The sequence below is a fragment of the Haemaphysalis longicornis genome, unplaced genomic scaffold (genome assembly GCF_048455015.1).
Source record: "Haemaphysalis longicornis isolate Haplotype H1 unplaced genomic scaffold, Haemaphysalis longicornis Haplotype H1 scaffold_7, whole genome shotgun sequence".
Lineage (NCBI taxonomy): Eukaryota > Metazoa > Arthropoda > Arachnida > Ixodida > Ixodidae > Haemaphysalis > Haemaphysalis longicornis.
In genome coordinates this window covers 5,605,318-5,727,213 of record NW_027526422.1, presented here as the reverse complement: position 1 = coordinate 5,727,213, position 121,896 = coordinate 5,605,318, and the positions used below count along the sequence as shown (strand labels likewise).

At 48.4% G+C, this 121,896-nt stretch overlaps 3 protein-coding genes across 8 annotated transcripts in view; 2 read left to right on the top strand and 1 right to left on the bottom strand.

The window, feature by feature from the left end:
- The first annotated feature begins 237 nt into the window (after window positions 1-237).
- On the top strand, window positions 238-80,579 carry Pax (paxillin). 6 transcript variants are annotated; one of them, XM_077675791.1, is made up of 9 exons: window positions 238-655; window positions 47,605-47,771; window positions 50,348-50,594; window positions 56,250-56,427; window positions 68,308-68,422; window positions 71,639-71,875; window positions 72,213-72,386; window positions 73,353-73,583; window positions 77,097-80,579. In XM_077675791.1, exons 1-9 carry the CDS (start codon window positions 643-645, stop codon window positions 77,361-77,363), a joined length of 1,629 nt encoding a protein of 542 aa, XP_077531917.1. In that variant the 5' UTR covers window positions 238-642; the 3' UTR covers window positions 77,364-80,579. The 6 variants fall into 6 exon arrangements, with proteins under 6 accessions (XP_077531917.1, XP_077531916.1, XP_077531919.1 ...); XM_077675790.1 differs by lacking the exon at window positions 238-655 and adding an exon at window positions 18,990-19,215; XM_077675793.1 differs by lacking the exon at window positions 238-655 and adding an exon at window positions 45,749-45,884.
- A 12,759-nt stretch (window positions 80,580-93,338) lies between these two features.
- Window positions 93,339-99,987, bottom strand: LOC144144371 (uncharacterized). The gene is made up of 7 exons (XM_077675788.1): window positions 99,630-99,987; window positions 99,519-99,549; window positions 99,249-99,435; window positions 99,023-99,179; window positions 97,552-97,741; window positions 95,860-97,441; window positions 93,339-94,208 (listed from the first exon to the last, which is right to left on the bottom strand). Exons 1-7 carry the CDS (start codon window positions 99,870-99,872, stop codon window positions 93,428-93,430), a joined length of 3,171 nt encoding a protein of 1,056 aa, XP_077531914.1. The 5' UTR covers window positions 99,873-99,987; the 3' UTR covers window positions 93,339-93,427.
- Window positions 99,988-121,270: 21,283 nt separating this feature from the next.
- The window catches only part of Chas (chascon), an 81,944-nt gene continuing 81,318 nt past the window's right edge, over window positions 121,271-121,896 (top strand). The window contains exon 1 of the mRNA XM_077675787.1: window positions 121,271-121,728. The gene's annotated coding sequence lies outside the window, so the exon portion shown is untranslated. The remainder of the gene's footprint in view (window positions 121,729-121,896) is intronic.

Below are 121,896 nucleotides of genomic sequence, written 5' to 3'. Positions count from 1 at the left end.
CTGCTGGGAAAAATCGCGTGCGCGCAGGCACGGTCGCTTGCCCTCCGTGCGCGCCAATTCGTCACGATCACTTTTCCTGCTTTGCCTCGTACGGTTCCGTCGCGTCGTTGTGGTGCGCCGCTTCACGGCGCCTATGAGGTCACACGCGTGACCTCACACCGCTTGTCTCCGTCGCCGTCGGGGATCCCTCCTCGGAAGCCCGTAGTGCCGTAGTCGCAGACCAGTCCCGCCGGAGCGGTGGTTCCCGCGCCGCAGTTCCACAACACTGGGCGACTGGCCGCCGGCGCCTGTCCGTGCGCACTCGCGTAGTTGTTTCCCGCGGTGCCACTTTTGCTTGTGCACGTTCGTCTGGTCCCTTTGCATTCCGGGTGCCTTCTGTGCAAGCTAGGCCCAAGGGAAGGACAGAAGGCGATCTGCTGCGAGTCCAGCAAGGGAGTTCGGAGCCGTACCTCAGCGCTGCTCTCGCCCGCACAGCCGACTCTTCCGCTTCTCCTGGCCTAGTGGTTGTGTGCACGCGTTCGTGCGAAGTTGTGCCAAGGTAGTTTTTGGACCAACACTCCGGTTCTATTTTTGTAGTTCATCTTCGCATCGCCAGCTCGTCCTCCCCGGCACTCCTACGCCGACACCTCGAGCTACCCTGCGATGGAGGATTTGGGTGAGCAAAGTTTACGGCTCGACTTCTTGTTTTTTGCTCTTTTATTGACTCGACTCGCCAAGCAACAAGGGTGCGTTGCCCGCCACTGGTTTCGAGATGAGCGTGCGTCGTCTGGCGCGCGTTCCATCCTGCGCGTTTGGGGACGCGACCTGCAGTGCCCAGGACAGCAGCTTTGGTGGTAGCAGCTCAGCTGAAGGCACTTGTCGAGGGACTCCCTTCACATAAGAAACCCAGCTTCAGAACATTGCCAAGGCGACCGCTTTCAGTGTCACCCTTCACTCAAAGAGAGCTTGTCGCCCCGTTCATCGCTCGTGTTCGCTCCATGATTTATTGCGGCCGATGGCCCCGTGCCGAACAGCAGTCTTCCTGTTCGTGGACAGTGAGCTTGCCAATGTGCACCTCGTAAAATGAGCAGTCACTGACGGATAAACAGTGTTATTCTATTCGCGTGTCTGCAAGTACCCGCAAACAAATTGAAGCTGCTGATGCCATAGTTAAGTTCAAGCGCGTCAGCACTTGTCTCTTGTTTTTCTTCGTGATTTCAAAGGGTATGGGCATTTACACTGACGCCGCTTTACAAATAGCCTTCGACCACTTGAAACATTCCTCAGTGGCGTACGACCGACGATTGTATGATGCACATGTCAGCAATCATTGACCTTCAGCAGGTTGCGGTGGTGAAACGCCGGCCGTGGGCCAACACCTGTCACATCTGCATAGCAGCGGAGATTGCTATGTGCAGATGCTTGAAGTCGCAACCACAGTAGTGCGCCGTGTGCAAAACACGGGTCGCTGATAAACCCTCCGGCTCTGATAAGACCTCGATGCAGTGCGTAGGTTTGCTAGAAGGGCATTCCGTTTGCTTTGCCTCTGTAAAAACCGGCCTCCTTTAACTGCGATCGCGGGGGCCAGTTTTTATTCTTCATGTAGGCGTACATTCATCAGTTTTTTTAGTAATTGTTTACCGAGTAAACGGGTGGCGATTATTTCTCAAACGCCATGCGAAGGTCTCTGGAACAATAAGAGGCCTTTCCGAGCTGATAGCACGGTTGTAATAAAGGGGTGCTAGTAGCTTTTTCATTAACAAAGCTTGAAGGGTAAAGGAAGGGAGACATTTCACATTTGCTTCAAGAACACGAAGTGGAGCAGTTTGGGATATGGCGCTCCCTTCAAACAGCGTCTGTAGCTAAACGCTGCCAGACATATAGTGCGCACCACGCCATTCAGTGTCATGCCCTGAGAAATACTGGCCGGACGTACGGACCCGTCTTCGTCGCAGGAGAAGCGCTTTGTCCCGCAGGAGCCGCCAACAGTCAGAACAAGGCAGCTGAGAAGAAAGACCGGCACGTGGACGTGTGCAGACGGCGGTCACTGCAAGGGACGCGGGGTTTCCAGAAAAACGCTCTCGGGTCTTCTTGCTGTCCTCTGCCTGCCGGCTAAATGCAGAAGGGGAGGAGGAGGTGTGCGGTGAAGAAGCCCACCAGACCCACACTGAAAATAGTGGGCCTGCATGCAGCGTTTATTGCCGCTCAGAGTCTGCGCGCGCTCCCCTGAAACTTATAACCGGATGTCCATGGGCTAAGCTCTGAGTAAACAAGACCTACAAACCCCAACCTCGATCCCCGGGTCGTTTCCATACCCGTCGCTGTCGAAACTGGCACTCGGATGCCTGTGCAAACAAACAACGTCCAAGTCATGGAGCTTTTTCGTGACTGGAGATATTACGAAGGGGATGTAATATACGCTGCAAGTTCTCTGACCACTATGGGATATGAGAACAGAATGGAAGGCAATGACACAACCGTGCCGTACAGAAAGTTACAAGTCAGTAGTGATAGAACATTTGATGTAGAAGAAACCCTGAAAGCGGTCGCGGAACAAATGGTCCCAATTCCAAAGTAGGAACGAATTGTCCAAGCCACTGTATGCAGGGAGGAGAAGCGGGTGTCCATATATTTATATTTCGTATTTGGTCATGTATTATGTATTTGCTAAGGCTGAATTTACTTGAGCTGAAGGCTGTATACAAGAACACAATTTTTAATAGCACGTGTACGTCGTCGGTCCGTCCGTTCATTTCGGCTCTGTTCTTTTCGGTACAGTTCGTTTCGGCATACGGGCGAGCATTTTAGGCAGCATTGTGCGTGCGTCGTAGACGGGAAGAATGCAATTTTCTTTATTCAAATTATTTACCATTCTACCCACGTAGGGTTCGAACCCTTTATTGCGAGACGGCATAAATAAATTATGTGTGTTTCAGTTTAATCACGTTGCTTTTTAACTCCAGAGCTTTTTTAGAAGCTCGGGCTTGGTTCGGTGGCGTTAGCAAACACCGAGCGCACGTGAGCGTGCGCCTCGTGAGGAGCGCCCGGCCTCGTCCAGGCTTGCGCCACGTGAGAAGCTCACATAAAATTCCAGGAAAACAGTGCACGTGCATCCGCGCCTGAAGTGGGGAGCACGGGAAGCTCGCGCTCTACAGACGCCGAGTTCGCGAAGCCGGTTGCCGCCGGTTCTTGCGCGTGCCAACGCGGTCCACTGAGGGATGGTGGTGGTGGTGAACGTTTATTGGAGCAACAGGGGAAGGGGAAGGGGTGTGGGAGGCCTCCTTAGTCCAGAAGGCCTCGTGACCGCGCTGACTGGAGAGCCCGGGAGACCAGGGCCTGCTGGCGGGCTGGGTCCGGGCTGGTCAGCTCAGTCTCCCACTGCTCCAGGGAGGGTGAGGGGAGGGGGTTAGGTGAGTATGGGCAGGAGAATACTAGATGGTAAGTGGTGAGAGGGGTATTGCAGTGCTGGCAGTGGGAAGGGTAGATAGTTGGGGCGATATGGTGTAGGATGGCGTGATTGAAGAATGTGCCAGTTTGTAGTCGGCGGTATGTGTAACATTCGTAGTTGGTGAGCGTGTGATGAGGAGGAGGGTATGTTCTTCGTGTGTGGGTATAGTGAGATAGAAGGGCATTGGAAGTGGTGTCGAGAAGTGTGAGTAAGTCAGGTGAGGATAACTGAGGTGTCCGGCTCGCCGGCTCCTTGGATGGGAATGCCCGGGAGTGAAGCGCTCGGGCGGCAGCATGCGCTGCTTCGTTCCCTGGGAGTCCAGCGTGACCAGGTGCCCAAATGAGTGTGATGGTAAGATCTTCGGGCAACCGTTGTAGGAGAGGGATGGCCTGGGGTGGGGCAAGGCCTGCTTGGTAGAGGCGGCAGGCCTGCTGGGAGTCGGAGATGATTGTTAGGGAGTGAAGGCCTGAGTGGGTTGTTGCGGCGTGGGCGATTGCTAGGGCTTCGGCAGTGTCGACCTTGCATGAGCAGTATGTAGCCGCAGTTGCAATCTGCCCTGTGGAGTTGAGAGCGACAAGGGTGGTGCGAGTTGATGTTAGGTTACATGAATAAGTAATATGAAGCCGACCCTCAGGTTCGTTACACCGATGTCGCCCACTGAGGGAGAGATGTGAAAGCCTGCAGACACTGAGAACGATCCGGGCCTGAAGTTTAACAACTATTTATCAAATTTAATCAGAGAGCACACCTCGAGTCTTATGGAATCAATTTGCCTGAAGAGGCGCTCGGGAACATTTGTTCCTACACCCGCCGGGATAGTCCAACACACGCATCCAAGAAAATAAAAGGTTTCAGGCTTATTATACACCTGGTTATGGGGGGAAGGGGGGGGGGGGAGGGAGACTGATTTTATTTTCTTAGGAAACTGACGGGAGCTGTGCGAAATAGAAAACCCCGCGAAACTCGTTTTGTTTGTTTGTTTGTTTGTTTTTGTTTTTACAGTAGAGGAATAAGAACAACTGTGAAATTTGTTAGTGCCTCAACATTGTGACAGGAGTGCCGGGTAGTCGTTATTATTACTATGCCGCTAAGGAACGCGTCGCCTCATTGTTTGATGTCGCCTGCTGAAAGGCGGGAAAACAAATAGGGGACGACTATTTTCAGCTGGTGAAGTTAGACTAATAACGATTTAGTAGCTATCCGAGCCCGCTTCTATGGAATTTTCAATAGGCAGGTTTCTTTCTTTCTCTCGAATGGTGGGCATAACATGCCGCCCCATAACAAGGGATTACTGTGTATTGACTATGCCCGGTTGCTACTGCTATCTTTATTGTTCATGAGCTGCGTTTTCTTTCTCAATTTCATTTTATTCTGCGGTTGCTAGAAGGCGCGCCGTTGTTAAGGGCTACGGACTACTTTAGAGCATCTTGGTATCTTTAGCATGTCCCCACATTCGAATGTTTTCGCTTTTAAATTTGCCGCAAGGAGCCTCCTGCTAAGTCACTGCGGCGGGACTTGAGCTGCTTGGTGGTTACCGTACGTTGCGCTAACCTTGGACATTGCGACAAGACAATAATCCATTCTTCGGTGATAGACAGGCTCCTGCAGTGTACGCGCAGGATCGCACGGTGACGACGGTGCTTTATGCCCGCACTTTTTTTTTTGTCAAGTAACATTTATGCATATCATCAGGGAGGCCATGAAGACAAAACAAAAATTTGATTCATTCGAAAGATTGCCTCTTTAGGATGACGCTGACGATATGTCACTTATAACGCAAACTTAATCTGTTAAGCTGAGGGAGAGCCGGTGAATCCAAGATTTTTCGTTCATCGAACAAGCAGCCGCATGCTCGAACGAGACTTTACGATAACTCCCATTGGTTGGCGAATGATGAGAACCAGCTTTAACGCACGCAAAAATTTTCTCGAGGGGGGCCAAACCGCATCTGGGGTATCCACGAAGGGCTACGGTGCAGGGGTCAAATCATTATCGTCGAAAAGTAGAATGAAGGATGAACAAGGGCGCCACATAATCCCGATGTGTTCCTAAGCAGAAGCAGGGAAGAATCAACCTCGACCCCAGATGATCAAAGGGGGGCAGCTGCTCCCTCCTGCACATTCCCCCTGAGAACCAGCGTGTTTTTTTTTTTCTTTTTATTGACCTCTTGCCCAGTCGAGATTATTTTGTGCGGACCACGTTATCCAGTGCAATACGACCCCTTTCCAAACTGCAACCTGATTGTGTGACGTTATTTGGAGCCCAATCGCTCCAACATCCCGATCAGTATACGCTGGTTTGGCGTACGCATACGTACCTATGTTTGCAATTCGCGCCTGTACAATTTGGCGCAAGGATTTACTGCATTCTGTTGTATATTTGCCCATTTTCTTCCCTCCTGAATTCTAGTTATACCACTGTTATGGAGCAATGCGGAGCACACAGTTGCTGCTAAGAGCTGTTACAGTGTGGGCAGTTAGCGTCGGACGTGATAAACCTAGGGGCCGTAAAACCAACTCGGCGTTTTTGGTGACGTCACGCATTGTCGGGGGCGCCTGTGTGGCCAGCCCCAAATCCAGACCTCCTAAGAATGACTCGACAGCCACGTCGCTGTTCTCCTGCGCTTATCTTCAGAAGCGGAGCCAAGAGCCGTTAGAATGATGACTCACGGAATCGGCTTCCCCGCTATGCGTTCAGCCACGGTCGGTGACGGAAGCGGTGGTTGCCCGTCTCGATTCGTACTCACGCATCCAAATATGGCGCGTCGCGTGTTGACGCATGACGCGGCGACAAGGGCATCACGCCCGTCGCATTCACGCGCTTTTTCAAATGCGAGGCGTTGTTCGCGCATATCCGTAATTCGAGAATCAATGTACCGGCGCTCTGCGTCGATCGAAACGCCGGAGGCCTTCGCCGTACTTTCTTCTTTTTGTAGTCGCTGCACAGGGCGCAGCAAGCGAACACCGTATAGGTGGTAAAGCCTGCGAGCCAGCTTCACTTTCTGCACCCTTCATCAACGGCCTAACTTGTCCGTTCGCGTTTGTCCGGCAAATGGGACTAATCAAATTGGGGCGCACAGATCCCACAATATGGTGGCTTCGTTCCCAGGCTTTGTCCATTTGGAAGCGCTCGATCTGCGGCCCGATTTTGTTTCGTCTATAGCTGTAGTGGCTGTAGCGCTGTCTAAACATTGCTGCCAAAGGAAGTGAGTCCCTGGACTGCAGAGAAGTCACCTTGCTGTTCAATGCGGATGTTCTGTTGACCGCTTTTCTTTTCGCAGTGATACACCAGCCCGGGAAAATCGCGCTTGAGTTGCGTATGCGCTCCTGCAGAACTTACATCTGCGCCATGTCCCGGATGAGGTGGCGAGGGGCCGGCTGAGGCAGGGGTTTATCCAGAATTTTTTTTTTTTGGTGTGGGGGGTAGGGGGGGGTGCATAAAATCCTGGGCAGGGTGCTCGTGGTTGCGGAATCTTTCTAGGGGGGGGGGGTCGAAATCCTTCAGGGGGGGGGGTGTTGGGGGCGGTGTATAAATCCCTGGTCCGAGGGAACTAAAATGTACTGAGGTAAATATCGGAGTCAGTAAAGCTATTTTATTTTTTGCAGTTTAGAGCACGGCGTCGCTACAAATATACAGATATAGTCAAATTCACCCAGCACTTATTTGCTAATGCGTAGAATACTTTTTGTTTTCATTTTAATGGACAAGTAAGGAGAAAAAAAGCGCGCACTTTCGTGCTCTTCCCTTTACGCCACAGTCAGCCACCGGTATTCACGCGCTATACGCATAGTGTACAATCGCCAGCAAATGTTTGCGGGATGTGCAGCGCGTGGCCGAGCGGCGCAGAACTGCATTGCTGCGCCATCTGTAACCAGCGGGCGCCGGGTCGAGGCTCAAGGAACTGGCGTGCTAGGCGCGCTTTGCGCATGCCTGTCCTTTATTAGTTACGGGGCATCTCTGATCCCTCCCGTGCCCCCGACATGCTTTAGATGTTCGCGGTAGCCGCTGTGGCGCCGCGTGACCATCGCCGTCCTTCCGCTATCACTGGTGCAACAAAACACGTCGCCCGCGGCCGCCGTTCGCGCGGCGGGCAAAGTTGAATAAATCTTATCTTCCAAGTGATGCATTGGCCGACGACTAAATTTATTTTACAGGAGTTATTTAGGTTACCTGTCGGAAACTTAGTCTGTTGACGGGGTGCATAGAAAAAAAATCGCGTCGTCGAATTTAATATTGCGGCGAAGTAAACGTTCTGGTGAATATTGCGGCACAGCAAACTTTCTTGTCTAATGTAGGTATCATGTAAAAACATCCTACCGAAATTGGCCGCGAGGATGGCGTTATCATTACGCCGAATCACATTTACTTGCCACAGTTAGTTTATAGGGATGCTGTAAACGATATGAAATTCCCGTTTGCTGTCAATACCTGACATTCAAAGGAGGAGGTATGTATACAGAAAACGGCTGTAACCCTCGTTTTGTCGGAACTACCCCAGACCAAATTTTATGATAATTAGTCGCGCAGACGACTACAACGTTTTACGAGCCAATTTCAGCCCCATGTTTGTCCTATAGAATAAAACATTATTCCGTATTGCTTCCATTCACCTGAATAACTAGGAAGTAAGCGAAACTCTTACCCAGAACCAGCTTCTTTCGTGACCTTCTTGAATTCCGCCCAGCTGGCTTGTCATCCTTCATCACAGACTGGAAGGGCTCTAAATTTTTCCCATTTCTCTTCACTTCAACTTAGGGGTGTGTTCCACCTGTTACAACTGGTGCACCCTCTAGTCCTCATAGGAAAACACTGCGTACGAACTGGAGTATTTGCTCTGCACTCAACAGTTCTAAGTCTGTTTTCTGTTATAGCGGAGGCCCGTAAAAGTGCTTCGCACTCATCTGAGGCTGTTTTTTATTGCCACCTGCTCTCACCAATTGCCATTTGCCACTTGCACTCGCAACTTGCCACTTGCACTTGCGTCACTGCCTACTTAGAGCTGCCCGTAAGGCGGGCGATATGCCCTTTGGTCCTCCGGAGCGCGGGGCGGCATGGTCAGAGCACGCACCAACATCAATTGCGGTAGCTACAGGCATGAGCGGCGAATGGCAATTCTGGGCCAGCTTACAGTTTATCGGTGCTTAGGTTGAAAATTAGAACATAATTCGTGCTCAACCAGCAGTGCCTCGGGGAAGATAAGATTTATACAACGTTGCGCGCCGCGCAAACGGCGGTCGCGGGCGACGTGTTTTGTTGCACCAGCTGCAGATGGCGCAGCAATGCAGTTTTGCGCCGCTCGGCCACGCGCTGCACATCCCGCAAACTTTTGCTGGTGACTGTACGTGTCATTTCAATGGTAATTTAAAATTCCCGCGTCAGAGGGCGCACCGTTTGCAGAAAGGGCGGAGTGCAATGTGCCGTACGTTATTTGTGTGCCTAATTCTCGGCAAGCCACAGGGGCTCCGTATGTGACTAGTGCTGATTGATGTATTCGACATCGCTGGCCAACATTCTTCATGCAATAACTGGGCAGATGTTTTTTTGGCGGGAGGTATCTATGGTTATCAGTGTCAAGCCATCGGCAGCCTGACTCATCAGGTTATCGGTCAGTTCTGTGAAAGTAATCTGCTTAGAGGACGCGCAAACGGTGGCTTGAACGACACCCGCTTCGTCCCGAACTTGTTGCTGCTGGCGTAGGCAATCTCTCTCTCTCTCTCTTCTCATACAACATGAGGTTTGGAGTGGGGAATGATAGCGTTTGAAGCTGCCTGTAGGAAGGACTGCATGCTTGCGCCTGAGCGATGGATGCAGTGGTTGAAAACAGGCACGATCCTTCCTGGCGGAAATGGTCGAGGATATCGCCGAAAGTGTGGGGACGCCGCTTATAACCAAGACGTTGCGGGCTATCTTTAGGAGCCCTACGAGGCTCTCGGCGAACCTTATCTCGTCGACCACCGCTACTGCCGCTGCGTCCGTGCCTGTTTGCAAGGGCCTTCTCTCTTGTCTCACGACGTGCCATATTGTGGATTGGGTGCATTCGCCTAGGGGGCGGTGGGCGGCACAATGCCATGGTTGGCTCCCATGTACACTTTTTTTTGTAGTCGGATAGCTTGTCATAAAGTGCGCTCATATGTGCTTCAACAACAGGCCAGAAGGAAGGGTGCAGGAAATGAGTCTGGACCGCCGTATTAACGCAAGTGTCGACCCTTTACGCCTTGATTTCCCCCGCAGTTTGTGAAGGCGGACCACTTCCGTTCTTCCATGGCGCTTGCGCGCCGGGGTCGCCTATTTCGAGGAGAACGTTCTTGCGCGAAAGAAACGCTGCGGCGAGACTAGCTGCAGCGGGGAAAAGCTGCCTTTCGTCATAGCGCATACACTCACAAAAGAAGCGTGACAAAAAAAAAAAAAAAAAAGAAGCAAGCGTGGCCCCTGTGTATACACTGTGCTCGACAGGGTCATTATTTGCTCTCGGCTTCTCCATTTCCTGCGCCCGCGTTAGGGCTGCTTTGCTCAAACACGTGGGCTCGTCGGGACGGCGTCCGGGCTAAAGTCAGTCCGGGCTTGTCCGTGAGCTGCTCCTCCGCCTCTTCGCTCGGGGTACCCGCAAGGGGTGCGCCTCGAAGGCGTGTGCTGCTCACCGGGACGGCTTCTCTTTGTACATCTGCACGTGTGTATATACCGGTGTGTCGCTCGGATTCCTGCGCCTGATGGATGGATTGCTGACTGACGATGCGTGCTGGAATGGGTTGGCCAGCGTCTCGCGAAGTCCTCCGCCGCCGTGTCGCGTCTCGCCCTGTCGCGCCAGAAACGCGTGTTTTTTACGCCGTGGGGTTGCCATGTTGTGGACGACACTGCTAATGACGACGGGGCTGGGACTTTAGAGCAGCGGGGTTCCTGGCCTTGTGGCGCTGCGTGCGAAGACTTCCTCTGTCCGTTACGAAACGCTGTTGGTTTTAACGAGGCCTCGTGGTGGTCCGAAAAGAAATTGTCCGAGGGAAAGCGAGGAGTGCACGTGTATGCGACGAGTAGACAGACATGCTGCATAGCTCGCAGCGGGTGAACAATGCAATGGGCAAAAGAAAGGCTTCGAGTTGTGCGCCAAGGACACCGTCGTGTGAAAATCCAGACGGCAAACGCTAGGAGCTCTCGCAATCGTTCGAAGCCAGCTTGTGGATGCAACGTGCGTTTCGACGGCGATGTTTACTCTTGTCTACTCCTTGCGGCTATGGCTTCCTTATTCAGAAAATTTTTCTGACAGTATCTATCTTGTTGCCGTCCACTGGATGAGGGCAATAGTGTTTTGTCGGTCAAATGATTACTAAACACACATTTCTATATTACCTTTTGTAGACCGGCGGCCCTTACGTATTTGAAAAGCCTGTTTGGAGTTCGTTTCCTTCTTGACTTGTAACTTAAATTTGTTGCATAAAACCATAAAACCAAAGAGTCAGTTTAGATTTAGCAATTAGTGTTCCTCCAGCTGATTGAGAGCAACACAGACACGATGCGTGAGGAAAAACTATCGTTGAATAGAACTAACATTTTCGTGAAAAACCAACAATATGCTTTCCAAATTGTCTAGCCCAATGGGTAAGACAACTGACACTAACTCTGTCACAGGCTCGAATCCTGCCGGTGCCTGTGTGATTTTTGGCGATTGTAAATGCTATGCTCACGGACGCGGACGGATATTGTGTGGTCCTAAGGTACTCCGCACCTAATAAACCCTGCCATTCTAACGGCGCGCAGCCGTTGGACACGTGTCTTTTGGCCAAAAATGGCTGGTGACGGCCCAAGGCGAGAAGCTTGTGTCTGTCCTTGAAAAAGAGGGGCCTGGGGACATTAGAGAAGGCTGAGAGAGCGATGGTGGCTAGTACAAATTTCGAGCGATGGAGGTTTAAAAAGGAGCATCTGCCGATCGTTGAAGTTACGCGCATTCCGTGATCTCTGTCAGGCACTTTCTGCTTGCTGAGAACCTTGCTTCGGCACACGTATATGCTGGTACGCCTGCGCGTGTAGAGGTAGCTAGCTGTCAAGCGCCCCTTAATTACGCCACACCGCGTCTAAAGGAAGGTTTCGTAATCCGGGAGACTGACGAGGGTCGCGCTACCTGCCTCTCGTCGATCTTGCTCTAGTATTTATTTCTGATATTTTTTCGCGGCAGTTTCTCCTCTCTCCGACAACGCCCACTCCATCGCGGCTGCATCCTCTCATCCGACACTTTTCCTACTCTAAGTAGCACCGCCTAGTTCAGAAGCCGGAGCGCGAGGAACACCAACAGAGTTGTGACCTACTTTCATAATTGCCCGACGTCAAGCGGCTGTGCTCGAGCCAAGCCTAATGCTCGACGGGAAAAGCCAAACCAAGAAACGCCGTGGTTAGGACAGACGTCGCCTGTTCAAGTCTGCTGGTGTTGCATAGTCAGCGGGGCGTGCGCGAGGTGTCCTCTCCACGGATCCCCCCCTCCCCCTCTTCTACGCACACGCACCATGTCGTAGTACGTTCCCAAGCGCCTCGCATCTGCCGCAACACAGATGCGCTCAAAAACGTCGATTAGCCCGTTACGCAACGAGGCACCTTTACCATTCCGAGGAGCCAAATGCTCCGCCTTGGCTTTCCAGACGACTCGGACCGCCTGCGGCCTTCGCTCGTGTACGTATATGGCGAAAAGGGGAAGTGTAGGGGCGAAAAATAAGCTTGATTGATGATTACGGTCCATTAAGTTGAAACGTTCGGCAATGCTGAGAGCTGGCACGGTGGCAGAAAAACGAAGGCGCGCGTGACTTCGAAACCTGCGATGTGGTGGGGTCTATGAAAGATCACGAAACGAACTGTTACAGAGAAGCCACAGCCACTCGATCGAGCGGCCGTGGTGAAGCTAGATTGAGACAACTCTGCAAACTTGGCTTCACGTTTGGTGATATCGCAGTGTGTGCTACGCAGTGAGCGCTTTCAAAAAAAAAAAAAAAAACACGTTACTTCATTGAATTTGGCGCGCCGATTAGTGTAGTTAAGTCTTGTAACTCGTGGACGTTGCGACAAAAAAAAAAACTTATTAGTTTTTATATTTTCTCACTCTGTGTGGCATGATAACTCCTCACCTCTCACAAGACTCACGATACGTATTTTCTTGGAATAAAAAATATCCTACCCTCTCTCCCTTCTCTCCCTTCTCGTAAGGCGGCGCACTTTGAGCGGATGACAGCGCACCGACTTGTCTTTATGAAGCGCCAATTTGCGCTGAAATTTTGTCTGCGCGAATGTTCGGTTCTAAGGGACGACAAACGGAGCGCGGATCCAGTATGACGTTTATCGTTGGACCCTGCGATAGTCCGCGCAAGTCGTTTTATGTCACAATTCGTACTACGGGGTGGTTTTTAACGCAGAAGCATTGAGCGAAAAGGCCGCCGCCGCCCGTATCAGCGAAATAGCTCCCAAATCTATGTCGCTATGGCTGGCGGAACAAGCGAATAAAAGCGCAATAATTGAGTTGAAAAGAAAATTAGGTGTATTTGGTCTAACAAGTGACAACTGGGCTAGTTGGTATTGCATTTGACCCGCCGCGGTGGCTCAGTGGCTAAGGCGTTGTGCTGCTGGGCACGAGGGCGCGGGTTTGATTCCCGACCGCGGCGGCCGCTTTCTGATGGAGGCGAAAAGCAAAATCGCCCGTGTGTACGAGATTTCGGCGCACGTTAAAGATCCCCAGGTGGTCAAAATTAATCCGGCGCCTTCCACTACGGTGCGCCTCATCGCCAGCGTTGCGTCGGCCCGTTAAACCTTACAATCAATCAATGGTATTGCATTTGGAACATCTTGATGGTAGCGCACTTACACACGGACACTAAGAAAGGAGACGACAAAGCTGTGGTTTGTCGTCTCCTTTCTTAGTGTTCGTGTATTAATGCGCTACCATCAAGATGTTCCAAAATTACTTGGTCCAGATGGGAGTCGAACCCTGGCCTCCGTATTGCAAGTCGAGCACGCATCCAGCACACCACTGTATACGCCCTAATGGACCAAGTGAATGCATTGTGGCCTTCGACTCGGAAACGGCCGTTTCAAAGGCTTTCCGAAGGCCCTCGAACCAATTTTCTATCGAGTGCCCCTATTGCAAATACATAAAGTTCACTTCCAGTTGAGCATTCAACTGTCTATTGAAAGTTGCCGCGTAGCACATGCATTAGAGACGTTTACATTGAGGCCGGTTGCGTAATTTGAACACGCTGATTGCATCGCGATTGGGCGAGCAGCACAGAACGTTTCCGCTAAACGTCTTCCTTGCTAAGCGATGCGAACGCGGGTATTTGCCGGCCTGACGTTACTAGCGCCATCATGCGGCACCTCCGACAGTACGGCCAGCAGATGGCCCTAGCAGGTGGCGCGCGAGCAGTTTGAACGGGTAGGTTCCGACCGAACGTTACGGAAGTCTGCTTGCTTGCAGGTGGTTGCGCAGCGTCACCCACCAAAAAGGCTGTTTCAGCGTAACCTAACCTAAGCTAAACCCTATATAAAAGTACACTAAACCTAACCTAGCCTAAGTTGACCTAATCTGACCGGAGGTTTGTCAATTTTATTAAATGCAGAGCATTTTAGTAACTCACGATGTCACCCGCGTTGGCGTCCGTAGTCCGCATCACTACGTAGTCCGCACCCTACACTATATAAAGAAATAATGCCTTCTGGCGCCAGGTTTCGATCCCACAACTTTGCGGGCGGAACGCAAGGTACACGGCACTTTACCGACTGCTCCACGGAGCCGACACAGAATGGAACGTTACGCACGCGCCTTATATCCTTGACTCATTCAACCGTCGGCCACAGGTGCGCCCTCTCCCCCGCGTCCTCCTCGCCTTCTCTCCGCTCGCAACACCCTCTCTCGCCCCGTTCGGTTCGCGTTCATGTGGTGGCGCGATTTCGGCATTGGATTGGATTTCGGCAAGGGCATTGGATTGGATTCGATTGGATTGGCTTGGCTTGGATTTGGATTGGGTTGGATTAAAGTGGATTGTGTTGCGTCATAGCCGCGCCACGTTGCGTCGTAGCCTCTCCACGTTGCGTAATAGCCGCGGCAGGGGGTTCACGGCACGTTTCACGTTTCACCATCGACTTCATCGACAATGTCTACGCTGGAAGACAACAATTACAACAACAACAACCAATACGTAATCCATAAGACTTGCAGGCACGCCCCCCGCGGAAATGCTCTGCATTTGATCGTGCCCCTCGCGAGGGGGATGTTTTGATTTTTTGCTACGGAGCGTCGGAAAGAAAGCCGTTACACCTACTGAGGCCAGTGACCGTCAGAGGCTCACGGCCGACTCGCCCATTCCCGTTGGCTGCGACATCGGCTTACTCACTCGAAGGAGAGCTCTGTCGCGTTCATATGAGCATGCCGTATTTAATCCCCACCAAAAGTGCCAAAATTTCATTGGCGAAGTATACGGGTGCGGATAACACGCGGCGTTTTTCTTTTAGGGCAGCTCGCGGTAATGCGCGTTGCGCCGTGAAGCTCTTACGCAGTAACACTGGCTAGGATTTCGGCGCACGTTAAAGATCCCCACGTGGTCAGAATTAATCCGGAGCCCTCCACTACGGCGCCGCTCATCGCCTGCGTTGCGTCGGCGCGTTAAACCCTACAATCAATCAACACCGACTAGGCCTTCCATGGTAGCGATTACGCAAAACATGCAAGGACAAGGAAGCGAAACAAGGACGAGCGCACACTAACAACTGAATTTTATTAGTGAGTTCCGCCTTGCAGTCAGTGTATTCTACATGCTAAATATACAATTTTTCTGTCTACATAGTATGTGGTGTGTTGCATGAGCTGTAGCTTTGGTGCAGCCTTTCCTGCATCAAATGTGCGGGCAATACGCGAGGATTTCTTTTTCTTTTCCTGCGAGCTGAAAGTGGGTGTGCGGATTATATGCAGGGGCGGGTTATACGCGTGAAAATACGGTAAATGCCCTCACATTCGCATTTCGTAAGAAGTGCTCAGGAGTTCATGAGAGCTTTCGCCTAACAACTCCGTAGTTTTTTCGTCGCTTCTATATAGACATTTTTAACGAAGGAATTCACGAGATTTCCTACAGTTCACAAAACCAAGTCTGGCGTCTCCTTCGAATGCTGCTGTTGCGTCGGTCATAATCTGTGAAAAGCAGTCTTCCTTGATAGCGCCATCGTTAAAGGAGCCATGAAGAGAAAACACAAGTTTGGTTCATTCGAAAGGTTGCCTCGTTAGAACCATAACGACACCACTTATAACGAAAACTTCGCTCAAATAAGCTACATAATTAGGAAAAAATGAAATGACCATGCGACCCACCAGCTCATTTTCCGCAACAGAACCTGTGATGTCACTTGGGAATGCTCTGCGATTGGCGGAGGCTGGCAAAAGCAAACGTATGTTAGGCAGGGCTTACAGTTTGCATAGCGAGCTAAATGCCCGTGAAACATATTGCACATTCTTTTTATGACAAAGAACGGTGGAGTAAACGGTTGAAGGTCCGAACGAACACGCAAGCGTGTGCGCCAATGCGTACGAAACTAGCGCCGGCCGAGCTCGACATCTCGCCGTCGCGCAGACGAATTTTCGGGTTCGAGGCTCTTCGGGGCCAACGAACCGTTCCAGCACGCACAGCCGCGACCTTGCTTCGTATCGTAATCCCTTCACAGGAGGTTGGCCGTCATATCGCCAACCAGCAAAGGTAAAAATAGAAACGAGGGGAGTAAGGAACAGCAAGAAGCGACGAGATAGTGCCAGTCGTCGCGTAAGTTTCGGATGGTGTTGGCTTGCTGCTGTCGTTACAAGCTCGTTTCCAGTTTACAACCACTGAAAACTTCAGTTTGTTCGAGTACTTTACAATGAAATTTCGTTGCTGCGTTTTGAAATGCCCATGTAGTACGGGCAAATCGTCGAGGGAGTGCGACATCCCCGCCGGTGAGGAGATCTCCTTTCATGTGCTGCCCAACGACGAACCTAGGCGAAGCAAGTGGCTACGTTTTGTGAACTTTGCAAACGGAGGAGAAAGAGAGCTAAAGGAAGTACGAGTGTGCTCGCTTCATTTCCGAGGAAGTGATTACGGCAGGGACCCTTACGTTAGCTCACTCCTGGGACATGCTGGCACTCGTCGCCGACTTCGTCAAATCGCTCTGACCTTGGGGGAAAAAATGCCGTAAACACCGCGCATTGACGCTCGTATCTTTCTGGTCGAAGCAGAGAGCTCGCGCGAACGGCTTTCCATACACGACACCGGCCAACTGGCATAAGTGATACTGCTACTGAAATTGAACTATTATTAACCGTAATAAAAATACGGCACATACGTACCAGTCTGTATTCATCCGTCGCGTCGGGGCTGACGAGGCCGCTGCGGTGCCGGCGGCTGGGCGTTCGTCTGTTGTGGCTATCGCGGAATGGTCGCTTTCCCGTCCACCGCGTATCCCACAACTCTTGCCGCTCGTGCACTTAGAAGCATTGAGTGTTTTAGTGGTGTGAGGTTGTTAAATGCAAGCCCGAGCTCCTCGGCGAGAGTTTTGTTCTCCGGATCAGGCGATTCCGTGACTAGGGCTGCGGGTGCACTTGGTTTTACTAGTATTTTTAAAATGGCCGCCGTCTCGATCGACTCCCGCGTGTGGGTGCTATATGGAGTCGACATACTTATAGCATCCTCGATTAACCGCACCGGTGCACACCGGGGCACACCGGTGCGCACCGGTGCGCCTTTTCATCCTCGATAAACCGCACCGGTGTGCACCGTCCGTCCTCGATAAACCGGGGTGCACCGTCGCGGGGCAATTTTTGGTTGCACCGCCGCGCACCGAGAGAGTCGACGGTGCGCCGGCGTGCAGTCCCGAGATGCATCGCGGACGATGCCGGCGAAGGAGCTTCCTCCGCCGTCTGCTGCAGCGACGGCGCATCGCCGCACTCGTGTCAAGGCGGACGGAGCTGTGTATTGTTGCTGACAAGGATGGCGTGCTTGTGAATTCATCGGGCAACGATGCGACAGTCTCCTAACGGGCGGTAACAACGGCCAGTGATTGTAAATGAGGACGCGAACTTTGTGTACTTCAAAGACGGCTGCATGCATTGCCAGAAAGTTGGGGATTGACATTCGTTTCGTTCGATCGAATTATCATGAACTGTTACCGGAGTGCCTAGACGATGAAGACCTACTTGTTTTGCTGTAACGGAAGGGCGGAACAAAACAGGCACTCGCATTATGGCTCAAACGAAGATTAGAAGCAGCTTGTATGAAGCTGTTTAGTGGAAGCGGTGGCGGTACGTTGTTCCGCATGTGTGACGGATTTAAGTTGTGCGTACACATAATCATTGGCCTTCAATAAATACCACTTTTAAATAGCGCTGTGTCTCATTACAGTGATGTATTGTTACTTGTGGACGTTTTTATGAGTTGATTTCTTAGATTAAGAGATGGCGCCTGGGTAGAACCGCCCCGTTTGTCCTCGATCAACGCTCCGTGCCGGTACGCACCGTCGTGGGGCACTGTGCACCGCGCCGGTTTTGGGGGCAACACCGGTGCGTGTTTATCGAGGACGCTATAAGTATCTGTTTCATGGACCGGCTCTATGACGCCATTGTACACGTCACGGAATGTTCAATTTTAGCGGGAGATTTAAATTTTTGGCTTAAATTGCCTTATTTCTCAGTGAATAAAGCATCATTTGCTTCCGGGAAAGCGCTTGGGGTACTATGAAACACCTAATCTTTCGAATAAAACAAACTTTTGTTTTCTCTTCATGGCTCCTTTAAACAAATTTGAATTTAGTAAAAATATGCAGGGTGAAACAAACTCGTTTGACAACACGTTTGCACCCTCTTGTCCACCTAGTTTTTCTTTTTCTGAATAATATATTCACCCAGTCAATTACAGATGACCCTCAAAAGCTTTGCGCTAAGAGACGTAAACTCCGCCGATTTTAGCCGCAGTAGAAGTTGTGCAGCGCGGAATTTGCTACTCCTCTGAAAGAACAGGGAACTCGTGCATCGCCTACCTGCTCAAAAGGAGGAAGATCACGCCGGAACAACGTGTCGCTGCAACCGCATATCGCATCTATAGGGCTGCCGCAATACTTCCCTACATGTGCACTTTTCAATCGATGCCAGATCCCGTGACGAATCCTCCACTACCCTCATCCTTGGCGACGTGATCGGGGCCTGTCTACACGTTGGGTCGCGCCGCGTTCGTCGCCGGTCGTCTGCGGGGCTCGAGGCCACGCGTTCAGTCGTCACGTGTGTCGGCGTGGGTGGAAGGGACCTTTTGCTTGCGTATGCGAACGTGCGCCTGCACGCACGCACGCACACACACATCGGCGCGCGGTATTCCCCGCCGACTTTTCCTCTCGCCGTGCTTTCATTCTTGCGGCCTCCATCCAAATAAGGCCGGCGCCGTCTGTTGTGACGCGCGTGGGACGCGAACCCACACCTTGTGCGCGCGTCGAGCGCGCGGCTCCCAAGGCTCGTTTTCTCGTTCGCCCCTTTCGCTGCTCTGCGCACGGCACCAAAATGAGTTGGCGATGCTTGATTGCGCCCCTGCTCGTTCGCCGCAGTACCGTGGCCCCCGTGAGCGCGTGCAGGGCCCTCCCCGACGAGCGAGTGTGTCGTGCACGGTCCGGTTCAGGTCCGCGCGTGCCTGCAGTGTTGTGACGCTCACCTGGGAAGGATTGACGGGAGCTGATCGGGAGAGACGCCATGACGCTCGTCGCGCACATCACCTACACCCGAGAGGTGGAGGAGAAGGAGGAGGTGGAACGCAGGGCACCGCAGAGTGAGTGCTGTCGCTTGCAGCGGGCCTGTCTCCAACGGGTTTACTCGCATTGTACATGCTGCGACATCCACGGCTGTGCTCTGCGAAGCAGCTCACACGAATCGTGCGAAGTCTCACGTTATAGCGCTAGCCTGCCTTGAGGTGCTTCTCCGCTTGTAAGCAGGTCGACTTCACTGCATCACAGCCCGTATACGCATGCGCGTGTTTTTATTCCGCAGTAAGATGCATGCACCGAGCGCGGCGGAAACTGCCTGGTTAAGCGCTAGTGCGCTACCAGGACTTATTTTATACTTTCCGTAAAAGGGTGGTAAGCTGCGAGAGTTGTTCTACGGTGACATCTTGGCAACGACGCAAAAAAGACAGGGTCGCAGGAAGTATATGAACTGGCATCAACAAACAAGGAAGAAAAACACAGTTATCACCTCTCTCTCTCTCTCTCCCCCCCCCCCCTTCCCCCTACACTCGCACAAAGAAAAAAGGAAGTGACACGGTCGGGGAAATTTGACGGTTAAAATCAGGACAGCCGTGGGCAACACGATTCATAAACGGTGCCTCTTCAAGACGACCTCATAAGGACTGAACTGTCGCTCCTTTCTTCCCCGCTGGCCATGGGCATTCCTTTCTTTTAAAGCTTGCAACAACTACTTGGCGTGTCGTGTAGCATTCATGTTACAAAACACGTGCTGGATGGGAAGCCGTCTTCCTTCTCACACAGCGCTGTCGACGTACAGCCTACGCATGCTTCCGCCATTCTTATAGTGTGGAAATCCTCGATAAGTTCCTTGCATGCGTGCTTGCAATGTGCAGAGAAGACTGGGCAACAGCCGCATGCGCTGTTTGCAAGCCGAGAGTTAGACGGGCCTGTCATGAACTTTCTGAGCTCATTAAGGCGGGTATTTAAACAGCGCCCGCTTTGCCCATGCAACGCCCAAAGGACTCTGGCCCAGCTCTTGCAGCAAGATAGCGGGAACTGGTAGACTACGCCTGTCTTGCAAGGCGCGAACTTGTACGCGTGTCGTATCCCACAACGGGCCCGCAGGCGGGACCGTGTGTAGGGCAGTCGCGTATAGGGAGACCCGTTAGATAAATGAACATTTTACTGTAGATGAAAAAAAAAAAAAATCGAGCGCCCCTTCGTCTTACTACAAACATAGTTGAAACGCTCGGCTTTCTCGTGAGCGATTCGTTCGCTGCCGTTGGGCCTGCAGGGGTTCACAGAGTTTTGGTGACGGGACGGTCGCCATCAGTGAGACTAACAAGAAAGCTGCGCTCTAAAGGGACACTGAAGGCATTTGTAAACATTGCGGTATTACTAGCGCAAATTGTATATAGTCCGGAGTCCATAAGCCATGTTTCGACCTCTCTGAGCGCGTTTACGCGAATTTATTTAGTAGAAAAATCAATTCGAAAATGCTGTTCTCCTCTCTGCACCCTCGCCTATTTTCTGTGGCGTTTTCGTGTGACGTCAGGAGGAGATGAGCTGGCAATTGGCTGCGCCACTGCACGGCTCGCCGACCTTCCGACAGAGTCAGTCGGCCCAGCGTTTAGTCCGCCGGCCGCCGACGAGTCGTCGCAGTTCGTTCGCTCAGTTGAAACGAATCCACTACACGTTTGTGAATGGAAGAATGTGCCTTTCTTTACTTCGTAAGTTTGTACACTGTATCTAGCTCCAAGTCAATGTCGCTCCACACAAGCGCTGCACAAGCGCACATGCGACGCTTCGCTGACTGGTACGCTATAGTAGGAAAACCTAAGGCCACTTGAAGGCGGGAGAAGAGTCAGCGAAGTTAGCATAGGCACTAAGGAAATAAAATCAACTGAAACTTTTGCTGTACAGCAAAAAACTAAGGAGAAGGAAGCACTTTGCGCTGGGTGAACAAGCACAGCGGTCAGCAGCGCGACCACACATCTGCGAACGCTTTTCCGTCTAAGAAATGCAATTGATAGACGTGAGATATTGTGGAAGTTTGGGGGGCGCTTACTGCACGAGCGCTATACAACAAGTAGTCACCTAAGGTACTTGAATTGCTAAAACTAAATAAAAGTGTAAACTGGTTGTACATTATATACCCGATACATCCAGCCCCAGCAACGCTGATCGAGTGGTCTGAAGCGCTAGGATTATTGTTTTGCAAGTCGCAAGTTCGAATCCCCGAGGGTGCATGCTTTTTTTTTTTTTTTTTGTAAGTGGATTTTTTTCGTTTGCGGCGATGTTTTCTGAACTGAGTTCATCATTTTTGGGCTGTAACGTTCACTGCTCCACGAGCGAGTTCGCAGAACGCGCGCAGGCTGACAATGCAGACGCGCTAGCAAGTTCTCGTTGGCGTGATGTTGCCAGAAGCACCGACTACTTGCGAGTAATGGGCGCAGGCCAGAATCAGTAGACCCTTGGCCTGGTGCGAACACGCTTTTTACGATACAGGCATGAGTGAAGCAAGCTCCGAATATGCGGGAAAAGTGCATGGCATTTGAGCGTCTGCGGTTACGCGGAGGGCGTTCATCCACTACGTAGGCCTCGGCTAGTGATTGCGATTCCAAGCCGTCCTGGGAGGCTTATCTTAGCCATTTTACAGCCGACAACATGACAGAAGCGCGGTACGACGATTACTGAAACATCGAGAATGCTCATCCAACGATGCCGTCGGATGTCAAGCAGGTTGTTTTACGGAACCGAAACTTGTTTGAATGCTAACCTAGGACGTCGTCCAATCAAGGTGCATCTCCTCCTGTCGTCACAGCCTTCAGTTGGTGCGGCCGCCACAGACCGCGCATGGTAGTTTTTCTTCTTTCCCGCTTTATAAAATAATTACCGACTTATCAACCCGATAAACGATGAAAAGTGTCGTAATTTGAGCCAGTCTACGCAGTGCGAGCAAAACCGGGAGCTTGACAAATTCACTTCAGTGTCCCTTTAATTAAATACAAGCTGCTTCGACCGCGTCGGAATGGTGACGTCGGCTTCATAACGCGAGGACCCCAGGTTCGATTTTGACCACAGGAAGTGTTTTTTAAGGAGCCTGGTGTGCCTTCGCTTATCATCATCACCATCGTTATGTGAAACCCATTGCGTAAAGCTGGCTTTCCTGCCGAGCGTTTTCGGGACGGAACGGTCGCCATCGGTGAGGGTATAGAAAGCTTCGCTTTAAAAGTGTGCTGCTCAGAGGCTATACCACTGCAGTATTCCTCAATCTGTTTTTCTGCGTCCCTCATTGCGAGACCGCTCAGGGCTGTACTCATTCCAGGCCGCCTGCACGGTTGGCAAACTGAACGGGTGTTATCGAGCGCGTGCCATCAACATGACGAGTTGTTGCTCCCTGTGTATTGGCGGACAGCTACCGCGCCGTGTGGTAGGTAATCTAATCTCTCGTACGTCGGCGGGGTTGAGTGGTTGGGTTGTCGTCTTCCGTTTGACATTTCGTTCGTTTCGGTGGCAATCGGAAACGAGGGATGCCTCTTCACTCGCACTCTTCATGGCCTAGCGGACGTGGAACACTGCTATAAAAGCGGATTCCGCGAGGCGCCGGTAGCCGGAGTGGCTCGTTTGTGCAGCAGTAGCCTGATCCTATGGGAAGGAAGCGAAATACGTACGGCCGTGAAAAATTTCGCTGTCCAAAAGGACAACAGTCCCCTCCTAAAGGGGAACTTGAAAACATATTTTGTCCTCTTTACAAGGGTATCGGGAAGAATACTTTTGGTTTGTGTGAGTGGCCTGTATGGAAGCGCGGAGTAATAATACGAGTAGACACACACTCAAAGGGCTGTCTACGTGTGCAGTGGACTAGTGCACTGGACGGGCCCGGGCCGGTTAACACGTGTTTTCTCGGGCTAGGGCTGGGCTCGAGCTTGAACAAAAAAAATTCTCGGGCCGTGCTGGCCCGAGCCGGCCCGAGCAGTGCCTGAGGCCGGGCAGTCGTGTGCCGCAAATTTTAAATTCGTGATAACAAAAAGTTGGCTCATTGATCTTCTAGGTTATATGGAAACAAAATAGCCCAGTGCAGTCACTACGGTGCCATTATAAAATTAACAAAAAGACATTACATTTGTAAAGTCAATAAAAGAAAACGGCATGGGCTCCATCACATAGTGGGAGGGAGCGGGTCAGAAAACGAGAGCACTCCGGTCGCAGAGTACGACATGATTGTCTTTTTCATCTGCTTTTCAAATTAGAAGAAAAGAACAAACGTGACCTGGACGCTGCACTCATGGCAGACCATGCCACCAACAAGCTAACCTACCCTTGGATCTTCTTACACTTTTTATACACTTTTTTTTTGCCCGTAAACGCCACTTTCTGAGTAGACAATTTGTGTGCATGGGAAGAACTTGGCTCTACTTGAACAGGCGCCGGGGCAAACCTTAACGAATTAAATTGAGAGAAGTACAGGTTAAATTAGCTCTCGGGAGATTAGCATCAAAAACAAGTTGGAAGGAGAGTCTGTTGTGAAACGAATTAAATGACAACGAAAGGTATATCTGTTCAAAAAATGCATAAATGAAGGTTATCCACTTCCCTCAACACCATTTAAACGATCCTCGGTCTGCCTTTATTTCGGAGACTGTGGCAAATAAAGTGCACATTTCACCGAGATGCTCGAAAATAGATTTTTGAAGTCGGGATAGTTATGTTCTACAAATGTCGGTCCAAGTTTAAAAAAAATTTGAATTCAATATACTCATTCTATGCTTAATTTTAGGTTAAAGGGACCAGACTTTTTCCGGCTCATGTTTAGAGTATGTGTGAGTCGATATAAAAACACTCTAGCTGGCGCGGGATTATTTTATTAAATTCTGCCTGACTCTGGCCGGACTCGGGCTCATATTTTAAAATTTTGTCGTGCTCGGGGCGTGCTCGGGCTTTTGTCTCAATGTTTTGTCTGGCTCGGGCCTTGCCCGGGCCGCGTCTCTACGGGGCCGGGCCGGGCCTAGAAATTGCGGCCCGCGCAGTGCTCGAGAGGGCTGTCGGGACGTATACTTTTTGCAAGGATATTCCGAACGTGCGCCCGTGGACGTGCTTCTATACAGTCGGGCGAGCCGTCATCTTCGAGGCAAGTACGCTTCGGCCTCCTCTGCAGTAGTGCGTCGATGGCGTGCGGAGGAAGCCTTGGCATTTGCCGAAGGACAGGCGCGTGCGACCGCGGTGGGCGCGTGTTGGCGATCTGGGTTACTGCGTGTGCGGTACGCGCGGAAGAACGCCTGTCTCGACGGCCTCGCTCCCGCCTGCGCTTCTCTCGAGCCGAGCTTCCGTGCCTTCGGTGCCTAAACTTTGTCCCCAAACTTCGCACTTATTGGGGCTGAGAAATAATTAATTAATTATAGAAAGGATGGCACTCTGGCCTGTTGGGGGGAAATAGGGTAAAGGGTTCAGGGTCGATAAAGTTTAAGTTCTATTGACGAGGTAAGCCTCCTTCACGAAGGCCCACAGTCCAAGTAGCGCGTCGTTGGCGTTATCCCTTGGATGCAGCCAAGCCTGCACAGATGTGACGCCAGGACCCTACATGACCACAGCAAGTGGCTTATTGTCGGTCTATCTTGGAGCACAGAAGCCGGTCTGGTGGAACTTGTGCGTTCTTGTGTTGGTGGTAGTGTTCCCAGCGAGCTAGGATGTCTTCCGTAAGGGCGTAACCCGTGCGGGCCTTTGTAAGAATAACTTGTGCAGCTCGTGGGATGTTGCGGGGTATCGGGTGCTGTAGCTCGGGAATCGTTGCTCTGAGTTCTTTCTTGCTTTCTTGTCGAAGTGTCTTCCTGAGCAGTGGGAGATGCTGCTGTCCAGCTCCCTCCCTCAAGATCAACTTCTGCTGGTCGAGAGGGCCAGTCGAGCCGGGACGGCACACGGTTACCTGAAATGAGGAACCACCCCACCTAAACTTCGCTCAATAAAAAAAGTTTTGCCTCTCTCCTGCGTTCCTCAGGGGAAGGGTTATGTGGAAGAGAAGGCGCTGCAGACTCCGAGGGGTGCTTGAGAATCGTCTCCCTCGCGAGACTATGGGCCTCCTCACTCCCGAGGTTACCTGTGTGGTCAGGTATCCACTGCACTCGTATACCGATGTTATGGTCACGCTGGAAGGTTCCACAGAGTTCGTTTATACGATGACGCGTAGTGTGTCGTCGTGGTGGGGTGCGTAACGCTTTGATGGCTTCGAGGCTATCCGTGAAGATTATAACTCTAGTTGTATTTTGAGCTATAACGTCTGGGATCATGTGGGCACCTAGGAGGATGGCTTGCAGTTCGAGTTCAGTATTGGAAATGACTTCATTAAAAGAGAAACACTGCCTGCTCGTTCGGCTCAGGTCGGTTGCAGCAAGTGCTATGAGGAGGCGGGTTTCGTCTATGGACCCATGTGTGAGAATAGTTGCGCCTGTTGATTGCACATTAGACGTGGCAGTCGCTGTGTCTTTCGTTGATGGGTGTGGCTAGTCTTGTGGGTCTTCGTTGGTAACGGCTTCGAGCGGCTAACCGGTACATCTTCCCATGGAGGTATGGTTGGTTCGAACGCCGCTGTAGCTTTGAAGGAGTGGTCGTCGAGTTCCAACAGACGTTGACCTTGGGGTGTGAGTAGGCGCCTGTCGTGATCCGTTTGTGCCCGGTGAGTACGGGCATGTGAGGAACTCCAGAATGCACTTCTCATAGTTGAACAGACAACTGGTCCCACTGGCATGCAAGTCTCACCTGAAGAAACACACTTTCTGACGGTAGGGGGCTACTCAATCGAAAAAGAAAAGGTGGCCCTCACACTGCAGGGTCGCACCTTAACACAACCCTCTGACGGTTGGATGCGAATCCTTGGCATACCGATACATACGCAAGGTGGAGGCAAAACATGGCTCGACCAATTGACACCAACGTGGAAAAAACTCCTACACTTGATCAAGCGCATCTCTAACAAGTTTGGGGGCGCCACAAACGACGTTGCACGTACACTGGTGCAGACAGTTCTGGTATCGAAGGCATGTTACGGCACCATTCACTACCGCCTTACTCAAGTGCAGATGAGCAAATTGAAAAGTCTGTACCTCCAGGCCCTGAGGGTTATCACTGGGCTGAGGGTTATCATTATAGCCGCGGTGTACTTACACCGTGTTGTTAGCCCGCACTGCCACTGTTTCGGGAGGGGAAAGAAGGAGACTCGTGTGGTTGGGGTATACGCCAATATGGGATGGTTGACGGAAGTAGGGGTATGGCGAGTTTGACTGTTGTAAGGGTATGCAGTGGGATCGTGTATGTGATAAGTGATACTGCACCTTCCATTCCGCTGCGGTTTTTTGCGTCGAAAGTTGCACATAAGCACATTAGCTGCACAGCTGCACATTAGCGCTGTTGCGAGAACTTGCGACTCCTCGTGCGTGGCTGGTTATGTACTCGGTCCGTGCTGTCTAGCCGGGGCAAACACCGAGGCATAGTTGGACGAAGAAAGGGCTTTATGCAGTATTTTACGGGATTCGAGTCTCCGTGAACTGGGCAAATTGCCGGTCTGGGCTTTTTTTTTTTTTTTTTCGCTATTGTTGTCTCCACTTTGCGTGGATTCAACCCCAAGGGACTCTCCTGCGTGTTTACGCGCGGTCCCTCCCACGCTCTGTTTTCATGTGCGGGACGACTGTTGCGACAGTCAGCGCTGCAGGGGCGTCGAGAGGGAGTGCGGGTGGTGGAAGGGTTTCTTCACAGTTTAGAAGGAACGTCCGTCGACGCTTGCAGTCCGCTGCAGTGAACGCGCGTGCCACGCCAAGGCCGCGCCTGCTGTGTGCGTGTATTCGGCAAAGCCGGGCCGCGTGTGTGTCCACAGCAGTCCTGAGCCGCCGCCAAATGGTTACGGTTGGCAGCGTCCCACTATGGTGTCCATAGTCCCGCTGATGGCATGCACGTGACCATTGGCGGCGTTGCCTGCCGACACAGGGTTTTACAGGGGAGCCCGTTCGCGACTAGGCGGCTCGAAATTGGCTGCCTACCTCATATACACTTCCATGAGTTAGCTTTTAAGCAGTTTATTAGGCATACAACGCCTTTAGCCCAACCCATCTTCGGGTGTTTTTTTGCGCGTGGCCGTATACGGCGCGTGAGCGCCTGGACAACAGATTTCAAAAATAAAGCTCAGTTGCCACTATCCAACCTAGGTGTTTGATATATATTTGCGATGCGTTTCGAATTATGCTAATTAGGTTGATACTATTCCAGCGGAGGTTTATTATTATGGCTTCATTGTATCCCGATGGCTTCATTGTATCCCGATGGCTTCATTGTATCCCGAGGTAGCGCAACTTCTGTCTTAGTAATGTTTTCTTTTTTGTCCATAGTGTCAGTAGCGTTAGACGTTCATCTTGTCGGTAACCTTCCCTTTGAGAGGACACTCGTGCCACCTGCGTAATTTATACACGGGGGGGGGGGGGGGTGGATTGATGCTTACAATGTTATTTAGATACGGGGTGAATAAAAAGGGCCTTAAGCGGCAATGTGTGGCACACGCCCAAAGTTTGGCAATTAATCGGAATCGTCCACCGGTGCTGCAGCAATGCGGCTCTTCCACGGGGTACATACCACGTGCGCATATCGAGCAAAGAGCGTATGTAATCAAATTCCTTTGATAAATTGGCCAGAATTTCCCATACTGATTGTGGCGTGCTGCACCATGCTTACGTATGTACCATTCGAAAGCTCCACGGAGAGATGTTGTTGTGATTAAGCTCAATTCGTGGGGCTGTAGCTCTCTCTCTTTCTCCCTTTGTTCTCACGCCGGCGCTCCGACACGGCCGCTTGCGCTGCTCGCCCCCCGTATACGCTCTTTGGAACGAGGAATAAACAGTTCGCCTCTTACTGTCTTTGAGTCGTCTCTGCGGTCCTGGCCGATCTTTTTCCCTGACGTCTGCCCAGCATTGTCAGACTAGTTTTCCTTCCTCACTAGCTTTTACTTCGGCAAGACATACAGCGTATTGAAACCATTAATGGAAATCCTGACACTCAAGCAGGTTATGTTTGCGTTCGAATGACCATAGTCGCTTTAGAAACATGTTTTTCGAAACGTTTGAAATTAATTCAGGTGCAGATAATGACCAGGAGGGGTCCATATAACATTTTTCGCCATATCTTTTAAGAAAAAACTGGTTGATTCCTCTGTCATAGGAATCAGTCAGACACGAAAGTGAAATGTGCAGCGGAATCTGCAGCTGAGTGGCCCGCAGGGGCGCCTTGCGTTTCAAGGTGACGGTAGTGGCGACACCGCGGACCCCGAGCCCATCTGGGTTGGACCCACCCACGCCCTCGGCTGTGCGTGGCTTTGCCGTGTCCGGGGAAAAGGGCATCCTGGTGGTTGAGCCAAAGCCAGGGTTGTTTTGGACCTTCATGGCCCCCTGGCAGAGGCAACACACCACTTCGGCCCCCGCTTCCCGTAGACGGTGCCCCCAGTTTGACCCGACCTGGGGGGAATCAGCCAGTCGCCTTTTCCTGTCCTCTTCTTCATTCTTTTGCTTTCCTATCGTCTTTCCTAACCCTGTCCTGTCATCTCCTTCCTTCTTTGCTTCCATGCTTCTCCAGGCGGCGAGGGTTAACCCTGTGCAAAGACATCACTCTTGATTTCAAGCATAGGGTTATAGTGGCAAGGTACGGTTAGCGTGTGCTGAAAAAGCCACGTTCCCTTGTTGGGCTCGGTGGTGGGCGACCGGCCTTGCCACCGAACACATACTTGTTGTATGGCATCTTCAAATCCCTTTTCCATGAATCGCTCTCTTAAAAGGGGGCGCACCGAGGCAATTACCTTCGAATTTTCTCTCTCAAAGAAGCAGGAGTGTTTTCCACGCTTTCACGTGATGCACTCGGAAAATGAGAACACAACAATGAGAAAGATGTCTCCATTTCTTGTGTCCAAATGTCTGTCGAACCTCATTGGGGCTGGCTACAAGGCACAAAAGATGTCCAATGGCGACCTGCTGATTGAAGTTAAAGATAAGACTCAATGTGACAAGCTCCTCAAAGTTGACAAAATTGGTGACACCGCTGTTACTGTCAGTCCTCACCGCTCCATGAACACCGTGCGTGGTGTTATAAGTGAAGCAGACCTCCTAGACCTTACTGAAAATGAACTCCTTGAAGGCTTCCATGAGCAAAATGTCATCAAAGTTCAGCGGATAGTCATCCGCCGTGAAAACAAAGAAATCCCTACCAAACACATTGTTCTCACCTTTGGCACAACGGTTCTCCCGGAGACCGTAGAAGCTGGCTACGTGAAAATCCGAGTCAGACCTTACATCCCCAACCCGCGCCGGTGCTATACTTGTCAGAAATTCGGCCACGGATCACAGAGTTGCAGGGGTAAGCAGACATGTGCAAAATGCAGCAAAACCGACCATGTGTCGGAAAGCTGCACTGCCCCACCACACTGTGTCAACTGCAGCGGTGACCATGCTGCATACTCACGCTCATGCCAGCAATGGAAAAAAGAAAAAGAAATCATTGCGTTGAAAGTAAAAGAAAACATCTCTTACCCCGAAGCACGCAGGCGTCTTGCTATCACGCATAAGATAGCATACGCCGACGTGGCGCGTCAGGGGGCGGCGCCACGTGCGGCAACTGTCCAATCAGGGACCTCGTTGAGAGGGCCTGAGGAGACATCTTCAGCCCCCCAGGTGCAAACAGCGACACCTGCTGCACCTCAAGGAAATGGTGGCCCGAAAACGGCCAATGTGTCAGCTGCAGCCTCGCGGTCTGCACAGCTGACTAACACCACTGAGACGGTTGTAACCTCACAGGAGAACCGGAGGCCAGCCAAGGCCCCAGGTCTCAAACCGTCAACAAAGAAGCCTTCTTTGGAGGCTATGGACACAAGTGAGCCATCCTCTGCGTCAATCACGCCGAAGGATCGCCACAAACCGCTGGAGCGTACGAACTCCCAGGAACTGATAAAAAAAGCAGAGCTCCCTAAGGTGTCTCCTACTGGAAAAGGCTCTGGCAGCTAACAAGCTGAGCCTGTCTTTAGTTACAAACTTCTCAATACTAGCAATGGCTTTTTGTAGTGTACTGCAGTGGAACTGCAGGGGGCTTCTGAAAAACTTGGATGATGTTAAAGAGCTGCTCTGGGAGCATGCACCTCTGGCAGTGTGTCTCCAAGAAACCCACTTAAGCAGCAAACACACAGACTTTTTACCCCAGTACATCACATACAGAAAGGACAGGCAAAACACCAACCAACCATCGGGTGGTGTGGCTATTATCCTTCAAAGGTCAACCACAGCTAAGGAAGTTAAACTCAGGACTGAACTAGAGGCTGTAGCTGTGAGAGTTATATGGTTGCAGCGACTAATAACAATTTGCTCCATTTACATTCCCCCAGACAAGCGACTACAGAAATCTGAATTTGAAAATCTAATGGACCAGCTGCCAGAACCGTACATAATAGCAGGAGACTACAATGCCCATCATCCTCTCTGGGGCTGTGAAAACTACGATTCAAGAGGGCGAATGATAGAAAAATTGCTAGTCTCCACTGGAGCTTGCATACTGAACAAAAAGAAGCCCACATACTTTAGTCCCACGCACAAAACATCCTCATCAGTTGACTTAGCTCTCTGCACTGCTACTCTCTTCCCACTACTGGACTGGCACGTCCTGGATGACCCTTATGGAAGCGACCACTTTCCAATCGTGCTGAAAGAGAAGGTAGTGTCGACACATGGGCAGAACAGTGTACCACGATGGAAGATGGGGTCTGCTGACTGGAAAACGTTTCGACAGCTCGCCTGTCTTCCACGTGACTATCTAGATTCACTGGACATCGACAGCGCACTTTCTTTTATCGAAAAGCACATAATTGAAGCTGCTAGTGAATGCATCCCACAAAGTTCTGGTAACCCAAAAAGAAAGCCGATTCCTTGGTGGAATGAGGACTGCCAAAGTGCTAGGAAAAAACAAAATGCAGCATGGCGCCTCTTCCGTAACTCTCCCACGACTGAAAACTACATAAACTTCAAACGCATCAAATCCCAATCGAGAAGAGTGAGACGGATAGCAAAAAGTGAGAGTTGGGAGAAGTACATAGAGGGCATTAACTCTTACACCGACCAAAATAAAGTATGGAATAGGATACGCAAGTTGCAAGGGCAGCAGACTTGCCCCCGCCCTCTAGTTGATAATGCTGGTGGCACTCTGGAAGATCAGGCGGATGCACTGGGAGCATACTTTGAGTCGGTTTCAAGTGCAGCGCACTACTCAGCCAAGTTTCTTAAATTGAAACGTAGGGAAGAAAAACTACAACTTCATCGTAAATCACCTCCGAGTGAGGCATATAATGCTGAGTTTTCTATTGCTGAGTTTGAAGCTTGCCTAAACACACTTGGTAAAGCAGCACCTGGACCTGACAATATCCACTATGAAATGATCAAGAACTTGCACCCAGAAACTCAACTTGCATTACTATCACTTTTTAATAGGATCTGGAACAATGGTTATATCCCTCCAAGGCTGAAAGAGGCCATTGTTGTTCCAGTATTGAAGGAAGGGAAGGACCCAGCAGTTGCATCTAGCTACAGACCTATAGCTCTGACTAGCTGTTTGTGCAAAGTATTTGAAAAAATGATCAACCGAAGATTAATGCATTTTCTAGAAGCAAACAGGCTCCTGGATCCATTCCAGTGTGGCTTTCGAGAACAAAAATCCACGCTTGACCAACTTGTGCGCTTGGAGTCCCAAATAAGATATGCGTTCGCGCATAAACAGTACTTTCTGTCTGTATTCTTTGACCTTGAAAAGGCCTATGATACTACTTGGCGGTTTGGTATATTGAGAGATCTTTGTGCTCTTGGGATACAAGGAAATATGCTAAAAACAATTGAAAGCTACCTCTCTGATAGGACATTTCGTGTAAGGATCGGCAGTACTCTGTCTAAACCATTCACACAAGAGACAGGGGTGCCGCAGGGAGGTGTGCTGAGCTGCACACTTTTCATTGTAAAAATGAATTCCCTACGCACTGTACTTCCGCCAACCATGTTTTACTCAGTGTATGTTGACGATGTGCAGATCGGCTTCAAGTCCTGCAATCTCTCCTTTTGTGAACGCCAAATTCAGCTGTCAGTGAATAAGCTGTCCAAATGGGCAGATGAGAATGGCTTCAAATTTAACCCCTCAAAAAGTGCCTGTGTACTGTTCTCGAAAAAAAGGGGCATTGCCCCTGCACCAGAAATCTACTTAAATGGACAGCCGCTTCCTGTTAAAACAGAACATAAGTTTCTCGGATTGATTTTCGACTCGAGACTCTCGTTCACCCCCCACCTGAAGCATCTGAAACTGAAGTGTTTGAAGGCAATGAATGTGCTTAAGATACTAGCACACATGAAATGGGGCACTGACAAGAAGTGTTTACTACACCTGTACAAAAGTCTTGTTTTGTCCCGCCTAGATTATGGATGTGTAGTTTATGGGTCAGCCTCTAGCACTGCACTGAAAATGCTTGATCCTATCCACAATCTGGGCATCAGGTTGGCCACAGGGGCCTTCCGCACTAGTCCAGTACTGAGCCTCTATGCTGAATCAGGCTGTTGGTCTCTGGAGTACCAGCGAACTTTTATTGGTATTATTTATGCCCTGAAGGTTACGTCACAGCCCGAGCACCCGTGTGACTCCCTGATTAGAGATAACTCAAGAATGCTGCTCTTTTCAAATCGACCTTCCTTAGCTCAACCGTTTCCACTGCTGATCAATTCCATCTCTACAAAACTATCGATCTCGTTTGATGACACTCTCAAAATGACCCCAGATGAATGCGTGGCACCCTGGGATACAAGCATCATATCATGCGACACCTCATTTAGACAAGTAGACAGGAAAGGCTCACTATTGGAAGTCAAACAGCACTTCGCATACCTCCAAGACAAGTACAAGGCTGCTCAGTTTTTCACTGATGCATCGAAAACCAAATCGGCTGTGGCCTGTGCAGTTGTTGGACAGCATCTTTCAATAGCAAAAACGATGCATAAAAACACAACCATATTTACAGCAGAAGCACACGGAGTATATCTGGCTGTGGACCACATTATCACAAGCAAAACACAAAAGTCTGTTATCTTCACAGACTCACTCAGCGTTGTCACGGCCCTGTCCACAGGAAAGGGCACCAAGAATCCCACATTTACTGCCCTTCTTAAAGCTCTGTACAAAGCACACCAGCTAAATTTAGAAATTATAGTGTGCTGGGTTCCTGGCCATTGTGGCATAGCTGGCAACGAGGAAGCCGACCAGGCTGCTGCCAGAGCAGCTGAAAGAACCAGTATTGACATCACGCAAGTACCTTACCTGGATATGAAACCAGCAGTAAAACACATACTCCTTTAGCTCTGGCAGAAAGAATGGGACGGAGAAGTAAACAACAAGCTTCACTTGGTACAACCTATAATCGGCCGATCAGCTGCCAGGGAAAAAAACAGGGCCTTTGAGGTCTGGCGATGCAGACTACGAATAGGACACACACATGGCACGCATTCCTACCTCCTGACTGGTGACCAGCCGCCAAACTGTGCCAGATGTGGCGAGGGTCTTTCAGTCCTCCATGTTTTGGTTGAGTGCTCGGCCATGGAACCAGAAAGGAGACGCTATTTCCCGGAAATGTACCGTAAGAATATGCCACGGCACATTGCAATGTTTTTATCAGACTGTCCTGTGTTCGAGTTCAGCAGAGTTTTAGAATACCTTGATGATATCGGTTTTTTAAAGCAGGTTTGTTTTAGAAAGTAGCATTCTCGTCCACCTCATTACCTTGTTCATCCGTAGGGTTCTATTTACCATGGCCCTATACACCGTTAGCTCATTCCATGCCTCATCACACTCCTCACTCATCTTTTGGATCCGGCCCTTTACACCGAAGTAATTTTATGCACTATTTGCACTCATTTCATTAGCACATTTTTACCTCATCGTAGCAATGGCGCTCTTGGCCTTAGATGCCCTTGCGCCAAAAAACCCCACCAAAGAAGATCTGCAGCTGAGCATGGTTTGCGAGTCGGCGGCTGTCTTCTGGGTGTGCTTGGCGAGCGACGTCCTGCTGGCAGGTCGCTTTGGCAAAGGTGTACTGGCGTCATTTCCGTGATGGATATGACGTCAGTTAAATCTTGGGGTATCGCGGCATAAAACACTTTCGTGTTAAAATATAAAACCCGAAAACGAACAACACTAAGTATAACGTACTCTTTAGTACTAAAGGTTGCTTCCCCGCAAGAAGACCCTGTGTGGAGGGGTGCACCCTTTACAGGCCGCTTGCTTGGTTGGTTGTACTAGCGTCACTTCCGTGAATGATATGACTTCAGCGAAATCTTCGTGTATCCGGGAATAAAACACTAGGGAGTTTTAGCTGACCGTCTTTCACGGTCCGCTCCGCTCAAATACGCGCGTTAACGACGCGAGTATATGGTGTGAGACGTATTTTCTTTTGTTTCCTAACTGTCAAAATCTTTGCTGCTGTTACATAAAGCTGTTGCTGTAAACTTCTCACAATGATTCGGCGGTTCAAGAAAAATCGTGTTGTCAGCTTAAGGCATAAATCTAAGATTACTATCCATGTTAGTTTTAATAACCATGTGAATAAGGTCTCATTAAATGCCTTTTCTGTGTCTTCAGCGGTGTTTATTTAAATTTAGGCTGTATACTCTCTCACATGAAATATTGTACTTGGATAGTGCGTTTCGCTTACACACATAATATCAGCACAGCCAGCAGCCAGGCTACTTAAAAGTACCAGAGCGTCATCTTTGGATGATATATATCCGACGAAAACATGGCTGTGTCGTCGTTGCCCATAAACGCGATCCACCGATTTCGTGCACTTTCGCTGGAATCTGGCCAGTTAAATAAATTGACTCGATGCACCCTTGTCACGTACCTACGCAAGGGATTGGCCAATAAAATAACTTGAAAGACTAGTCGTGATTCTTCTCGCGAAAGAGACTCTTGCGCTTTGATTATATACTGCACAACGTCGAACGCTGTCGTGCCGCGACCCCCCCCCCCCCCCTTTCCCCTCCCGGTCTTTTTTTTTTTTTTTCATCCTTGTGATGGGGCTCTCGACTACTGTTTGGGTCAAGCGAATTAGTGCTAACATTTATTTGTATTTATATTGACTACGAGGCAAGAACAAAGCAAGAGGAATCCAATTCAACGAAGTTTCAACCTCCCCTTTCCAACAATATAAAACTTGCCGCCGTCACTCAGCCAGTAAAGTGGGTGCTTTGTGTGCGCCCATATGCCTTCCCCCGGCGTTCGTCACTCGCTCCTCTTCTGCGCCCTGTATTCTCGCTTTAATTGGCCCCAATAAAGCAGCCCCCCCCCTCTTGAAGAAAGGAAGGAGTTTCCGAAAGCAAACATCTCCTCCGGCGCCATTGAGTGACCCCACTTCGCGGATGGCGGCGTTGTCGTTCATTTAACGCGTTTTCCTCGGTCTCTTCTTACTTTCAAGCCGCGTTTTCCCACCGAGTTCTTGCCGCAGCCGAGAAGGCCCTGTTTTCCTGCGCTGATGCGTAGGATGCCCCGGCATGGATGGTTCTGGTCTGCAGACACCCCCCGTCGTGTGTGGCGCGTGACGCGGCCTTGGACGTGCGAAAACGGAAGTTTGGCCTTGGGCATTTTGAATGCGAGGGAATGGCTGCCTATAAAACCGACCACCCACTGTCTGTCTGTCTGGCGTGCTGGGAGTATTCGGGTGGCTTGCTGGCCAGCTCTCAATTCTTCTCTCTCGTCTTTTAGCTCGTTGGTCTTCCACGGAGTTGAGTAAAAAAATGGAACCTACGGCTCAACCACCACGGTCTGCTCTCTCTCTCTCTCTCTCTCTCTCTCTCTCTCTCTCTCTCTCTCTCTCTCTCTCTCTCTCTCTCTCTCTCTCTCTCTCTCTCTCTCTCTCTCTCTCTCTCTCTTTCTCTCTTTCTCTCTCTCTCTCAATTGTATAATTCTCCCTTCCCCTTCTCTCCCTTCTTGTTCGTTCTTGCCACTGGATAATGGTGGAAGCAATGAGCAGTTAACGTAAAAAAAGTGCTCTGCTGACTACGTGGCGCGAATTCTATTAAAAGTAACATTGTAATGAATTTTCGCGCATGTTTGCTACATTTCTGGGTTGGGGATGTCCGGCGTGTTTTATCTATGACGAAGTGGATGCTAACCCAGAGGCAGAGGTTAATCGAGGCCTGATAAAGTCCTGCACACTATAACTTACATTGTCTAATGAAGTGTAGTATGTGTGGGTCTGGTGGTTGCGTGCTGGTAACATAATTCCAGTCAATCAAGGCCTGATAAAGTCCTGTAGACTATAACTTACATTGTCTAATGAAGTCAGTTAATTGTGTGTGGGTCTAGTGGTTGCGTGCTGGTACCATACTTCCAGTCAATGATAACTTCAAAACCGACGCTGGAATTCACAGTACCCTTTTTGAAGACTTGACACGGCCAGAGGCCAGTTGTGATTAAGGACGTAGTAGAGTGCGAGCTCTTATGGCGGTTCGATCTCATTTGGAGGTAGGGGGTATTGTCGATCCCGAGTAACCCTGCTCGATCGCGCAACGCCACTCATCATAAAGTCCTGCAGACTGTAGCTTACATTGTCTAATAAAGTGTAGTTAGATGTGTGTGGGTCTGGTGGTTGCGTGCTGGAAACATAATTCCAGTCAATAACTTCAAAACCGATGCTCGAATTCGCAGTACGCCTCGTCTCTCAAACTGTCCGGTTTTTATTCGTATTGAGGAGGCGACTGACACGAGAATACTTTTGTGCTACCCTGGAAAGGGTTTTCGCTGTCCGCATCGGTGTGACGGCGTCGTCTGCCGACAGGGCTTCGAGTATGCGCCTGCGGCAGTGTGACAGACCGAGCGCAGATGATACAAATGGGGGCGGTAAAAATGGGACGCCTCCGGTTATCAGTGTTGACCAGAGTTACTTGATATCGAAGAGCTCCGGTGTTGACGGCTCGCTAAGAGAAGAAACGAAGCTTCACCATTCGCGCTCCCTTTATACCAAACACTGTCGGGCATGTCGAGAGTGGTTCTTGTTATTATCTGTGTCGTTGTAGTGTTATTTATTTAATCTGTATGTATATTCGGAAGAATCTTTTGATCGTTTCATGGGCTTACATCAAGAGGCTATGCGTGGCACACGAAATACCCTGCAAGCAGTTGCAGCACGCAATTGCAGTATTTTTCAGATGTTAAATTTTACAGCCCATTTCATATTACACGTAATCACCGTCCAGTCCTTTACGCCGACAATCTACAGTATCATTATCATCGGACTTACGACTTTCTGACCCATTTTAAGTTATCCACCACTCGTATTGACTCAATATTTTTTTTGACGCTCTTGGCCCTTTTTTGGCCTTGCGCCATTAAATAGCAGTCATCATCATTAATTTCAACATGCATCGACCTATACTAGAGTGTACTAGAAGTTTTACCTAAACTGGCCTTGATGGGTCCTCGGGGAAAAAAAGAAGGGGGGGGGGGGAGTGGAAGGTAGGGAAGTCTCACCTTCACTCACAGCGGAGCAGGCAAGAGCACCGAGTGGTTTTTGAGAACAAAATATTTTCTGCACAGTCGAGAAGCACAGTAGTTCAGTGGAGCTGTATCGCATTTCATCATCACCATCAACAGCCAGGACGGAAGGGCTCTCCCATTGACACCCGCTCCTGCGCTGCGCTGCCCGAGTTCATTCTTTGCCTGCCTCCGAATTTTCTTATTTCGTCTGTCCGTAGAGTTAATGCCCTTCCCCGTATTCTGGTCCCGCCCCACGGTATCCATCCTGTTGCACTCGTGGTCCTCCTGTGTAGCATTTACCAGCAGGGAAAAAGAAAAAAAAAGAACGGGTCTTTTCCTGTGGTGTGTAGGGGAAACCCTTTGCACACCTTTCGCGGCCCAGTGGGGCATTCAGCGCCTTCTCTACTAAAAAAAAGGGCCCGTCTCCCCGTGAGGGGGACTCGAGTAAATGCGTCGCATAGGGGGTGGGTGTATTGCGTTAACGTTTAGTGTTTGGGGGGTTGGTGGTAGTGAACGCGTTGTATCAGCAGCTTCTTGACGTAGTTTGAATGAGTCAAGGATATAAGGCGCGTTCGTAGCCTTCCATTCTGTGTCGGCTTTGTGGCGCAGTGGGTAGAGCACCATGTACCTTGCGTTCCGCCCGCAGGGTCGTGGGATCGAAACCAGGCGCCGCTAAGTATTATTTTTTATATAGTGTAGGGGGAGGGGTGCGGACCTGTTGTTGAGAGCGAGGAGGGTAGCGGGATGCGGGAGAGGAGGAGTGGGGGAGAGGGCGCGCCTGCGCGCTGAGCTGTTGCGGACGCACGGCGGACGCTACATGTGAGTTAAAGAAATACTCTGCATTTAAAAAGCCTAGCAGATCGCCTCGGAGGATCACGGAATTCCGTAGCTCGCTAACCAAGTTCCAGTCTACCACGGACGCACGCGCGAGCGTATGCGCGAAGAGGCGAGCGCGGGCCTCTCTCACGTGGGCCCAATTACCTTTGTCGACCCTGAGCTGCCGCAGTTTCGATGACATGGGCCTCCGTGTCGGTTCCGCATGTGTGAGCGTCCCGTGGCCGTACCACGCTTGAACAGGCCGGTCTTTTATAAATGACAGTCTTGGGCCACCCAAACGCGGAAATTTTGGTAATTTTTATACTAAAGTATAGTACCTGTACTAAGGGCTTCGTTATAACGAGGGTTTATCTTGTCTTTCGAAGACATTTGCAGCGGAGCAAGCAGATACATGGCCAATTTTTACGATCCAAGTTTCCAAGCCTAGTTCACTTGGAAACTTTCCTTTTTCAGCTAGCCCTTTTGAAAGTTCAGCTCTTTTCCGGCAGCTCCTCGCAGATTTCACATCAGCGCTGAAACCAAGCGCGCAGGCGACAGAACGGGAATCGCGCGCAACAAGTGCCCGCTTCGCGTGTCGACCTGCCTTTTCAGAAAAGGTTCCGTATGTGGTCGCTTGTTTGCTGTACAGACTGAAGTGGGTGTCCGCGTCACTCGAGCGTTTTCAAGCGAAGCTTGTATTGGCTGACTTGTGCCGTCGGGGGTGGTGTTCACCTAAAACACTTCTCCTGCGCACCTCCACACTCTCTCCCTCCACGATAGCACCTGTCGCTCCCCCGCCGCAGCTGTCGCGCGCCAGATCACGCCCAACTCCGAGCTAATCGCAGGCGGCGCATCACCCCACATCACAGGTGCGCTCTGTAGAAGGTTCGCTCACTGCGCGCGTCGTCGGCTGCGGCATGGGTAGGCCGCGCTTGGTACACTCCGCCGAAGAGAGGGCAACCATGCAAGAATGTGCGCGTGCTCGTTGAGCTGATCCCGAGTTTGGGCAAGCAGAAGCCGAAGCGAAAGGACTACGGCGGGCCGATCTAGGGGTTCGAGAGGCTGACATGGGGCAGTTCGCAGAAGGTTTTCGTTTTCACTGAGCTTCGCGTACACCACGGTTTCCGGTATGGAAGGGGTTCGTTTTTTTTTTTTTTTTTTTTTTCATTTACTTTCTCGGCACTAGTATGGCCGTTATCCAGCCTCCATAGCGCTAGCTCGCCTCGTCGAACATTTTTGCGAAACCTCGTCTCGAAACCGGTGTCGTTCTGCGGGGATGCGGATTGAAGGAGATCTTCCTGAAAATTCGGGTGCACGGATTGGTTTCGGGCTGCGCGGGGGAATGCGCGGTATAGATATAAATATAGGCCTTCGTGCTGCAGTGGACTTAGATGGGCCTATGATGATGATGACGTACGCGTGGTGTCAGGGACAAGTGTCCGTCAGTACGACACGTCGTAATCATCATGACCTACCGACTACTCGCTAACAGAGTCCTTCAATGCTTTACTGTCGCTAATGTGGCGAGCGCAACGAGGAACGAATGCGTGACAGCTCCCATCGTAAGAGACAGTGTTGTACGGGTGACGAGCACCAGGGATTTATACACGCTCCCACACCCCCAACCCCCCCCCCCCCCCCTTCGCGCAAAGAAGATTCCACAACCACGAGCACCCCGCCCAGGGATCTATACACACCCCCCAACACCCCCTCAGGAGGATATCGAAATTCTGGATAAACCCCTGACAAGTACCCTAGCCTAGCGGCCTACTGTTTTGCTCGTGGGGCAGGAGGGTCCTGGGGGTGTTTTCAAGAGAGATGGGAGAGGCGTGTCCGGTCGACATCTTTAATTTTGACAAAAATATTATATATAGCATCTTGTGCACAGAGAGAAAAACATATCTAAAGTTAGTCCTCAGAAAAAAAACATTGTCTATCTAAAACAAATCCCAAAGCCGTCTCGGGTGGTAGGCGCGTTGGGCGAGGGAATGGGGCGACCAAAAAAGATCCGGACGCCCGAAGAAGAAGCGCCGCACTGCCAGGCGAGAATACAATCGTCCAGAAGAACTAAAAGTAAAAGTAGTAGTGCAGGTCTCCAACGGCGAGGGAGCGCTCTACGAAACTTTTGCGGCTGACGATGAAGTATACTAAGACTGGAAAGGGCACTGTACAAATAAAGCACTTATTTACTCTGCGTTTGATTTGGTCTTCTGCTGACGAGCGCCATATATGTGCTTAGGGTAAATGGTTCTCAGTGACTTCTGTGGCGTTCGTCGAGTTTAGCTTATTAAAAACACAACTCTGCTGTGATATCAGGCTTGCAGCGTTGTGCAAGCTGGCTTCGATTTTTGTTTAAGGAGGCGATTTTTTTTTTCTTTCTGAAAACTAACTACAGATATGTTTTCCCCTGTTCTCAAGGGGCTATATATAACAAATTTCGTCAAAATTAAAGGTGTCAGCCGGATACGCCTGTCGCATCTCTCGTGATAACAGCCGTGATCCTTTGAGGGTCGATAATTGTACGGCCGGCATTCTTGTCGATTTGCGCATCGCTCGTCTTTTGGTGTTAGTTTTCCTTGTGATCCCGTTTCGTGCTGCACGGTACTGAGCAAAGACATAACAGAGGCAGAAGAGTCAGCCATCGCTCATGCGATGACTCAATCAGGAATAAAAACGATCGTGAGCGACTCGAAGTCCGCCATCAGAAACTTCGATCGAGGAAGGATCTCCAATGCCGCATGGAAGATCCTCGCGAACGCAAAGGCTCCCATCGAACAGGCAACGTTAGTGTGGGCACCAGCTCATACGGGTCTCATCGGGAATGAAAAGGCACATGCGACCGCCCGAGGTCTGACAGTCCGGACGATCGCCGCCGCCACCGAGCCAGACGCGGTTCCTCCGTACGCGGAGCCCCTCCCGAGTGCAGACGACGGGCTAGGAAACTTCCACGAAATAGTACAATACTATAGACTAGCGAGGAAAGTACTACCGCCGGCTCACCCGCACCTTACTAGAAAAGAGGAAATATACTGGAGAAGGTTACAGGCGGGGGTCTTCCCAAACCCCGAATTGTACAGTAAATGGCACCCCAAAGTATCTGATTCCAAATGCAAAAAATGTCAGGGCATAGCGGATCTCGTTCACATGGTCTGGACGTGTCCCTCTTACAAAAAACCTCACAGAAATGCTGCATCCTGGGAGGCCCTGCTACTCAGCCAGGCCTCCAGCAGTCAGAGAAAAATCATCGGTCTCGCCCTGGAAGCCGCCGAATCGCAAGGGATTCTGGCTGACTGATGGGGGGGCACACCCTTTTGTGCTTTTGACTGGTGTAAATAAAGTTTCCCCTCCTCCTCCTCCTTGTGATCTCTAGCTTAGTGGTTCTCAAACGGGGTCCGCAAGGACATTTCAGGGGTCCGCGAAACTCTCCCCGCAACCTTTTAACCCCCCCCCCCCCCCCCCCCTTCCCCACTCATTTTTTTCTTTTTGCTAAACCTTGCTGGAAACGCAAAAAGATGGCTTTGCTACGTGGCGTTTAATTTTTGGCGTAGCGAGTGTAGCGTGGCCCATGGTTTAACGTTGGCTTTTTGGACGACACGCCAGTTCTGCGGAAAAGCCAGACACACAAAAGGCAGCTTGTACGTGCTTGTATGACTATTAGCTTCAAGGGCGAATTGTTTGACAAAATGACACGCATCAGTACAAAAGTCACACAAAAGGCGGCCATTGATAACTATGCTGGAGACATTAGCTGCAAGTGCAAATTCTTGGAAATTATGACATGGATCAACATGGTCCATCGTGGGGTCACCCATCACTTTTTCAAGCCCGGAAGGGGTCCCCGACACACTCGTGGTTGAGAACCGCTGCTCTATAGTCCACAATTCGAACGTAAATGGTAGCCTTCCTTCCGCTATTAATATGAGCCCAATGGGTTTTTGAACACTGACTGCTGTCCTTGGCATGCACTTCTGTTGTCAGAAACTCGGTACTCTTAAGACGCTGCATACTCCGTGCATCGATGGCAATGGTGCGCTTTATTCTGTGCCCCGAATAGCTCGAAATTTGGCACCAGTCGCGTCCTCCAGTATTGCCCCGTGCGTCCAGCGCTGCCTGATCCGGCAGCTATAACGCCATCGGATACCTGCGGGAGGCCATACATACAGTAAGGGTCCCTGACCAGAAACAAAAAGGCGTCGGGCCGCCCAGGCGGGGTAATAGGCCAGTAATCCGTGTATGGAAGAAGCCTCCGTCCTGAAGTGGACAAAATTGTGTAATGATGACGGTGGTGGTGATGAATAATTTCCATTCTCTCGAGCAGAATGAGGAGCGGGATACGTTTCAATCATCACATTACATTACATGTTCTGACCCAGAGTTTAACTAATACCTCTGTCTCATAGCAAATCTAATGTCATTCAAAATGAATGATATTAGCTGTTAATGACATTCGGTTTTTCCGTGCGGGTCTACACGGCGAAACAAAAGTCATTTGATAGTGGCAGCGGTGACGATGAGCAAGCTCACAAAATTACAATATTAGGGGCGAAGCTCCTAATGCCATGGGTCTGTCCATCCCTTGTGTCTCGTGGTACGTGACCGCCGCATGCTTTCGGAGATGTCGCAAAGTGGGCCGCGTTGCACGCGCAAGAACCGGCTGCAACCGGCAGCGCAAACTCGGCACCGGGAGCGCGAGCTTGTCTGTGTTCGCCAACGGAGGCGCGAGCGCACGTGCACTGCGAGGGGGAGATCACGCAAGAGATCACGCCACGAACGCAGGCAGTCGTTCTCGGAGATCGAACGAGACGCAAGGACCTTTGCTCGTTTCCTCTCGTTTTGTTCGGGCACAAGTTCGCCCTAAATAAAAGTTCTTTCTTTACCGTTGTGTCCCATCCTACGTGACAAATTGTGGTGGAGGTGCGGGGTAGTCCTCGATGGCGCGGGGTCCTTCACCAGGTCTGGGCCTGGGAGCATTGACTCCGAAAATAAAAGTTGATTTGTACAATGTACGCACACAGTCTTACGTCTTTCTTAATGATGTAATGGGCGAACTTTCACGGGAGAGTTACGGTTACCGATGATCTCCCCCTCTCGAGCTTCGCCCCACTTATCATCATTCATTCCGTGGATATGGCGTGATTTTTTATTGTTCAAGTGCCTCTAGAATGTTTTCATACATAGTAGTTCCTCAAAACAGAACAAATATTTATTTATTTTTTATTAAAAAGACGAAAATCACACTTCTCACACTTCTAGGTGACTAAGTAGACATCACAAGCCGAGACAAGGCCGTGAGAAATCCGTATCATGGTTGGGGAAGGAGATTTTTTGTTTTTGTGAGTACAAGGCGAAAATGTGCTTACTGACAGTTTTTAGAAACAGTATTCTTTGGTTTATTACTGAACTTGACTTGTGACACGCCACTGCTGTCGAGGCTACTCATTTGACTGCTGAATGAGCTCCCCAACATCATTTAGCCCTCGAATATCATTCGGTATTCTCGTTTAGCGCCGAACTAACGACATTTGGAGCAAATGATATTTGCTCTGAATGTCATTAGATGTGCCGTGTGACAGGGGTATAACTCAGATCTTTGTGAAAAGCCATATTAGTGCGCATTTCTAGCTTTATTATTTTTATTTAAACGTAACTAATACAGCTGAATAAATGTTTATTCCTCCTCCTATCGCGTGGTCTGGCTCGATGGTCAAATTTATTTCGTAAGGGCGCGTAATAGCTGCCGTTGAGGGACCAGAAACTAGTGAAGTCGAGAAATTAGTGAAACGAGACTTTGTAAAAGCCAAGCTTCAGCTGTGAAAGCTTGCTTCAAGTTCTGTTGCTCGCTGTACTTTTCGCATGGAGACGAAGTTTTGTTTGGCGAATACTAGAACCTTCAGTTACTCTCTTTTTCTTGAAGGGTGGTTGGGCTGTTTTATTTAATTTGTTTGTTCGGCGAATAAACGCAAGGCTACCAATGCATCATTCTTAGCGCTAGGGGCTAATTGGTTCATGCTTCAAAAAATAGAGCGCAAAGGACGTGGACAAATATACACAGACGCAGGACGAGCGTTCCAGTCTACTACAATATATATATATTTTTAATTTTCCAGCACCCGGAGATGGAGCCGTGTGTCCACGCAGAGTTCTCAACTGAAGGGTTAGCAGTGCGGATTTTTCCTGGGAGGTCAAACCACATTTAGAGAGATTCGTGCTTTTTTTTTTAGTGGTGTCGATGGCGCGGTGAAGTGACTATTGTTGTTCCCCCATGGAACCGGAATTGGTTCATATGGTGAGATCTTCGGCATACAAGAAATGAAGAGATTGGACTGTGGCCAGTAGTGGAGGCAAATCTTTGATAGCTATGTTGAAAAGTAAAGGAGAAATGACGGGTCCTTGTGGTGTTCCTGGGGGGAACGCTGGGAAGGGAGGTGTGCATAAGTGGGCGATCTCCCCTGTAGCGGGACGGTTGGTAAGGAGAGCTCCAACATAGTTGTATAGACGTTCCCAAACATGGAGAGTGGCCAGGATGTTTAGTGAGGCGTCGTGGGAAACGTCAAATGCGCTCTTGATGTCGAGAGCGAGGATGCAGTACTTGCAAAGCTTCGGAAGGTTGGTGAGGTTTTGTGTGATCTGCAGAATGACGTCTTGAGTAGATAATTGAGGTCGGAAACCGTACATCGTCGTTGGGAAGAGGTTATCTTCCATGTACGCCGTAAGGCGATTGCGAACCACTTGTTCCAGCAGCTTCTCGAGGCACTAAGTCAGGGAGATAGGAAAACAAAAAATAGTCTAGCTGGCGGTTAAAATTAACTCGAATCTTGGCGTCAAGTAGCTAAGGTGTCCAAAAATTTCGGAACAACGTACAAAACAAAATAAAAATGAAATAATAGCTGTGGCGTTCGCTTTTGTCAAGTTGCCACTGTAAACGACGGTGTCCATATAAGACTCCTCCAACCAACACGCTTACTGACGTGTTCTTCCCGTTCCATTTGTTTTTGTTTTCTCTTCCTTCCCCGCGAACAACGCGGCAATGCTATTTTAGATCTGGCTTCGATCGCCAGGTTCCTTATCTGTGTGACGAAAGCAACCCATATGAGCGGAGGCGACGTCTTCTGTCGGGAAGTTACGCCTTGCAGAAAAAGCGGAACTCGGTGTCGCTAGGCGAGACGAAACTCGCGAATACAGCGGATTTGTCAGCCAGGATGCGCCACGCCTCTGTTCCACAGCCACTGTTTCTGACGGCGACACTGCGCTCGCGTTTTTCCGGCTGACGTGGCGGCGTTCAGGACCGAGAAAGAACCCGCTAGTCTTCTGCTGCCCGGACCTCGTTTACTGGACGGGTGGTTGTACTGTCGTCGAAGTAGGCGCGTTTGAAGTAAGTTGCGCTTGCGTTTGAGTTCACCTTTCGTTCGCTTTTTGTCCAGCTTGCGCTCGATTGTGGCCATTTTCTTGAAAAGGTCAGGTGTACGCGTCTTGAAGCGTCACCAGAGTTCTTTTTAGAACTGCAAGTTTAATCAGGAGATGATTTCTGTGCTTCAAGACATTGCAAATTCACTTATTGCTTAGCGTGCTGCCTCTTCACTGCGGGCTGAATGACGAAACCTTACCAATAATAATATTCTCTTTGTGGCGTGTTCGACCGGTCCATTTGTTTCCGTATTAGGTAAAGCGCAGAAACATGACTTCAGCGCTCCTTGATTGAGATGTTCGGCTTGATTCAGACGTTCATGCTTCGGCGGTGCCCCGTTATGTCGCTTCGAATCTTGCACGCATGCGGTCAAAAGGACACAACTTTCATATGTTTTCTTTTCGTCACCATTCCAAACCTTCCGGCTGAACTGTTCTTGTCGACAGCAACGCCCCCGGCGTTGGTTTGAAAGTAGCGCCAAAGTACTTTCAAGCACGCAAGTGCTGCTCAAATTCATAGATGGCGCCAGCCGTCTCGTGCGCCAGATTTAGAGCTTGTCTGTTTTTGGAGGGGTCCTGTTTCTTGGGTGGTTCCCCGTTGGTTTGCGTGTTGTATAACTTTGAAGAGACCGAAGATTGCAGTCGACAGAATCGTGCATAATTTGCCGCCCTGCTGATTTGGGAGAAAACTTACGGTGAGTTCTGTACTTGTGATGGACCCGATCATCGTCCGCGCACTTTCCGGAGTGGGCAAAAAGTTAGTTTCAAGCAGCGTGTGGCACGCCCAGCTTTTTCCCGCTTTCTTTATTAACGGGAAACGGAATTTTAACGGAGGTAGTAATTTGATCCGCCTTCACTGAGCACACCACTTATAAGCACGTTGTTTTGCGGTGGCGTCGGCACGCCTTCGACGTCAGCTACGCGCTTCCCGGACGCTAGTTACACATGACAACCGTCCGCATCTTGCGTTCACTTTCATGGTTCTGAAGAAACGTCTTGCCAGCTGTCGTTTCGTGTCCGGAATGGAGGGCACGTTTGCTGACTAGTCGGATGTTGCTTTCGTATAGGGTTGCGTTTCCGAAGTGACGACCGTGCAGAGCTTGTGTTTATTAGCCATCGTGCTTCGTAGCGTAATTTATTGGCATTTATCGGGCCAGGTGTTGCCGTAACGTCTGGTGCTCGCGTGGTGTGTAATGCGTCATTGTTTAATGTTTAGTCTCCCGGGGTTTGTTCCAGCAATTGAGCGTGTTGGCGCGCTTTGTGTTTATGCGTGCGCGATCCGTACGCGCAAAATGTTTAGTTTCAGTTGTAAAAACTGCAGTCGTTGCGCTGGTGGAGAAGGAATGTTGTCCAAGGCCGCCTTTGCTTGGAGGAACGTCGCTTTCCACCCTAATATTATGCATCTCGCTGTTCGGCGTCGCGCCTTCTAACGTACGAGTCATTTTTCATACGACGCCTTGGACCGTCTTCGTTCCAACATGTTGCCCCAATTAAGAATCACATACGAAAGGGATCCCTTGGCCACGCTTTCGTTTTGGGGCGTGGACCTGACGCGTGCTCGTAAGCTTTTAGTTGCCAACCGGGTTTTAGTTTCCACCAACGTGATTTATAATTAGTTATCGTAAAAAACTGCCTCACTTTCGTTTGTCGTTTTTCTTATCTTTGCCCCTTTCACTCTATCCGTACAGACGCCCTGCTAGCGGACCTGCAGCAGACGACAGCCAGTCTGAGCAACGGGTCATCGCCAATGTACTCCAACATCAACAAGGCAGGAGGGATTGGCAAAGATCACACTACGACTCACTCTGTTACGACAGAGCGGTACGACTACAAACCCACACCTGACAAAACATCGGTAAGTTGCAGCACTAAATTAACGTGGTAAGGGGGTTCTTGGTAGCTGACCGATTCCCCATACTTCGAATAACGTTTGCTTGTCTGCATGCTGTACTGGCACTGTAAAAATGGGCAGCATTCAAGATGTTTTAAAATGTCAAGATGTCAGCACAAGCGAACAGGCCTCCTAGAGAGCGTGGTCTTCCAGTTCTCATTCAATCAGTTTGTCACTAAAAGGGTCCTGAAACAGGTTTTGAACATAGTAAATGAACTAAATGTAGTCAAGAGGTTGTGGGGTACAAACATCCAAGCCAAATAGCACTTTTTTTTTTTTTTCAAACAGCAGAAGTCCCGCAGTTGCACTTCAAAGCTTGTCGTGTTTTTTCCTGTGCACATTTCACACCCTAACCATCTTCTGCTGCAGTTTCGCATCGTCTCTGCTACTGGACAGCTTTTTCTGTGCGCTTCCCTAATGTGGAAGCACTGTCCTTGCACTGTCGGCTCTCTGTTGGCCCCAACACTTTTCTTTATTTAATATTGCTGGCAGCATGCACAGTGGCGTGTTCATCTAGGTTGAACATTTTAGAGGGCTGCTTTAGAGTGCTACTCTAAAGAGGAACCAGCAACGAAAATTTTTGGATGGTGTGCTCACTAATGCGTATTAAAGCTGGCATTTTATGCAGTGAAGAATATGTAAAAAATTTCTAATTAAGCTAAAGGAATTAATTTTAATCTGGCAACTATATGTAGGGATAATAGAAAGGTGGTGACAAACAGCACCTGAACTTTCATAACCACTGTAGGCACATCACAAGACGATATAACATTTCATCCAATTCAAATTCCAGTAAAGCCTATCAAAAACATGTAAGCATAAATATTTGTTTGGATTGGCATTGTTAACTTTTTCGCTTTAAACATTGTTCAACCAAACTTTTAAGTTCCGATGTCTTAAGACAGCTGAATACCAGTGGCACCTGCGCTTGATGCTAATTACCGTCAAGCACAGGCGCCACTAGCTACCACTCTACAGGACTTTCAGTGTTTTCCCGAACAGCATGAACAGTTGAGCTCGTGCTGCACGGGCGTATTACATTCTGTGGTCCATTTATTTCATCATCACTCTGAGCGGCTGAATCAAATTTAGATGCAGTCCACCTTCTGGCAGCAGTTATTTCTAAAAATGTTGGCCCTTGCTTTCCTGTTTGGTCGAGCCCTCTGTTGGCGTAAAATTGGAAGGCTCTTCGCAGGCAGGCTCAAGAGTTAATGGTCTATACAAAAATGTCCTATGTCACTTGTCACTGTTGTAGTCTGAATAATGTTTTCAATAAATACTATTTGCCCTCACATGCGAATAAGAGCAGGATGCATTGTGGTTTAATGTCATAATCGCCAGCATTTATCTTGGTGGCTGGACAGCAAGCATAACATCGGTGGCGCTAAAAAATACATTTATGTAATTGTTTCACAATGTTGCCAGCAAAACCGCTTTGACGCAAGGTGTTTTGAGAATGCTCTTTCATTTAGGCTAGAGAAATTTCAGTTGTCGGTCCCTTTGATTGGCAGAACCTGAGCTAGGCAATGCCAGCGTTCTCACCTAGCCTGGGTGATTGCTGAGCAGAGCCAAGAATGGAAGTGTGGCGGTAGTGAAGAGGGTGCAATGATGAAAGCAGGGGGAGGGGGGTGGGGTTGTTGGTGCACTCTAGGGCCACTGAACAAGCTACTTTATTGAGTGGCAAAATGTGCCCCTATAGCTATTTCAAACAATGCTCAAATTTGCATTGTTAGGCTTAAATTGATGCTACATTTGGCACCAGCACTTATTTTGTTTGTCTCTGTTATGCACCATCCAGCTGACAGCAACTGCACCTGCCTTTGCAGACTTTGACAGAGGTAGTGATACCTAAGCTTGGCACTTAATCTGATGTCCGTATGAGATTTAAGGGCTAGTATATGCGAGTAGTGTGTGCATGTAGCCAAAACAGTTCCCACATGAAAGCCTGTTTTTGGAACTCCTTCCAGTATGTTTTCCAATTATTATGTTTGCATATGCGAGAAAGGTAATTAAGTGTTCCTCTTAATTCTTGTTGATACACCTTCACAGTATTGCAGACACCAAAAGAGAGAAAAAAAAAAAAAAGAACGAGCGATAAACGTATAAACTGGGACAATGCATTGTCCAGCATCTGGCACTCATTGCATAACTGCCAGGGAAAGGTTGTGGGGCTGGCATTGTGCGCAATTATGTAGGGTGCTGTTTGATCACTCATGAGGCTTTCTGCGTTTTGAGCCCATGCACTCACACCCTGCATCGCATTGTATATCCATGTGCAAGAGGGGGGATGCAGTTTCAGCAGTCACCTTGCTGTTTTCCTTCAAGATCAGGGATGTGCCAACCAGCCCATCAGCAAGCTTTGCTTGTTTGCAAGTAATGTATCACACGTGAAAACGTCATTTCCAAACATGTATGCACATGCATGACTCGCTAGTTTTCGGAGAAACCAACGTTACTAGCCTTTCCTGCGGCACAGACTCGTTCTTCCCCCAGTGCGCGTGCTCACTCTCAATTCTCGTGCCTGTGCCCCCCTGGTGCAGCCCATCTACCAGAACCAGTACATCATGCGGGAGGTGACCACCACCAGCACCAGCAGCAACCGGACGGCGTCGCCCTCGTCGCCGCGCGGCCGCGCCTTCCTGGACGGGCCGGCCAGTCCCCCGACTCCGCGCCGGTCGCCCATCTCCAACAACCTCTCCGAGCTGGACAACCTGCTGGAGGACCTCAACACGGCCAAGTTCCCGCACCCCGTCACGACGCCCTCGCCCCCAATGACCAGGAGCAGAGGTGGGTGCCCTTGCTCGGTTCACCACCCGCCAAAGCGGGATCGCATGAGTTCTGGTGTTCCCCAACATGCTGCGTTGTTCCTCAGATCCACACTGCATGTACGCATAAATTAGATGTCACTTATATTGAATTTTGTTCTTTTTTTTTTTTTTTTTTTTTTAATATGCGTTACGAAGTGCTCTAGCGCAAGGCGTAAACGAGTTTCCCGGTGTTTTAGTATTGTGATTACATGAGACGACGATTACAACGACGACGGCAGACACCGACAGCCCCAGCCTCTAAGGGCTTCGCCCCTAACAAATTACAGCAGGTTGTGCTAACAAATTTGTCCTCATTTTAATTAAAAGGAGAGGCTAAATTTAGTTTTCCCCAGTTTGTGTTTGGAGACAGAGCGGCTACTTATATAGCTAGTAAATACTTTCTGGGACAGTGCTGGTAAATTTTAGGCATTAGCCCCGTTTGCATTGACCCGACGAGGGCGCGTTGAGTCGAAATAAACAGGTTTTCTGACCTCGACACCCCCATGTATAAGCGGACGGGCTGGTTCGGAGAGCCGTCGTGGCGAGTCCAGTCGAACCGGAGGCAGGGGGTGGGTTGGCTCCTTCGTGGGGCTGAGTCGACAGGCCGCGGGGAGCAGAATACCGTATTTGCGTGCTTCTAACGTGCCCCCCATCGTAACGCGCAGGTAAGTTCGCGAAGGAAAATTAAAAAAAAAAAAAATTTGACACTGACGGGACTGCGCAGATGAAAAAGACATGACACCACGTACCTAGCAGAGAGGTTTTATTTGGCGTATGCAGCTGTGGAAGCCATAAATGATTGTGCTTCATAAAATTGCTCATCGAGCTCCTGCTGGAAATAAAGTTATATCGGGGAGCGTTGAAGCTCTTTGCAATTTCAAGTGTTTTGATCTTCATAATTCTAGGTGTTACGGGCTAATTTCAGAAGCACAAAAAAAAAGTGCAACAGCTGACCAAGGTACGCGGCATGTCATTGAGGAATTATTGCGCTGAAATTCATTCACGTGGCTTTGACAGATTGTTTTTATTGGACTGAGTTGGATTTTGAGGGGACTTCGTGTCCGCCTTATGTAATGTTGCTGGCCGCTTTAAAGCCTATTTCGGTTTTGAGCCCTATTATAACGCGCACACAAATATTTAGGCGACCTTCTAGCAAAAGAGGGTGCACATTAGAATGGTGAAAATACGGTAACTCTTTTTCCGGGAACCCCTCCGCTCCCCTCACCTCGATTCTTTGAACGGGGTTCATATAAACGCGGGAGGGGTGGAGGTAGCTGAACCCGCCAGTCAACTCGACCCTCCCTCGTCGGGTCCATGTATCCGGGGCTATTGAGGGGAGCTTGGACATCCCTAGCAGTAGAAGCTTAGCTGCTCCAAAGAGCTCCAAAATCTGTATTTTGGTGCCCCAAACTGCTCCAAATCGCGGCTTGGTAGTGGCACCACTGTATTGATCTTGACCTGTTTTTTTTGGTCAATGCCTAACAGGTTGTGACTTGCGAGCAGTTTGCTAAAAAACTCTTGACGTGCAGATGGTGAAAGGAGAACTATGCTCTTGAAAGCACCTTTTTGCAGGCAAAAGATGTGCGCAATTGCCTGCAAAAGCTATTCCGGACATGGGCTACACATTCTAGACTTAAACGTGTTAAGGTAATTAGACAATGCCTGCAAGTCACTAAGGTGGCTCTGTAAGTTGCACCATTGTTACATGCATATCTTCTTTACTGCATCAGGTGCGTATTAGCAGGTTTCACTTCATTTATCGTACGTTCCAACCTGGTGGGCTTATTTATTCGCTTACCAAGCTTAGCTTAAAAGTAGTTTTCACGTAAAACGTGGGCATAAGTTTCACTTTCTGGTGACTAATTGGGCTGTGTGTCAGCTTAGTGGTGGTGCCTTTCGTTCAAGCTGTCCCTGCCATCATTACCCCCCTTCCCCTCGTACCTTTGTGGAGCCGGAGAGATGCGTGTCCCAATATAATCTTGGCACGGGCAACGTTTTCCTGCTGGCTTTTCTCACGCGCCCGCACTGTTTTTACATCCAAGTTCTACAGAGTTAAAACTTGGGCCTTGGCACTGGCAGAAATCGGCGATGCACGTGGGGCTGTTGGGCAACATCTCTCTGCTCTCGACATAGCTTGTGTCGTACAGTGGCACACTGCATGTGCGTGCTAGTTTTTGGCTGCAGGTCAGCGTATCGAGGAAAGCTGAAAACGTAAGCCACCAATAGGGAGGGGGAATTTGGGGTTGTATAATAGTACTGTTTCAGTAAAACATGTTCTTGGGCGGGTCAGTTCATACTGAAAGGGAGGCCTATCACTAAGAAGACAGGGATGGTGATGAGAAAAGACAGGTGCTGCTATTAACTGAGTGTACTTCGAAGAAGGCAAGCATACATATGGCAGGCAAGCACTAAAGAAAGAAAGGAAAGAAAATGTAAACCACAGGCATCTGGTAAAGCGTATACATCAGTAAAAATTTTCTAGAAAATCACATTCCTTAGCATAGATAGATGGCGACAACTCCCTCATACACATATGGTTCCCATTTCTTTTTATAAAAAACACTTTAGAAACTTCATGTGCAGTCACGTCACTGCTTCTTTGAGTTATTTTTGTCTTGGCCAGCTCGGGTTTACAATAATAATCTCGATCATTACCATGAGTTAGCAAGTGTGAACCAGTTCCGTATTTTATCGATAGGGCATGTTCTCTTAGGCTGTCATTGATAGGTCGGCCGGTGTGGCCGATATATACCTTACTGCATCGCAAAGGAATGTCATAAACAGCACCTACTGCACACATAATGAAGGGGTTGACATACTTCTTGTTGCATTTTCTGCGTCTTTTCGGGCACTATTCTTGAGCAGAGTGTAGCAAGTTTTAACGGCACTGGAAACACAACCGGCACATTGAATCTGGAAGTGACCTTTAAGGTTGTGCACAACTCTCTGCTAGTAGGGTTTGATCTCAAGCCTTGGCTCATTTGTCCAGTGCTCTGCAGTGGCCCTCTGTGGAAGAGAGAGGGGGAGAATAAATATTTTATTTGTCGAGCAGAGGCTGATGAATGGGCCTCGCCCCATGGAAGGCATCCCTAGTCCAGGATGCCTTCACTTCGGCTGGCTGTCCTCGATCGGGTCACCAGGCTGAGCTGGGTATCCGTGTCTGGGCTGTCCAGAGAAGCCCTCCACTGCTCGTAGGTGGGGTTGTGAATTGGGGGCAAGCCCCGAGTCCGTTGGCACTCCCATAGTATATGGTGGAGGGTGCCAGGCTGGGGGCAGTAAGCGCAGAGGGAAGGGTGTTGGGTGGGGAAGATGAGGTGGAGGCAGGGGGGATGTGGGTAGGTGTTCGTTTGGAGCCGCCGCCAAGTTGTAGCTTCCTCTCTGGAGAAGCGCCGGTGTGGTGGTGGGAGGCGATGGCAAGTTTGCTTGTAATGAGCGAGAATCTCCGTGCAGCCACTCAGTGGGTGGAGTTGAAACAGCTTTCGTTTTTCTTAAAAAAGCCTCTCCCAAGGCAGTAAGGATTGAGCGCAGAAAATAAGCAGCTTGAAGCCTGGCCATTTGGGGGTCAAAACGGCTTCCCATAGCATGCTCACAAGATTTGTGCAGGGCAGACAGAAGGCACAAAATGGTGATGGCACTTTTTATGCTTTTGGAATGCGCAGAATCAAATGGCAACATCTCCTCAGAAGTTCGAGGTGAATGTTCTAACAAACGTGGTTGTCCAGGAAAATGAGGTTAACATCTGAAAACTGGAGTCTACTGTAACGGGGTAGCTCATGTGTAAAAGTTAATGTCTTCTCCTTCCCACCCCGATTAAAATGGCTTAAAACTCCTGTCACTGTGCTAAAAAAGGTTAACTTCGTCTTTTTTTTTTTTTCTCCAAAAGTACCAGAAAATCGTCAACATGTACCCAAAAATCTTAGACCTTGGCACAGTTGAGTGAATCGTTTGAAGTCACGATCGACACCTGCCAAGGAAATGTTGCACATGAACGAGATTTACATACAGGGTGTTACGACACTAAATAAGCATCTTTAAAAATTTTTTCTGTGCAAAATGCTTCTGTATTAGTGTTCAAATTTCGCACAAAGGTTACATTTTGTGGTGGTCTCTTTTGTTTAACACCACGTAGAGTGACGGCACTTTGTTGCTTATTATGAAAATACTAATTAGAAATGATTTTTGTCTATAGGGAGCCAGCAGCCATTCTGTTTATTGTTAAAGATGTAACTGATGGGATGGGTTTATTACTGTGACAGGGCAGTTCAGAGGTGGGGGTTGTCGGGTCTAAACTGGCAGGCTGCCTCGTAGCCAGCACACTTGAAGTGTCTCCTCTACGAGCACTGTCTCTCTCTGTCCAAGCTCCAACTTCATGAAAACTTCATAACAAAATACATAAGCGACAGCCTAATGAGAGATTGCTGGAGCAATAATTGGCTATGGGGCAAAGCTGCTGTCAGCCGTACCTGTATCTGACGGACTAGCTTCCCTCTTTCATTTGAGAGAGTTAGCCTTAATTTGCACATAACCATACTATGGTCACTGCTTCTCTCTCTCTCTCTCTCTCTCTCTCTCTCTCTCTCTCTCTCTCTCTCTCTCTCTCTCTCTCTCTCTCTCTCTCTCTCTCTCTCTCTCTCTCTCTCTCTCTCTCTCTCTCTCTCTCTCTCTCTCTCTCTCTCTCTGTCTCTCTCTCTCTCTATCTCTCTCTCTCTCTCTCTCTCTCTCTCTCTCTCTCTCACTCACACACACACACACACACACACACACACACACACACACACACACACACACACACACACACACACACACACACACTCACTCACTCACATTTGGATATATTTTACATTTACATGTAAAAATGTTAAGTGAATATGTGTAGGAACTTCTGCTGAGCACATCTTTTTGACAACATATTCTACTGCTTGTAAACATGCGGAAGCAGGTTGGGTAAGCTTCGTTTCAGTTTTGCCTTATATTCAGTGATTTGCCTTGTTGTATACTCACAGCCTGGTGATTCATGCTGGTTAAAACAGGAGTTATCAATCACTAGCATAGTTAGGTACATGAGTTTTGCAGCCCTGGGCCTTACTGATTGCCATGCTGGTCAGCTTCACTCGCTATGTTATTTTTATGGCCCAGTGTTAGTCTGCATGCAGTATATTTGATTTGCATGCGGTATTAAATGCTGCCCGTGGTGTTTTTCTCTGTCAGCTTCTGCCTTTGTCTGTCGTTGTGAACAACGTACCACAAGGGAACCACAAGCGAGTGCTTGCATAGTGTGTTTGCTAAGTGTTCCGGATGGCTGTGGGGTAGGGAACTAACTAGCGTGTGAACATTTCCCCCAAATTTTGCAGGTATTTTCTGCACCTTCCCTTAGGCGACAAGGTCACACTGGCTTAGTTTTCTTGGTAGACTGCCCGTTGACTCGGTTTGTGACATGCTTTTTCATGTCGCAAAACAGAAAGCGAAGTTGGCCAGTGATGGCTGGCTGCAACAAGGCTACACTGTGACCTCCGTGCCTGCATTACAGAATGCAGCCGCTTTGTGAACTAGATTCCAATAGTAGGGCGACGCTGTGCTTTTATTAAGTGGCAAGTGACGCTACAAGGCTGTGGGGTTTTTTGCACATTTTTTCCAGTGATGGAGGTCACTACCACCCGGGAGGTTTCGCACGTGCCCAATGGCCGGTCTCTGTCGCCATCGTCGCCGGTCCGATATCGGCCGCCCTCGTCGCCACGCTCTTACGAAATGGAACCGGCCATGGAGCACCTGCTCGACGACCTCCAGAGCGCCGTGCCGCAGCCCAGTCGGGGGGTGTGAGTGGCACGCACTTCCTCTCCTCCTGCTTCCTCTTCTTCACTGCTCAGTAGGGTGCCCCGTCAGTCTTTCTTAAGCCTTCTCTGCCACTCCCAAGACCAATCAGAGCCCTGTCACCAAACGCTTCGTGCTGTGCGCTTACGGGCACTCATTTTGCTTATAACCCGCCATTCCTGGAGAGAGTCGTAAGGGAAAAAAATAACGTGGTAATGTCACACCACTTATAATGGATAGGTAACTTAAGTGCGTTAAACTTGTAGATTGAATTTTTCAGAACAGATGGCGCATACGTTTTTTTACCACTGGAAGTAAGGTGCTTCGTCACATTATACCAACAATGTGGTCATTGAGTCTATGTGGCAAGTGCTTTGCCTTTTTGACGGATTAAAAAAACTTGCGAACTACAAATGAATTATGGCGTCACCGAACACGGTGATAATAAACATGCCCATCGAAGTGTTGGGTCAAGTGATGGAACTGAACAGCCCCTGCTGCTAAACAATCTAAGGGAGAGGGGGAAGCATGCGGGAATAGCTATGGGCCAGTGCAGGCAGGCTAGAAAGATACTTGCTCGTGGCCTATTAGGCATTGTTATGGTGAAGCCATCTGCTTGCAAAGAGAGGCAATATATTCACAACTAGGCCAGTACAGCTAGAGTTGTGCCTCCACACCACCCGTATTCATCTTTTTCGGGATGGGAAGCCCATGGCGCTACGCGCCACTGTCCACTTCCTAATTTTCTCGTTACGCTACATTCAAAATCTGAATTGGGGATCAGTGCACCACAGCAGAGTACTATGGACTAATTTAGGTTGCCTGGGGACCTTTGACATGCGCCAAAATCTCCACACACTGGTGGTTTTGGTTTTTGTCTCCGTCCCAAAAACGCCCACTGTGGCCAGAAATTGTGCCCACAAAGTCTAAAGGTACAGAGGAGGGTTTTAATGTAGCGCATCACACCCACACATGTAAGCATGCAAACGCATGTAAACATATAAATTCATATCCGTAACCACCGTAGTGACTGTGGCCAGGTTTGATTCCTTCTTCCAATGGTTGTTTTTTAGATTAATACGACTAAAAGTGGGAGAATATTCAAACCTTCGAATACTTCGCGAATAGTGTTTTCTATTCAATTTGATTCACAGTACAGTTATATTCAAGTTTCAAAATTTCAAATTTACAAAAAGTAAAGCTGTAAAAGTTGGCTCTGCCACAACATGCAAACCTTCAAGCACGAAGGGTGAGTTCGTTGAACTAGGCTGTCGATATTGATGATGAACAGGTAGTTCTCGTATTAACTTTGGTAGCAGCAGCAAGTGATAAAAAAGATGCGACACATCCAAAACATCTGTGGTACTGATCCAGCACAGTTATATTAGAGGGGGGGAAAAAAATAGGTGAGGTAGCAGTTCAGAATACTCAACAAAGTACACACACATCAACACGTAGGTGTTCATAATGAAATCATTAGGTGTAGGAAGGGTCAGAAAGCTGTGATGGCAAAAAAAAAAAAAAGAAACCCTGCAGTGCACAAAAAAAAGGGGACAATAATGTTCGTAGTCATCCACAAAATGGTCTCTGATTCCCCTTCTCGGAATGGCTGACAAGATTCAAGACATGAAAAGTATTATCTGATAAATGGAAAATACAGGAAACAGGTTGGAAGTTTATAACCGGATCCCCTGTCTTCAGCTATACCAGGCGTTTTGCGTTAGGTCGGTGGAGAAATTGTAGGCACGTGTCCAGGAAAACTTGGATACGTCGATTGTCTACCACCAACGAAATGTTCACTGCATATTCTTATCCTTTTTGCCGGCTACCGTTTGGTTCAATTGGCTCCATGATAAAAAAAGAACAGTTTACACCCATCCTTCATGCGAAGATGCACACTGCACATCCCTCATGTTTGCTGGTAAAAGGGATGAACATGCTAAAAATTGAAAGAACTTCGTTTCTATGGGAGAATTACAGTAAATATTTGCAGAGTTCCCAATGTAACACTTCTTGTGCACACCACGAAGTCACAGTCGCAGCATAACTACACCAGCATTGTCTACTTGTCTGCCTGCCGCATAGCTTCGGAAGCACCCACCAGGCAGCGCAGCAATCTTGTTGCACAGTCCCTGTGGGGCTTCATAGGCATACATGGCATCTTGTGGACATATTTAAAGGGTCACTGAATAGTAAAAGCAAGTTGGCTTATATCAGTAGGTTAGAGTGTCATGAATGCAAATATAGCACTCGCAGCAGCAGTGGGTGCTTGTTGACACCGAAAATGTCAAACGCGAGAACGGGTATAGCTGCCTCATCCACTTTTCTGCACTACGTCTTGGGACATCGCAACTCTTGAAGAGTGAAGCGCAGGTTTAGTGGAGATTGCCAAAGTGTTTTCCTTTAAAACAAACACCGAGGCAGCAGGGACATGCGAGTGAAAAATAAATGTATGCGAAAACATTTCCTCATGACGTGCATAAATTTCTGAAGTCGCATATCTCAGCTAGAGGACACTATAAAATAGGATGCCTCAGCCCAGGCTGTAGGCTTGTTTCAGTTCGGATTTCGTTGCAATGCTCCGCCTTGCAGTGCAAGCACAGTGGAGAGATGCATACTTGAGGGTTTATTCGCGAGCCTGCCGTACCTACTAAACACTAGAGCAGCATATGTATATATACATACATGCAACAGCCAGTCGCAAAATCGGATTTTGTCAGTGCAGTTGGCTTGAATCTAAATGGCCGACAACTACTTTGGAAAGCTGTGTGTGTATTTTCAGTGGCTGCAGGTCCACTGCAGGAACAAGGCCTCCCCCATTGACCTCCACCCGTTTCTGTCCTGTGCTGCCCGAGTCCATTCCTTGCCTGCGAATTTTCTTACCTCATCGCTCCATCGAGTTGACGGCCTCCCTCTTCTTCTGGTCCCTCTCTCAGTGCCCATTCTGTTGCCCTGGTGGTCCACCTGTTGTCCGTTTGTCTCACTAAATGGCCAGCCCAAGTCCAGTTCTTTTTCTTAACCTGACCCAGGATATCATCTATCCGAGTTTGCTCCCTAATCCAGGCAGCTCGTTTTCTAGCCGTAAGCGTTACTCCTAACATTGTTTGCTCCATGGCACGTTGGGCGGACCTAAGTTTGCTTTCTAATTGTTTAGTAAGGCGCTAAGTTTCCGCTCCGTATGTCATCACCGGCAGGACTCGTTGGTTGAATACCTTTCGTTTTAGAGAGAGGGGTATCTAACTTTTCATTATTTGGGAGTGTTTGCCAAATGCACTCCATCTCAGTCCTATTCTGGGCCTGATTTCTTTCTCATGGTTTGGGTCAGCACTGACCATCTGGCCAAGGTAGTTATATTCTGGTACTTGTTCCAGTGTTTCGTCCCCTATGCTAAAAAGGGCGCGTTCAGCATGTTAATCATTATTTTAGTTTTTATCATATTTATCTTTAGCCCTACAGCGAAGCTGTCTCATTTTTGTGCCTCAATCATTTTTGGAGTTCTGCAGATTCACTGAGCAAGACTATGTCGTCTGCGAGCCTAAAATGGCTGAAGTATTTGCCGTTTATCTATAAGACTAAGTTTTCCCAGTCAAGCCTCTTGAATACACTCTCCAGGCATGCTGTGACCAATTTTGGTGAGATGGTATCTCCTTGTCGCCCTCTCTTTCGGATCGGAAATTTATCGCTTTGCTTGTGAAGGGTTATTCTGCCCGTGCATTCCTCATATATGTCGTCTAGGAGTCTTAGGTAGGTCTTCTCTATTCCTTGGTCCTTTAAGGGGGGACACTGCTCTTAAAACGGCTTCCTTTAATAAACTCTGTGAAATTTGTGTCTTTTCCACTTATTTCAAATATGCCATTATTTTTTAAGTAAGTCAATTAGTTACCAAGATAATTAGAGATAATTAGTCATTTTTGGAGGAACAATAGACAAGCAGTGTTAGCTTTTGGTGAGTGCAGTACGAGAATCAGTTTTTTCATGCACCGCATGGAACTAATGTAAAGCTCATTAAACCTTGGTGGCACCAAGTGGCGAGGAACCATTTCGAACGCCCATTTCAATCCCCAAAGTTTAATGAGCTGTAAAATTAGTGCCAAGCAGTGCATCAAAAAACCGGTTCTCTTATTGCACTCACCAAGGTTCTTAGTATTGGAAAATATAAATGTTACAGTTTTATAGCCAACACTGTTTTATCTATTGTTCCTCTAAAAATGACTAAGTATCTCTAACTGTCTTGGTAACTAATTGACTTACTCAAAAATTAATGGCATATTTGAAATCAGCCGGAAAAAAGCAGGAATTCTGACAAGTTTCACAGTTCACCTAAAAATTAAAAGAAATTATTTTGAGGGTTAAGGCGTCCATTACTGTGGCGGTGCTTACTGAATCAAAAGCTTTGTCAAAGTCTATAAATTTATAAAATTAGTCTATATATTTATATTTACCTACTCTGAGTGCCATCATAACCGAGGTGGCATCAAAAAACAACCCCTTGCTAATTGGCTTCCAACCTTTGCCACAAAAGTGAAAGGTAATGAGAACAGGGACTGAGGGACATGGCCGTGATTGAGTAAAATTGAAAATAGTGCCCCAGCTTGCCGTGGGCACTTTGTGACTGGCTCTTTGATGCCACAAAAAAATGGAAAGGAAGCAGGAGGGAGAAGTTCCAGCTTTACATATTTATTTCTCAGCGTACAAGGCATCAGTGGCCGTCGAACAAAAGCCAAGAGAGCTTTGTCATCATCATTGTTCACTTTATTGAGAAAAAAAGAAACAAACAAGACATAGATATTCACTGCAAAGCAGCGGTTGGGGTTGTCATTTCAAGACTCCATAAAATCTTGCCACCTCTTGAGCCTGGTTAATCAGTTTCCTCTGACGCGCCAGGTCTGAGCCAGCAAGAGCTGCCTCCCACTGCACGTGTTTTTCCTGTGGTATTGTGCTGCCTGGCCATGTGGCCACTATGAAATGTGCAATATTTTAGTTAAAACAAAACAAAAGAAAATCCCGGGCACGTGAAACCTGAGGAGGGGTGAAGCATGCAGCGTATAAGTATATTCTTGGAGCCTTGGCGTTTTTGACCACGGAAATGAAACCGTTGGGTGGTACAGGTATACAGTTTTAACATTCTCACGTCTTTGAAGCACCAAGCATTTTATCTGACATGAGATGTTGGAAAGCAAGTGTCCTGGTGATTTAGTACCATACTACATGAAACGACGACGACAGGAGACGCCGACAGCCCAAGCGCCTGACGGGCTTCGCCCCTAATATACACTGCTTGCTACTTGCAGCCATATTTGCTGCATATACGGCTCTAGAGCCTTCATACCTTGATATCAGACTTCTTATAATGCCACTGTAAGAATGTCGTCCCAGCAATGCGTTCATGTGTAGCATTGAAGCTAACTTTAAGGGGGCTCGGCACACAGCAGAGCATCTGTAAAAAATGCTTGCTCATTATCCGACCATTCTCACTTGAGAGTTCATGAAAATTTTACACACCTCTTTACGGGAGGAACCTCAGAAGTGCGCATTTTAATGCATCAAATGTGCTCAGCGGAAGTGAGTGAGTTTTGTTTTAACTGCATCATTGGTTGCAAAACTCATCTCTATTCTCATCCTAAGGCCACCGATCTTTGAACCACAAATACAACATGGAACTTTGCTTTATTCGAAAGGTAATTCACACCTTCCCAGGCAAAATTTTGTTTAGTGGGGAAATATTTCATTGCATGCAGAGGCATTTGTGGTTCAGTGAACAGATTTCACTGCGTGTCAAGGACATATTAGTAGAAATTAAGAAGGAGAAATGGATGTGGGCAGGGCATGTAATGCGAAGGCAAGATACCGTCGATCATTAAGGGTAACAGAGTTGATCTGTAGAGAAAGCAAGCGTGGCAGGGGGCGGCAGAAAGTTAGATGGGCAGATGAGATAAAGAAGTTTGCCAGGATACATTAGTCGCAGTTAGCACAGGACTAGCATAATTGGAGATCTATGGGAGAGGCCTTTGCCCTGCAGTGGGCGTAGACAGGCTGATGATGATGATTATGATGGGGATGATGATGAAAAGATTTGAAATAATCTACTTTCCTTTGAACCACTCTCGCATGCCAAAGTTCTTCCAGGATGTTTGTAAGGGGAGCAAAGGGAGGTGGACAGTCAGTGTGCTGAACTACATGTCATTGGATGTTGTCCAGCAGAAACAGTGCTTGCAATTGCGGGATTCCTGTGACATTGCCCACCAGGCAGCCAGCAGCTGCTGTTAAGCCACAAGTGCTACACAGACTGGAGATTCAGGCGCTGTTGTCAGGAATGTTGTAGGGAATCTCTAGCTGATAGAACGAAGAAAAACCTCAGCAAAGTACGGTGTTATATTAAACATAACAAGAAAGATCCTGTTGGCATTCCTGCTATCATGGATAACAGCAAATTACAGGAAGATAACTTCACTAAAGCTCATTGCTTTAACGCATGTTTTAATTCCATGTTTTCAGCTCAAAATTCTACTTGCATGTCTCATTCTCTTCCACAATTGCCAGATATGAATGACACCGTTATTACCGAGCAGGGTGTGGCATTATTACTCGGCAATCTCAATCTGAATCGTCACTCCGAACTTGGCCCCGATGGTATCTCAAACCCCTTTCTAAAGTGCTGCGCAGCCGCAGTGGCTCCGTTCTTAGTTTTAATTTCGAGTGTGCAGTTGTAGACCATTATCTTTAACATCAGTTCGCTGTAAGACCCTTGAGCATATTTTGTACTCGTCTATCATAAAACATCTTGAAGCTAATCATTTCTTTTCGCCAGCGCAGCACAATTTTCGCTCTGGTTGGTTTATCGTGTGTGACACAATAACCGAGTTCATTCATGACGTTGCTTTCTCTTTCGACCAAGGCCTTCAAGTAGATGTAGTATTTTCAGATTTTAACAAGGCGTTTGACAAAGTGCTATGCAGCCTCTTGTTGCATAAGTTATCACATTTAGGTATCTCTAGTCGCCTTTTTGGTTGGTTAAAACAGTATCTTATTGTACGTGAGCAACAGGTGGTCATAGCTGGCACGTCATCATCGTCTGCTGAAGTTTCCTTTGGCATGCTCCAGAGATCAGTCCTTGGGCCGCTGCTGATTTTGATTTTGTCAATGATTTGCGCAATGGTATCCGGTCCAATGTTAGATTGTACGCTGATGACTGTGTGTTGTACTGCCTTGTCAAGAGTGTCGGTGATTCACGTGTCTTACAAGCAGATTTATTTAGTCTCAGATTGATAACTATGTTTTTAATGCTTGCCCATAATGTGTCACTCCTGGTCATATTAGCTCACCTTAGCGTGAAGTTTCTGAATATTTTTTGCTTTTTTTGTTGTTGCTGTTTAAAAGAATGTCTTTCAAGGCTGGACTGGAGTTGAGTGAGTTACCAGGGGCTAGTTATTTCTAGTTGAACAAAGTTGTATTTTTTTCTTCATGGCCTTTCTCCTTTCTTATGATGTAGCATCTTCGAGAGTGCAGGTCAGGGGCAGGGAGCCACGTTAAATATGGTCAGCGAGCCCGTTTACTATTTCCCTTCCCCCCTCCTTTTTTTTCTTGCCCCTCTGTTTTCTGCGGCCATTTGTTGGCTCCAATGCGCACTTTCGTTGGCACTGACGGCGCATCTGTTTGCCTTGTCACTTTCTCCAAGACACTACGATGACGCCGTGAAACCCTGCCACGGGCAGTAAAGAGAAAGAAAATGGAAGGTTCCACCACGTGTGCCAGGGGTGCTCCCCCAAGTGGGTCTCCCTCCCGCCCCTTTGCACACGGCACTGGAGTGAGATGGAGGTCAGGCGCTCTTCGGCAGTTACGGAGTCTGGCCGCGTCTCTGGCACAGTTCTGAACTGGGTTTAGGGCACGTCATGCGGCCAGCGTTAAAAGGATACTGCCGCCGGGAGGGAAGGAGAAGTCGGTGGGGGGAGTGATCTTTTTTTGGCTCACTTCCTCCCTCCCCTCCTCCCCTCCTTTTCCTTTGCGCACGGCACATTCACCTCGGTGTTGCCTCTCTGGCCTGTTTCTGTGTTGTTGTCGTCTCCGGGGAGATTTTGCAGCTTGCAGTTGCTGTGTCAGCGCGCTCCGGCTACGCAATGTGTTTAGTGTGCCCAGCTCTAAGAGAATTCTGGGCGGGGAAGGAGGAGGGGGTGGCAGCCCGCGTATGTGTGTTTTTCTTTTCCCCCTTCATTCCACTGACCCGTGTTTGTTGTGAAAGTTGGGGCTTCCTGGATGCCTTGGGAAAGTGATGTTTAGGCTGGAAAGGGCTGCAGTTATAAATGGGCCGGCTAATACCTCCTGATGGGGCATGGTACGTAGCAGATGGATTCAAGTTGGGTGGTCTTGAGCTTCCTTTTTTTTTTTTTTACCTCGTTAAAGGGAAGCGGTTAGCAGAGTTTTGCAATCTAACATTATGCTCATGTGCTTTTTTTTGAGGTAGAGGGTACTCCTTGTACTTTTTTCGGTTGTTTCTAATTGTGTTCTTCTCACTAAAAATATTTAAAAAGTGTTGTGTAGGTATTTGGTCAAGCAAAATTTTTCTGCGTTCATCTTTACTTAATCAGGAAGTTAATCTGATATTAAAGATTCCACAATTCTCTGGAAACAACTGAAGCTGCTTTCTTAGTGAGGGCAGGTGATTTGATTCATTCTGTGGGACTAAAGATGAAAAAAAAAAAACCTGCTTCAAAGAAGTTCATCTTCTTGTTCTGCAATGTAGCTACTGTTTTGTAGCATTCTTTTAAGTTTATTATATTATAGAGAGCCCTTCTATTTTAAGGTTCTGTCTTTGATTTTATGCCAGCGGGATAGGGCCACGAGATAGTGCTATTTTTGCCTGGGGATGGTCTCAAATATAGTTTCTCTGCCTAGAAAAAGTATTTACGAAGAGCTCAATGGGGGCCAACAGCTTCAACACCTCAGGAGTGGTGCAAGCTTTTCGAGGGGTCCTGATTTAATTGAAACTTGTTGGTGCCAGACACATTATTGTGGTTTTGTGCCAAGAAGAGTTTGGTAACTCAAGTCTTGTGCATCGGGGCTCTTTTTTTTTTTTTTTTTTTTTTTTAGGGGCTTGTGAAGGTCATATCCTGCTACATTTTGTATAAATAAATGAGGGGAGGGCTGTATCAGGGATGGCACACTGGTAGCAATCCTTATAAATTATATTAGAAATGGAACAAATTGACACTGGTGAAGTTAAATTGGAAACATAAGTGCAAAGGGACTGGGAGAATACCTGGTACATTCATGTGGAAGAAGCAGCTTTAATAGGGAAGTTTATTCATGCTGGTATGGGCTAAAAGAACACTTTTAGAAACAGTTGATATCAAAAGGTTTATGAGAAAGGTACAAAGCGCATTAGAGAGCAACTGGGCCAGATGGAGGTCTCCTAATATTAAGTAGAGTGCATCGTTCAGTGCTGTTTTATAAGAATTTACTAGTTTTATTCCAAGCAAACGCCTGATGCATTTGCCCAGTGGTAGCTGTAAAATGAAAATTGCTTTTTGAAAAGGAGGTCCCATACTTGCATGATTCCAATGGGGGTTGAAGAGTAAGCACAATTTCAGTTATCAGAAGAAAAGATAGGACTGCTGAAGGTTAGATTATGCAATGATAAATATTAAAGCTTAAAGTGTTGTTTGAAGTATCAACTTCAGTTTACAGTTTGCAGGAAATCATGACATCATATTGCCTTCCATAGTGTGATAGCCAGCACTCTGCGTGCTCATTAACTCTTTCGCTACCGCAGAAAATTGACCAATTTTGGGGGGTCCAAGAAAACATTTTTTTTCTGCTAAAAAATTATTTAGGCACTAATTGCAGGAGCACAAAATGCAGATTATTTAACGGCCTTTCCAATAACACCAGTTTTTTAAAGGTTTTCATATATCATAGTTGTGAAAAAAAATATCAAAATCAAAAGTTTTGTCAAGTTGTCGAAAAAAATGATAAAAAAGGAGTTGTGTTAATCAAACCACCGGTAGTAGAAAAAAATTAGAATATACATTTTGCAGGAAAACATTTCAAAAACACACCCTAAAAAAAATGTCGACTTGCGCGGAACAGTTTTTCAGATATAAAAAAAAAATGTTAGCACGCACGGTGCTCGTGTCATGCGGTGAAGCCCAACCTCTAATTCAAACTGTGCAATTTTGGGTGGTTCCTTGGAATAAATCTGGCGGTTTGACGTTATCAGAGGCACCAATTTGCCCCCACATAACGTAAAAACATCTTGTCAATGGCTGACTTTGCATTTACAGCGAGCACAATATTTGGGACAAGCACGCGATGCAGAAAAAAACATGCATGAAGTTGAAAACGGAACGCCGTGGCTGATGTTTGTTGTCGTTCACGGTCAGTTATCTCTCGAAACATAAAGCTGAGCTTTATTATCATCTTCTTACTCGCAATTCTAGCCTTGCTCGCAAAAATGAGGTACGATGAGCTAGAATCGTCCCCTGCGATCTTTGGCCGAGTAGCAGTCGCGCGCTAAAAAAGATCAGCACAACAAGCCTCCTCTATTGCAGCGCCACCTAACATTTTTCAAATGAAACAGTACAAAACTTATCAGAGACTCCGTCCGAATAGACAGTTCAACTAAGCAGCAACATTAGACACCCGGATATACCCTCGCATGAAAACGAAACTGGAAGGCGAACAGCTGGCAGTGTAAGGCCGGTTTGAAGCGCTGTCCTCGGCGGAACAGATATCTGGCGACTGGGTGTGACCTTTTGACTTGCATCTGAAGTTCTTATCGCAGAAATCGGGTTAGGGTGGGGGGAAATGAGGAGCGGCGTGCTTTGTTCGAGGATCAGTCGCGGACGCTTCAGGCGCCATGGCAGTTAGCCTTGAAGTTGGGTAACTGCGTAGTTGCGCTAAATATGAATTTCGCGATGCAGAAACGAAACCGAAACTGTTGTAAACTGTTTGGGAATGGTCCTGGGGTAAGTAGAACTACCAGAGTACTTAGGACAACTTGCGCAAAGGCAATAAAACTGCCTAAAATCATAAAGTAGCTTTGCAACCAGGCACTGCTTGACATTTTCAGCCGATTTCTGGGATTATTACTGTCAGAGCGTGAACCTGACGATTGAAAATCGTTTGCTAGTTCCCCATTCACGCCCTGATAGCAAAAAACAAGCGCTGGTGCAGAGTAATTACGAGTTGCACGCATTCTTCATTGGTAGCCTTGAGGCGCGATGACCACGCCCCTTTTCCACAACCAGGTGATTCAAAAGCGTGTCAAAAATCACGTTTCCGTTGCAAAAATGAAAACAAAACTGATTTTGAAAGGCCATTTTCTGATCTAACTCCGAACAGCTTTACTTGTTCGAGAAACGCCTGGAACGCTATGAAAAGGCGCTCCCAAAAGTATCGATCAAATTGATCGATTTTGATAGGCGCGGTAGCGAAAGAGTTAAACCACTTGTCTTTGTGCCCTGGACACATCAAGCATCTTAGCAGCCTCAAGCAAAAATCATTAAAGAAAAACAAAGGTGGAGCTGCAAAATGTGGCACACCTTTATATGCGTCCCAACGTGCGCCCCTGCTTTATAACAAAGTTTCAATGCAGCACACATCACACTGAAGAGCAAGGAATAGGTGCCAGCCTAAAAACACTAACATCACCACTGGACCCTGTGATGGGGATGACAGCAAACTGTCGCTAGCCTGTTACTGCTTTCACATTTTTTTTTTTTTTTTTTCCCCTTCCAGTGTGGAATTTCAGCATGCGACTGTCCCGCGTATGGTTATGCATTGTTGTGCCAGCTAGCTCCTCACACTTGCCACGGGGACGGGGCTTGCGAGTTCAAGAGCGCAGCCTGTTTGCCGTGTCGTCACAGCAGCGGCTCCCTTGCTCCCTGCAGACCCCGAGCACCCCAGAGCCCCAAGGCACAGCACGTGTATGGGACACCCACCCCAACAGCCTCATCGGCTACCAAGGAGCTGGATGACCTGATGGCCTCACTCTCGGACTTCAATGTGAGTGGCTGACATCTGTGCGTTGGGAATGGGTTTGCAGGTGCACGTGCGCGCGTGACATATAGTCACTGTATTTAGCATGAACCTCGCAAAATCTGGTCCCCGCATCGAAGAGCTGACCTCTGCAACAAGATATTTCTGTATTTCCATTGTATGCTTTATTTATAATTCTCCCTGTGTTTTTGGGAGTAGCAAATTTCTTGTGATGGCAAAGCTTTCTGTCTTTGCCATTGGCTTTGTTATTACAAGGTTCAGCCGTAGTTCTCGGTGCGATACATAAACTAAAGTTTTTTTGTTAGAAATTTGAAGTAAGCGCTCAACGTAGCGAAGCTACGCCTGTTCCATGAGGCTGGCCGTAGCTAAGAGCTACAGGTCAGCTGGGACCACCTGGGAATCTTTAATGTCCACTGAAATCTTTTCCCTTCCAATCAGAAATGCAGCCTCTATAGCCTGTAACTAAATCTTTTGATTGCCCTAGCTTATTTGGCAAAACATGTGCATTAGCTTAACGAAGGGCTTGACCCGCTAGTAGGACGCATTTTCAGTGCAAAACAAACACAAACAGTGGTGAAGCTTTTTGCGAGCATCGTATAGCCCTCGCTTCATACTATCGTCAGCTTAACACGGAGGTGTCAAGGGTACTAACTCCATCACTATGCTTGGCTTCCAAAAAAAGCGGGGCTCATCCACTGCCCTGCATCGCTCCGCGTCAGGTTGCGTTCACGCTGCTCGGACCCAAAACAAGGGCGCTTTTTCTTCCCACTGCCAGTGCAGGGTGGACACAGCATGGTGGGAGCGAGCCGCTGCGTTTCTCTTGGCCGGTCGCCCAAAATCAGTTTTTTGTTTTTTGTTTACCGCCCCTTCCAAAGCAAAACATAAAATGAGAGACGGTTTTTATTCGGCGCAGTAAGAAAGAGTCGTCAAACTTTAGGAGGGGAGTGCCCCACATTGGTGGTCTGTCCTTGCCCCCAGGCTGTGAAGGCTTTTCCTCTTTTTGTTGTGTAAAAAAAAGTCTCTTGTACTTTTTGTAGGCAGGCAGGGTGCATGGTGGGCGACTGGAATGAGCAACAGCTTCATCCTGTTGATGTCATGCTCTGACGTCACCCACTGCTGGGTCCCCCTCCCCTCTTTCAATCGCCTCGCCCCTAGAGCAGCTGCGTGTGCCAAAACGCCCTTTCCCACCAAGCCGTCATCTCGGTGTGGGTGTCGCCTCTTGCTCTTCTGCTTTGCTTTTTTTTTACCTCCTCCTCCTCTTTGCGCCCACCTTGTCTTCACTCTTGCCTCGTGGGAGGGAAAGGTGCTCCCGCCTCTCTCGTGTGTGCTGGCAGCGTGATATAAGCACTAGGTGTCCGCCCGAGCGCCGAGCTGCGAAGAAAGGGGGGCTGTTTTCCGCTCGTGGGGCTGTGTCTGTGTCGGCACCTGCCGTTCGCCGCAGTGGTTTCCCAGCCGCCGGAACAAGCCAAGGGACCCCTGCATCTCCTTGGTGTGTTGTGCTTCTTTGCCTGGATGTGTGTCTTGCAGGCAAATGTTGTGCGGAAAATAGTGAGAAAAAGCGCCGTCGGCCTGCGTCCATAGACATCCTGAGAGACGGGGATCGCTACACGGATGTAACACTGGTGGTTCGGGTGTCTCCCCCGAACGATCTCGTTTGCAAACCCCTGCAAGCTCTTGCAGTGTCGCCCAGCTGTCAGAGTTCTTGACCCTTTACCTTTACTTCTCCAATGTGTAGATAGATACCAGAGTGTACTTTCATACACAGCATTCTTTGCTGTGACCATGTATGTGTCGGCAAGCAGTGACCCGAAATCTCAGGAGAGTTTCTAGTTGTGAGCTTGAAAGGCCCTTCCAGCATTATCTTGTTGAGCGTTCTTAAAAAGCTCAAGAAAACATGCAAATGAAGCACTTCCAAAGAATCTGTCTTTTCAGCTGCACACAATGTGCTGATGGATGGCAACAGGTATCTTTAGCAAGGTTCTTTGTTGTTGTGTATTATCAACAAACTCGCACCAGGTTTGCCAGTTAAAGCACACACATGTGGTGCAAAATTTGATGCGGAAAGTCAAAGTCAAAATTAATCAACGAATAAATTAGTCGGTCAGTTTATTTCCCAAAAATACATGTGGAAGATCTGGAAGCAGAGCAGTGCTTCTAGGCTCAAGCTAAACCTGCTCACCGTGTGGGTCCCGCTTCCACAGTAGCATGCACAGCTGTCAGAAAGGTTCATTTGCCTGTGTGCGCTCATTGAAGGCATTGCTGTTCACGGCACAGTTCAGGTAACAGATTGGTCACCATTTGCATCCAGTGTTCTGTGCTTTATTTCTCATCCGAGCCTGTGAGGTGGTGATTACCAGCCTCACCTTCAAGTAATGCTGATGGCAGCTTATTTGTCCACCTAACCTAGTTGTGTGAGAACTGCATTTGCTGTCACTAGCATCTGTGAGAGATAATTGATTCCTTCATACAAATTTTTCTAGAGAATAATTGCAAGCATTCAATGCTTCTTGTGTAATTTACACATTAAGGGTTGTACAGACCACATCAGGTAACATTTTATTCATGAAGTATGTGAGGAAGGGACGAATCATTGATCAGGGTGTCTCATGTTGACTTAGGCTAGCACTATTCACCTACAGAGATGGAATGAGTTAGGTCTTACATCAGAATTATGCTTTCCCAGATTGGCTGTCTGTTCTGGTGAGGACTCGTTTACTCACGGTCCGTATTGTTTCGCCCATCTAGCCATCGCTTTTGGATGGCCCAAGCTGCTGTTGAAGTGAACTTGATATAATTGCAGCATTGCATAAAGGAAAAAGGAAAGCTGAATAAGGTGACAACCTCTTTTGCCTTGTTGACCCTTTGGCCTGCAATTTGTGGGGTTCTCTGCTAGTGGTAGGGTGATGTCGAGCAATGAGGATTCTTGAAATCCCAACACGATGCCTTCCAGCTGCCCATTTTGGTTTCGTGCAGCAGGTCACATCCTAGGTACATTCTGATTTCAGCGTTAAGTCGAACGTTTCCTTGAAAATGTTTCTCGTTACTTCAAATTTCCACAAGGCCTAATTTGCGCCTGGAACTTGAAATCACTCGAGAGGTGTCTAGCTGGCATACTGTGGGTGGTGGTCTGGCACGTGCCTGCCAGATGTGGCGAGGAGCCTGGTCAGTGCCTCGGTGGATGCGGCCAGTGCTGATGGTTGTTGGCCCTCCCTTGGGTTGCAGCTGAACGGGCCGCAGTCTCCCCTGCAGTCCCAGCAGCGCCAGCTGCAGAGCTCCTCGCCGACGCCCGTGAGCGACCCGGCGTACGCCAAGCCTCATCGGGTGAACCGGGCCAACCGGCCGGCCGGCAACCAGCTGGATTCCATGCTGGGCACCCTGCAGTCGGACCTCACCAAGCAGGGGGTCACCACGACTGCCAAGGGACACTGCTCCGCCTGCGCCAAGCCCATCGTTGGCCAGGTACCGAGGGGACCTAGCGTGGCGCAGATGGTGCACCCATTCTGGTTGGCAAGGGCTGAGAGTACATGTCACGCACCTCTGTGGCACCTCAGCTGCCAGGGGCGAGCTCATGACCTCTCATTGCATGCACCTTCCCCCCACTGGGTACAGTGCAATGTAGTGCAGTGCATCATTGTTATGATTAGCTGGTCTCTCATGCACAACAGAACCTGGTCTGCTGCTTGCCTGTCTTGGCAATGGTCGGCAGCTGCATCGGTGGGAAGGGAAAGCAGTGTGCGCACTGGCTCGTAGCTGGGCGAATGCACCACAGTAGACCTGTCTCTCTCTCCCTCCGAAGGTGGTCACGGCGCTTGGTCGCACATGGCACCCCGAGCACTTCACGTGCGCTCACTGCAACCAGGAGCTGGGCACCAAGAACTTCTTTGAGCGGGACAACGAGCCCTACTGCGAGACAGACTACCACAACATCTTCTCGCCCCGTTGCGCCTACTGCAATGGCCCCATTCTTGATGTAAGTACAGTGTTGCTGCACTCGGCTCTCTCTCCCTCTTTTATTTTCTGGGTATGCCATGCACCCATGCCTTGTGCAAGTGGTTTGTTGGCGCATACAGCAGCGTGCAAGCACTTGGAATTTACAGTGGCTACAGTTCAAGAAAAAAGGGTGAAGGCACTTTTCCTAGCAGGTTCTTCACAGCAGCTTTGCTGTGTAAGCGAGCTGGAGCAAAATGGAAGTGGAGAAATGGGAACCTGTGCACATAAGTGCACATTTGTGTGCACTCTTTCTAAAACTGTGCTTGACCAATAATTACTGTTGTGGACACGATAGAGGATTTATAAAGCAAAATTGTAGAATGACCCGGTAAGGAACATATGGAGAGAACCAGCACTGTTTGAGTGCAGTATAAACTAAACTGCTGGAAGCACCTAATGTTTGAGTTTGGAAAGTTGCAGCTTCTAATGATGATGGTGGGAACATTTTAGCATCAAATCTTCCTGGTAGCATGGCTGGTCAGTTTAACTGTGTGAACTTGTTCAGCCAAATCAGCTTGCCACTTTGTTATTGCAGTCAAACGACCCAGTGCCTTATGTGGAACTTTTTCACTGTGGAGTTAGACAAAGGAACTTCTCACTGAAAATGAAAAAAAAAAAAGAAAGACAAAGGCACAAGTTTGTTTTTTGTTCTGGCACAGCACAACATTTGTCTGTGCAGAACTGGTCCTGTGTCATTGTGTCGCACAGATTGCAGTGCGAACTCGTGTCAACTGGCTGAGTTTTGAACTTTGTTAAAAAACCAAACTCGTCATTTTCTCAGTGTCAGTGCACTCCAGTCTGGCAGCCTGTGTGTTTGACATTTCTCTGTACCATTGCACTTGTAGCGTTCATTCTGCGGCCCACTGCAAACTTGCCTGCCATGCGAACATTGTCAGCTAACCGTGCGTAACCTGGGGCCCTCGTTCTGTCTCTGCTTGGTGCGCAGAAATGCGTGACCGCGCTGGACAAGACCTGGCACCCCGAGCACTTCTTCTGTGCCCACTGTGGCACCCAGTTTGGTGAGGGCGGCTTCCACGAGAAGGACGGCAAGCCGTACTGCCGCGAGGACTACTTTGAGCTGTTTGCTCCCAAGTGCGGGGGCTGCAACCGGCCCATCACCGAGAACTACATCTCGGCCCTCAACGGCCAGTGGCACCCAGACTGCTTTGTCTGCCGCGTAAGCACCAGCGCCCCTCCCCTCCTTTCTCCTCCCGCCCAAGGGTCTGTCTGCTGATTGGCTTGTTGCAGGCTGGTCACTTCGTGCAGTTTGTGGAGTACATGTACACTTGTGCACTTCTGCGTGCTTAAAAGGGACGCTCATAGTAAAAGCAAGTTGGCCCATATCGGTAGGTTAGAGTGTCAAGAATGAAAATGCAGCACTCGCAGCAGCAGCGGGTGCCTATCAACACAGAAAACATCAAACTCGAGAACAGGTATCACCGCCCCATACACTTTCCTGCTCTACATTTTGGGACACCCCATATCTTGAGAAGAGGGAAGCACGGGACTAGTGGAGCTTGCCAAAACATTTTCGTTAAACATTCAGGCAGCAGGGACATGCGATTGAAAAATAAAGGTATTTGTAAACTTTCCTCGTCCTATGCTTTTAAGATGCCCATCTCAGCTAGTGAACATTATGAGATAGGGTGCATCGGCCTGTGGAGTAGATTTATGTCAGTTTAGATTTTGTCTAAATGTTCCGCCTTGCAGTGCAAGCGGAATCAAAACGAGCATGCATGAGCTTTAGTCAATTATTTCTTGGAAAACAAGGCATCATTGGCCTTTAAACAAACACCAAAGGAGCTGCAAAATGTGTGATCTTTCACTTAAGGCAAAAAGTTATTCAGCTTTTAGTGTCCCTTTAAGTGACTCAGAAAGTGCTTCTGCAGCCTGGAAGTGGAACAACGTGACGATTTACTGAACGATATGACAATATGAGTGTTTTGACGTTCTTTTTGTAAGCATATTTCTTTCGTTCTCCATTGTGACCTTTTCCATGCACTTTTGTTGCTTGGTAAGCTAGTGCAGGCAATGCAAGACAATCGTTACTTTTCTATATAGCAGGCACCAGCATGTTTCTCTTGCAGCCGCCCTGGTGCGACCAATTCTGTCAAATGAAGGAGTCACTGTGCTCAAAGGCTTGCCATCTTTGGAATGTCTATTTCGCTTTTTTTTTTTTTTTTCTCTTTCTCCCGCAGAACGGTGTTGCTTTTCAAATGCTCAAGGTCTACACTTTTTCTTTGCAGGAGGCGTAGCCAGTTTTGCACCGCAACAAGGAGTTTTTTTTTTTACCTCTGTAGTACATGTAACATACATAGATGTCGAGGGAGATGAAGTGAATGGGCGTTTTGGCAGGGAAAGAAAGCAGTGAAGCTAAAATATGCGCTGTGCCTTTCACGGATGCCTGCTGTGCATTTGGTGGAACAAAAAACCCACAGCGCAAGCTCTAAGCTTCGAGTGACTTTGGCGTTGGGGATCGCTGACAGATGTGCTTTGGGGGAAAACAAGCATTTGCACAAGAGTGGAGGGGCCGGGTGCTATTAAATGCGGGCCCATTTTCTTCTGAGTGCAAGGGTGAAAAACTGCGCAGACACGCAACGCGCCCTCTGGATCCACTGTGTTGACTCAAGGGCATCGAAACAGAGGACCGGATGCAAGACCTGCAGTCAGAGCTTGTTGTTGTACTAGTGCTACAATAAAAGCTCCCTGCATTACGCTGTACAAGACTAAAAAGTTGGAACACCAAGAGAACACAACGAGTGTTCGAATTGAGGGCTGCCCCCAGCTGTGCGGCAGAACACCCGATTCAAGACATCCTGTGTTCACATCATAAAGTAAAGGACAAAAAAAGGAAGTAGATAAGAATGAAAGAGCTTCTAACAGCTTGGGTCAGGGTGTGGGCATGCTTAGGCTCGCACACTGAGAAATGCATGTTGCCTGTTGGTGCAGAGCATGAGAAACTCCTCCACTCAAGTTGCAAACTGGTCAGCAGTATTATGCAACTGCAATGAAACTTCGCGAGATAAAGCTTCACACGAGAAATTGGGAGTTCAAATTCTCTGCAAAAAATAAAACTTGAGTCTCCAGAACGGCCGAACTGCTTTCTTCATTGTGAAAGCATCATGAATACTTTGAATTTGTGCATGCTGCTTCCGTTGTTCGGCCACATTTGTGAATTATTCAACTTTTTGTGGCACTGTTGAAGTATGAAATCTGCCTTGTTGGCCACATTCTTTAAAAAGCTTTCCAGTTACTCAAGTTGTGATCTTGCAAAGATTACAATCTTTACACGATAATATGAACCTGTGAGGAAATTTCGGCCCCTTGCCTCTGTTGGGCAGTCTTCAATATACACCAAGCTGCACTTCCCAAGTTTGTTGTCTTCGTTGGTACACAACTATTGGCAGACAGTTCACTGCATAATTGGAAATAAAGCAGTTCTAGCAGAAGCACAGTGTGCCTTTGAAGGCACCATTTGAATGTGGGTTTGCTACGGGAGCTGTCAAAGGAGCTGTCGCAGCTCCTCCCAGCAAAGAACAGGGGAAAGCAAATGGAGCCCGCTGAGAATTCGACAGGCAGTAAGCCGGGATTCTGAAAAGCCTAGGAAGAAAATTTAAAGTGAAGAAAAAGTGAACAAAGAGTGCTTGGAGGTCTTTGGGTGATCCTTCGCTGTTTGTTTGCACAGTGTTGAAAACACTGTGGATTTTATGTGGGAAAACTTCTTGTAGAGCAGGATTGTTGAGGGGAAGAATCACAGTGGCCACAAATTAGTGCAGGGTGCCTGCCCTTGGTGTTGCTTGAGGGACTGCTGCGGAGTAAAAGGATGCGGGGTCATGTGCCGAGGGGTCACATCAGAGGAGGGTCAGCTGTGGTCTATGAGCACATTCCACGTGGAGTGGGGTCACTAACGTGGATCTCCACTTAGACTTGCAAAAATTTCTGACAACCACGATGTGCTCTTTACATACAAAACAAGCAAAAAGAAATCTGCACTTGGATGCGCCTTGTGAACCGGTGGCTAGAGAGACATGCCCGATACCTGCCTTTCACACGAAGACAGTGCTGTGCACTTGTGAGGCAATGCCAGTAACCATCTTCAAGGAGACAGCCGCTTTAGAATGACAAGTCAGGAGTTCCCATCGGAGTGGTTGCTTTGGCCATGCATTCACACGTGTTGTGGTTTCAGCAAATGGCATAGAACAATGAAGAGAGCACATCAATTTCCTAACTCTGTCTCTACCTCAAAGTACCCTTTGTGCCTAGGACTCAGGCCTGCATTTCGACTCAAGCTCGTAAAAAAGTGCAGCTTAGTAAGGGGCTGAAATATTGAACACAGGTCTTCCTTGGTGCGCTCACTCGTGTGCACCGCCTGTTATTTATATATATGGACCTCACACCGGGGCATTTTGGAATGCCACCGTGCTCGTAATTGCATTGGCATGAGAGCTAGTTGCCTTCAATTTTGTGCTGAGCACACAGTCATGCCTGTGTGGCTGTAGCCTTGGTAGCACCACCCCAATCCTGTGGTGAAGCTGTGGTACCCTAAAAGAAGGGTGCATATACATACCAGTGGATGAGACTAGAAGTAAGGGAGGGAAAATGCTGAGTGGAGGGTAAGTGCGAGGTCGTTTGTGAGCGCAAGTGACAGCAGCAGCAGTAGATGACACTGTGTCCGCATCATCACGTGCAGGACTGCCGGCAGCCGTTCAACGGGGGCAGCTTCTACGACCACGAGGGCCAGCCCTTCTGCGAGACACACTACCACGCCAAGCGGGGCTCACTCTGTGCGGGCTGCCACAAGCCCATCACGGGCCGCTGCATCACGGCCATGTTCCGCAAGTACCACCCCGAGCACTTCGTCTGCGCCTTCTGCCTCGGCCAGCTCAACAAGGGCACCTTCAAGGAGCAGAATGACAAGCCCTACTGCCACGCCTGCTTCGAGAAGCTCTTCGGCTGATCCACGGCTTCTCCTTCTTTTTCTTCTTCGGTGCATGATGGGCCTTGTCTTTCTTGACCCTTTCGGGCAACTCAAAGGTGTCCCATTCGGTAATGGCAACAGTTAGGAACCTTGGGAGTCTGCCCCGGATGGGAACGGGTTAAAGACATCACAATAGGCGCTGCTGCTACCGCACGCTTTGTGGAGATCCCATGCAAGACGTCTTGCAGAAAGGACTGTGCGGTGAAGAGAGCATTGCAGGGAAGGGAGTGAGGGTACCACCTAGACATGCTTTTGAGTGTTAGGACGGTAGCGAGATCACGCCTCAGTGACTTAACAGCGAGGGAAGCAGTGCGGCATTTCAGAGACTCGCACGGGGCATAAGCCAACTTGGGGGCCCTCACTCTGCTGTACACCTATAGCCATCAGCAGGCAGCTGGCCTCACAGTCGTTACAACCTGGTCTGCACGTATTGTGGAACAGTCATAGCAATAGCAGCTAGCTGTGTACAGAGAGTTTGGCCGGAGTGTGGCATACTGTAATGTCTTATATAGGAGTGTTGTCCCCACAGGCCACGGTGAACAAAGCTGAAAAAGGCACAAGGGTTGATGTGCATGTTTGAAAAACAAAGCTGCAAGGCGTTAGTTTCGCAGTTTTCTCACTGGACGTGCAATATAGTAGTAGCAGCAGCAGCCCCAAGTGCTTGGAGCAGTTGTGTACTGCGAGGCTTGTTTGTGCAAATAACTCTTCTTAGCATGGTTGCTCTTGCGTTATGGTGTTTGGTAACGTGAGGTTGCCCTCTTCAGTTTTTTTTCCTTTCTCTCTCTCTCTCTCTCTCTCTCTCTCTCTCTCTCTGTTTAGGCTTAATTCATATGTGGCAACTGATCTGCATCATGTGAGCAAATGACTTTTGACGGTGGAGTCGGTTGGGGGGACTGGTTGTTTTTAGCAGCGTCATGCGGATAACTGCTGAAGAAAGCCTCCAGTGTTAAAAAAACAAAGTACCATGCCCACGCTATTTTGCCTGGAAGCACAGTTCCTTTATGCAAGAAGTAGTGCACATTGAATTTTTAACCAATGTGGTAAGGTACCGCTTTAGTCTTTAGTAATGTACTTGCTCTTGCTTCTTGTGTTCTTATACAGCTAGTTGTGTAAATGGTTTTGCAAGTGCCGATGACGTGAAAGCATGGTGCTTTTTGCCACACACTTGCATAAGAGGCAGCGTTGCAGCGTAAATGTCTAGTTGACCTATCTGTTGCAAATGGTGGCACATCTTGACCGAGTCTTAGTTGTGGGCTCACATAAATGGGGTACACACCTGGTTGCTAGGAGCTCATTTTTGTGTTTTTGAAGTCTGTGTGTTTATTATTACTAAATGCACGAATGCTTCTGCATTGATTCAAAGCTAGGCAAATATATTTTTACTGGAGATATTTTAGTTGTGGCAGCACCTTTTTTTTTCATTCTGGGGTGCGTGTTCGCACAAGGATACTGCCTTGCTGTCTATCTCTTGGGTCTGAGCTTCTTGTAAAGAGTTGTTCTTTTGACTTTGTTGTCTTTGAACTTTTACCTGCTCAGCATGGAGCCTTTTAAAAATCGTGCCCCTTTTTCTCATCTTTTTCCCCTTTATTTCAATAGATGGGCAAATCTGCCGGTCTCGTGCTGTATAGGAGAAGTCAGCAAAGCCTTGATGTGAGATACACAAATGTCTGGAATGAGCACACCTTTTTTTAAAGCAAAGTGGCGATCGTCGGTCATGGCTGTGTCTTGTAACACATTTCTACTTGACGTTTGTCGTGTCGTGGATAGTTAATAAGGTAAAGCAGACTACCACCAAATGACTGGAAGCACATATAGGTACAGTTCATCTCGTAGATTTCTGCATTTCTACATAAGAGGTAAGCTTACTATTTAGTACCGTATTGTAGTCATGCATCCAGGAGGTATGTGGCAAGAAACTAAGATGTCTTGAGGGAATCAACACATTCTTGCATTTTGTGTACCAGGCGTACGATAAAGAATGTCTAATGGACTGTGCCAACGAATTGTGCTCTTCCCCCGATTTATGCTGCTCAAGTGTTGGCCTCGGCAAGGATCCGTTTAGCCAGTCTTCAAACATCGATGTCTTTACAAAGCTCATAAGGTGGCGAAACAGCATTTTCCGTCGGTTGTGAGCTGGTACCTGAGTCTGTCGAGAGAGTGTGTTGCAGTTTTTGATGTGGCCCTTGTTGGACTGTGGGTGATAACCATGACGTTTGAAAACTTGTGGCATGTGCATGGCGTGGCGATGCCATCGTAATTATGTGCACATACTCCTTGCTTCGCTTTTTGGTAAGCGATGTACTGCATACAGTGTACCATGATGGGATGCGTATACTCTTAGCACACTCTGCTTTTGGCAGCCACATACATTGATGTTTTTACTTGTGCCCTTCACCATACAGTAGGCTCTGCCTTCGGGCACCAAAAACGCGTTCACTTGCAGATTGTATTGGTCTTATTGGTCATACTGTGGCACCTTCTGTACACCCCCTCCATAGTTTTGCTAAACATGGTTGAAGTTCTGTTCTCGTTTATTGCCCAGTTAACACTGTCGAAGAAGTTTTACACTTTGCTGCAGGTTTGGCAATGTGAGTGCACAAACAGTGTATGGTCGTCAACACGCTTGTCTTCCGTGGCGAGTCCTACTGAGCTGGATTTATCTGGAAGTTCCGGCACTAGCCCTCCCAACGTGCGCTGTGACTGAAACAATCGGGAAGATCAGGAGGCTCGGGAGCTCCCTCAATCACGTGGAAGCCTGGAAGGACGAAAGGGTGTGTCGTGTGGACAAGTCTGTTGATCACTGTGCATATTTTCTCAGCTGCTTATAAATGCTGGCAATCAATTGGTGGAGACGCGATATCAAGGAAGGTGTTATCTTTTCCTTTTTCTTGTTCTGCATGCTGTTTCTCCACCCCTGTTCATTTATAACGTCTATATTGAAAGCTAGGGCCCCTTTGTGTCTGCACTCTGGTGTTGTTCGTGATCGTAGAGACGGCCAAGTCATGTTGATGTTGTGTTGTATGCTCGCATCCTGCAATGGGGGTTTGGCAATGTGTATCACTAATGGTGCAAAAAATGTTCTGTGCAATCTGTAGTGCTGTCGGTGAAGATTGCACAGTTTTTGTGGGGAACTGCTACCACTTTTAAATTTCTGATGTAATATTGACGCATAACAAAGAATGCCTTTGTTTGTTACATGTGTCGTCGTCTCGTGCAATGATGGCAAGCTCCCTTGTGGATTTTGCAAGTGTGTTTACATGGCGTCGATCCACAAGCACACACTGCACAAGTACTGTGCACTATGCTTAGAAATTCTAGTGGTCTTGACCTGTAGATGTGCACATTTACTGGTTCCAGCTTATGCCACAGCGATACACAAGGCATTTGCAGTGCAAAAATGCATGAACATGTAGGCTGATGGCAGCCAATTCTTCACGAGTCACTCATGCATTTGTCTGAACACCCGCATTCAGGGTAGACTGGCAGCCTGGTTGTAGGTGCTGCGATATAAGGGGCCACAGAGAACAGCATGCACTTCTGTTGCCTCTGAGAAATTAGGCCTTGGCTTCAAACTGTTCTTCCAATGCAGAGTAGTCTGCAGTTATTAGTATTGTCGCTGTCAGCGTACCTGTGTCTGCTGCACACGGCAAAGGCTTCTTCTATAGACTTCCAAAGGCTCCTAGCCTTAGATGTCCGGATCGGCTCCTTGCTTCCTAATTTTTAAGCTGAAAGCCTTATATGTCCCATTACAAGAAAAAGTGGTGTTGCAGCTGCTGTGCCAAAAAGATGATCATAAAAATATCTAGCACACGCCCGTCATGGTCTCAGCGTATTTGTCCCAGACATTGTCGAGTTCTTAGGTGCTGGCGTAAACCACTAAGTTAACTGCCGGGGCATTAGCCGCGTGGGCCGCCATATCCATGGCAGCCCAGCGAGGTTCACCAATACGAGAACACAGCACAGTTATTTATTTTGGATGCTCACCAAGCATGTGAGCATGAAGCTCGATGGTGTTCACGAATCGCGTCATTCAGTCGTGATCGTGAACGGGAGGCACTGATGGCGCACGACAAAGCAGTACCCACCTGAGACGCATGTTCTGCTGCGGCCACACTCTTTGCCATGCTCCGCCGATCTTTCTTTGTCAGATCCATCCCAGACTGGACCTCCGATCTGACTGTCTTCTGTGTGCACACGTTTGCGGAGCAAGCTGATGATGGGGATGGTTTATTGGTCATGCCATTTGCAACAGGTCGGCACCGTGAGTGCTGTGGCCAAATAAAAACAAAAACAAAAGGTTAAAGTGCATGAAGCAGCTGTGCCATATCTCGGAGCACTGCTGAACGAGCAGCACTGTCTGACATTGCGTTCCCTGGTCTTGCTGCATCTCCTCCCAAAGCGCACACCAACTCAGGATCGCAGGTCTCCCGATTCCCACAACATAAAACACAAAAGAAGGCACAGCAACGCTTAAGCTTGATTACAGATGCCGAGTTGAGGCCTGTGCAGTGGGGAATGTGATGCCACTGCTGAAAAAAGGGTGCCATGTGCGCAAAAGGGGGGCATCGTGTGAGGAACAGCATGACAGATGTCACCCGAGGGGAGAGCACATTGCACCACCAGGAATGTGGCACACTGCCTGCAGCAAATCACACACATCAAATGCAATACCAGCAGCAGCAACCTCAAAAGCATTTCACCCATGGTATCGTAATGCTTTCGCATTCATACACGTAAGTAGTCCTTCCCTTGCCCAAAAGATGTCTTCGCCATACACATTCTCCAACAGTTCTCTATTCTAGGCTTGATTGTGTGCCTGCCAATTTCTCTTTCTTTTTTGCTTCTTCTTCCTCCTTCATCCCTCCATTCAGCTAATTGCCTTCCTCTACTTCTAGTACCATCTCTCTAGCACAAGTGGCAATGCCAACAGTGTTGCGGCATTACCCCTCTGCAATTGGAATGACTACGCATTCATTCCATCTCTTCAAGATGCCAGAATGGAATGAGGACAGCACAGGAAGGAATGGAATGGGAATGGAATTAAGTGCCTTTCGCTTGGAACGGAATAAGAATGAAACAGAATGGTCATGATCTTTAGACGATGGTGTCACCATCGCTGGCACCTTCCGGCTACTTAATTAGCCCGAGATTGCATTTTAGAGGTTAGTGGCTTCTGGAGCACCAGTTCTTTCATATTTGTTGTTTTAATCTTCTGGCTGCCTTTGGCATTTTAGTACAACGCTGCCAGAGCCTTGATCCCTCATCTAAAGTACATACTGCATGACACTGATTTGTTGCATCAGATTCACTGAAGTATCCTTTCTCGCCCATTTTCTGCCTGCCCACATTGTGCAATAGCCCATTTTTATTATTCCGTCTTGGTAACTAAAAAAAAGCGTGAAGTCACTGTACCTACACTAATTGGTCTGTAAGGAAATATTTTGATACCTTGTGAGAAAATTTAGGTCCACATGTGGTTCAACGATTTACTATAGCTTGCAGGTTCCAGAGAGACTGCTGATGCAACATGGAGCTCTTAGTCGCAAAGTCCATCCACGCTGCGGACCGCTGGCTGTCCATGACGAAATGCTTCAAAAAAATGAACACTGTTTTTTAAACCCTGTGGCGTGAATTGTCGCGTCTGGCTGGTGGTGCTATTAGGTCGGTTCTTCCTGCTTTGGTAGGCTTTTTGAGGCATAGCTTTCTCAGTACAACTGTCCATGGCACTGACAACCGATGGGCGTCTTCATGGAGGGTGCCATGCACACAGGCCGCCAGGCGGGGAAAAGCATCGGGAGGGTTAAGATGAACAGGCAAACGGCACGCAGCTAAAGTTGCGGCATTAGTCACTGCAAGTATTTTTTTTAACAATATATAGCATACGTGCATGAAACAGCGAGTCTGCATGGCGTTTTCCTCACACCCTCCATACCCGGCACGCAATGAAGCAGCCTTGTAACTTGCAAATCGACCTGTTAAGCATACAGCGTCAACTGACCGTCTGTCTGTCTGTAACGGTGGGGCTACAGTGCTCCAGCAATGGCGTGTAATGTTCGTTTGTTAACAATGCCGATGCTCTCTGTTTGCCTACCCTCCCCCCCCATAGACCATGTTATAGAGTCAAATCAAAACCAAGGCAGCAGAGAAAAAATTGTTGCTGAGAGCTCCGTGTGCCCGGCTCCTGCCATAAGCGTAAGAAGCGAGCTTCAGATGTGTTGCTGAGCTTTCAGCCTCCACGCTCTGCTACAGTAGTGGGCAGCTGATATATGTGATTACATTAGATATTGTATTCGACAATGCACGAGAAACAGCTGCCAAAGGGTTATTTATTTGTCACAGTTCCGGCTCCAGTAGCACGCTTGGTTGACAGTGCTTTGGCAGCTCTCAGCAGTGCGACACCGTGCTTTGCTTTGATCCGAGTGCGCGGCCCCCTTCTCCAGTTGTGCCAAACTGGTTCGTGGTTGGGTTGCTGTGTTTCTGTGCACAGTGCACCTTTCCTTTGCACCTGGGTACATGACTACTGAAGCCTTAGTTTTCAGCTTGAAAGTTGGAGCATCACCACTATTCAGGTAAGAAGGCCACATTTAAATATTTTGATCGGGTCCTAATGCATATGTTGTTCGTTCATGGGAACAAACTGCCTGACCATACTTCATTTTGCCAGGGCTTTCCTCGCGTATGGTCGTCACATCAGCGTTGTGGTGCAGAAGTGATCTTCAAAACAGCTGACCCAAGTGCTTTAGACCGAACAAAAATGAGCAGCCTCATGCATAATATCAAAATAATACGAGTATCCGTCTGTTCACTTTGTTGCGTTCTCAGGAAAAAAATGCCGAGTGCTTTAGCCGGGTCTGAAAACGGCCACTAAGGGCTACAGGCATACGTTAACACACATAAAAATGAAGGCAGACATAAATAACGTCCCCTAGTGAACGGCTTGTGCTGAAATAATGCCAGGGCAATAAACAAGCGAAATAGAGCGCAACATGGAAGCGGTGGTAAATTTCCTACGGAGAATGCAAAACTGCTAACGCTGTTTTGCGACACTGCCTTGCCATCCCTGGCATTGGTACAATAGCATTACTGCTGAGTGCTCTAAATTCACGTGAAATCGTACAACTAAGCATTTCGAGTACCTGTAGATTTGAGCAAGGCACACACGACATGCCTGTGAGTTAGCAACAGCATACTAGTGGCGCCGGTATGATGGTATGCGAACCAGATAGCAATGTGGCACGCAACAGGCTGTGCAGTGAAACGGAAAATGTAGCCCAAACCATTAAAACATGCTGAACATGCACATACTACAGTAGGTAGTGGGAACACTGCCCCTTTTTGCATTAGAAGCGTGGTTGTTCTGCGCGAGATACGTCGTCTGATGACAAGTGACACATTTTGCATACTTTTGCAGCTCTCAACATGTATGATAACGCCAGCTTCATGTTGCATCCCCCTGTAACTCAATACAGCACCACAAGGCAGTTTTTGTAGCGTGAGCTACTCTGGCCGAGGCTGGGCAGTTTTTTGTGGCTCCTGGAGAGCCGTGCTACGCATGCGCGAGGAGCAGTGACATCGCATGGCGCACAGGTGGCGCGCCGGAGCCGCCGCCGCCCTTGCGCACCTTGCCGGTCTGTGCATTCCAGAGGAGTAACGTCATAGCCGCGACAGACGCACTGGCGCCGCTGCGTGCCCAACTGTGTGCCTCCGTTGCGGAGTAGCCAAGTCTGACGCTGCGCCGGAGCCGCAGTGCTCAACCAGACGTTGAGCAAAAATAACTATTACGTGTCACATAAAGCTTATACCGTGTGTGTGTCATTAAAGCAGCTGTAAGCATGAAAATCAAGCTAATCCTAGACAAACCAGGAAAGCTAGGAATTTACCAGCTGAACCTTAGCTCACGCTACGTATATCCTGGCATAGCCGAGCTAAGCCACTGCTAATTTTTCTGTTGGGGAATTAAAGGAATGGAATTGAACTTCCCGTTCATTCCAGGAGTGGAAATGGACTAAGTTTTGTCATTCTGAGGAACAAGCTCTAATTCCTCAGAATGGAATTGGAATGGAACGGGGATGCCCATTCCACAACACTGGTAGCCACTGTGGCAGTTGTCTACGTATGTTCCCAGCCCAGCTTCACTTCTTTCACTCACAGGGACACTGAAGTGAGCTGTGAACATTGTCTGATTACCCTACCCCATTACAAGTGTGCCTGCAGATAATTTTCATTCCAGTGCACCCGGAAAAATGTCAGATGAGGCTTTTATTGAAGCACCAAGTGCTAATGACGACTTTGAGACCCTCCACACCTGTCCAGGAGACCATGTCGATACACATTGTTCAAGTGGGGTCAGCACTCTGCAGTTGTTGGCTAGACAAGGATTGTGCCGTTGCAGGAAGTAAAATTGTTCCTTCGTGCCACCCAGGTGCATTCCTTCTGTCACTTCTTGAAGGCCTGCTGCTGTGACAGCATCCAAATGTTGCATCCCTGCCAGTGCAGGCATGGCAGTCGGTAATGCAACCTCTACTGCGCCTAGTCTGCCCACTCTGGAAACTCGTCACACATGCCAAAAAAAAGCACTGATGACTGCTATACTCCCTAATGCAAAATTTGTGAACAGCGTGAACTGTAGTCTTCTCGGTCACGGCGCATATCTGCTGTGTCTGGAGAAGTGATCGCGTGATCAGCGAACGCACGGAGGCACGCACGGCTCTGCTGTTATCTCACAGCGTGTTGCCGCCGTTGAGTATGTTGTTGCAAGTTGTGTTTGAACCTCCTGCGCAAATGTCATATGGTTTGTATGAGTGGCGAACGGAGGAGCGTCTGGCGAAAGTGTGAGGGGAAGGCAGTGAGAGATGGCGCCATAGCGATGCATGCCGTCCTCCCCCTCACACTTTTGCCAGACACTCTTTCTGCTTTCAGTGCCTCATTCGCTCACTCGGTTACGTGGATATCGACGCCGACGCCGCCAAACCCAGGTACCAGGTGCCAAAGTGCTGCGCACTAAAAATATGGCACAGTAGTCCGTAAATCTGTCCGTCTTTCACTTCCAGGGAGGCAAAGCATGCGGCATCAGCGAATCGTCTGTTGGCATATGCTGAGGGTACTGCAACAGTGTTGCAACGCAAAAGCATTAAATGCGTGAAAGTTTGACGTCGGCCTGATTGAGCAATGGCCTGATAGAGCCGCAGTCTTGCCCAATCTGCCTAAGTTGCCTAAGTGGGTATGCTTGGCTTGACAAAAACGCTTCAGGGGACGCTGAGCAGTCTTTGCAAGTCCCACGCTGAAGTGCGCATGCTCGGCAATTTCTTGGTATTTTTAACTGCGGACACAAAAAATTACAATTTGCTAAACAGCTTTGCTGTTAATAACTTCAGCCATGGCTACCTTGCTGATCAGGAAATAAAAATTTGATTGTTATGCACAAGTTGAGCAAGCTGTTACGAGATCTGGCAGGTGGAAAACCAATTTATCATGATCTGTAGAATTGATTGGTTGTAGGGTTAAGCGCGGCGACATAATGGAGGCAGTGAGGTGCACTGTAGTGGATGGCTCCGGATTAATTTTGACCACCTGGGAATTTTTAACGTGCGCCGAAATCTCATACACACGGGCGTTTTTACTTTTTGCCTCCATCAGAAAAGTGGCCGGGAATCGAACCCGCGACCTCATGCTCAGCAGTGCAACGGCTTAGGCTTAGCCACTGAGCCAACGCGGCGAGTCGATTTCTAGAATCAGCGAGTCGGACAAATACTCGAAGACAGCACCCATGGGTGAAGGCACAAGGACATGCCACCCAGCGATACCTTTCCTATGATGCCTTCCCGCCACTGGACTATGAGCCTCCTTAAACTGCAAGAATAGAAGAAACTGCAGAAATACAAGCTTGATAAATTTGGTGGGTCATGAGGAAATGGTCGGCCAAGGTGGCTGCTTTTCTGATGGAGGCAAAAAGCAAAAACGCCCGTGTGTTTTTTGGCGCATGTTAAAGATCCCCTGGCGGTCAAAATTATTCCGGAGACCTGCTGCGCTACGGCGCACCTCATCGCCTGTGTAGAATCAATCAAGAGTCATGTCGTGTAAAAAAAAGAAAAAAAACTTCCTCGGTCTGACATGCCTCAACAACCAAAAAACATAGGCCAGTGGGTTACAGGCCAGGGGGTAGGGGTGGGGTGGGTGGGGGGGTTATTTGGTATTTGCTGTGAACCTAAAAGGAAAAGGAGCATTGTGCACTGCAATACGAGTGCCAGCTTATTTGCTTGTTTGCGGGCTTGTCTGTGTCACCAATCAAGCAGTTCTCGAGCTTCATTGCAGGCAAGGGTCAACTGCCCTTCATTAATTGTTTAAATAATCTCCAAGAATGTAGATAACATGAGATGGGCATATATTCAAACGTGTGCACCCACCAATGAATGTTTGCCTGTAAAAACCTGATTGCAAACTGTAAGGCTAGCAGCAGTGTCTATCCAACCTGACACTGTCCCCCCGCCTCCCCTGGGATTTATTGCCAGCGATTCTTGTCATACTGTCGTGATAATCCTACCACTGTTCTGAGCACCATGCCCTCGTCGTGGCTTAAATGCAAAACTACAAAGCCAGATCGAGGCACGGTGGTGTGGGTATACTTGCTACAGATTGAAAGCAGGCGTGCCATAACTTCTCATGCAGACGAATCCACCAGACGATGCAGCAAATCACTTGCCAGCGTTTACCAGACAGACACATCATGATATGGGCACCCGCCCACTCGGCTGTCCCGGTATCAGCAAATCATGCTTGCTTCTTTGAAAAAGATGCTACAGCGCGAAATAAAACACGGGCACAGAAAGACGACGGGACCAGCGCTGACTTCCAACTAAATTTAATACGATGAACCTTGCACCTTTTTTACACATTCTTCATGTTAACATAACTACAAAAAAATTATAATCTCTAGTATTACACAACCGTATCAGCACGCGTTCAATGCACTTGGCGCAATCTATACAAACAACAATTCACGTCAAGCGCAAAGTGCAGCACGTGTTTGAAAGGAAGTCTATCTCTTTTTTTGACAACGCAATAGACGCCCGGCTTACACACTGCCGTGCCTTAAAATTTCATGCGCTTACACGAATACACCACAGTGTACGATGCGTGGATCGTGTGGTGTATTGCATTCTCCTGAGGAAATGTGGGTCGGTGTATGTCGGTCAAACTGGCAGATGCCTTAATGACCGTTTGAAGGGGCACGACAATTATGTCAAAAAAGGAAACGATGGGTTCTTGGCCATGCATTGCAAATGTTATGGATGAAAACCTCAGTTTGAAATGTGCGAGGTGATAGGTAGAAGCGGTAATCAAACTACTCGGGAAATTATTGAAGCACACGAAATTTTAAGGCATGGCAGTAAATGTGTAAGCCGGGCGTCTATTGCGTTGTCAAAAAAAGAGATAGACTTCCTTTCAAACACGTGCTGCACTTTGCGCATTACGTGAATTGTTGTTTGTATAGATTGCGCCAAGTGCATTGAACGCGTGCTGATACGGTTGTGTAATACTAGAGATTAGAATTTTTTAGTAGTTATGTTAACATGAAGAATTTGTAAAAAAGGTGCAAGGTTCATCATATTAAATTTAGTTGGAAGTCAGTGCTCGTCCCGTCGTCTTTCTGTGCCCGTGTTTTATTTCGCGCTGTAGCATCTTTTTCAAAGAAGCAAGCATGATTTGCTGATACCGTTATTGCATATCGCAAGGCAACAGCATTATAAATTAAAGCATCTCAACTACACACCAGCACATCAACGCCCAACGAAAGAGGAGGAACTGAGCGCACTTCAAACATTAATACTTTCCGCATATATTGCAGCCCAGCGTATATTCCCCACTATGCCGCTTCTGCAAAGCCTCCCAGGACACTCTTTCATGTGGTACGGGGGCTGCTGCCACACCCACTATGCTCGCACAACCCCTCACTTCTGGTGAGCTCAATGATCACTGCCTGCTGGTGATTGGCTGTTGAGGCTGGGAGGGCTCGAGGTGTCTTGGACCGAGGACTCCTCCCCATTAAACATGTTTATTTGCTCTCTTTCTCTCTCCTCCTTCTCCAAATGTTAAACTTTGAGGAGGACGGCCCTTTCGTTGTTCAACTGCAAATGCACTAGTGGGAAGTTGTCAGCAAGAAATTAGGCCAAGTAGGTATGTCAAAGCTTGTTTGCCTTTAAAGGGTGCTTCACAGCAAGCACAGCTATACTGTGGTAAAGGTTCATTAAAAAAAAAAAAAAAAAGCTTCAATGCATGCTGCAAAAGTGGTTGGAAAGAAAAGCTTTAGACGACACCCACAGCAATGGCCCATGTGACGTCACTTGAAGTCACACACGTGGCTCTACAATGAGAGAAACCCGAGATTCTGCAGCCATTACCTGGAATCCGCGGGGGCGGCATCCCGAATGCAGCAGCTTCGGCCACAACGCCAGACTTGGCAGTAATGAAATTACAGTAATTAATTTCTTTTTGCTGTAATGAGTAATATAATGAATTACTTTTGAGTGTTGGCAATTTAGTAATGTAGTAGAGTAAATTAATTCAGGCCAGTAATTTCATGGAAATTACTCATTACTTTTCTGATTACTTTTGACTACGATATAGCCTGTTCACTTTTCTTACGGGATTAAAAGTCGACCAAGAAAAGTTGACCAAGTAGAGTTCCAATGCGCACAGAGTCTCTGGGCATTGGAACTCTAAGAACGCGAAGGAAACAACGCTTCGATGAGAGCTGTGCCTGCTTTCTCGTGCTTCTTCATTCCCTTTTCATGCGTTCCAGGAATGCCGTGGCGGCAGTCAGTCGGGTTAAACAAAAATGTACACATTCATTCAAGGCGTCGTTACACTGGTCACTAGTGTAAGCCCGCTGCTAGAAAAGCGTTTTTTTTTGTTTGTTTTTTGTTTTTTTTCCATCCGGCAAGGATAAGCACGGAAGCGCGCGAACCATTTGTCTTTTGTCGCTGCAAAGCATTGTCCGAGTTCCTTGGAATGTTTTGAACTCGCACGGTCCCGATAAGCTGGAGCATCGCATAAGTGACGAACACAAGTTTCTTGCAGCGCACCGAAGTATATCTAGGCTGTTTTCGGCATTATTTGACACACGGATGAGTGGATGCATGGATGCGCCCGTGATGCAGAAATGCTGATGCCGTGGTGCCATCAGCGGGTGACTCACGGGTGCCTAGAGGGGAGGGTGACTTCTTCAAGATCAGGAGGACCGGGCCCATTCAGTCGTCAAGCGATGAACTCGAGCGTTGGAGGAGCAGCGGCATCGCTGATCTTACTGTTTTCAAAAAAGGAAAAAGTTCTTCAGTATGTTCAACACAACCCTGCCCTCATCCACGCCAGCAGAGCATCTTTTTAGCATGGCAAAAGACACTCTGTCATACAAACGGGGACAGCTTTCCGATGCCGACTTTGAATCGCAGCTCCTTCCGAGTTGTAGTAAAAATGTCTGACATATCAATCTATAGCGCATAACTTGCTGTATAAACAAATATTTTTGGGATTGCAGTGTATACGTATAAATGTATGTGGTTTAGTGTATGGATGATGAAATTTTGTTAAATTTCATTTTTTTTAAAAGTAATAGTATTGTAATGTCACTACTTTAGGCCACCTGTAATTTCTAATTTTTAAATGTAATTTCTAAATGTAATTTAATCACATTTTAGAAGATTTTAGGAAAGTATTACTTAGAAGTAATTTTGCCATCTCTGAAGTGCAGACTCTGAATCAATTCGGCATAGGAGCTTAGTGATTCCCATTTATACCGAATCAAACTAGTTACTTTAGAACAAAGTTCGAGAATTGCAAGAAAGCTGAGGGAACTTTTATAATCGCTAGGGTATTTATCAGAACCAGTTGCTCCTTTCGCCCTCTGTAATGCCTCTTAAAACAACCGAATTGGTACTCACCAATTTAGAAAACTGAGTCCCATTCGTGACAAGCAGTGCACAAAAGGTAGCGTTTCTCTAGCGGCCAGATGTCTGTATGTGGTCTCTACATTTTGTTTTCCCACTCTGCAAACCAATCCTTAACGTATCTTTGCCGTACGACCACTGAACTGCATCGGGTCCGGGTCACAGGTACTGTCGAACAAGTTAAGCCATGCGAAGGAATCGTCCAATAGACACAAATGGAAGCTTTGCTTTAAAGAGTGGGGTTACTGGCAAACTGCTGGGCCAGTAATGTAGCAAAACACTTGGATGCCGCAAGAAAGTAAAACCTGCTTCCATTCTCTTCTCCTTCATGCAACCATTGTTTATCGTCCTCCCTCTTGACTGCTCTGGCACGTGAAGCCGTTTGTTTTTAAACCAAAGCTTTCCACCTCTACCAGCCAACGGTTCCTTCATGGCGTGCGCGACAAGAAACTCCCAATGCGGCTGGGGAGGGGGAAGGCTGTTCTCACTCACGGGAGTACAGTTTAGATGGCATGGCGAATTTACCCAGCGTTCCCCGCACGCAGGTGCCTGCTCCTACCGGCGGGCACATCGACAGGACGGCTTTGTTGTGTGCTTTAGCGACGGTTGTTTTGGGCCTGTTTTGGCGCAGCTTCGCGTCCATTGCGGGCCTACTACGCATGGCTTGATTAACTTGCTCAGCCGCACCTTCTGGGTAACCCGGACTTGACGGAATTAAGTGGTCATACGGCAAAGATACATTAAGGATTGGTTTGCAGGATGGGAAAACAAAATGTAGAGACCACATACAGACATCTGCCCACTAGAGAAACACTACCTTTTGCGCACTACTTGCCATGAATGGGACTCTGTTTTCTAAATTGGTGAATACCAATTCAGTCGTGTTTTAAGAGGTTTTACAACTGGTTTTGATAATTAGCGATTATAAAAGTTCCCTCAGCTTTTCCGCAATGCTCAAACTTACTAAACTAACCAGTTTAAATCGGTATAAACGGGAATCACTAAGCTCCCATGCCAAATTGTTTCAGTGTCTGCGCTCGTGTCACGTGGTGGTGTAGCCCCGAGTTAGCACATCAGGATGGCTAGGTTCCACTGTCTCACCCTTCGAAAGACGCTCCTCTCCGTTTTCTTTCTTCAAACACACGGCTGGGGTACAGTGGCCGCTCTAGCCCGGCCGTGGCCGATGCTGCTGTGTTCGGGGTGCCACCCCCGCGAAATCCAGGTAACGGCTGGCAAAATCTCTGGTTTCACTCTTTGCAGAGCCATGTGTGTTAATTCAAGTGACATCGCATGGGAAATTGCCGTGGGTGTAGTTTAAAGCTTTGCTTTCCGACCACCTTCACAGCGTGGATTGGAGCCATTTTTTTTTTTTTTCATGACAAGTAATGATGTATGCCTAGCTCTAAGCGAAAATTTGTGTGTACATCAGAGCATCGTCATCACAACCTTCACCTTGTTACAAAGAGCAGAATCAAGGGTAGTAATTAGGATTCAACACCTTGTGAAAAACATTGGTGGGTCTACGAAATGCCCGTGCTGAGATCATCCCTGTCACCATAGTGGATGGTGGAAGACGAGTAGGCAACAGAGTAGATTGGCACACTGCTGTTGTTCATGAGGGAAGTCCCTCTATTCAGAGCACACCATTTATTCTTCGGGTTAGTGAGGAGGGGTTCGAAGAGCAGTGCACAAGTGTCTATTCACATTTGGAACTTTATAACTAAAAGAAGAGGTGTGGCTAGTTTCTAGATCTAGGGCTACAGCCAGTGTCAGTTTGCTGGTCCTCTGTTCTCTGCCAAGTTGAACCACGAGTGTCTCACCTGAATGGCCGGAATGGTAAAACGCCCGTGGGGTCCTGCATTTGATCCTCACCAGTGTACAGGCACTAAGTAAGTCTCTCTTTTCATCCAATGTTTAGGCCTCTTACTGTGCAGGCACACACATGTCCTTGCGTTGCTGAAAATATCAAACACAAAAGACTGGTGGACTGAATAAACGAAAACACTACTGCTTTTTTGTGAGAGCAGACTTTACTATATATGTTGAATATTTGGGTACCGGGGAGACGAATGTATATACACACTATGGACAAATACAGACTCAACAGCACAGAGCACTCGGGCTGTCACGCACGTCCAGGTTCTGGCGCACTAGGTGGGTAATGTCGTCCAAGACCTGCCCGCCGTGTGTTCCTCCCACCAAGTCGCCCAGACACCTGCAGCGCTGTTCAGGGTCCAGTTTCTCCGTCAGCACAAACCACAGGGCGGCGCGGCGAAAGCCAGTCATGCCGAGCTCTAGCGCCCGGCTGTACACATCACAGACGCTGTCCAGGGTGAGCTTCTGCCTCACCCGGATCTCGGTTTGCCGCTGCAAGTTTGGAAGGAGCAGCAGGTCGCACAGACCCAGGACGTCCAGCTGCACATTCACCGGCACGTCGCTGCCCATGAACGTGCACGTTTCGAAGTTGCACCCGTGCAAAAAGTGCATCACAATGCTCAGCGGCGTATGGTCAGCACTGCGAAACATGATCACTGTCTGCCCCTTTTCAACGAAATAGCCATCAAGCATTGTTTTGAAGTAATCGTTAGTTTCACTCAGCCGGTGCCTGTTTCCCGTGACCCGGCTCCCGTCGTCCACTTGCAGCTGGACATCCATTTTGAAGGCCTGCAGGCAGCAGGCGTTGCTCATCCCCGAAGCGGCCACTGTGGCTGCTGCCTGCCCTTTGGGCTTGTCCGATATGGACGTGCAGAGCGCCTTGAGGCTGTCCACTGCTTGGCGGAAGTTGTCCATTGCCGCATCGCCCTTGCTCTCTTCCAGGATGTCTAGCAGAATGTCCAGCCCCGAGCAGTCGAACAGCAGCTGGCGCAGAATAGATTTATCACTGCAAGTGTCATAAACATGCATGAATTTAGTCAAGCGGTGCAAGTAAGAGGCCACAAAATGCAAAAAAGGCTGAACAACTTTTCGTTTTTACTGAAAGGTCACACGTTCCATAGCTCTCTCGGCTTCAGTTCCAATCGTCAATGATGCCTTGTGTGTTGAGAAATAAACAGAGCTGGAATTTTTCTCTGCTGTTTTCCTCTAATTTTTTGTGACACTTAACAGCACATCACAAAACACCCAGCGAAAAACTGGGTACCCCCCCACACCCCTCTAGACATTCCTTAGGGAGCTCCAACACAAAAGCTCCAACACAACTTATTACACAGATACACTTCATGTCACAATAATGCCACAACATTAGAATTTCGAACATCATCTACACTTCGCTCTCTTTTTTGTCTTTCTTTTTTTTATATATAATGGTGCAAAATGCATGATGGATAGCACAGGGAGCTAAGTAAGCTACAACCCAACATCAACTTTTAAAGGCGTTCTCAAATACCCTCCGTTGACACATGGATGTACATGTAATGAAATAATGCAATGTATTAGCAATCATCTCCTGGAAGAATTTTGTTAAAGCAATGAGTATTAGCTGAGAAATTGCAAATCAAAAACCCCTCACTGTCATCTCAGTGTGTTTCCTTCTCTTCTCACTATTCTTGCTGTTGATGGCATGCAAGTGTTCCCTCCCATGATGCTTTTCTCCTCAGAAGTGGCGCTCCCAGCCATTTCCCATTTTGTGTTCTCATGAGTGCACGGTGCGGAGGCTGCTATCGGCGGCACGTCAAAACAACAGTTTAAAAGCGGTGGAGAACTCGTGATGAGGAATGCACCGGTTAGGAATGCTTTATCGGCCGCATGGGGAAGATGATACATGTCTTGTTCTCTTTCACTCAGCGCTAGCACTGCTTATCTGAAAAGCACCGTCTCGCATATCACCCCGCTGATGCGGAGCCTTGTTTGCAGTGTTGCGATAATTCCTGCCAGCGGCATGTCAAAAAGACATTTGAAAGCAGCAGAGAACCCGTGGAAAAAACACGCCAGTTCAGACCGCTTCATCGGTCGCGATGAACAGCCTTCCTTGGAAGTCACAGAGCAAACCAGCGGCGCGCTCAAGCAGGGTGCACACGTGTTTTGACAAGCTGCACCCATACCTTGTTACAAGAAGCGTGGTAGGAGAGTAGAAAAATGTAAATGTAGACGAACACAACAGCGTGTAAGCGCGCTGCAGGAAGCACTAATTAACCGCAAATGCCACCGCAACCCACCAATGCTGAGCAGACGATGCTTCTCTCTGCCGGAACGTGAAAAAAAAGCCGTAGAATTGCAGGATCTCTGTTTCGTGACGCACATGGGAGGATCCATGATGTACATGGGCTCTGACAATTAAGCGTCCAAAAACACGTAGGGAAGAGTGGGAAAGGTGGACAAACTTTGCGATGAAAGGTGTGAGCTTTCAACTGCACATAAAAAAGTTATACCTGGCACAGAGGATGTTGACCCCCTAACCCAACGACTGCGCTTGTTCATTTAGTGCGCTTAAAACGCCTTTCCGGAACCCTTTAAATAAGTACAGTGATGCACAACAACACATGACACTTATGCTGCAATGGCCATCATTCCAAAACCGTAAAAACAGTGCTCACCAGACCACGTAAGGCAGTGTGAGGCAGCAGCAGTGCTGGAGCTTTTTGCCCTCGGTCAGCAAGCAGTGGGCAAGGACACCACTGCCATAGCCCGACTCCGCCACACGGGTCAGATTGGCCAGCCAGCGCTTGCAGAGGTCTCCGAACTGGCGACAGTGCTGGCAGCCATCCAAACTGCAGGGTGCCATGGCCTCTACCAACTTGAGGACATTGCCCTTGCACACAATGTCCTCAAAGGAATGAACATCGGCCGTTATCCTGTTCATGAGTTGGCCTGCCCTCTGTAACGGGTCAGGGATGTGGTGCAAGTAGCACAGCAATGCATCAAACAGGCCAGTGTCTGCCAGCCTGTACTCTGGCATGTCCTGCACAGAAAATACTGACATGATCTTGAACATGCCGTCAAGCAGGGCCTCTTCGGCGTCCTTATAAACTGGTGGAATAGTCTCCGATGTGGTGCGACGGCGGCAGCGCTTGGCACGCAAGGGGGCGCATATTTTCCCAACTATGTCTTCGCACATCGAAGAACGTTTCCGCCTGATAAACCCAGTCTTCTTTGGGCTGCCATCACTGGCCAGCTCCATATTCTCAGCCCGAGACAAACCAGCCGACTGTTCCGAATTGGTCTCGTCATCGGAGCAAACAGGTGAAAAGCTCCGAAAAGGCCTGGGAGAACACACCGTCACTGGCGAATCGCAGCGTGGGGAACTGCTGGGCGACCAGCAGCCGCTGTCCGTCGACTGTGGACTCCACCTTCCAGAGAGCAGGGGCGGCGACGCCGGCCGCCTCGTCTGGTCGGGCGACTGTGGGCTGCACACACCGCTCTGGTAGCCAACATCTGTGCAGAGGCTCTCGCTGTCCACAGCTGAATCCTGGCCCCGGATTTCCTGGTAACTCGGGCTGTGTATACAGAAGGGAGCCTGTGCAACTGTGTCATCGAGCTCAGAGTCCACGTCCTCGCTCACGGCCTGACGGGCAGCCTCATCATTGTCCACTACTTCGTTCCTGGTTTCAGACACTGTGCCTTCGTCACCCTGCCCGTGGTCCACAGGCCCATCATGCGTGTCTTGCAAGGGTGCAAGTGCCACGGTCCCGTGTTCATTGATGGGGTCCCCTGCATTATCCTCATTCTCTTTCGTGGTGCATACAACGGTTGCGCTCACCGTTTCAGTGGCCTGCTTTAAAGAACAATCAGTTAGAAGTTCACCTCCCTGTTTCACGAGGTCAGTGGAAACACCTTCTTCGGGATCCGCTGAGACGTGCATCTCTTCCAGCCCACTGGCTGCTTCCGCTGGGGACTCTGGCTTAGCGGGGGCATGTTGGTCCTTCTTGTGTGCACTCGTGTATTCCCTAATGTGCTCTAAAAGATTGGGAACCAGCTTCAGATGCCACAGCACTGCGAGACTTGGTTCATCGTAACGGAATTGCAGGATTGCGCACACTGCACACGGCCACAGTTCTTTCCTGCTCCTGTCTTCCAGAGCTTTCACAAGCAGGGCGAGGCCACCAGCTGTTCGGATTCTCACTCGGTTCACAGATTCCTGGCTGTAGCGGCACAGAGTTGAGAAGAGGGTCTCGTAACCTGGGAGAAGACAAGTATTAAAAAGCAAAGGGTAAAGGAGAAGTATGTATTAAAAAGGGAAGCCAGGCATACACACCCCATTCTACAACTGAAGAGAAGAGCCCCCTTACTTGGTTTGTGCAATTTGTAGTCATTCAAGTGGCTGATCAAAGTAGGCACCACATGAACAGCTCCAAGGTCTGGTCGCACTTCTCCCACGACTGAAAGGTTCACCACGGTTGCAAAGGTCGACTCCAGAACTGCACTGTCCGATGTTTGCAGAAGTGCTTCCAGGGACTTGAACGCTTCAGCATCCCTGATCTGGGGGCCACGTTAAAGGTAAGCGGTAAGTGGGAAACAGAGCAGAATCCATTTTCTTCATTGCTCTCTACTGTTTTCTGAACAAATCTCGTTTTTATTTCTGGATCTACATTTTATGTTGTCTAGAGGCAAAACCGCATTCAATGTGGTAGCAGCTGAAGTCATAGTACTGGGGCACAAGTCGAGTTTAAGCTTAAGCACTGCTCACACAGCGAACTTAAACTGGTTTTCAATGCACAGAAAACACATGTAGCATAAGTTTCCAATGATTGCGTCTAAAAAAACATGGGCTTATGCCTCTATATTTCTCTGCTGATAACAGTGGCTAGTAAGCATAAAACTGTACCTCACTCAGCCCTTCTTTCTTTCATAAAACTTCATCGCGCGATAACAATGCGACCGAGAAGTAAATGCCCACCAAAAAATAAAAATAGAAACAGTGGCCGAAAATTCTAGGTAATTTACCAATGAAATGCATTAGCATATGCGTGCACAGATGTATTTTACAGTTCTGTCATTGTTCTTACCTCTGGCCATAATTTTTATGTGACTTCCCACAAATACGTTTCAGCTGAATTAATTCACGCTGTTGTTCAAGCGAACACATTTATGATAACATATTGCTTCCGCTTCTATCAGAGTGCTTTTCGAGTGGTAAACAGAAGCGGTCTTCACATACTAAAGTGGTTATGCAACGTAAATCGCGAGTGTTTCGTTGTACAGCATAAAGGTGCATCCCAGTCAAGGTACACAGCACTTCCCTCGCCCCGGCACTTAAGGGTAAATGTAGTGTTTACGCTTTGGTGGCAATGCAATGACTGATTCTGTACAATCTGAATATGAAAAGCCCATTCACTGGTGCACGTCGTCTCCATGTGATGAGCCGGTTTCGTTCAAGACGAAAATTGAGGTGTACACTTAATGGCACACATCACATAATAAATGAGCTGTCACCTGGGCACATCTGCAACTGAGCCCTCACACGCCAATGTGTCCTCTGGGGACAAGCACAGATTCTTTATCTAAGGCAAAAGGCTGCAAGTCATGGATAGCTGCGGGACAAGGCTGGCACGCGTGTTCATTGTTCCTGACTGGGAAATCGAAGCAGCACATTCTACTCCTGTGGCTAAAGCGGCACCTTTTGGGAAAGACACGGCGGAAATGAGAAAAGCATTCGTGGAAACGCTAAAGCCCTTTCCCTGCAATTTAACGCCAACTGTGGGCTTTGGGGCAACGGCTGAGCTGGCCAATAACTCTGTGATCTGGGAACACCTACAGTACCTGCAGGGCACACTCTGGACTGCAGGCCTGGGTCAGCGAAGCCAGTGCTTGGACAGCCGGTTTCTGAAGAGACTCGGTTGACAAGAATTTCGCAGTAACGGCTGGAGCCTTGTGGCCGATAAGGTCTTCACGGCATTCAGGAGTGTTTGCCAGGATCCTGCAAGTGGACGAGTTAAACAGTGACACGTTCGTAAGCGTGTACGATCGCTCAACCTTGTCCACTTACCTAACTGCGCGCAACGCCGTCGTTTGGCAGTCGCAGGAGCTCGACGAAGACAGAAATGAGACAACGTGCTCAAGCGCTTTGCAGCGGCGAACCTCCCTGGCCCCTCGAGTGGTGGCAGCAATATTCGCCAGCCCTCGGCAAGCTCGGTTTCGCGTACTTTCCTTCTCGATGCACGACAGGATTCTCACTGAAAGACAAGCTTACGCTCAAACATTCCCGCACCAAGAGGCCGCGAACACAAAAGGAAACAGAAAAATTTGTGCGTCTTACCAAAACTTCGGATACCGCTGCTTTTTATGACCTGAAAAGGCGAAAGCACACAAAATGTCAGCAAGGTGCAACACGACTACGGCGCGGCTAGCTACTGAGACATTTTCATACCTCTTCACGTACGGTATTATCCACGCAGCAGTTGGCAAGTATGCTCGAGCATATATCCGTGTATTTTGGCTTTTCCAGAAGCTCAAGCAAGGCAGACGTGCCTCCAAGAGAATTAAATTTCGGAACAGAGGCGGGGTCCTTTCTGCAGATTTTGCTCAATTCCACGAGCGCGTTAAACGCAGTCGAAAAGGAACCCGAATAAACTTTTGCAATAAGGTCTTTAAGCGCATTCTCTGGACTCATAATAGGCTCAAGTAATCGAACTAGTTTATATCACTTTCGTTCTTTTCATCTAATATTTGCGACGACGATAAAGCACAGTTACGGTTACACAATGTTGTAAGCTTCTCAACATTTCGGTACCGATTTCGGTCGGAACCACAAACTGGCAGTATTAGAAATCAACATTTTAAGTAAATAAAAAGTTGTCAAAATTTATAAAATGTATTTACTTGTATTTTAATTTGCTTGTCTAAAGCCCAAAGTTGTTTTTTTAGTTCTAAATGACGGCAGCTAAACTGCGGCGGCAGAAGCGTTGGCGTTTTCGCGCTTCCCGTGTCTTGCGCTTTTTCAAAAAAAGCGCGTGTTTTGAAAGCACATTTTTCAAATGTTTATGGATTTTTTGCAAACTGATTGTGTCGGCAGGGCGCATCGCGAGCATTGGAGAAACAGGAGGCTGCCAGTGGTCTATTTTCGGAACACACGTTGCCTCTTTTATAAATTACTAATGCAGTGTACTTAATTTACGGCACGGCCCTTCTACCCAACACGCTACAAGCTACTCTTAAATACAGAAAAAGACAGCATCACTTTCTCATCAAATTGAAAACAGTTGCCCCAAACTCTCCGAATAAAAATTTGCGAGACGTGCATTTAACGTACAAGCCGGCACAGATAAGTATACAGGGATGACCCTAAACTCGTCATTTCACTGGGCCATCTCTCTTATTGAAGAACTCCAATAAAAGCAAGGAGATTTTTCTTAAATAGGGAAATTTAACGTCTAATATATTTCAATGTTTTTGTTGCCATTTTTTTAACGCGCTTAAATTGGGACTGCTTTTTCGTACTCCGTAGTACAGTGACTATACTTCACTGTATACTTCGTAGCATTAATCGACATAATTCAGAATAGAGCCTTAAAAGACCCATGCAGACAAAATACAAGTTTGCTTTAATTGAAACATTTGGTGTTTTATAGCGCCCCAAGCAGCAATCGATTTATTCATTGAGAAATAAATCAATTTAAGTTAAAATTTTGATTCTCCCGCCAAATCGTGTGTTTCAGGACATCTGCGATGACGTAACCAGGGCAGGTATTCAAGCAAAGGTGAGTACTCTGTTTAGTCTGCAGTGGACTCCGGAACGCCTTGTTTACCATCAATCCTCCTCAATCCTCCGTCAGTCCACCATACTGTGCAAGACCGCTGTCCGCCTTGGCTTTGTTTCTGACCGTATCTGCACCTGGCTTGTTTTTGTTACAATAGGTAGTAATCGTAGTCGCTTTCGCCAATCGGCCAGTGTCATGTGAGAAAACCCCAAAGCACAGAGTTTCTATCTAGCTTACCCAGAGTGGAACCTAGCTGGCGCTAGTGTCAGCATGATTCTGCGAAAGCGCTCCATGGGTGTCGCTATAGTACAGTGTACTGTAAGGTCCCTTGTACTAAAGTGAAATTTACTTGTACTGTAAGGAGCCGAGTCTGGGGCAGTTCATTTCATGTCCGTTTCACAGTTATCCGTTTCGAGCGAGCCCTGATTGGCTGAAAGCGGGCGTCCAGGTGTGACGCAGCACAAGCCAGGCGATATCATTGGTCAGAGGCCTGGCAAAGGGACATTTTCGAAACGGACAAAGTCAGCATTACGCCCCTGGTCAGTTTCCACTCGTGGGTCTCTGTGCTCGGGAGGCTGCTGCGTCACTGGGATTCCATTCGCCAACGCGGCCCTGAGCGCGCACACGCAGCCCGTGGGAAGAGACGTCCTCGAGGCTTCGCCCACACCTCGCCTGCAGCCACGGAGCGAAGGGCCCCGCCGAGCGGAATTGCTTCCAAGCGCGCGCGGCCGGCTGCTGCTACTGAAAGCGAAGGTTCGCCCAGGCCAGAAACAAACAAGACTTGTCAGCCTCGGCTGGAAGACGCGTCTTCATTAAGCGTGCTCCCAAGAAGTGCTGACTGACGGAGGCGGCCTGGTTGGTACTATGAGGCCAATAAAACATTGTGAGGTGTCAAGAATAGCGAAGGCCCGGAGAAAAAAATGAGCTCGGGGTGAGTTTCTTCATCCTCGAAGAGGTAGCAGAACATGTGGGAGAAGGGTCACAATCCTTGTAACCAAGCGAACAGAGACAGCATACACGCACGGGACTTCCAATATAATGTTGAGGCTGTTTGCAGTTTCTACGAGGAGGTCGAATCGGCAATAAATAAGGTAAAAGCAAAGTGAATGCTAGTGAGGGAGGGCTAACATAAAAGTATAAACGAAGCAAGTAAGCGAACATGCAGTGGGAATAATACACGAATAGGCAGTCGAAATAACCGAGGGGAACACCGGTTGGATTTGAAAAAAAGAATTAACCAGAAGAAAATAAATACAATTTTGCGCAAGCGAGAGAATATAAAATGGGCATGAAAAACCTCAATGTAAAGACGGACAGCAGAATAGCAGAATAGCGTGCTAAGCGCCTCTACTATGAAAATGAAATATCTAAGAACGGTAATGACTGCAGAGAAAATTGGCAGTTAATTAAACAGTTTCTCAATAGCGATGACAACCAACCCTCTTTGAAGAAAATAACAAAAAATGGCAACACCTACACTGATGCTAGTGATATAGCGAATGCGTTTAGTGACCATTTTGGTGATCCTGCTCACTCGCAAACAGGTGTGCCCTTGCTTCCTGTACCGCGTTGTGATCGGTCTTTCTATTTGTTCCCCACATCGGCAGATGAAGTTTTTCAGCTCATTTCATCGCTAAAAACAACTGGCACAGGATTAGATTCCATTCATCCTTCCAGAATAAAACTAACATCGAAAGAACTATCCCTCATTCTAGCATAAATTATCAACAAACTCGCTTAATAAAGGAAGAATAACCCCCGTTTGCGAACCTGTCTTGCACCTGTTGAGAAGCAGAGCGCAGGAGTTATAGAAAAAAAATGTGCATAGCTTGCACTATTGGTGCAAGGCTGTGGTCAACAGCGGAGCTTGTGCGCTCTTCCTGGTAAGCTGCTCCTCCTTCGGGCGTCCGAACTTTCTTCGATCTTCCCATGGCAGGAGCAGAAGGCGAGAGGTCTGTCGCCGCGCCGGCTGTACCGAGCTTTTACTGGCCTGCGACGTCAAGGCAAAGCTCCGCCTTCACATTTGTCGTCCGTGGCTCGAAGAGAGGAGAGCGCAGCGCACACATGCCGCGAACTCCGACCTGCGCGGGTGGGGTGCGAGGAGATTATGTGGCTCGGTGCTATCGCAGGTGGTTGGCGAGGAATCGCTGTTGCTAGGCCAAGCCATGTGACTGGGATTACGTGCTTTTGGCGGGAACATGTCACATGACTAGTTGTACGTGTTTTTTTTTTTTTTGGCAGGAACAAGTCACGTGACTAGCTTTACGCGATATTACGGGATTTTGGCGGCAACATGTCAAGTGACTAGCTTTACGTGATGTTGCGTGATTTTGGTCACGTGGCTTAACATGATTCTGGTTACGTGACTTAGGTAATGTTACGTGGTCATACAAGCGGTATCTAAGTTACGTTAGCTGGGCACAGTTTAATACGTGATTACACACTTAACTTTCTTACACCCTTTTTGGCCGAAAAGGGTGTCAGCATCTTGTCCCATGGCGAACACATTTAAAAGGTGTTCTAATTTTAAAAAAGGGTGTTCAAAAAGTGTGTAAGATTGCTTAACACACTAAAATAAGGGTGTGGGCAGCGGAGCTACGCATGACGGTGTGGATGGGCCGAGAGTGCAGCATGACATACAGACACATTCAACACGCACAAGTCACACTTGACCATCAAATGAATTGAGCAAGAAAACGAACGGTATGTATGTGGACAGCGAGTACATTTTTTTCCAACAATAACTTTATTTGCGGAAATAAATATGAGTACAGCTGACAGGGGGGCAAAGATAGGACGTGAAAGTACGAGAGCGCCTACGAGGCTTATTATTACACATGGACACACAGGCACATAGATATATAGGAAAAGATAAGGTCTTGGTTACAGGCAATAACAATGCTTGTAGCATGACAAACAAATTTCACAATGCATCAAGAAAAAAAAAACGCCAATAACAGGTTGCGGACTATGTGGTACATATACAAAGCATGAATCAGACTTGACGAGAGAAATCACAAGAAAAGAAATTACTTAGAAATACATCTGCTCTTGTTGCTTTTATAGTCAGCAGAGGAAAGTCCTCCGATAGAATCAGTAGCCTTGTCGCAAAAATAAGATATTTTAGCGCTAATTGTGGAATTTATCTATGTTAATGTGAGTAGATACACATCAGCATGCGGATTTGCGAAAACTTTTCAATCGTGAGGGAGTTATTAGGTTCAATAAGGCATATAATTTAATTAAATACCAAACACCTATTAAGAAGGGTGTTCATTATTTCAACAAAAAGGGTGTAAAGCCACAAATTAGGGTTTTGGAACCTAAGGGGGGAAAAGAAAAAGGGTGTAAGAAACGACCGCCAACTGAGAAAAAGGCTGAGGCCTCCAACTTGGGAGGTACTTCACGATCTTTAACACAATGTAAAATGGCATAATTTAAAACAAGTGAAGCTGTTTAAGCTTAAACTAGGTTCGATGGCGTTAGCAAACAGAGAAAAAGAACTGCGCTTCTTGTAAAGGGTGCACCACAGCAGATAAGATAGTATAACAGGGAAGCCGGCTTTGGAGCCTGTTCGAATGTGATACTGAAGGCGCATGCGTATGCGCACCTCTTAACATACAATTTCAAAGGTACTAGTCTCTTTTAGGATTCTAAAACGCAAGAAAAAAGTTGGCGCAGCTTGCAGTAGTGGTGCATAGCTTGAGAAACAGCATAGCTGGGGGTCGACCTGGCTTGTTTCCCCCTTAGATCCGCTATCAGTTTGGGGGACACACTAGAACAGCCTTGTAATATCCGGTTCTAGCTTGGCCTCACCCCTCAGAGCTTATCCTAGCTTAGCAAGAGAATCGCAAAGCCCAGCAAATGTAGCAAAAACTTAGCAACACCGGAAGAAACTAGGTCGATCCCTGCAGCTCCGCTGTTCTTTTTTGTAACTGAGCACCTATTTCACACCGCTTCACACCCTATACATAAAGCCAAGCGTGTTGCAGTCGGTCAACCCCCTTTTCGCCACACGACTATAGTCCTTTTTTTTTTTTCATTTAAAGGTTCAAATTGATGTTTCTCGTGCCAAAGCTAAACTTGGGGTGTGAGGCACACCATATATGAAAACGAGAGATCATTGAAGAGGAACTTTTTTTTTTTTTGCTTTTAAACATTTCTGACGAGTAGAGGAGGGTGATGTCTTTTTCTTTACAGTGCAATTATACATGCATGCATGACCTTATTCAATGAACAGCTGAACATCTTTACCATACCCTTTCAACACCCTAAGACAAAATTAAGGGTGTTGAAGTTGATCCACACCCTCTTTTTTTTTTTCGCACAAAAAAGAGGTAGAGCTAGAAAAGGGTGTTACGATTCAAGGAAAAGGGCGTAATGGCTTCCAAAAAGCCGTTTTCTACTTATGCTACACCCTTTTTTCCCAAAAAGGGTGTAAAAAAGTTTAGTGCGTAGGGTCACGGGAGTAGGCTTTACGTGATGTTACGTGATCACGTAAGCGGTACCTAAGCAGGGGCTTGCTAGGCGACGCGAGGCGGAGCCCAGCTGGGCTGAGTTTTTTGGTAACGCTACACGGCGGAGCTCGCCGTTTATCTTTCTTGCATTTATTGTATTGTATAATTTCTTTGTTACTGCAAGCTCTGTACTTCGTGTCAACTTTTCGTTTACTTCTTCGTTAACTATTGCGAAAAAAAAAACTGTTCGACTTGTGTTCTTTGGCTATGCCTGCTCCTGTAAAAATCCCAGAAGGGATTGACAGTATAAATAAATAAATAAATAAATAAATAAATAAATAAATAAATAAATAAATAAATAAATAAATAAATAAAAGTTTAGACAGCTCCACTGTTAAAACGCTTCAGAAGAAAGAAGCTAGCGTATACATACCTAACGGTTGATAATTATTGTCAGCATATAGCTGTTGGAGGAGGTGAACCTAGAAAAGAATATGAAAAAAATATAAGAGAGAGAGAGAGAGAGAGAGAGAGAGAGAGAGAGAGCATTTAATATACTCGCGAGCAGGCAGGAGGATGTTCTTAGGGCTTCCACCCCGCGAGAGGCATCCTTAGTCCACGTTGCCTTGGTGCGGGCTGGCCGTCTGGGCCCGTTCCACCAGTCGGCCCTGGTCCGAGATCTCGGAGCTGGCCAGCTGCTCCACCCGCTGCTCATAGGTAAGGTTGAAATTAAGGGTAAGAGTTCATACTGCGTGGTATAGGGTGCCAGCAACAGAATATAAGAAAACGAGACTGAGAATACACGATTAAATTCTAACTGCGCAGCGGGACGAGGACAAGAGAAGGCACAAACGAGTGCATTTCATGAATTCGTTTCCACTCGCCCAGCTTTCTCTGATTCTAACTTATTGAAAAATGCAGGAATGTGAGTGACGAGCGCGGAGGCAAATTGGCAGAGCTGCCTAAATGAATTAATACAAGTAGAGTTAGCGACCTTCGCACCTACAACATGCAAGGATGGAATTAACATTAAAAAAAGAGGGAATGAAAGAGTAATTAGAGCCCATGAAGGCAAAATACAACCAGGTTCAGTTTAGAAGAGCTAGCCTTTGGCAACTTACTCAGCTCTATTGCAGGCCATGAGAGACGTTCTCACAACCGAAGAGACGCGATACGTTGAAACACTTTGAAATTTTGCGCTGCAGTGACGTATTATGGGAAGGAGTGACGTATTATGGGCCAGCATGAAGGCATGGCTATCAGCGTGGTAACCGCGAGTTGACATTCGAGTGATACGATCACACAAGACTAGAGGACACATGCGCTGCAATCTCCCAGTCGTGGCGTATATAGGCTTTGGTCAGCAGCCGCCATTCGCACAAACAAGATTATGTGACGTCATAGGGAGTTCACCAGAGAGTGGCTGGGAAGTGGCCACTGCTTCATCTGTTTTTCTTAATATTCCCATTTTTTCTTGAAGTTTGCGATAAAATTGGTATGATTGTTATCGGGACGAAGTAGTTTTTTTAATGAACCAGACACATTTTGTCTTCACGTGGACGTAAAATTTTCCTTCGCACAAACTTACTTCCTCTTGGGTGTTTCCCCTAGACTGGTAGATTAACAGCAGTTAGATTATGACGCCTAGGACAGGAAAAGCCGGTTCGAGCCGGGCCATTATAACAAGTGTGGGACCAGGACGGGTTAGTCCTGAGTCCCTCATTTTCATGCCGAGCACACCACGTTGAGCTTCGGGGCCCCGACCAGTAGCGGTCCCAGAGATTGGTTTTGGAAGCAGGGGTGGGGGGGGGGGATAAAGAACCGCTCCCCTCTTTGCGCCAATTATGCGGAGGACATGATAACCATGCAGGCGTGTGCGCGTATGCTGTGTAACTTGCTTGCGCACAAATAACTTAGCGACACAGTGGTTTTTGGCGCCCCTCAGATGGTGCAACTGCTGGCTCGAGCCCGCATTTGTGCCGGTCGCAACACGTTTGCGGCCTCGCACAGGTGGGATTTCACCTCGCGCAAATGGAATGCTTAAAAAAAAAAACAAAAAAAAAAACCATAAGAAGCTGAGGACCTCTTTGGGATGGGGAAGGGGGGGGGGGCGATCACCCCTTCGCCCACCCCCCCGCCCCACTTCCTTGGGACCGCCACTGGCCCCGACCGGACCTAAAATTTCGCCCCGTGCATGGCGCTGACTCCCAGCCAGAAAAATATCATTATTGATGATTGCTAGTGGTGTCCCCTTTATAGCGGGGATGACGGGTCATCTTACCGACAAAAAAGTAATATACCTATGTTTTACGTTCTTCGTTTAATACTAGCCCTGCCCTTAGGGCAGGCACAAAATACTTATCTTTTTCTTTACAGGTGGTACCTGTCCTAGGCAATGTTCCTCTCTCTGCTTTTCGTCCACCAGCATCCTCATCTTCGTTTCGTCGCCTCGACAGCCTTGAAGTTAAATTCCTCTGTGCTACCCTTAGATCCTGGGGCTTCTTGAAGCCTAATATTTCCCTCATGTAGATTTGGATGGATACCCTCGCATTCTAACACTATGTGCCGCAAAGTTTCTGTTTCTTTTCCGCTACCACGCATACACCATCATTTGTGTATACTTCCCCGCAAAGCTCTTAGTTCGCAAGCACCCCACTCTAGCCTCAAAAAGCAAAACACTGCTCCTTGGAATTATCGTAAAAATTTTCCTTTCTGATGTTCAATTTCTCATCCCTGTACATCTCTAACGACGTTTTAGCTTCCATTTTTGTCTCTCCATAAATTCGTTTCTATCTGCCCTGCCTCTTTTTTGGTTACCTTGGCTGTCTTTGATTCTCCACTGTTCTTTCCGTATTTCATCGTTCGTCTTCTAGTTTTTCTTAACCACTGCGTGTCCACGCTTTTCATTTAAAGGTACCTTAAAACTTTAGCTTTCCACCTACATTGATCCATTGCTCTCAAACTCCTCTCAAAACATATTTTACTCTGCGCTTCTCGAAGTTCAAACGACGCCCAGCCTATATCTCCCTGCACTGCTTCGTTAGTTGTTTTACCCTGTCCTCCTAAGGGCAAACGGCCTATCGTTCCCTGGCTTATTTTAATGGTTGAAAGAGCGTCAGATTTTAAGCAGAGTGCTGCATTCGCAAAAGTGAGACCCGGAACCATTACTCCGTTCCACATTCCTCTCACTACTTCATATTTGTTACACCCCCACAGCGTTACACCCCCCTTGACTCTGGGTAGTTCGCCATGCTGGACTGACACTGAGTCAGTGCTAGTGTCATCGAAAACCATTATTCCCAATTTTTCTGCGCTAAAATTTAACCCTAGGTCGGTGGATTCCTGACCGCTAATATTTATGAGCCGTTGCATATCAAACTGGTTATCAGCTAAAAGAACAATGTCGTCTGCGTATAACATTCCCTGAATACGCTGTTCTACCACTTAGCCTTGCAACATATGCGTAAGATTGAACCCTAATTGACTTTCTTCTAGCTTCTTTTCTAATCCTGCAATGTAAAGCATAACAGTATTAATTGGGCTCAGAGGTCACCCCTGTTTCAGTACCCGATGGGTGTTGACCTGCTGTGTGCATTTCCGCCCTTCCCACGTCAGGTGCACTCTATTATCTTGATAGATTGCTATAATAAACTGTATTAACTCGTCATCTAATTCCTGGAGCTTCAGCATTCTCCACAGCACTTCTCTGTTTATGTTGTCATATACCCCTTTAATGTACAAGAACGTAATGCATAATGATCTATCCTGCGCTTTCGCAATTTCAATGCACCGTGTTATCACGAACAAATTATCTTCCAATGAAGTCTTGTCTAAATCCATTCTGCAGTTCCCCAAGTATTTCATTTTCTCCCGCCCATGCTTGAATTTCTGATTTTATCGCCTGCATTACGAATCTATGCACCGCTGGCGTTACTGTGAGTGGTGTGTCTGAATCAATACTGGCTTTGTTGCCTCTGCCTTTATATATCAAATTCATCCTACTTTCTAGCCAGTCCTCCGGTATTTGTTTGGTTTGTATCACCTTATCTATTGCCCTTATAAACGATGCCTTACTTTTAGGTTCAAGCAGGTTTATCAGTTGCATTGGTATTCCGTCCGGGCCTACTGCTGTCAGGGGGGAAACCTTTTGCTCTGCTTTTTTCCAATCCAGGTTGCTCAAACTTATTTTTCTTTCCACACTCCTCTGTGGCGCTGATGTTATCGGTGCAGGCTTCCCTACCTCTATTGCCCTAAACTTCTCACTAATCACTCGATGAATATGCGCCAACGCGTGCTCTCCTTCTAAATGTTTCCCCTCCTCATTAATAAAGAATTGTTGATGGCTATTGTTTCTTGAGCTTAGCACTTTTACATGGTTCCAAAACTTATGGCGTGCACTTTTGTCCTTCGTCCGTATTTCTGCCATCAATGTTTGCTTTTCCGCTTGATCTTTGCTTGAACCATTTTCTGCACTTCTATTTTTTTTTCTTCGGTAGATATCCCATTTTTCTTTCACTACCTCCGGTTCCATACCAGTTCTTTTTGCCTCTCTATGTTCTCTTGATGCCTTTTTTCGCTGGTCAATAGCCTCTTTTATTTCCTTATTACACCAGCTTCTGGGCTTTCTTTTCCCTTTCCATCGGTTTCGTTGCGTGGCTTCATTCATCTTATGCTTTATGAACGCGATCATTTCGTCGTACTCCCAATCTTTGTCTGGGCACTTATGGATTTCGTCTTCCATTATATCAGCGATGACCTCTAACTGTTCATTGTTCAAATTATTTCCTCTGGATGTACCGATTTCTAAATTTGTCTGTGTTGCGCCTCCAAAGTGCAAGGTAAGCCGCTTGTGGTCGCTTCTTAAGCTGTCTGTTCCGTTTTCATCTATCATAATTTCTCGCAACCTTTCGTATACCGTTTCAGAGATTCGACTGTCCGTTACTGCTTACCCACGTTATTTGTCCGTCACACTTGTTTTCTGTGTTTACTGTTATAAGCCGGTTGTCCTGACATAGGTCAATCAATAGAGAACCGTTGTTGTCTGTGTACCCATCCAAATCTTCTATGTGAGTATTCTCTTCTCAAACAGTTTACCATTTCGTCATATTCCTCCTTAGCTCTGCTTTCGGACCACAGATACACAGCTCCTAACCATGTATTTTTCCCCGCTACGGTGCCTCTAACCCACAGATACTCTTTGCATGCACTTTTTGTATGTCAGTCCCTTGTTTAATTAATAAGCATGCCAACGCGTACCTTCTCTGCATTCCTGTGGTCCTGTTGCATCCTGCCCAGACATAATTGTCTGTGACAGGTGGGGCTTCTAGGTCTCGGAAGTGAGTCTCGGCTAAAGCATGCGCGTTTATTTCTTCCCGTTCAAGTTGATTTTGAATTTCTACCCACTTAGGCTTTCTGTCTCTCTTCATATTTATGTAGTTGATTAAATATTTATTGCATTTGTTTTTCGATTTCGCTTTCCGCTTACGGGGTCTATTTTTGTCTCTTACAATATTGTTCGCTGTATTGTTTCCACTTAAATCCCCTCTGTGTTCTCAGCTATGTCGATAGGCGGTATTCAATGAAAAGTTTAGCGGGCGATTTCTCCGGCTGGTAACGCTGAAAACCGCCATGTGGGTGGCCACCGTGCCAGCGCATGCGCTTTGCGCCCGCGTCTCGAAGAAAAAAAAATACCAGCGCACATCGTCTGCTGCGTTTCAGCCCGATTATCGGTAGTGGCGTCAACATATATAATATTATTCGCACTCACATTAAGTGGTGGCGCTCTACCCCCCTCGAGCACTTCGAATCCACGGAGGATGAAACCGCGGCTGCGAACGGCAGCAAAAGTCCGACGCCGCATTTGGCTGCCGCCGCGGATGTCGACGCAAGTGCACGCGCACCGCATCCACGACTTTATGTCTGGTAGGTGCCCTCTAATACTTGGTTGAGTACAAAAACCGAATCATTTCTTTGGAGAAATGGTTCCCGCGTACACTGATTAAGCGCTGGCTTTCTCGTGCGCTAAAAATTTCACAACCAGCAAAACAACTCACGTCTGACGTTAGAGCGCGGCGGCTGGCAATCAGCCGATCTGCGGCGGCTCCTTCATACGCGTCTGGCGATAGGTAGATCGATAGATAGATCGTATGGCCGGTATTCAATGGCGTGGAATGCATGCAGGCAACCATGCGAGTGCGCCGCCATATCTGTGGCCAAGCGTCTGTTGCTAGGCGACGTTGTGCGCACGGCCCCCAGATCAGGCACCCCTCTTCTCCTCCATGCAACCGTGTGAGTGCGCCGTCACTTGTTACGTCGGGCTCCGTGGGATGGCGGTACTTGTCCATGTCCGTGGCGCATCGGCCATGTCTGTGGCCGTTTCCAGTGTTGCCAAGCGAAGAAATTGACCGCTAAACTTTTCAACGAATACCATCTATACTGTGCTGTTGAGTGCAGCACAGTATACTGTGCTGCACTCAACAGCACTTGGCGTCGAGGTATTATTTTGCGTTCAGAGGGCAACAGTTTGGTGATGATGCAGTTACTTCTGTCAAACGGACCACTGCGCTCACGTTGCAACCTTCGTGCCACGACCGACTCGCACTCGCTCCTCGCTCGTAGGTATGCGCAGAGGCTGGGGTTGAATTGCAGATAAGGTTGTCACACTCATGAGTGGAGTCGTGACTTTTCGTGTAACCAACGCTACCGCGGCACAACTGACTATCTAATCACTCGCACACGCCTTGCACGGGAACCCAAGGTCCCTCGCGGACGGCGGCCTGCCTGGCCGCCATGAAAGCATGGGGGAGAAGAGGGGTGCCTGATCTGGGGGCCGCGCGCACAATGTCGCCTTGGCAACAGACGCTTGGCCACAGATATGGCGGCGCACTCGCACGGTTGCCTGCATGCATTCCACGCTATTGAATACCGGCTATAGGTTCTTCGGTTAACGCTATAGGCCTGGCTGCCTCCCAGCGTTGAGTGTGCATACTTCGCTCGCTCCCCCTTTGTCGCCTAGTCTGCCTTCCTTAGCTTCGCGGGGGCTCCCTAAAAAAGCTACTGCTCTCCCACCTAAGTGCCTCCCTACCTTGTTTCCTAGCCTGGGGCTGAAGTGAATCCCGTCCCACCGAAAAGCTTGCCTATGTCCGATGCTGCCCACTACCTTGTTCAGGTTTACCACTTTAAACCCAAGTTCCCTGCCGCGCCTCGCGATCTCGCTGCTAGCAGCGAGTATTGCCCGTACGGTGTGCACGCCCAGCTTTGCCACCCCCGGCACGGCGCAGACTGCAATGAGCATGTTTGGGGCCGTCGACCGCAGATCGTTTACCCCTTTCGCTATCTCCTGGCCAAGTTTCCCGTCCTCTCCCTTGAGAACATCATTAAGCCCCGCGGTAATCACCACAAGGTTTCTAGCTTTACTACACAAGGCCAGCTGCCCGTTTACTTTTGACATCACCGTCTGCATCGTTTGACCGGGGAAGCACCCAACCTTCACACGCTTATCCCCCTCTACCCTTTCCACAATGGCAGCGCTGCTCCTCTTCATGATAAAATATCCCGCAATGATTACCACGCTATCTGCCATGTGGTGCTCTTTATGGTACCCTGCTTGTCGGCTGGTTTTGCTGGACTATCTTGCAGCACGTGGGAGTAGCTGTTGCCTTCCGTATCTTCCGCCCGTGTACCACCTCGGTGCATGCCTCCGCTCCGCTGCATTGGCCGAGGTGTTCGTCATTTTTTGGCGAAATGGCGATCCTTTCTAGCTAATGTTCCCTCAACGGCCTTTCGCATTCGTTACTTAGCGCTGCCTCCAGTTCTACGACCCGCTTGGCTAACCCCGAGTTATCCGCTTCTACGCGTTCTAGCCGCGACACCACCGTAAGCATAAACGGCACGTAACACCGGTCCAATTTTTTGCCAATATCACGAGGGCGTCGACCGTTCGGTCGATCAGCGCCGTATGATGGAGTGATACGGCAAACTCGGCGAAAGTAGCCGCATACGAACTAAGCAAAGGCCGCTGCAGCCGTCGTCTGCTAGGCTGTTCCAAGAGGAGACGGCCGCCCCAATTTTAGTTATTCGCTTATCACACTTCCTGCCATACTCGAAATTCTTCTTCAAGACCAGGCATGTGGCGCCAACTGAAAACAGAGTAATCAGCGTTGCCGAACGAACTTAGCGCTGAACGAACCTTGCGTTCAGCATCGCTGATTACTCTGTTTTCCGTTGGCGATGATGAGCGAATAAAAAAAAAATTCACCATCTTCCCGCAGGGAAACCCTGAGTAGTATGCGAAGCAGCCATGGGGTCGACTCAAGTTCCCATTAGTTTTCAGTTCGTCGTTTTCGTTAAGCTTCGCATTATCGCTCGCGGAGCCGCAGGTGTTGCCATTCGTTGCGCAAACCCGGAGAGGAGAGGAGCTTCGTAGAGGAGGGGAGGAATGCCGGAGAGGAGAGGAAGGGGAAGAGGATGCGCAGTGGGCGTGTGGACGCCGCACAACGGCGGCCGCACAACGACGGAGGGAACAGGCGCGACCATAAGCTGCTTCGTATCTAAAAATTGGGGGCGGCTGTCTCCTCTTGGAACAGCCTAGCAGACGACGGCAGCAGCGGCCTTTACTTAGTGCGCATGCGGCTACTCTCCCCCGAATTGGCCGTATCACTCTAACACGCGACGCTGATCGACCGAACGGTCGACGATCCCATGATAATGGTAAAAAAATTGGTGGACGAGTGTACCTGCCCCTTCGTCTGCCTCGCCGCCATGCCGCTGAAGCTCCACTGCATTTACTTGCCGCGGACAGCTACCACACTGTACTAGCTTTCTACGCGTGTTCGTCATCTCGGCTGTAAACCCGACGCAACAAGACAGAACCATGCAGGTAAATACTCAGCTTCGGCTGTCCTCCGCTGTCTCTGTCGTTCCTCTGTCCTTCACTGCCGAGACACGCTGTCGTCAGAGCACACACAAAAAAATACATGACCGCAAAGGTGGATTGCACACTATTCAGAGCCCCTCCACCCTGTCAAGAGGGAAGTCCAGCGAAGCTGGCGCTCTGGTCGGATTTGCTATGTTGAGGTTTGCTATATTGAGGATTTGCTATGTTAAATTACAAGGACAGTGGCGGTATCTCCATGTCACAGACTATGAACACACATAATAGTTGAGTAGAGGCATTGACGCGTTGCAGCGCGGCTACGCCAATCATGGCGCACTGTAAGTGCTTTATTGATACCGAAAGTAGAAAAGAAGTGGACTGGGGATGTTTTGAACTCATTTGGGAGTTCACCAGCATACAGTCAAACCCGGCTATAACGAACCCGGATAGAGCGAATTATGCTGTATATCGAACAAAAATAATTCAGTTACGGAAATACATGGGAAACATATTCCTTATAACGGAGTTCACATCCTATATATCGAACTCTGCGCGCCTAGAATGGCCGCCGAAATGCATGGTCTCGGAGCGGCGATTGAGATGTGGATTGCCCACGACCACGGAGCAAGAGTTGCGACTGAGTCATTGCGCCTCGCACGGAGCGACGTGACGCCCGACGTTTACCGTGACTGTTTCCGACGTGCGGGACTCACAACGGAACCCGCGCAGTCAGCGAGTCCGGACCAAGACAGCAGCATCGGTGAACTGTGGGAAGAGCTCCCCCACGTTCCCGATGATGTCGCGAGTGAAAGCCGTCCGAAGCTTATAATGAAGCGCTTTCGGCAGTCGATGTGCTCCACCAATGCTTCTTAGATTTTGGAGGACGCGGACTTGAACTGGTGCAAACAATGTTTCGTGTAGAGAATGCTATGCTAGTTGAAGCCGCCAAAACAAAAGTGAAAACAAAAATCACCGCTTTTTTCTTTGAAAATTAGGCAGTTCAGTGTGAAAGTAGCGTTATTACTTGCAATAAATGGATTATTTTGAGTATGGTAATGGCTACTTTACTGTGTTCATTTCTCCATGCGGGGATGGTGGAGTTGGGGAGGGGGGGGGGGGGGGGTTCCCGCGTATTGCGAACGGGTAACGATAAGTTCGTTATAGACGGGTTCGGCTATATCGAACTATTGGATATATCGAACTAATCGCGGTGCATATTGCAATTCGCTATAAACGTGTTTGACTGTACAACCCAGTCCGGGGGAAGGGGAGAAGGGGAATGAAAGGGGATAGGCGAGAAGGAATGGGGACAGAGAAAGATGGAGAGAAAGAAGGAAAGAAAGAGATAGGGAGTGCGTAAGGCTGGCCGCAGGAAGGCCAGGAGAAGTCGGAATGCTTCCCGCCGGATGGAGTTGGGGCCCGTCGGGAAAAGCAGGCTCATCAGGGTGTGGCTGGGCAGCCTGAGACGCATGGAGTGCGGCCCGAGGAGCAGAGCAGGTGCTCCAGGGTCTCGGGTTCTCGGCAGTCAGCACACGTGGGCGACGACCGGCGGCCTTGTCGGTGCAAGCGGGCTGCCACGTTGCAGCAATCGAGCCGCATGCGGAGGAGTACGGAGCGGGCGTCCCTGCTGATGCGGCCAGGCAGGACCTGTGGAGCTTGGCCGCTGATGACTCTGGGGTCCGGTTGCAGCGTCTCCACCTGCCGCGCCAGGGTGGGTTGTGCGACGTCGAAGGGCGCCGCACAGGTGGCCTCCGAAGAGCACGTGGCATTGCGCAACCAAAGGGGGTAGGGGGCCGCCGCGCGTGGTGAGGAGCATAGACGACTCCGGGCTGTTTTCACGAGAGATGGTACAGGCGTGTCCGGTCGACATCTCTAATTTTGACAAAAACTTTATTTTGTAGCTTCTTGTGCACAGGGGAAAACATATACGTGAAGATAATTTGCGGAAAAAGAAAACTTCCCTTCCTCAAAAAAATTCCCAAAGCCGGCTCGGGTCACCGGCGCGCTGGGCGGCTCGTGGAAAATTTGAAACTTATACCACTAAAAAATAACTACTGCAGCTATCTCGCTAGTTCTTCTTATGTAACGACTTTGCATACCCCCAAATATGTTAAAGTATTCATGTTTGGCTTGCAGGTTGAATTCTTTTTAATAAAAATTCCGAAACTGCAAAGAAATTGAGACTTGCATAAACGAGGGGCTTTTTTCTCAGAATCTAAACAAGCTAGGTAGTTAAAATTTTCAGTGTTATTCTTCTATTTTTCTTCAGTTTCCGTGCCACTTTTAGTTTATGTAGCCAAGACGGTCAATTCGAAAAAGCCCTGTACTGCAGCTAGGTAACGCATTTTGGTATATGTTGAAAGCCAATTAAAAAGCAAGGGTGTTTTTCTACATTTCAATAAACGTTAAAAAAAGCAAGGCAATATTCTATGCTTTTCAGGCTTTCACAAATTAAATCCAAGGTTGCTCTCTATCACCTACGTCAAAAACATGTTGCACTATTTTTGTTGTTTTACAAATACAAAGCGCCAGATATGGCCTGGTTATCAGCATTGTGGTGACAAGTGGTTTGTGAGAAGCCTATGACCGCAATTTAGGGCGAGAAATTGCCGTTACAAAGAGAAAATCATTAAATAAACATTCCAGTGAGCATGTTTTGTAGAAATTAGGCGTGAACAATGTACCCAGCGTTTTAACAAGTTGTAGAAAAGCACTTCAAGTGGATCGTTCAAGTTAGCGCACTCGCTCTTCCGGATGCACCTCTGTATGCACTGCTCACTGTCATTGTGTGCGGGCTGTATGTATCGCCCACTCGCATATACGGAGGTTACGGTAAGGTGAGATCCGGATCTCTCGGGAGAGACCGGGGAGAACAGGCTTTGCGCGAGCTGCTTGCAGCGCCGGGGAAATCGTTCCGACGGAAATAAGTACTACTGAAGGATGGCGGCTGAGCTTCCTGCTTAGTTTCTGTAAGATATGATCAGGAAGACCAAACGTATCAAGCAGAACATATAACCATGACCTTAGCCGTCGTGAGCGAACACAGGAGGTGGTTTGAAAAAACCGTTTCTGCTGGATCATCGCCTGCGGCGATTCACGCATATCGACGGGCCTCAGGAGGCTCGATGGTTCAAGAGTAGTGGGGAGCGCGTGCTTTGTGCTGATTATTTAAGAGGGCATAAAAAAAATTGTCTGAAGAAGGAACTTCTGTAGCGTGAAAGATCTGGACACACGAACGAAAGATCCCGTTCACCCGACTAATCATGCATGTACATCCTGGCCTGTATTTAAGGCCTCTAGACGGCTGCCGCCCTGGGACTGTTAACATCTAAAACGTTCCGGTTGCAGCTAACCCACCATTGACCACTTGGATCAGCCTCATTGCCCTCCTGCTTTATTGTCAAACGGACGACAGTGAAGACGTACGGCTTCGTCAGTGTTAAGTGCTCTGCAGTCGCATACGGTGCCACAGAGATCCTCGGGAACCAGTTCATGTGTGCTCAAATTTTCAGTGAACAGACAATTGCACACGGGTGCTATTCATGAAGTTTGAAGAAAGCGCGAGTACCGAATCAGACAACTGAAATGCATACAGTTCGAACATGAGGATAATTTGCAGTATTGGTTCATTAAAGACATTTTAAATGCAGAGCATTTCTTTAACTCACGATGTCACCCGGCGTTGTCGGCGTTGGCATGCCTCGGCGTCCGCAACAGCCGTTCCAGGTGCGCCCTCTCCCCCACTCCTCCTCGCCTGCTCTCCGCTGCTCCTCGCGTGTTCTCTTGCGCTCGTCGGCGGTCGCAGTTGATAAGCGATGGAAGCAAGACCTTCAACTAGTACCTCGACGCAATCCAACATCAGCGCCGAAGCACCAGTTCAAGACGTCGTACCATCGTCTTCGTCGACGGCGGCAGAAGACAAGGCGGCGAGGCGGCGGGCTGCCGACGCCGAGCGCAAACGTCGTAAGCGCGCTGCCGACGCCGAACTTCGTGCACGCGAAACCGCGGCCAGGCGTCAACGTCGACAAGCGGATCCCGAGCAGCGTGCACGAGAAGCAGCGGCCAGGCGTCAGCGTCGAGAAGCGGACCCTTCGAGTCGAGAGCAAGACACAGCTTCGAAACGTCAGCGTCGGGCCGCGGACCCGGCCGTACGGCAACGAGAGGCGGCGGCGAGCAAGCGTCGTCGTCTGGAGGCCGCCGCCGTCCCGGAACCCGCCGTCGCGGAAGCCGTCGGGCAACGTCAACGGGACTTTGAGGGTGCCGACGCGCGCTTCAACCCCACTATGCTCTGCATTTACACGTGTCCCTCGCGCGGGGGCATGCGACGGAGGTTTTTTTTTTGTATCACTCCATCACTCCATTATGTTTCATTCAAAATATTACTGCAATCATTTAAAGTCGACTTTCGCGGCTGAGACGTGACCAGTGGATAATGATGTACGGGACCAAACATGGGCTCGGAAGCCGGAGCTTCAACTAAAGTTTTAGGTGCAATGTACTCGATACACAACCAATTTCAACAAAGCACGCTCACCGCAATGTTTCTTTAATGATTTGCTCTTTGTAACGGCCATTTCTCATCCTACGTTGTGGTCATAAGCTTCTTACAAACCACTTGATTGTGTCACCGCAATACTGCTAACAAGGCCACATTTGGGGCTTTGTAGCTGAAAAACAACAAAAAAAAAGTTCAACATGTTTTTGATGTAGGTAACAGAGAGCAACCTTGGTTTTAATTTGTGAAACTCTGAAAAAAATCGAAGATGGCCTTTTTTTAATTGGCTTTCAAAATATACCAAAATGGATTACCTAGCTGCAGTACAGTGCTTTTTTTTTCAATTGAACCGTCTTGACCACATAAAGGAAAATTGGCACGAATATTAAACAAGGATAGAAGAATAAAACTTAAAAAACTGAAATACCTAGGTTCTTTAGGTTCTGAGAAAAAAAAAAGGACCCACATTTGGGCAATTTTCAAATTTTTCCTATTTTGGCACTTTATTAAAAGGCATTCTCTCTGCAGGGCAAACACAAATACGTTAAATCATTTGAGAGCAAGCAAAGTCTTCCTAAAAAGGACTAAGGCGGTAGCTGCAGTAGTCTTTGTTTTACAGTGGTAGAGCGTTGGAATTTTCCTCGAGCCGCTCAACGCGCCAGTGACCGGAGCCGGCTTTGGGAATTTTTCGAGGGAAGGAAGTTTTTTTTTTTTTTTTTTCTTCCACCAAGTATCTTCACATATGTTTGTCCCTGTGTGCGAGGAGCTCTATATAAAATTTTCGTCGAAAAAAAGATGTTGAACGGAAACGCCTGTACCATCTCTTGAGAAAACACCCTCGGGGAGAGAGAGAAATAACTCTATGATGTTCGTTGGGCATTGCAACGTGGTGGGTTCCCCTGTACCAGGGCTCCAGTCTCCGGGGCACCGGTGGCTGCTTTGGCGATTGTTCGGCACCGCTCGTCGTAGTCGGCGCTAGACAGTCCCTCACTCCACTGCTCCTCTGTTAGCGGGTGTTTGTGAATTGTGTGGCACCCTGATGCCGTACGCGGTAGAGGGCGGCTAGTTGGTTGCACTTGGGGCACCGGTTCCGTCACTGGGTAGGGTAAAGTTTGTGTAGTCGGGAGAGATGGGGAGGCTGTTCGTTTGGATTCAGTGGAGTGCTGCATGATTCTGTCTTTGCAACTTGGCATGAGGAGGCAGCAATTTAATTGGGGTTGCGTTGTAGAGCTACGAATTTCAGAATATATGGGCATAACGGGAATAGGAAACTCTGCTTGGGGGCTGTCAGCTCGGGGAATGGAGGTGCGCAGTAAGCGTACTCCCTCCGTAGACGGGCATGCTTCGCTGTGCAACACACGCCGCGAGGAAGCCAGCTAGCAAAGACCAAGCTTACACCCACCCCCCTAAAGTCGGCGTCACCTCTAAACACAAAATACGCAGGCCCTAGGACCTCCACATCTGCGTGCGTTACTGCGGGAGCTTTATCGGAGATACTGAGGCTCCGAGCAAAGCGTCCACATTACCCCGAGAAACTGGGGGATTAGATATGCAGCGTCGGTGTATTTAATCTTGGGAACCTCATATGTACCAAATGAGCAATTGTTTAAGCAGTGGTTCTCAAATGGGGGTCCGCGGACCCCAGTGGGTCTGCGAGAGCATTTCAGGGGTCCGCGAAGCCTCCCTCAAAACTTTCCCTCTGCCATTCTTTTCTCGATTTTTGCCCGCACTTGCTTGCAATGCGAAAAAAGGTGGCTTCACCGCATTACATGTCCGTTTAGTTTCTCCGCGTAGCACATATTTTAACATCTGCTTTTTGCACAACACGCCAGCTATGAGAAGCAAAACGAATAGGCACAGAAAAGGCAGCATACAGGTGTTTCGAACACTTTTAGATTCAAGAGAAAATTGTTTAACATTATGACGCGCATCGTCATTAACGTCCAGCAGGAAAGGCAGGCATTGGATAAGTGTGTGGGTGACGTAAGCTGCAAGTGCGAATTGTTTGACATTATGACACCGATTAACATGTGCTCCATCGTGGGGTCCCCCATCACTTTGGCAAGTCCAAAAGGGTTCCACGGGGCAGCACTGGTCTAGGGCATAAGGCATGAGGACCTTGGGCTTAGTCCATTCACACGTAGCTGGAGAAAGTGAGGCAGTTTTCCCTGCTGTATGAGCAAGGGTTCGTCATTGTGTCCGCGCTTGTTCTCGTGCACGCGCAGTGCTTGGAAAGAGAGAGCGTCAACGAACTGCCCCGCACAACAGCCGGAGGCGCACCTGCCTCATCATCTTCCAGATCGTCAAGAACTTTCGCCGAGTGCCGCTCGCTAAACGCGCGCCACGCCCGACGCTTCTTCGCCGGTGTGCGCGATAACGGCGGTGACTGCTAACGTCCCGCGCGACTTGTGGCAAACCGGTTGCCCTCGCCGATCGAGCCCCCCACGCACCTCTCGCAACAGCAGCGCGGCGCGAGGAGCCGCCTCCGCACGCAGTCGTTCCTGGTGGCGGCGGCCGACGAGAAGGGCGGATGCTGCAGTAGTCAGCCGCCGACGCCTCTCTGTATGCGTCGCGCACCGCCGAGACAGCGACCACGACGACGACGACGACGAGCGCCGGCGCAGCGGCACCTCCGGGGAGCACCTGTTTCTGGCGCCCCAAAGTTCTGGCGCGCCGCTGAGGAACCCAGTGCTCCGACCACACGAACGGAAGGCCTTCTCAGGGAGTGCCCGCCGTGAGCGCTTCGAAGCCGGGTTTTCCTGTCCGTTCGGCTGGGGGAACGCCTGGCGAAGAAGTGGTGGAAAAGTGGCGCGCTTTGTGAGTGAACCCCCAGCCCTCCGCGGTGAGACACCCGTGGCCCGACAGGCAGCCGAGATTCTGGTTTTGGATTGACTGCGCTGCGGAGGAGGCAGTACGGCGCTACACCAGCCGCCTTCACACCGGTAGGTGCAAAACCCGCACATCTGATTTGGAGGTCTGTGATGGCGCGGGGTGTCTTATCAAAGGTAGGCTGTATAGTGCCCGAAAAAGGCAACGCACATGGGAGTTGCTCACGACTACCGCTAAAAGCATAGCAGTTGGTCTGCCTCTGTCTTCGTGCGGACGGTTCA

Bases quoted from the DNA above. Each gene is read 5' to 3' on its own strand.
- Pax (XM_077675789.1), top strand. From the start codon at position 47,395: ATGTTGCCCCAATTAAGAATCACATACGAAAGGGATCCCTTGGCCACG. The intron at 47,772-50,347 runs GTAAGTTGCAGC...CCCCTGGTGCAG, and splicing joins CCACACCTGACAAAACATCG to CCCATCTACCAGAACCAGTA. The intron at 72,387-73,352 runs GTAAGTACAGTG...CTTGGTGCGCAG, and splicing joins GCAATGGCCCCATTCTTGAT to AAATGCGTGACCGCGCTGGA.
- LOC144144371 (XM_077675788.1), bottom strand. From the start codon at position 99,872: ATGAGTCCAGAGAATGCGCTTAAAGACCTTATTGCAAAAGTTTATTCG. The intron at 97,442-97,551 runs GTAAGGGGGCTC...GTCTTCTCCCAG, and splicing joins CTACAAATTGCACAAACCAA to GTTACGAGACCCTCTTCTCA. The intron at 94,209-95,859 runs GTGAGCACTGTT...TGACACTTGCAG, and splicing joins ACACTGCCTTACGTGGTCTG to TGATAAATCTATTCTGCGCC.